The sequence below is a fragment of the Mirounga angustirostris genome, unplaced genomic scaffold, assembly GCF_029215605.1.
Source record: "Mirounga angustirostris isolate CCGP_5_RB_7025 unplaced genomic scaffold, mMirAng1.0.hap1 SCAF_9, whole genome shotgun sequence".
NCBI lineage: Eukaryota > Metazoa > Chordata > Mammalia > Carnivora > Phocidae > Mirounga > Mirounga angustirostris.
Genome location: NW_026991717.1, coordinates 132414671 through 132558849, shown reverse-complemented (window position 1 = coordinate 132558849; position 144179 = coordinate 132414671). Strand labels below are relative to the sequence as shown.

Below are 144179 nucleotides of genomic sequence, written 5' to 3'. Positions count from 1 at the left end.
GTTCACCCATCCCGAGCTCTGAACTCATTCCAAGTCTGCACCCCTGCGGTCATGGCTACTAGCACTCAGCAAAGGGGGAGGAGAGAGACAGACAGACTGACATGCAGAGAGACAGAGAAAATGGATCTGGCTTCTCATCCCTCCACAAAAGGTAGAACATTTTCCCAGAGACCTTCAGCAAATCACTTCTTGTGTCTCATTGGCAGAATCAGGTCATGTCCATTCCAGACCCAGTAAGCAGCAGAGTAAATGGGATTATTCCCAAATGCCTCGGGATCACCCTGTGAGCCGAAGTTAATTTTTCAAACTGAAGTTCTACCAGGCTCCGTGGGAGGGGTGAGATGGACAGTGGGGATGCCACCACTATGTCTGCTTACTAGGATATGGGTCAGCTCCACAAGCCTATGAGTTAGCATTACTAGGACATGGGTAAGCACTACTAGAATATGGGTACTATACATTCTGCCACCACTGTCTCAACGTAACCACCCCAAGCTTGGGCTCAATCACAAGGCACCTACCTCAAAAGGCAATGGGAACTGGAGAATGGGGTCCAGTAATCCTCCTTTCACTTGGGAATGAGGTACAGCCTCTCTAGTGTGAAATTCTTCAATCCTCAGTTGTGACGTGTGACCCTCAGCAGGGCTCTGCCCATGGCCAGCAGGAGCTGCTTTCTGAAGTCTGGGCAGATTGTGGACAGAGGAGCTCCCACAATGGCAGAGCAGAGGCCATTTCCTCACTCAAGTGCCCTTTATCTTGAACCTTTTTATCTGAAGTACCTGCGTGGAAGGAGTATAATAGTATGCAAATAAAGAAACAGCCATTAGCCACAGACTGTTCATACAAGAACCTGGGTGACGAAAAGAGCAATGGCAGTCGCTGTCCAATTTCCAATGTTTCGCTGGCCTTTATCAGTTGAGCCTCAGAACAACACTGGGAAGCAGGTAGAGAAAACTGTACTATCCCCATTTAATAAGGGGTGAGGCTTAGGTGCTTAAGTAATTTGCTTAAGCACTGGTGGACTTCAGATCTAACAAAGGACTTGAATACAAAATACAAAAGAACTCTTAAAGCTCAACAGTAAGAAAAGCAACAACCAACTTTTAAAAATGACAAAGAACTTGAGTGGACACTTCACCAAAGAGGCCGTAAGAATAGCAAATACGTGCATCAAAAGATGGTTCAACATCATTAGCCATGAGGAAAATGCAAATCAAAACCACAAATACCAATGCACACCCACTAGGACAGCTACAGTGAAAGAGACAGACAATACCAAGTGCTCCCAAGGATGCAGAGCAACTGCGACATTTCTGGTGGGGATGCAAAAATAGTATAGCTGCTCTGGAAAATGGTTTAGCAGTTGCTTATAAAGCTAGATATATACATTCCATAGGACCCAGCTATCTCACTCCGGGATATTTACATTAGAGAAGTGAAAATTAGGCTCACAGGAAAACCTGTACACAAATGCTAATAGCTGTTTCATTTGTGAAAGCCCCAACCCAGAAACACCCAGATGGCCCTCACGGGGTGAAGAATCAAGGCTATGGAATACTACTCAGCCATAAAAAAAAAAAAAAAAGAAGGAGCTGTTGACGATGATGACTTGGATGAATCTCGAAAACAGCATGCTGAATGAGGGAAGCCAGTCTCAAAGAGTTACCGACTGTACGATTTCATGTACCTGATGTTATCAAATAGGCAAAACTGTAATGCGTGGCCATCAGGTCAGTGCCTGCCAGGGCCTCTGGGTGGAGGAGAGGGATGGCCATAAAAAGGGGTCTCCTGGGGCCCTGTTCTGTCCCCCAATTATGATAACAATCCTTGAAATGTATACGTGTGTTAACATTTAGAGCACTGTACACTGGAAGGAAAAAGAGCCAAATGTTACTGTCTGATCATTTTTTAAATAAAACTTTTTAAAGAATCCATGGCTTGTAGACCAGTTCAACTCCTTGTCCATTGCTGGCTCTACCACAATACACAGCCTGAACCAGCTCGGGGCTCTGCTCGGGGCGCAGCCCCCATGCCTGCATTCAAAGCCTTGTCTTGTGCAGAAAATTCTAATGAACTTCGCTCTCCTGTTTTCCCAGCTCATGGAAGCAGGACGTTAGAAGGAGAAGGAATGGAGCTGTTGGAAGCGAACACACTGGCAACAACAGCAAGCTACAGCTGCTTGTAAAAAAGGAAGCCGAAAACCACGGAATGCAAACCTACACATTCAAAACATGGTCACATCCGGGGCCATGTTGTTCAAGGGCTACCAGCCCCACCCCCCACACACACACCCACATGTCAGTCCTGGTTCCCGATGAGGAACCTGAATCCCCAGAGAAGGGGGGATTCTAGGCTCTTGGTGCTCCCTGTGCAGCAGCAGAAAGGGGTCAGTAGGGTTGGCCCATCGTGTGTACTCTACTCGTGAGAAACCTAAAGGTTGAACACGCAATGGTCCGCCCTTTAGCTCGGACAGGAATTTGGACATGGGGATTTGGACAGCCAGTACACCTGTCCATGACCAGCATCTGCTCCCAGCATGGGCTTGTTGCTGTCTCTCACTCCCATCACCACTGATCATCCCAGCTAGCATTTACTGAGCGCCTACTGTATTCCAGACACGTTCTTAAGAGCTTCAAATGGACTATTCCATGTAATCCTCACAACAGCCCTATAAGGAGGAACCGTAATAAGCCCAACTTTACAGATATGGAAACTGAAGTCAGAGAGGGCAAGTGACTTGCTTGAAGTCATACATCCGGCAGGTGGCGGAGCCTAGCTCCACAGCCTCCCCTCACAACCACTGTGCCCTGGGCCTTGAAGAGTGAGCCATGACATGGAAGAGAACACAAAGGAAATTGACTTTAGAGCTGAAATTGAAGAGAGGAGAAAGTAAGGTCGACTAAGAAATTTATTCTTCCTTAGGACCCTGCTGGGCAAGACCCCGAGCTCAGAGAATCAGCTGCCATCAATCTATCCTGCTTCGTGTGGGGGGCAGTCCCCAAAGGAAGACGATACAGCAGAGGCATCTACCCAGTGGGGACTAAATACACCCAGTGATTCGTGTTGAGACTGGGAGATCTCAGGGGCACCATGCCAGCTTGAACCATCTGTTCCAACAATCCGTTATGGCCCTCTGAGGTCTGACTTGTCCCAAATAGTCCCCGGGTTTCCTGGGTTACCTACTCCCCACCTCCACCCCATGCTGACCTGAATCCAGGCAACTGCTGATGCAAAGGTTCTCATTATTATTAGACTCATGGATAGTTAGAATGACTTTTGTTGTTTTGATTTTTTTTTAAGCAGGAAATCAAATCTCAGCCAGTTGTAGGGATTCAGCTTGTTAAATGAATTGAACGGAGGCAAAGGAGAATAAAAAACATTCCCAAACAAATAGAAGGAATGGGCCAAGTCAAGAGATGGCTTCCTTCCACATCTCTGCAAAATGTTAGAAGTGGGCTTCTCCTGGCTTGAGATTGAGGGCCTGGGGAGTCGCCATCACCCGTGCTCCCCCACTCCCTCCTCCCTCCTCACTTCAGGCTGGGCTGAGGAGTCTGGATTTTATTTGCCACCAAAGACGCCTGAGGAATCTGGGGGTCAGACACAATCAGATGAGCCAGTGAGTGGTGGGCTAGCCAGAGTCTATAACCCTCTTTCCTTCCTGGAATTTCAAGTTAAGGCCTCTGGAGAGGCCCTGAGACAGCAGAAGAGGGAGGCCAAGGTGTGGACAGTAAGGCCCAGAGGAGGCTCAGGGAAGTTCCCCAAGCCAACATTCTCAAGGAAAATGCTTCTGAGCTTGTTGTCTTTCCCTTTGGGAAAGGCTCTCTTTCTCCTGGGAGTTTGAATCTTCAGTGCACATTATCCCACAACACCTCCCTAACGAGATGTTCTGTGGGTTCCTGAGGTGTTCAGATTAGCCCTGGTCCCTGTTCAGTTCATGGCCCACCTAGAACTCAACAAAGCAGAGGCCAGTACCTCCTCTCCCTTCTTCCTTAGAGATGAAACATGGAGTTTATTGGGTGTGTAAATGTACTCAGCTTCAAAGGCACCAACTTGCCTGGGAAATGCACTTTTTTTTTGTCTCTTCTTCTTATCAGCATTCCGGAAAATGACCTCTAGGTACAAATCTGTTCATAACTACTTATGTAGAATTTTCCCCACCCTGGCTCAGCCCTCTTTGTTTCAGTCCAGACCTAACAGGTGGAAGGAGTTGACCACCTGTGTATATAAAGGAAGGACAGAGCACTAATTTTTACTGAACCCCGTGTGCCTGGAACCATGCCAGACCATGTATTCTAAGAATAGATACAACGTGATGAATATAGTCTATGTGCCAAGCCCTTTGCTTATGGTGAGAGTTCCAGTTTGATTCTAAGCAGATTCAGATGTGCCTGGACATGTCAGGAATATCAGTGGGGAAGACCCCATCAGAAGTCTCTTTGCACTGAAGACTAACAGATCTCCTGGGAGGGAATTTACTCCAACAAAGGGAAAGTAGCTGGCATGAGTGTGGCACCGTCCATTAGGATTAGTTTTCACTGAATATAGTAAGAAAAAAACAACCCTTAAAATGACTATAGCTTAAACAAGATTCAAGTTTATTTTTCTTTCATACAAAAGGATCCAGAACCAATGGCCCAATACTGGCATGGAGATTCTGTGGTCATTAGGGACACAGACTTCAATCTTTCTTCTCCACCATTCAGGGAAATAGCTTCCATCCTCAAGCTGTCCTCCTGGTCCAAGATGGCTGTCACAGCTCCAGCCATCACAATTCAGGCTGGTTGGCTGAAAGAAAGAAGGAAGGGGGTAACAAGGGACATGTTTCCAGCTGTGTCAGTTCTCTAGGCAGCCTTCCCTATCCGCAGCATTTCTGCTTACAACCTGTTGGCCAGAACTCGGTCAGATGGATATATGGAGTTCCAAGGGAGGCCAAGATACCTTACCTTTTAATCCAGGTGGCAAGGGGCCCAGCTGGAAATCACTGTTTACTTCCTAAGGAAAAAGGAGAAGATGGGTTTCTGGATAGGCAATGAGGAACCTCAGCTGGGAAGCCTGACTTCAGCTCTGCCTCCAGCCCTGCCCTGTGGCTGCATGATCCGGTCTCAGGAAAATAGGAGGCTGCAAGGAAACTCTGAGAGATAGGGACTTAGGGAATGCTAAGTCGGGATCCCTCCACTGGAAAGTAACATTTGAGAGGGAAGAAGAGCTTTCCCTATGGTTTCTCCAAACCATAGCTCAGCTTTGAAAGGGCTCAGTGAGGGACAGAGGGGCAGGGCAGCCCCAGTGCATAGGGGTAGCTGACTTCTTGGTAGGCGCATGTGCAGGGCATCCTCCAAATGTCTTCACAAACACGTGAAGCAGGGGATGGTGGGCGTTCCCCTGTCACCAAGAATCCGTGAAACTTAGCTTACCAGTGTTGAAGGGACCCTAGTCATACTCAAGACTAGCAAGACCATGAGAATTCCATTATTCATACATTAATCCTCACAACCAACTTGGAGCTATGTGGGATTATCCCCATTCTGACAGTTGAGGAAAGGGAGGCACGGCCCAGTGGCCAAGTAAAGTAATGGGCCCAATGTCACACAGCTGGTAAATGGCAGAACCATGATGAAAACCAGGTGTGTTCATCTCAACAGTCCTGTTCCTTTTCCATTCCACACTCTGTCATGACTTCTCCTTGCTGAGAAGTGTCTGGGGCTGGAAGAGGGAGAATGAAATGGAAGAACAAATGAAAACTGGAAGACACATGTGACTTGTTTCCACCCAGTATCCTCTCTTTTGGGCAAGGATGCAGCTCCCATCCATATAACTGATGGGGTGTCCACCATGGACACCAATGGGCAGTTAAGGCAAACTTAAAATCAGGCTTTCTCCTGGGAATTTGAATCTTCAGTGGACATTATTCCACAACACCTCCCCACAGAGACTTTCTATGGGTTCCTGAGGTGTTCAGATTAGCCCTGATCCCTGTTCAGTTCCTGGCCCACCTAGAACCCAACAAAGCAGAGGCCAGTCCCTCTTCTCCCTTCTTCCTTAGAAACAAAACATGGAGTTTATTGGGTGTATAAATGTACTCAGCTTTAAAGGCACTAACTCACCTGGGAGATGCACTTTGTGTCCCTTCTTCCTCCTTTTATCTACCTGGAATGCTGGCGTGATGGCTGGAGCTACAGTGATCACATTGTCTCCATAAAGTGAAGTTGAGGATGGAAACCACCCCTAAGGATAGTGGAGAGAAAGGCAGAAGGAGCCTGTATTTCTGAGGAGTTTGTGAAACTACCATACCACTGCTGTATTACCGACCCTCAGACTTTAGGTCTGAAAAAAACCTGTCCTTCATCTATATATAGGTCAGTACTATTTCAAATCCTAGTCATTAGCAGCCAGAAGGAATCCTAAGGAATTCACCCATGTTCTTGTTTAAATTAGAGACAGAAACTTTGCTTCCAATTAAAGATGAGACAGACCCCTTGGGATTAAAGAAAGCATAACGAGGAGCCCAAGGAACAAAAGTCAACCCTCAAAAACTACTAAAGTAGCTCTCAGACTTGGTCCCCGTCCTGCTGAATCCCACCACTGGCAGGTGGGAGACTAAGCAGGTGAAGGAGAAACCCCAGATCTTGTAGATGCAGAGACGAGAATATATGTGACAATCCAAGATGGAATCTTTAGAACTCTGATCACTGAGACTTGTTCTAGAAGACCATACTTATGCACCAGTCTTTAAGGCAGCAGGCCAGATTCAAGCACTTGCCCTCTTGCTGATTCTACAATTTTTATTCCCTTAACCTCTCTGAGCCTCAGCGTCCTCATCTTTACGATGCACAGGAAGTGAAATCCATCCTCAGAGGATAGTTGAGGTTTTCAAATTTATGGATATAGAAATGCTTTGTAAACCATAATGCTCTTTACACATCATTGCTATTAGTTTTTATTGAGTTTCAGCTATATTAAGCTAAAGATAGCCCAGGAACTCAGACAATATTCACATCGGTTGTGTTGTAAAAGAAGTGCCTAAGTTCCAAACGACCCACTTGCTTTTGAAACCCTACTGACCCTTAAATTGGAGAAGGCCTCTGATGTTACATGTTGCTCTCCAGGGGCTGCAGGTGCTAATGTACATTTAACCATTTAAACAACTCTTAAGGGAGTGATGTTCATACACAGCTGGTCCTCTTTGGAGGTGGCCAAGATGCAAAGGTTTTATAAATTAATGGTTAGATTAAATTAGGACCAACACCAAAATATTTTACTGTTTTCATTGTTCTGTGCATTCCTCCCAGCATGCATATGGCCAAGACCCATGTACAATTAGTTTTTTATAAGTTGATACAGAAAGTTTGGCTCCAGACTTTTTTACTTTTTTTAAAGATTTTATTGTTTACTTGAGAGAGAGCATGCGCACAGAGGGAGAGGGAGAGGCAGACCTCTGCTGAGCAGGGAGCCTGATGCAGGGCTCAAACCCAGGACTCTGGGATCATGACCTGAGCTGAAAGCAGATGCTTAACCAACTGAGTCACCCAAGCGCCCCAGCTTTTCTACTTTTAAAGAGAGTTATTTGCATCTGCAAATCTACAATTTCCAAGGTGCTTTTGGACCCAGCGGGTCATCCAGACTCACAGTGATCTGTTGTATTACTTTTCCCATATTACAGACGAGCAGATTACTTCAAAAACATGAGCTGAACATGAAATGATTTGCCCAGCATCACCTAGTTATTATGCACTAGAAGTGGAACTGAGCCACCTCCGCTTCTCTTTATAACCCCATGAAAATGTGCACGGTTGGGGGTGTGATGTTGACACCTTCTACTGTTTGGGCTATAGCTAAAATTTTAAAGGCAAAAGATTAAGGTGATCATGGAGACAGCAACTGTCACACTTCAGTTTGCCAAAAGATCACCTGAAGAAATTGTAGGTGTAAGTCTGGGCAGGGTCAAGGAATACGCATGTTAAATTGTTCTAGAATTCTTGCTACTCAAAGTGTGGTCCTGAGCCGGGCAACATCAAAATCACCGGGGAGCTTGTTAGAAATGCAAATTCTTAAGAACCATCCCAGGTCTCCTGTATAAAAATCTGCATTTGAACAAGCTCCCCAAGTGATTAAAGTTTAAGAAGCCCTGCTCTGGGTGTTTCAGATACAGACCTTCTAGATCTTACTTTCCTGAACAGCATCCTGGGGAGGGGGTGCTTTAATGATTTGGATAATTTACTCAAGTCCATGAAAACAGTAAGTCAAGGAACTAAAATAGCTGACCAACTGAAAACTTTTTCATTGATGCGAGAGCATCAGGCAGACTCTCGGATGCAGACTGGAAACTCTTCTTTTTTTTTTTTTAAAGATTTTATTTATTTATTTGAGAGAGAGAATGAGATAGAGCATGAGAGGGAGGAGGGTCAGAGGGAGAAGCAGACCCCCCACCGAGCAGGGAGCCTGATGCGGGACTCGATCCCGGGACTCCAGGATCATGACCTGAGCCGAAGGCAGTCGCTTAACCGACTGAGCCACCCAGGCGCCCCTCTACTTTTTTTTATAACTGATTTATTTGTCAGACACAGAGAGAACACAAGCAGGGGGAGCTGCAGGCAGAGGGCGAAGCAGGCTCCCCGCTGAGCAGGGAGCCCGATGCAGGACTTGATCCCAGGACCCTGGGATCATGACCTGAGCGAATGGCAGACACTTAATAGACTGAGCCACCCAGGTGTCCCCTGGGAACTCTTTCTTAAGGACAAACACATGCGAAGGTACTTGCAAACATTCTCTTTCATCTGCTCAGCAACACTGCACAATGAGATGCATTATCCCTGTTTTGTAGATGGGAAAGTTGGATTCCAGAGAAGGGGAGTGACTTACCCAACATCACACTGTAAGGGGCAGAATCAGACTCAAACCCAACACTGACTGACCCTCTGTGGTAGGGCCCTTCTGCTACCCCCGTTTCCATTACTCGGCAACAGTGGGTTCAAGGTCTGGTCCCCAGACCTGCAGCATCAGCAGCACCTGGAAACGTATTCGAAATGCAAGTTCTGGGGCCCCACCCCAGATCTAGTGAATCAGAAAGTCTGGGAATGGATCCCAGCTAGCAGTGGCTTTAAGCTTTCCAGGTGATTCTAATACATGCACAAGCTTGCGAGCCTCTGTGCTGCAGATCCAAGCCTGATGAGATGCAGGGGAGGAGGGGGTGGTGTCCACCAGGTGTGACTAGAAGCCCATGGCACTCAAAAATATTCCAGCCTTCCATGCTAGCTGAAATTCCAGCACAGGTGTCCCTCCCTGAACGTGATGCTGTGGGACCTTGACACTCAAAAGGCGGAAACTAGGAACAGCCCCCGTATCACCTGGGAGCTTATTAGAAATGCAGAATTCAAAGCCACACATCAGAATCTACTACAGACCTATTACATCAGCACCCACATATTGAAAATATTCAGATGTATGTTAGAGCCTGAGAAATACTGTAGTTGAGTGAGCACTAGGTTGAGAATCTTCATTCCTGAGTATAAATTCCAACTTCACTACTTTCTTAGACTTCTCAGGCCACTCAGTTCCTAACTCAACAGGGAAAACCTTCAGAACCTCGAGGATATGTGCCAGAGTTCCCTCTGGGAAGCTGATACAGGTGAGTCTCAGCCAGCCTCTAATTCTTGTTGAGACCCTGCCCTTCACGCTGAGAGATGTCCTGGGACTGTGACACCACTCTGAGAGTTTTCCGTGAGTAGACAAAACCAAGAAAGAGCAAGGAAAGATTACATCGCCTGAAACAGAGAGGCTGCATGGGTGGGGCAAGGTGAGGACAGGAGGGATGGGCTAGAGTCTGAGAAAACAGCAAAGGGCGAGGGGCAGAAAGGAGGAAGTCAGTGGCTTAGAAGATTACGTCTGCACACACCAGGCTAGTGCATCACGCTGGGCAACTTCTACGATGCTGAGCCCATTCCTACTACTTGGTTAGGGTTCTGCCTCAGTCTCCCACTTGGCCTTCCAGGTGCCTGCACAAGCCCCATCCATAAGCCTGATGACCAGTCTGCTCCCTACCCCACCCATGACTATCCATCATCCACAGCTGCTCTTGGCTTTCCTCCTCTTCCCATTGTTCACTAGGTCCCGTTTGCGTTACAGCCAAGACCATCTGAAGTATAACTAGATCTTACAGAAATAAGAAGCCTGGAGAGGGATCTGGCAGACAGGGAGGGAAAAGCTGACATAGATTTCAGAAATAGCTGAGAAAAACCTCCCAAGAGATCACGGAGAATGGAATGAGAGAAGCTCAATACTGGGGGTAAAACCATGTGTACTTTGGGGGAAATCTAATATGCATATGTCCAGGACTTTTAAATCACCAGAATACTTTTTGGTGACAGCCATTTGATATCCAGGAAGCCTTTGGTTATATTTTAGTAGGCTTCATTAAACCCTTTATTTTCAACATCAGGAAATTGTGTTCTGCCAAGAAGAGATTACTCAGACATCAGGTTAAAGCCTCTAAGATTCCAGAAATAGTCTAACGTGGCCCAACCCATTGTGGGACCCACTGGTACCGAGCCTGGTACTTCTCTCTGGGTTTTTCTCGATCTGTTTCCTTTCTGAATCCGGGTGTGTTAGTCAGCTCAGGCTGCCATCATACCAGGATACCACAGACTGGGTGGCTTGAACAGCAGATATCCATTTTCTCACAGTTCTGGAGACTGAAAGTACAAGGTCAAGGTGCTGGCGGGTTGGTTTCTGGTGAGGTCTTGCTTCCTGTCCCCCGCTCTCTTGCTGTGTCGCTATGGGGTCTTTCCTCTGTGTGTGCACTGAGAGAAAAAGAGAGAACTCTGGTGTTTCTTCCTCTTTTTTTTTTTTTTAAAGATTTTATTTATTCATTTGAGACACAGAGATACAGAGAGAGAGAGAGAAAGCATGAGCAGGGAGAGAGGCAGAGGCAGAGGGAGAAGCAGGCTCTTCGCTGAGCCAGGAGCCCAATGTGGGGCTCGATCCCAGGACCCTAGGATCATGACCTGAGCCGAAGGCAGATGCTTAACCATCTGAGCCACCCAGGCACCCCTGGTATTTCTTCCTCTTATAAGGACACCAGTCCTACTGAATTAGGGCTCACCCATGTCACCTTCTTTTACCTTAATTACCTCTATAAAGGCCCTATCTCCAAATACAGTCACATTGGAAATTAGGGCTTCATCATACGGATCTGGGGAAGGGAGACACAGTTCAGTCCATGACACTAGGGTTGAGAAGCCAGGCTCCAATCAGTCCACAAGATGCAGCAAGTGGAGCACAGCTAGTTTTGGTGGGTTGTTCCCTAAAGCCTACAACCCCAAAGAGTAGAGATGAGTGTCTTCACCTCTGGACCTCGGTTTCCTCCTTTGTAAGAAATGAAGTGAGATAAAGCCTTGTTGTAGTACTAGGGCCCCTAGATACTGATTCTGGCTCTGCCACCATCCAGCTGAGTGTCTTTGGATAAGCACAGCTTTCCTATGACCCATTTTTTCCATATAAGAAGAGGTGTCATCACGCCCATTAGGATGGCTACTATCAAAAGAACAGTGGGGCGCCTGGGTGGCTCAGTCAGTTGAGTGTCCAACTCTTGATTTCAGCTCAGGTCATGATCTCAGGGTCCTGGGATGGCGCCCCGTGTCAGGCTCCATGCTCAGCGTGGCGTCTGCTTGAGATTCTCTCTCCCTCTCCCTCTACCCTTCCCCACTCGTGCTATCTCTCTCTTAAATAAATAAATCTTAAAAAAAAAAAAAAAAAAAAAACAGAAAACAACAAGTGTTGGCAAGGATGTGGAGAAGTTGGAGCCCTTGTGCACTGTTGGTAGAAATGTAAAATGGCACAGTCAGTGTGGAAAACAGTCTGCCAATTCTTCAAAAAAGTTAAATACAGAATTACCATGTGATCCAGCAATCCCACCTCTGGAAATCTACCCGAAAAAAGTGAAAGCTGGAACTCAGATATTTGTACAGGAACGTGCATAGCAGCATTTGCAAAAAAGTGGAAACAACCCAAATGTTCACTGATGGATGAAGGCATAAACAAAACATGGTATATACAGACAATGGAATATTATGCAGCCTTAAAACGGAAGGAAATCTTGTTATACGCTACAGCATGGATGAACCTTGAGGATGTTACGCTAAGTGAAATAAGCCAGTCACAAAAGAACAAATACTGTGTGATTCCACTTCTATGTGGTTGCTAGGGTAGTCAAAATCATAGAGACAGAAAGAATAGTGGTTGCCAGGGGCCGGGAGGAAGGTGGAATGGGGACTTGGTGTTTAATGGGGACAGAGTTCCGGTTTGGGAAAGATGAGAAAGTTCTGGAGATGGAAAATAAAGAGGAATCATGGGTCTGAGTCTAGGGGGGTCATGTAGCCCTGAAATTCTATGCCTCTTAATGCTAACAAAGCATAAGAGGAGATTCCTCTTCTCCTTCCCCAAATGGCAAAATCAAATCCTCAGCCTCTTTGCAGCCTGTGCTTCCCAGACCTGTATGGGGAAGAAACACCTGATGAGAATCTGTGGGTTTAGCCAGTCTGTAGTCTTCTTGGGGGGGGGGGGCAGGGGGGTAGTGGAAGCCCCTGAAGAAATTTGCACTTTCGGGCAGCTTGTCGCAAGTATTTTGTGATCCTTGGAGGGATAAAATTCTTTAAAAGTTCTTAAAAATCAGGGTTCTTGTCCTTTTGGGCAAGTCCTGCTTATTTCTGAGCTGGGCAAGGCTGCTGGTGCGTAGTAGACTCAGGAAAACCCAACTTGGAGACCATCTGTTCAGTATTTGAAGCAAAATCATGGGAAGTACTCAGGCTGAAAATTGGTTTGGGGTTTTGGCAGTTTTTCCAGAAACAAAATCCTTCAACCACCATGCAGATGAGTGTAGTAGGTTCATACACACCACCCTGTGAAAACACACCAAATATCATCTTTTGCTTTCCTGATCTTTGGGCATTCTAATTTCAGATGTCTGCCCTTCCAATGTGAACAGTGGCTGTCAGTTTAAATACCAGACTCTTGACTCAGGGTATCCTTAAAGGACCAGAGGGGTTGGCAGCAATCCAAAGGAATGATTTCATACCTGGGTGCCCACCTCTGCTGCTGATAATTCCATGGAAATCCCTGCCAGAATACATCTGAAGCGGGTTGGGTGTGATTTTCTGCAGGTTCAAGCCCATGCCCCGCACCACCCCCTCCCCATCTCCTTCAAATCCCAGGGCTGAGGCTGCACTGATCTCCAAAAGCCTACATGCCACCCAAGGGTGAGGATACCTGTCTTGTTCACCAGAGTATCCCCAGCTTGGGAGCAAACCAGAAGCTCAGTAAATATCTACTGAGTTTAATTGAATGTCCTCTTAGGTGGTATAGAGAATGGAGCATACAGATCAAAATGTTAATTCCAAATAAGCCAATTGAAACACAAATCTTCCCAGCTAAGTACACAAAGAAGAAACACTCCGAACTGGTTTCTTGCGCTAATTAATATCCAAATTTTAAACCCTAAAATCACTGTATTATTTTTGACCTAGAATTATTAATCCTGAAAGACAAAGACAATTATAATGAGTGGTTCGTGATTCACTTTCTTCATTTGCGTTTACCTCCTTTCTAACAAATGACAAATTCAGAGCAGGGGATCTCTATGCAGCCCAAACAGACCTGCCAAGCCCAGGTGAGACAGCAAGGCCAGGCTGTGGGTTCACCCACCAGCCCACCTTATCCCTAAATATTGAAAGCCCCAGGTCCCCCTCTAGGTATGTTTCTGAACGAGCTCCTTTGTTCATCAACTTGGGTAAAATCCTTGCATTTTGCGTTACACCTGGCACTTTCCAAAGCATTTTGATATGTATCCATATCACTTTATTCTCACAACCACCTAATGAAATCAAAAGGATCTCCATTTTGCAGAGAAGATGGAGACATGGAGAAATCATGTGATCTTCTCTCTTGGATTAAGAGCATGGTTTGCATCCTAATTACTTCCCTGCTTCTCTGACTGCATCATTTCCGATTTTAATGCACATTTATAGGCTTAAAATTTAGTAGTGCCCTGCCAGTTTTTAAAAATAATTTATTCACCATGCCTTGGGCACACAATAGCCAATGCAAGCACCCAGGATGCCTGTTAGCTGCAATCACTTCTCTTGTGGAGCAAGAGACTTTTTCTGAGTTAGCAAGCTTCTTAGACTCCATGCCGTCCACCTCTTTGGTTGCTAAGCACAGAATTCATTTCAGGAATTGGGAGACTTAAGGTCTGAATTCACAGAAAGGGCAACTCAGGACCCACCAAAGAGCTGGACCTCAGGACTTACAGGGAGTGATGCATGGTCCTGGGTCCAAAGTGGCCCAGGGCCTGCAGCAGCCGAAGTCTGTAGAACTTCGCCCTGGTCTAGGACTTTCCTGTTAATGAGACTCAGCTCTCAGGGAGACAGTTCAGGGTGTTTCTTTCTGTCTTGCCTTTGCCTGCCGGATGCTTTAGTGCTGCTCAGAAGGTGTGGAGCTAATGAAGTCAGCACATTAAGTGAAATTCCAGTAGAGTCAAAATGTGCCCTTGAAAATTCTTCAAAATGTGCCCTTGAAAATTCTTGAAGTCTCCTGGAGAGTTCAGTTGATGTGTGATGCATACAGCCCCATTTAGTTACATGCAGAATGTATGGGGAACAATCCTTGCTGAAGTTTTTTTCTCTGGCACTGTCCTTTAAACCTTCCCGGTAGGGGGTATCCTTCTCCTGTCCCCGGATGGACACTTGGGCAGTCCCTGGATTTTTAATTCAGATAAAATTCACATAACATAAAATTACTCAATAACCATTTAATTTTTTTTTAAGATTTTATTTATTTGTGAGAGAGAGAATGAGAGACAGAGAACATGAGAGGGAGGAGGGTCAGAGGGAGAAGCAGACTCCCTGCTGAGCAGGGACCCTGATGTGGGACTCCATCCCAGGACTCCAGGATCATGACCTGAGCCGAAGGCAGTCACTTAACCAACTGAGCCACCCAGGCGCCCTACTCAATAACCATTTAAAGTGAACAATTCAGTGGCGTTTCATACATTCACTCTCTTGTGCAACCACCCCTTCCATCTAGTTCCAAGACATTTTCAGCACCCCAAAAGGAAACTCCATACCCATCAGCAGTCATTCCCCATTCCCCCCGGCCCCCTGCACCCCAGCCCCTGGCAACACTAGTCCACTTTCTATCCCTATGGATTTACCTCTTCTGGGTATTCCATTTAAATGGAATCCTACAAAATGTGACCTTTGTGTCTGGCTTCTTTCACTTAGGATATTCTCGAGGCTCCTTCTTTTCCTCAGCCCCCTGATTTTTGCCGATTCTTTGGTTTCAAAAAGTCCTCCAGCAAATTTCTTTGCGAACATGGTCTCAGTTCAGAAATTCAACTCTCAGGGCCAATCAACAGTTACGTCTTTTTAAGGTAAGACTTCTGTGTCACCTCCTGCCTCCAGTCCCACCACCTCCCTTGGGGAAGGCAGGCTGTGGTCCTTCTTCTCTCCCTCCCTCCTTCTCCCCAGTTTGCTAACTCCAGCTCCTGGTTTCTGGCCTCCAATGGGTTGGAGAACATGGAAGAAAGCCCAGAAAGGGGGCAGGGGAGCAGAAGATTTACTACTTGATTGGCACAGGAGGAAAACAGCCACAAGAGCTCTGAGTCTGATTCTACTGCACACCTTTCTTGAACGGGCCTTTCTCTGGGCCCTTCAGAGGCTCCTGCCCGGCCTCTGCAATTGCAAATACCTTGGTGTGGGCAATATATTCTGTGCTTTTCCTGTGTTCCATGCACTCCACACAGTCACCATGGTGCCCCATGGCCTTTCTAATAGTCCTCTGAGCAGCACTAAAAACTCTCAGACTGGTCTCTCTCCCATGAATTTGGGGGCTACCAAAAATAATTGAAATTACATAGAAATATTGAGCTATTGATCTACAAATGGGTTTTACTACGTTCGTGGACCTATAAAACTATAGAACTGTAAACTAGTCCTATTCAAAATTATACTTAAAAAGAAAATTCTCGGGGTACCTGTGTGGCTCAGTCGGTTGAGCATCCAACTCTTGGTTTCGGCTCAGGTGGAGATCTTAGGGTCATGAGATCGAGCCCCTCGTCAGGCTGTGTGCTGGGCACGGAGCCTGCTTGAGATTCTCTCTCCTGCTCTCTCTCTCTGTCCCTCCCCACCCCCACTCACACTCTCTCTCTAAAAAAAAAATAATAATTAAAAAAACAAAAAAAAACCTCAAAATAAAAATGACATATATCTGTATCTACATATGTCTGAGCGAAATTTTAAAAGCATTTATACTAATTTTGTGAACATTTAAAAAACATTAGAAGAATAATTACTGTGGGTACACAGTCAAGTACTTGAATCCATTTTGTAGCTAACTCTAATAGCGTATCACATTCTTCTGAAGAAGATGCTTTGTTTTATTTTTTCCAGTTTGGGCTCATTATTTTTAGATTTTCATAACAGCCTGAAATTGTCTTCAAAGTTGCATTTACTTGTTAATAAATTTGAAACTGTTGATACCTTCAAAAGACCCCTGTGTAGACCATGATATTTTTAACTGAGAAAATATTCTTTGCAGGTGCTGAGATGCCTGGTGAGCTCAAAGGAAACTCTGTTAAATGAAGGATAGCCTCATTTCTTTTTTTTTTTTTTTTAAGATTTTATGTATTTATTTGAGAGAGAGAAAGCAGGGGTGGGGGGTGGAGAGAGACGGTAGAGGGAGAGAGAAACCAAGCAGACTCCACACTGAGCACGGAGCCTGACATGGGCTCAATCTCAGGACCCTGAGATTATGACCTGCGCTAAAATCAAGAGTCAGATGCTCAACCTGCTGAGCCACCCAGGTGCCCCGAGGATAGCCTCATTTCTAACGTATTTCATATCATAATGTGTAGTATTTCAGCCCAAATATTTTCACAGGCACAGTCTCTTTGCCTCCTTCCAGATTACTTTTCTTTGGTGAGTACTGATACAAGATAAAAAAGCATCAGAGAAGAGATCTCTATTTACAACTCTTTCGAATATTTTGCCGAACTTAGATCATCGGCCTTTCCGGTTCCATTCTGGTATAGAATATAAATGTATACAATTAAAAAGAGAAGCTGCATCCAAAGCATCTGGCTGGAGCTGAACATCCCCCCAGCACAGGTGTAGGTTATGCTATGGGCATTCTCATCCTTGACTTTGCCCAGTTCCTCCCTCCCTTTTTTAGAGGGAAGTTTCTATGCCTTCCCGTTTGCAAGCTTTGCTTTCAATCATTGCAATTTGTGAAAATGTCTTAAAAGCTGAAGTTCATTTTAGTGTCCCATTCATTGAGTATTTTGATTAATATTTCCAACTGATTTTTGGCAAAAATATAGAGGAAAAAGGGAAAACAAAATGAAACAAAACGTGGTACCATTGGAAGACTCCAGCTGATGTACAAAATAGTCCTGCAAAAGCTCAAGCTTTTTCATGTCTGATGAATGACACAGCAAAGAAAGCATGGGTTACTATGCCAAAGTATTTTTTAAATACATCAGCTTTATCACGGTTACTCTGAGTTTGCAGGCAAATATTTGTAATTTTTAACCACCGCAGCTCCTCACAGCTGGTCGGAATGAATTAAAAAGTACATGTGCATCACAACCAACTCCAAGGTCACTGCTATTTGAAAGTTTAATAAAAACATCATTTTGATCATAAAGCTGTGTTTCACCAAAACGTATTATATTTCTGAGACCACAAAGACAATTTTAATCTTCAGTGCCAGATATTTTAATTAAATTTACAGTAGTGTTTACACTAATTTTGGATGTTTTACCTTTGGCAGGATGCTATGAATTGGTTGAAAAAAATCAAATCTCCGTCAGAGCCACTTAAAACTTCAGATGACACTGATACCAAATTGGCATCATTTAACTGTTTGCAAAGTCATGCTTCTGCCAACAGAGGCCACACATTAACAGTTACCGCTTCTTACTTAGAATCAAAAATGAACAAAATTAATTTTGTATTGTGGTAAAATACACATAACATAAAAATGACAATTTTGCCCCTTTGCAAGGGTCTAGCTCAGTGGCATTAAGAAAATTCTCATTGTTGTGCAACTCTCCAGAACTTTTTCATCATCTCACACTAATTCTCATCTCTCTCTCCCTCCGGCTTCTGGTAACCACCACTCCACTTTCTTTCTCTATGAACATAACTATTCCAGACACTGCATGTAAATACAATCATGCAATATTGTCCGTGTCTGGCTAATTTCACTCAGCACGATGCCCACAAGATTCATCCACATGTAGCATTGTATTACGGGTATTACGAATAACACTGCCATGAACATGGACGTCCAAATATCTGTTCAAGTCCCTGATGTCAGTTCTTTGGGGTTGATCCCCAGAAGTGGAATTGCTGGATCCTATGGCAATTCTATGTTTGACTTTTTTGAGGAATTGCCGTACCATTTTCCAAAGGGGCTGTATGATTTTATATGCCCATCAACGATGCACAAGGGCTCCAATTTCTCTACAACCTTGCCAACACTTGTTATTTTCTGGGCATTTTGTTGTTGTTGTTGTTGTTTACAACGTAAGGCTTGAACTCACGACCCTGAGATTAAGGCCTGAGCTGAAACCAAGAGTCAGACACTTAACCGACTGAGCCACCCAGGCGCCCCTATTTTCTGGTTTTTGATAATAGCCATCCTAATGGGTATGAAGCAGTATCTCACTGTGGTTTTGATTTGCATTTCTCTAATGATCAGTGACATTAAGCATCTTTTACATGTACCTTTTGGCCATGTGTATATCTTTTTTGCCCCCAAAATGAGCAAGATTAATTTTGAAAGACAATCATTTGATATGAACGGACAGTCGTGGTTCAGAGTGGTGTGTGAATGTAATTTTTTGTAGCTGCGTATGGTAAGTCATCCTCCTTGGGCATCATCTCCTAAAAAGAATCACTACCTTTTGCAGTGGACATTGATGCTTCTTCCGCAGATTTGTGCCTTCTGATTTTCACGTTTGACTGTTCCTCAAAAACTGGAATAGTCTAGCCCAAGGAGGATGACTTGTTGTTTCCCACCCCCATAGTGTCTGGGAAACAACATTTTGTGCTAGGTGTATGTTCATCATCAACTTTCTTGAGAAACAGGAATGTGGTGCTTCCATTTTCATTAAAGATGCATGCAAATTTTTGAGCTCATGATGGCTAGACCGGGGCATATTGAAAAAACATAAAAACATTACCAAACAATACAGTGAATAAACAGAGTTACACCATAGAAGGGACAACCACTGGAGCAAAAGACTCTGACTTCTCTCTATAGGCTCCAGGGTAAGGCTGCTCAGCTTTACTTCCCATACATATTTTCCGACACCTAATCTCCACCGACCGTACCTGATCCGCGATCTCCCGTATGTCCCGCTGACACCATCAACTGGCAGCCTGATGGCTGTGAGCCTTTGGCAGGATGCACAGGCTCTTGCTACAGACCATCGGCACAACTGGCTGGCAGATCAACAACTGGCTGGCAGATTCCACCAGACAAGCCTGGCAGCAGCTCGCTTTCCCTAGTCACTCATGGGGGAGCTCACTTTATTTCTTCGCCCGAGCACTGCACCCTGTCCTTGAAAGAAAGGTGTTGGTTAAGTGGTGCACCAGGAAAAGAGAGACGCCGCTAGGGAACCTCTGGGTCAAACCACATACGTCGCCCGCTACCTGATGAGACCGAGGTGGAAGCTAGAAGTGCCACGCGGAAATCTACCAAACCCATGCAGTTCCATGAATGGAACTATTAATATGATATACTTTGTTTAAAAATGCTCCACCAAGGCAGCTCTCTTGTCTTAAAGATTTCCCAGGCAGGAATAAAATGCCAGTCCACCGTGCTCCCCAACCCCTTGACAACAACAAAAAGTGACAGAGAATTCATTATTTTGAGATACAGTGCGCCTCCCTGTTGGGAGACAGGAAGCCAGTCAAGGTTCTACTAAGAGGGCAAGCCGTGGAGTTAGACTCCCTGGGTGCACAGCCCCGCCCTCCTCCTTAGCAGCTGTGTGACCCTGGATAAGTCACTTAACTGCTCTCGTTCCTCACCTGTGAAATGATGCTAGGAGTACTTGCCTTATAGTATATAGGATTGGCAAAAGTGTGTCCCAAACGTCACCAGAAATCCTGAATTTTTAACTACTTAATCTGGCAACTCCATTGGGGTTATGGTTAGCAAAGTGCCTGGCACATGGTGGGTCATATAGAGTTAACTTTGTTGCTGGTGCTGCTGGGGCTTTGGCTCTGAGGAACAGAAACCTTACTGCATAGGGAAAGGGGACTGTGGTGTGTGGGACAGAGCTGTTCCCTCTAGTTCACAGGTGGCTTGTGACTCCTAGCCCCTGAGTCTCTCAGAGGCCACATGGACCCTCACCATCAGCTTCTCTCAGACCATCTTTCTGTTGGCTTGGCTTCATGCTGCTGACGGACCCGACACAGCCTCCAGCCTCCTAGTAGATCCAATTCTGTCTTCATTCAGGTGGTTCCAGGAGCAGACCCTGACAAAAGGATTCTGGGAAAGTAGTTTATTTGGGAGGCATCTCACAAACATGGGGCAGCTGGGGGTGGTGGGGAGGAACTGAGACAGAGAAGAAAGAAGTCAAGAAAGAAAGAAGTCACTATCGAGCAAGTTACCAGCCCAGGCAACTGAACCTCAATCTTTCCGGGAAAACCTGGAAAACAGAGTTATCCTAACTGAGGGGTGGGAAGGCTGAGCGTTTATCCACCGGGTCTGTTCATCATGTCGAGGGCTGCTTCTGGGGGCATTTACTCTCTGGCATTTCTGGCTTGCCTTGTGCATGGGCCAAGCATGCTCCGCCTGACAGACTAAAGTTCTCAGGTGCAGAGCACAGGTGAGCCTAAGAGACCACCTCGGGCGTGTAGAGATGAAGGTGGAGGGGACATGCAAGGGCACCAACAGCATCTCCTGCAAGCACCCACCCCAGTGGAGGAATCTAGATCTCTTAGTTCAGATTCTCAAGGGAGAGCACCTGATTGGTCACTGGTTGGTGTGGGTCAGGTGGTGACGGGCATCTGGGCATCCAGCGCCAGATGTTCAGAGCCTGGGAAAGCATCATGACCCGTTCCTTCAGCAGAGGCATGGGCTGGATAGTCATCACAGAAATTGGCCAAAGGGGGGAAAGCGCTCCATACACAACCATCTCATCCTGATAAGCATGTTTGTGCTTACAGATGAAGGGAGAACCTGTCTTGTGAACCTGCCCCCTCTGGGTCAGGAGCCTCCCAGGCCAGGCCTAATCAATCTATGAGGCTCCTTCCCCATGTCAGGGCTGCACTCACCAGCTTCATGTCTTCTCCTTTCTAGGCTGAATCCACATCCTCAGTTTCTTCAGCTCTTCTTGGTAGCGTGCTTGTATTTTCATCTGGTCAGAAGAACCACCAGTCCACGCAAGCAGATGTGAGTGAGGAATGCAGAGGCAGGAAGTTCGACTCCCTCGTGTTCTGACTTGAGCCGTGAGGACGCAGGATGGCTGGCAAGGCCAGCTGGAAGGCAACCGAGGGGCAGAAGACCTGCCTTGGTCTGAACTGTCTGGTTCCAAACGTCTCAGAAGCCAGATGGTGCCACGCTCCGCTGTCTCCAGGAAGAGCTGCTGGGCAGAGAGGTGAGGGACCTGCTCTCGGCCACCCATGCCAAGCCAGCTGTCCAGGAAACTGAAGTAAACCATCCTCCTGGCGGCTGGGGGGCGTGCTACTGCCAACGGGAACCCAGGAGGACAAAGGAACTGGCTTTGCAAAGGGAACATCTTCCTGAGATGGGCCCCTAACTAGGCCATGTCTCTCAACAGGGACCTCTTCATCAGAGGGAGAAAGTTATCATCACGGGCACGAACTGGTATCGGACAAATAACAAAATGGAAAAAAACAAATGGCAACCAGACCAAAAGGAACACAAACACCCACCTTGGCTAATAACTTTCTCTGTCTTGAGTTCTCTTCTCTGGGCTCAGTAGGTCCAGTTCACCCTGGAGCTTCTTAGGATTGAGTCCAGCCAATGACTCAATGCGGCTCAGAGGCTTTCTTCACTCCTTAGTGGCTTCTGTCACCGTCAGAGCTGGCTCTACCTTTGGTTAAGGTCACCAGCTCTGTTCGTTTCCTGGGACGGCTGTAACAACTGACCAAAAACCGAGTGGCCTGACGCGACAGGAATTTAGTCCCTCACATTCTGGAGGCCAGAAGTCTGAAATCAAGATGTCAGCAGGGTCGCGCTCCCTCCAACAGCCCTAAAGAAGCCCGGTCCCCCGCTCTTCCAGCTTCAGCTGGCTGTCGATGTTCCCTGCCTCGTTGGCACACGGTTGCGTCCCTCCAATCTCTGCCTCTGTTCTCACGCGGTCTTCTCTTCTGTGTGTCTCTGTCTCCTCTCCTGTCTCATGAGGACACTTGCCATCAGATTTAGAGGTCACCCTGTTAGTCCAGGGTGATGGCACCTCGGGGCCCTTAACTACATCTACAAAGACCTTCTTCCCAAGTGAGGTCGCATGCACAGGCTCCTCCTGGGACTTATAGAGAGACAGCATCGTTTTGGAGGCAACCATTCCACCCACGACACCAACTAATTTGAAAGTCCCGGAAATTTTGTTTGCAAAGTACTTTTTTTGTTTTGTTTTTATGGTGGGGAGAGGGCAGAGGGAGAGAGAAAATCTTAAGCAGGCTCCATGCGCAGCACAGAGCCCGACACGGGGCTCGATCTCCCAACACTGAGATCATGACCTGAGCCGAAATCAAGAGCTGGACGCTTCACGGACTGCGCTGCCCAGGTGCCCCGGCGAGGTGCTTACTGAGTGCTCAGTCTGTGGGCTCATGGGGCTGGGCCTGCTCGGCAACAGCCCCCCTCCTGAGGCCTGCTGGCGGTTCAGGGGAGTACTCCACCTTCAAGTCGGCCAGCGCCCGGCCAGACAGCAATAGGCAGTGGCCGTGCCCAGCGAGCCGGGGAGGGCCAGGCTCCCCAGGGAAAGAAGCCCCGTCAGGAAGCCAGCGCAGTGCGGACCCTAAACGCCTATTCGGGAACCTGAACTGGAAGGGCGAGGGCATGCGTTTGCTGGGGCTGCTCTAACAGCCGTACATGGATGACTTGAAACAACTTGAACCGTCTTCTCTCACGGTTCTGGGGAGCTAGAATCGGGAATCAGGGGGTCTGGAGGCCATGTTGTCTCTGAGGCTCTGGATAGAATCCTTCCCGCTCCCTCCCAGCTTCTGGCAGTGGCCGTGGCCTTGTGGCATTCCGTGGCTCACAGCTGTGTCCTTCCAGTCTCTGCCTCTGTCGTCACGTGGCCCTCTCCCCGTGTGCCTGTCTTCACAGCTCCTCTTTACGTCTTCAAGGACACCAGTCATCCTGGATGAAGGGCCCACCCTGCCCCTCTCATCACCTTACATCTGCAGTGACCCTATTTCCAAATAAGGTCATGTGATGAGGTACTAGAGGTTAGGACTGGGACGTATATCTGGAGGGGGACACAGACCAGCCCACTAGACAGAAGTCAAGGCACGCTGGCACCTGGGGCTTGACGGCGTCCGGGAAGCATGGCTCAGGACCACAGGCGTGCTGTCTGGGGCAGTCCTACGCAGCCCAGGCCGTCCCTGCCAGACTCGGGGTGGAATCTTTGAGGGAACCACTGACCTGGAACCTTCTCTTAGGGCAAGGAGGCTGAAGGCAGCACCAGCAGATCCTGGCTGCCCCGGTCTGAAGGTGCTGGATGCTCTGTACCCTCCCCGGCGGCCTGGCCTGTTTCCCTCAGAATATACAGACCATCGTTACCGAGTTCCAGAATCTTCCTCTCCACTCACTCTTGGGGCTCCAGCTCTCCCCTCAGCTCGCAGTCTCTACCGTGGACGTGGAGCTTCGCACCTGCTGTTTCTTTACAACACCCGCCCGCTGGTTCCTCATGGAAGTCGGAGCACGTCACTCCTCTGCCCGTGGCCACAGTGGCCCCTGCCTCGTCCCTCGTGCCCCTCAGGTCTTCGCTCAGCAGGGACGTGCGAAGGGAACCGGGTCCTGGCCCTTCCTGCTACAACTTCTGCACCTCCCACAGCGTCCGACCGCTTTGATTGTTCGTGGGTGTCTCCCCGGGGCCCAGGACCGCTCCTGGCCAGTCCAAGGCAGGGTGCTTTCGCTCCTCAGATGCTTACCACGGGCGTGCGGTGTGGCGGACTCTGTCCAGGCATCAAGCACAGTCGTCATCCCTCGTTGCTGGCCTGGCTTGTCTCTCCTTACCTGCCTCGGGCTCACTGCTGCCCACACCCTCGGGCCTGCATTCACCCTGCGTTGCCGTCCCAGGGCGCCCGGCTTCCAGAAGCCCCCAGCAGGAGCTCTGCCTGCCATCCGCTGCTTCCCGGGGCTGGACTGACAGAGAGGACGAGCGAACCCCTTCTGTGCGGCACGATCACAGGCGAGCCTCTCCTGACTGCTTCCCACTGCTGTTTGAGGCTGAGCTGTTGGAAGCCAGACTTTCTGGGTTGGCTCATTTTTAAACAATGATACGGTTTACACATTCAGCACTTCTGCACAGAGCCCTTGGCAACCACTCAGGCTGGCTTCCTTCCAGCTCTCTGATAAAGCGGCTTCTGAGTCAACCTCTTTCAGTTTAGTACGAGCTTAGCAGAATCTCACCTTCAGAACTCACTTCATCAGAATGTGACAAGACCGTGTCTGCGGAGGTGGGAGGGAGTTTCTCGGCATTATCTCTCGGGCATAATGTTTATGGAGTTGACCGGAGAGTCTCTTGCAGCTTTTTCTCAGGGTTCTGAAAATGTAGCTCAACATAAGCAAAAAAAAAAAAAAAAAAAAAATCCATGCGTGCAAAATCACCTCGTTTTAGCAGGCACATCACTTCTGCTGATGGAGATGGGGGCCTGTATTTGCTGAAGCCCTGAAGGCAGCAAATTCTCCCAGAGGGGATTGAGATGCCGGGTTCAGGGACTTATCTGAAGCGAGTTGGAAATTCGGTGGGTCAGTACAGAATATTACCTCCGCACTCTTCCATGGTTCCAAGAAACAGAGGGAAGAAGGCTCGCAGAGAGCATGAGGTACCGTGGTGCTGGTGATGTACCCCACAGGACCTCAGCACAAAACAGAACGGGGGGGAATTCTGGCATGCAGCCCCCAATGTTGGATGCAATGCAACCCTTTTGATCCTTTAGACAGAGATCTCCCCCAATGCCTCCCCAACTCCAAAGACCACAACAGTTTTGCAGAAGAACCTTAAGAGATTGAGGTTTGCCTAGTGGGGGTGTCATTTCCTTAGGAAAGTTGTAGACTCCAGGTTTGACATCATTGGTACCTGAGATTTTCTCAGCCAATCAGAACAGTCTCGCGTGAGGTTCATGCCACACATTGTACCATCACCCTGCGTGAGCCCCCTCTCCAGCAGCTCAGGGCGCCCAAGAGGTGGCTCCTGCACACTCATGAGTGGTCCCTTAGGGACCTGCTGCCTGTGAAGCCATACTTGCTCGCACACTCAGGGAGGGTGCAGATGGGTACGCCAGGGGTGACGCCCCGCGATGTTCCCTGACACCAGTCAGAGGAAGCGCAGGGTGCTGTCCCCCTGGGGCATCTTCACTGAGCAAAGCTCCTCTGGGACCTACCGGCGGGGGGCTGGGTGCTGCCCCTCACCTGGCCTCACATTGGGCATCGAAGTAACACGGCCCGTTCCCTTCTGCTCTGCCTGTTCCTCCAACAGTTCTCAGCCAGGCAGGGCCAGGCCAAGGGGCGGCTCAGAGAGGCTCCATCCCCGTGTCCTTATCCCCTCGGGGGCCCGTGCACAACTCCTGCAGCCCACAAGCTTCGGATTCCTCAGTCTCGGTTCTGCCCATTGGTTCCTCACACTTGCTGAGGTAGCTAAATCACAGCCACGGGCACACAGATTTTCAGCTTCTGTTTGTCTCTTGGTATCTTAAGCCAATGTTTTGACACCGGATTAGAAGTGCCTGCAAGGTGTGGGGAGCAGGGAGGCAAGTGAGGTGGCTGAGAGCTCTCAGGCTGTTTGTAGCCTTGGCCTGTGCCCTGTCCATCTACCCTGCACCCCACTGTGTCCTACTCTTGATCCCCCTGGCTAAGACCCTTTGGTTTGGGCCCTGGTTTCCTATCCTCTTTGCCTCTTGTACTTGGCACTGTCTTTTCTGGCCTTGACCTTGGCTTCCCCTTGACAATTTTCTGACTTACACCCAAGACACCCTGGATATGCTGTCTCTAGCAGATGCTCCTCCCAGCTCAACATGGTCCTGACAGCCTCTTATTCCAGAAATGTCCCTCACCCCCACCCTGCACCTGCTGTGGATGAGGCTCAGGCTGGGCACCACAAGTAAAAACAGAAAATGTTCTTAAACTTAACAACTTGGGCTCTAGCAGAAGGGGGGAAACTGAAGCAGGTGTTCTATAAAGTTTAGCTATACCTCCCGAGGTTAAAGAGTAGGGGGGGAGCGGGGAATGGGTAGATGCATGGTGTATCTGGATGTAGCTTTAGTGTGATCTAAAATGCAAACATCTCAAGAGAGATGTTCACGGCCCAGTTCAATTGGATGAATGGACTAGGAGGGGGTGGGGACTGATTCTAGACCTGCCTGTGGTGGTTAAGCCAGGGGAAGGACTCAGTAGTGGGTGCCAAAGAAAGGCCCTTTGATACTCAGTAAAGACCATGGTACTAAAGGGAACAGTGACTGACAACCGATAGTCCAGGTAAAGAGAGGGCATAGGGATCATTGTGATGTTAATTCAGAAGCCAGGAGCAGGAGGGCAGGTGGTATACTGGGCAAGTTACAAGGAACACAAGTCTAGCAATCATACCTAAGGACTGAGATTGACTTTTTAAATGGGGAGTTTCACAGAGTTAGGCACGGAATACTTCAAGTTGTCCTGCTCAATGGTCGGCAAACTTCAGTGTCTTTGGAACAGGGCATACCTCGGGTGGCCATTGGCCGCCATTCCCCATTAATGTTGGCCCTGATTTCCAGGATCTCACGTCCCTACCTCCTCTGCAGTTAGGAAAATCATATGAGGGGCGCCTGGGTGGCTCAGTTGGTTAAGCGACTGCCTTCGGCTCAGGTCATGATCCTGGAGTCCCGGGATCGAGTCCCGCATCGGGCTCCCTGCTCGGCAGGGAGTCTGCTTCTCCCTCTGGCCCTCCCCCCTCTCATGTGCTCTCTCTCTCATTCTCTCTCTCAAATAAATAAATAAAATCTTTAAAAAAAGAAAGAAAGAAAGAAAATCATATGAGTTGCTCTGGCCAGTAAAACCCAAAGGCCATGTGTCCTTCCGGAAGGAAGCTTTAAGAACCAGTGAGCTGCTCGCTTTCTTCACCACTACAATGGACTTGCAAGCATATGCCCAGATGTGCCTCCGCCAGCCCGAGTCCGTGGGCGGACACGTGAGCAGAACCCTCTGCGGACACATCCTTGGACATGTTGCGTGGACAAGGAATAAACTCTAATTGTGTTAAACCACAAAGTTTGGGGGTTGTCACTGCAACATAACCTAACCTGGCCTAGCCATTGGGCCCTCACTCTGTGCACGAGTCTCTGTGATGATCATCAAAGAGTTTCCCTTCATCAGGAACTCTCAAGAGTTTCTGAGTCTTTGTCAGCATTATGGGGTCAAGAGAAAACCACCAAAAGTCAACACCCCCATGCCTGAGCATTCTCATTTTGTTGAGAAATCATACAATCCTCACCAGCCTCATCAAGAGGGCATTCAGCGGTGGCCACCTAGTGACTCATGGCCCTCGAAACAGAAACCAGCCTGGTGCAGGCAGAAGCAGGGATGCTGGGGAGCCTTGGCTATGTGGCGGCCCCATAGGGATAGTCACAACCCAATTTGCAATCCCTTAAAGGGGAAAATGACACTGGGCTTGATTCCAACTGGTGTTACTCTCCCAGGAGAGAGCTCATCCCAAATGGATCTGTCAGGCTAGGAGGGAGCCCTGAGGTTTATAGGGGTGAAGCAGCAGAACTGAGAGGCCACCTCACCGTGTCCCTGTTTCCACATCTGCAAAATGGCACAATTCTGATCCACCAAATGCCCCTCTGGACTGGACACTGCACCAGACGCTGGGGATACAGAAATGAACATGTCACGGTGTCTGTCCTCAAGGATCGCACAGTCCAGCACGGTGCCTTTCAAAGTGCTGGGCTGCAGGAAGGCAAGGGGCTTGCGCCCGAATGTAAATCAATTCTCATCACTAGGGACACTGTCTAGATCAACTGACTTTTTAAATTTTTTTTAAAGATTTTATTTATTTATTTATTTATTTGAGAGAGAGTGAGCACAAGTGGAGAGAGGGGCAGAGAGGGAGAAGCAGGCTTCCTGCTGAGCAGGGAGCTCAACAATGCAGGGCTTGATCCCAGGACCCCAAGATCATGACCTGAGCTGAAGGCAGACACTTAACCAACTGAGTCACCCAGATGCCCCTCAGCTGACTTTTTATAGCCAGACTTTCTCATTGAAGAAAGCAGGGAGCTGGTTTTCAAATTCTCTATTGTGAATGGCAACAGTTTGCGCCATTTATCTATTGCCCAATATTGAGTCATTGATTTCCCAAATATTGTCGAATAGTATTGCCCAGTAGTTTTTGAGACTTACTCTAAAGGGGTTAGAAGAAGTGAAACGTTCCACCCGAGGGCTTTCTCTGAGGCCCCCCGCCTCGAGGGGAGAGCAGATGTACTGAGAGCTGATGCCCTTGGGAGTGCCCTCGGTCCATGAAAAGAATGTGGAGGATAAAGAGCCCAGCTTTTTGCTGCTTGGGTGGGACAATCCTGAATGCTTGTTCTCTGCTCTGTCTCAGAGGGCCCCAACAAGACTACACCCCGGTCACCCACACTGGTGACCTGCTTGCTAGGAAACCCTCTCTGAATTCCTTCCCCTCTTGTCTTCACCTGCCTGTGCTTCCTGAGATCACCTCCCAATTAAACTACGGGCACTCACATTCTTGTCTCAGGACCTGCTGCTGGGGGAGCCCTTCCTAAGACATAGCTAATTAATGATCTCAGTAATCAAACAGTGGAACTTGGGCTTGATAAGCACTTTGGAGGTGATAAGAAAATGCTTTCTTAGAGCTGTTGCTATATCCAGGAATCTTTCCATGCTTCCTGTTACCACCTCATTGGTCAGATTTGCCCACACCGAGTGTAAGGCTCATAATTGATTAACTTTAAGGAAGCAATGGAGTAGGATGGAAAAAAAAACACAGGCTCTGGACTCCAAAACAGAACTCTTGATTTTTGCCCCAACCTCCTTCTCTTGCATGAGACAGCCCCATCTGTCCAGTTGCCCAAGCCCTGACCCTGACGCTAAGAGTCAGCCCTGACTCCTCCCTGCACAAACAATCCATTGGTAAGGCCTATTGCTTATGCCGGGAACCTGCTCAGAATCCATTCAGCCCTCTTCAGGCCACCCCTTAATTCCAAGCCACCATCACCACTCTCTAGGGCCACACCAATGGCCTCCCAACTGATCCTTCTCCCTCCATCTTACTCCTTACAATCCAATTTCCATAAAACATCCAGAGAGACCTAAGAAAACCATAAAGGGATTATGCCATCCCTTGTTTAAAGCCTTTCCGTGACACCTCATCTCAACTGGAAAGATACCCGGACTCACTACCAGGGCCTACAAGGCCCTACAGGAGGTGATTCCTGCCTGTCTCCAACCTCAGCTTCCTCACTGAGCTCCAGTCAGTGGCCTCCATTCAGTTCCTCCCACGTCCCCAGCTCTTTGCTGCCCCAGGGACTTTGCACTTCCTGCTCTATATGCCTGGAAGGCCCTTCCCTGGTCTTCACACAGCAATGCCAGCTCTTTGCATCTGTCAAGGCTTAGTTCAAGTGTGACTCCTCTACCAGGCCTTCACCCATCACCCTAACTAAAATGTTCCCTCCCCCTGCGACGTGCACCAGAAACCCCAATTACTTGCCACCATATCACCCTATTACCTTTCTAGCAATTATTACTAATCTAAAATACCTTGCTTACCTGTTTACATTTTCCTGCCACCCTCCTCTACTGGAATGGAACCCCCAGGAAAGCCCCAATTTACGTTTTCTTTGCACCACATCCCCAGCCCTTAGGAGAGTGCCTAACATCTAGTTAGTGCTCAATACATTTAAAAAAAATTTTTTTTAAGATCTTATTTATTTATTTAGAGGGGGGGAGGGGAAGAGGGAGAGGGAGAGAGAGAATCTTCAAGCAGACTCCATGCTGAGTGCGGAGCCTGATGCAGGCCTCGATCTCACAACCCTGAGATCATGACCTGAGTCGAAATCAAGAGTCAGATGCTTAATTGACTGAGCCACCCAGGCACCCCTCAATACGTTTCTTTAAATCACAATAGCTTAGAGTCCTGCCTCTGGCATTTAAAATGTGACCTTGTGCACATAAGCCTCAGTTTCCTCAAATGTAAAATGGGGATGATATAGTAATTACCTTACAAAGCTTCTAACATGATCTTACACACTGGAGAATCTGGCAAATGCTGCTTTATTTCCATGTCCATCAGAATACTTTCAGCTGGTCAAAACCAAACACCTCACTACGAGAGGATTCAACAATAAGGGGCCTCATTATCTCCCATACTTAGAACACCTGTGTTGGGGATGTCCTCAGCAGTGCCATCAGGGTCCCAGACTCCTCTTCGTCTTTCTGTGCAGCCTTCCGCAGCATCATATCTTGGTCCGAGGCTTGTCCCTGTGGCCACCAAATGGCCGCCAAAGTTCCCACATCACACGTGACAACACATGACAACATCGGGCTGGAGAAGATGAGCATTTCCACCCATGCATCTCCTTCTACTGGGGAGGAAAAGGTTTCCTGGAAGACACCAGCAAACTCCTCTTCTCATTAGTCCCATTGACCAGGACTGGAGCGAAGGAGAATGGGAAGTCTCCCGTCTGGCCATACTGGCCTCTTTGGGGGCGATGGGATGGAGAATGGTTGCGGGGGGTGTGCATCCAGGACGTTCCCTGTGTCTTCCTTCTCTTTCCTCTCTGCTCCCCTTGCCTTGCCTTCTCCTGATGTGCCCTCTCAGGCTGGGTTGGTTTTTTTTGTTTTGTTTTCTTTTTTTATTTATTTGCGAGAGAGAGAATGAGAGACAGAGAGCATGAGAGGGAGGAGGGTCAGAGGGAGAAGCAGACTCCCCGCTGAGCAGGGAGCCTGATGTGGGACTCGATCCCGGGACTCCAGAATCATGACCCGAGCCAAAGGCAGTCGCTTAACCAACTGAGCCACCCAGGCGCCCTGGGTTGGTTTTGAATTAGGGAGTCCACACATTTCGCTCAGCTGCATTATTCCCTGCTCGAAAAGAAGGGCCTGCAGCTGTTATCTGATGGGAGCATGGGTGTTTTGAGGCTGAGACTGAGGATGTACAGAGGGTCAGTAAGAAGTAGATAGAAAGAGATCCAGATATCCCCGCAGGGGGAAGAGGACCGTGCGGAGCAGCCTGGAGGAGATAACAAAGCCTGAGTCCAGAGGCAGGTGAGAGCCTGGGCGGCCTTGAGCAAACCTTTTCTGGGAACAAAGGAAGTGGGCAGAGGGAAAGAGAGGGCTTTTGTTGCCAAACCTCAAGTGGACCTCTACTTTTCTTCCTCAAGCCACCCTGATTTTCCTCTCCCCTGTCCTGTTCTTTCTGGACACCGATGCTTCTCAAAGCTCCCGGCTCCTAGTGCTCCAGCCTTGGGGGAATGCAGGGAGGGGGTGCCCGTCCTGTTCCTCCTCCTCTTCTCTGGGGCCTGTCTGCTCCTAAGCTGGAAAATGACATTCCCGACAGCAGACACACATGGTGCTGCAGGATTCAGACAGGACGTCAGTGTGGGCAGGGCTGAGAGGAGCCGCTGAGCCGCGGGGAAGCCCAGAGCTCTCTACCCACGTGATGGGAGAATGTGTGAGTACAGCAGGCGGTCGTGGGTCCACAGTTCTAACCCGTTCCAGCCTGAGTGGTTCTGGATTCTGGGAGCAGCGTTTAGTTACCACCTCCAGACCTGCCCTGTAATAATTAAGACATTGGCCTTGGCTAGTAAGGATTAGAAACCCAACTTGCATATTTACCAGCTAAAGTGGACATTCATCATTCCTTTTGGCCTCTAGAATCCAAACCCCTTTATTTTATGGTGACTCCTTCACCTGGAAATGTGGATCCTCTCTCCTACTATAGAAGTGGAAAATACCAGAAGCTCCCAGTCCCCATCCCCCTTGCTGCCAATGGCCTAGGCCCCACACAGTCCATCACTGAGTCCCCAGATTAAGTCCCTCTCTGCTTGAAAACCTGGTGCTTTCTATTTTCCTGACTGGGCACTCATTGTCGCTGGCTAAGCCCAGTGTCCAGGAGGACTCTGAGAATTTTTCATGGCTGCAGAGTTCTCTGGCCCTCCCAATGACATTTTTTTTCTAGATTTACTGAGATATTTCTTTTTCAGCTTTATTGAGAATTGAGATGTAATTGACATATAACATGTAAGTTTAAGGTGTACAATGTGATGACTTGATACGCTTATGTATTGTGAAATGTTTATCCCAATGAGATTAGTTAACGCCTCCCGCACGTGACATAATTATTCGGTTGCTGCTGTTGGTATGGTGAGCACACGAAAGCTATATAGTGTCTTAGCAACGTTCACGGATGCAGTACAATACTGTTAACAGCAGTCTGTATGCTGTACATTAGATCCCTGGAAGTTACTCATCTTAGAACTGAAAGTTTGTACCCTTTGACCAACCTCTCCCCATTTCCCCCACCCCTAGTTAACCACCATTCTCTGTTTCTGTGAGTTTGATGTTTTTAGATCCCACCTGTAGGGGAGGTTATACAATATTTGTCTTTCTCTTTATGACTTATTTCACTTAGCATGATGCGTTGGAGGTCTAACCACAGTGTCACAAATGACAGGATTTCCTTTTTATGTCTGTGTAATATACCGTGTGTGTGTGTGTGTGTGTGTGAGAGAGAGAGAGAGAGAGAGAGAGAGAGATCCCATTTCTTTATCCATTCTTCTGTTAATGGACACTTACATTGTTTCTGTGTCTTGGCTACTGCGAATAATGCTGCCATGAACATGGGGGTGCAGATATCTCTTTGAGATAATTTCATCTTCTTGAGATGTATACCTAGAAGTGGAATTGGTGCATCATATGGTGGTTGCATTTTTAATTTTTTAACAACCTCCATACTTTTTGTTGTGGCTGCACCCATTTACATTCCCACCAACAGGGCACCAGGCTTTCCTTTCCTCCACATCCCCCAAACCCACACTTTCATTTCTTGTCATTGGCGTACTAGCCATCCTGATAGGTGTGAACTGACAGCACACTGTGGTTTTGATTTGCATTTCCCTGATGATGAGGGATGTGGAGCACATATTCACGTACCTCTTGGCCATTTGTATTGGGGTATATTTTTTTTTCTAAATTTGTTTTTAGATTTTATTTATTTATTTGACAGAGAGAGATCACAAGTAGGCAGACAGGCAGGCAGAGGGAGAGGGAGACGCAGACTCCTTGCTGAGCAGGGAGCCCGATGCGGGACTCCATCCCAGGTCCCGAGGATCATGACCTGAGCTGAAGGCAGATGCTTAACTGACTGAGCCACCCAGGTGCCCCGTATTGGGGTGTATTTTATACACAGTGATGTTCAACCTTTTTAAGTGTAAAGCTCTATAAATTTTGGCAAAATTATACACTGGCATAACCATGCCCACAATCAAGATATGGAACATCTCCTTCATACCAAATGTTCCCATGTGCCCCTTGTGGTCAACCCCCTCCTCCTGCTTCCACACCCTGGCAATGATATCCTTCTTGGTAGTTTGGCCTTTTCTAGAATGCCATATAAATGGAATCATGCCATATGCTGCCTTTTGAGTCTGGTTTCTGTTACTTAGCACAATGCTTTTGAGAGTCCTTCACGTTGCTGCATTACAAATAGTTTGCTCCTTTTACCGCTGAGTCAGATCCTATTTATTTAATGTGTCAGAATTTAATGCACCAGTTGATAGACATTTGGGTTGTTTTCTGTTTGGGGTGATTATGAATAAAAGCTGCTATAAACGTTCACATGGGGGTCATTTATTTTGGGTAACTACCAAGGAGTCGAATTACTGAGGCCTATGGTGAACCTATGCATAACTTTATCAGAGACCGTCAAGCTGTTCTCCAAAGCGGCTGCACCACTTGGCATTTCCAACAACGTGTGAGAGTTCCAGTTGCTCCACATTTTCATCAGCATTCGATATTGTCAGGTCTTTAAAATATGAGCCCTTCACTAGCATTTGATATTGTCAGGTTTTTAAAATATGAGCCCTTTTAATATGAGTGTAGGAGCATCTCATGGTTTTAATTCCCATGTGTTTAATTAGAAATACTGTTGAGCATCTTTTTATGTGATTATTTACCATTTATATATCTTGTTTGGTGAAGTATCTATTCAAATCTTTTGCAGATTTTTTTTATTGGGTTATTATTGAGTTTTGAGAACTCTCTATATGTTCTGGTTACCGGTCCTTTATCAGTTTTGTGTTTTGCAGACATTTTCTCCCAGTCTGTTGCCTGTCTTTTTATTGTCATAAGTGTCTTTCAAAGAGCAGGAGTTTTTAATTTTGATGAAATTCATTTTATAGTTTTTTTCTTTTATGATTCAGGCTTTTTATGGCTGAACCCAAAGTATCAGATTTTCTCCTGTTTTCTTCTAGAAGTCTTATAATTATATCATTGACATTTAGGTTTATAACCCATTTCAAATTAACTTTTGTATATGGTCTGATTGAGGGGTTTGGGATGTGGGGTTTTTCTGTTTGTTTGTTTGTTTGGTCTGGTTTGGTTCTTTGTTTTTGCATGTAGATATCCAATAGCACCATTTGTTGAAAAGACTATCCTTTCTCCATTGAATTGCTTGACATCGATGTAAAAAAGTCAATTTCTGTATGGGTCTAGATCTGGGTTCTGTTTTCTGTTCTGTTGCTCTATGTGCCTGTCCTTTCACCAATACCACACTGTATTAATTGCTACAGCTACAAAGTAAATCTTGAAATCTGATAGCATGAGTCCTACAATATTGTTTTCTTTATCAAAATTGTTTTGGCTAACTGAGGTCCTTTGCTTTTCTACATAAATATTAAAATCAGCTTTTTAGTGTCTCCAAAGCAGGCTGCTGGGATTTTGATTAGGATTACATTGAATCTGGAGATCAGTTTAGGGAGAATTGGCATCTTGACAACATTGCATCTTTTGATCCATGAACACAGTATGTCATTTATTTAAACCTTCTTTGATTTTTCTCATCAATGTTTTATAGTTTTTAGCTCACATATCTTACACATTATTTATCTGAAAGTATTTCATGTTTTTGGTGCTACGGTAAATGGTACCTTTTTAAAAATGTTCCATTTCCATTTGTGTATTGCCGGCATATAAAGATACAACCAAATATATGAATTAATTTTTAGTACATTGACCTTGTACCCTCCATTCTTGCTAAAGTCACTTGCTAGATAATAGCATCTTTGTGAATTCTTTGGAGTTTTCTATGTAGATAACACTATTGTCTACAGTTTTATTTCTTCCTTATCATTATGCCTTTTGTTGCTTTCTCTGGCCTTATTGCACTGACTAGGATATTGAGAAGGAGTGATGAAAGCAGACATCCTTGCCTTTCCCCCAGTCTTTGGGGGAAAGTGTGGGGCATCTTGCCGTTAAATATGATGGTAGCTATAGGGTTTTGTGGCTGTTTTTTATTGTAGTGAGGAAGTTCCCATTTATCCCTAGTTCACTGAGTGTCTTTTTATCATGAATAGATGCTCAACGACCTTTTAATACATTTCTTTTCTGCTTAAATCAGCTAGAGTTGGTTTCTGTTGCAAATAGGTGCCCTGGCTGACATACTACCTTGCAACATTGGACAAGTCCCTTAACCTCACCTGAGCCAGGATCTAACGAGAAGCCTGGTGATGAAAATTTAAGCCCTTTTCCTTGCCCCCACCTTAAGAGAATAACCACAGTAACCTTCAAGGCTATCCACTGTGTTGTAGACGAACCTTGAGTTTTTTTCTCCCTCCCTATCCTTGGTAACCTTGTTTATTATATGTAATTATATAAATAATATATATTCAGTGTAAAGAACTTGAACAATTCATTAAAATGTAAAGAAGAGAGTGAAGGTCCACCTGGACATCACTGACCTGAGATCATGGCCATTAACAATTTGATAATTACCTTTCAATCCCTTCTTTATGCAAGCTCCCACATACATCCATGATTTCCCACAAGTGAGCATACAGAACATACATGCGGTTTTATCATGGGCATGGCACCACCTCCCCTCTCCTCTCACATCACAACACCCCCCCGACCGCCACATCTCTGATGGGCCATGGGGTTGACTGGGCTCAGCCCGGCGGTTCTCACATGGGGTCTCTCGTGTATTTACAACCAGATGTTGGCTGGAGCTGTGGTCAACAGAATGCCCATGTGGGCTGGAAGTCCTACTTGGTTCCCTATCATGGCCGGCAGTTGATGAGCTATCAGCTAGGAGCTCAGCAGGGGTTGTTGGTTGGAACACCTTGGGCTGCTCAAAGCAAGAAACCCCAGTTCTGAGAAGGAGCAGTCTAAGAGTTCCAAAACACCCAGGTGGGACCTCTCATGCCTGAGCCTCAGAAATCCCAGAAGCCACTCTGCCATGTTCTGTTGGTCAAGCAAGTCCGTAAGGCAAGGTTGGATTTAGAGTTTGGGGAATTAGACTCACCTTTCCGTGGGAGAATTAGCAAAGAATTCATGGCCATCTTTAACTTACCACATTTATTAAAAAATAATATATGTTGAGAACTTACTATGTACCAGGCACTGTTATAAATGCTGGGGATATGGAGATGACAAGACAAAGTTCCTGTGCTTATGGAAATTTATAGCGTGGGGACACAGACAATAAACAAGGGAGCAAATAAAGCTCAACAAAAATATTTTAATTCATTAAATCAATAAATTCAGTGCTGTCTCTCTGAAGTCCTGGGAGTTTCACATGCACTTTACTTGTGGCCCTGTTCTCTTTGTGCCTTCTAAGTCAGTGTTGCTCTTCCAGTCTGTGTCTGTGGGGGATAGATCACCCTCATCTCTGCCATCTCTAAGGGCCGCATGGGGAGCACCATTTAGCTGGGACCATACAGCCCAGTGCTGAAGAACAGGAGGGCTTCGAAGCCACAACAGGAGTTCAAATCCCCATTCTGCCCACCTGCTCACTGTGTGACCTTGGCAGGTAACTTAATTTCTCTGCTCCTCAGTTTTCCCATCTATAAACTGAGGAACTGGGGCCAATAACGGAACCCACTTCCTAGGGTTGCAGTGAGAACTAACATTTGTGAGCCGCTGACAATGGTGCCTGGCACACAGTAGGTGCTTTGTCCGTGTTTGTTGAATGAATGGGCAGCTCCTCGAGCCTCTGACAAACTGAGTCAGCTCTTCTGCTGCAGGGGGTCCAGCCACCACGTGGAGACCTGGAGCAGCCACCCACCTGCCCACAGGCTAGCCTCCACCCGTGTGTGCCGGAGCCAAGGTGAAGTGGGCTCCACAGTGCCCCTTCCCCAAGTCAGCCTTTATGTTGATGAGCAGCCTGTTCCACCTGTCGTTTCAGGAACACTAAGCAGACCTTCCCCTCCGGGGCTGCAACAACGCCGACTCACTCATGAGGCGGACAGGCTCCAGGAGCACAAGACCAGACCTTGTCAATGATTAATGGCTCACAGCAGAGCCATTATCTTCCCACGGAGCTTCACGGTGCAGCGTCCGAACCCCAACCCCAGGGATGTGCTGCCTGCGGGGCAGGGGTACTGACACCCACTCTTCCAGGTGCTTTGTGCCGCTGACAGACTGCAGGCTCAGAGGCTGGCTACTCTGTTGTTAAGCCAAGTGGCTTACCTCATGTGCCGTCCAGCCCCCGGGAAGTAGGCTAAGCCCAGCCTGGGAAGATTATTTGCAGGGAATTAGAGCAGGAGGGAGCAGGCTTAGGGCAGCCTTCCAACCGGTGGTGGCTCATCTGTAACTGCCATCTGCAAAGGATGGGGGCCACCTTTAGCTGAGGATAAGCACTGACTGGGGGAAGAAACCGCCTGGGGAGGCACCCACACAGCCCTGGGCAGAGGCACCCCTGCTCCCCTCCTCCCCTTCCCCCAGGACTGCTAACGAGCAATACCAATTCTGCAGATGACTGGCAAGTTCTGGCTGGGAATGAGGAGACCCGAGTGCTCCCTACCCTGTCACTCCCTGTGGGGCCTGGGCGAGCCACCTTCCCTTTCTGGGCCTTCTTTTCCTCACCTGTGAGAAGAGAGTGCGGGGCCAACGGACCCGTCAGACCCATCAACCTCTCCTTCTTGCGATGCCACCATTCAAAGTGGGGGACGTGCAGGAGAGAAGACCCATTTGGGATTCCTACTGGGTTTGAAGGCAACAACATGGAAAGAGATAGAATTGTCACCTGGGGGGTGAGGATTAGAGTTCAATGAGGAAGGAAGGAAACAGTCGATGTGGATGACACACAGGACTGTCCCAGGGCAACATATTCCTCCCAGAGACCTGGAACCAACATAACCAAACTGACTTCTAAGGGTAAATTATATAGTCCCCATAAAATGGGTAAAATCCGAATTACTCAGATGCTTTAAATAACATGAATAGTTAGTGTGTATTGAACACTTATTCACCAGACATTGTTCTTGGTGTATAACCTCACTTAATCCTCACAAAAATATAAAGTGGATAATATTAGAAGCCCCGATTTACAGATGGAGAAACTGAGGGGCAGCAATGTCCAAGGCTAACCTTATAGTCTGGCTTCAGAGCCCATGGGCTAACATTCCCCAGTTCAGCCTCAGAGTAGCCAGGATGGCTCTTAGGCCAGAGTGAGCCTTGGCCACAGCCTCACTGAGGTGGGGACTGTTTACCTGGAGCCCACCTCGATCACCCCTTCGGGGGTAAGAGTCCTCCTTACCAAGTAGGACAGGAAGTCTGAGCTTCGGACTCCCTAGCTTGTCCAGTTGGAAACCCTTGGGTTCCCCAATATCCTGGGCCAGCTCTGCTAGACCCACACCTTGGCTGCTTGCTGCCCGGAGCCTGGAACCCAGGCCACCATGCTCCCCCACCCCCCTACACCAGCAAAGTCAGGCTGTGGGGGCTCCCCAACCCCTCGCTCCCTGTGTCACATGCAGGCCTAGTCTGACTCCAGGTTCCTTACCCCACCCTCAAGATCCAGTAACTCAGGGGCCAGTACCAGACTTGCCACAGGATGATGGCATGAGCAGAGAGACCCCACATCCTGCGCAATGTCAGTGCCTAGAGGTTTGGGGAAGAGATCGTGGTGGGCTCGGGTCCTCAGGCTGGTTCCACTACTTAAAACTGACTTCAGTAGGTCATGGTCTTTACCTGATCACCAGGACCTAGAGGGTTTAAAAAACAGATGAATTGATTGAAGGACAAGTGATTCCAGGGGCCTGTTCTGAGGACAAGCCCCGTGCTGCTTCTAGGGCCCCGCATCCCCCAAGGTGTATAAGGGGAGGATGCAGAGAGGACCAGCCTTGCAGACAGAGCTGCCTGGAGATCAGCAGCTGGTTATGGTGCCGCAGACGTTCTCGTGCAGGGGACCCTCTCATTGCAGTGAACTCGGATGGCAGACAGGAGGGCTGGTCGCTGTGCAGTGGGCATGGGGAAGAAGCAATGCTGGAAGGGCAAGGATGGAAGGCAGGAAGAGCCCCAGTGAGGGACGAGAAGGAGGGTGGAGGCCCCTCAAATCTTAACCCTCCTACTTATCAGCTGAGTGGTCCCTGCCCCGAAGAAGCCACATCTGAGGAGGATCCGCAATGAGATGCTGAAAAGCAATGCCCTTGGAGAATCGTGAGGTACTCTACGAATGTTTCCTGGTATTACAAGTACAAACACCCCCGGGCGGCTGTGTGGGGCCCATCTCAGCGCACGATCACGTGCAAAAGAAACCCCAAAACCATCTTTAATCTCTTGGGGCGGCTGGCTGGCTCAGGAGACTGTGTGACTCTCCATCTCAGGGTCGTGAGTTCGCACCCCACATTGGGCATAGAGATTACTTAAATAAAAATGATTTTTAAAAAATTTAAATCTTAATCTCTTGAAAAATTCCAAAAAGGGATTCCATGTCTCTCTTGCTTGTCCTGTATGATACAAGTTGTATCTATCCCTCTTTTCCTTTCTCTTTCCATGAATTTCCAAAACTTTTGAAGAAAGAACGGAAAAGAAAAGCTACTCAGCCCGATGGCCTTTCTCCTGTCTCAATCCCTCTCATTTCATGATCTGCCCTTTTTCTCTTGCATACAGATCTCTGCCCTTGCAAATAACTCAATCTACATTTTTCTTTACCCTTTAATTCTGCAGTTCTATCCCCCATCGTAATTGGCACACAACTGCCAGACCCAGAAACTGCCCCCATAGCAAAGCATCATTTCTCATGGGGGAGTGGGGCGCATGTGAAAACTTTTTGTTTCTGGCACATAAATAATCACTGGTGCTCTCTTGACCTGTCATACAGCAAACGTCAGATTCGTGATTGTCAAGTAAATATCATGGAAGGTCTAAGTTCTGGTGACTTAGGTGTTATTATATACATACAAATATATGACAGGATTCCCCCCCAAACTTTCCCGCACAAAAGAAGGAGTCGCCTTGTGTCCAGGTCCGTACAAAATGTAGTGTGTTATAGGAAAATCTATTCCTGCTCTTCTTGTTCTGAATGCTAAAATACTGTTTTGAGAAGATACATCAGCCCGAAAAAATAATCAGTTGATGCTAATTTGGGAGGCTTATAAAGATCACCTGACAGAAACCAAAAGAAGAGCCAAAGACATTTAACACAGATTTAACAGATGTAGTTGTTAAAGGGGAAGGGTCTGAGATGTTGTTTTAAAAAAAGAGAAAACTTTTTAAGGACCACTAAGAAGCAATGCATCTCGTTTAGCAAGGCTGGGTACCTGCCGGGTCCCCGCCAAGCTCTGGTAATCTGGAGGCTTCTCTCCACCCATCCTGGGCTTTCAGACCCAATTCAACATCATGCTGGGGAATGAGCTCAACCAGAGAGCCTCCTCTGAGGTCCTGCAGCCCCTCCACTCACTCTCTGTGGGGGGCAAAACAGTGCCCCCCCCCCACAAGATGTCCATGTCCTAATCCCCGGAGCCTGTGAATATGGTACCTTCCATGGCAAATGGGATGTCACAGGTGAGATTAAGGACCCTGAGAAGCGGAGATTATCCTGGATTATCCAGGTGGGCCCAGGGCATCCCAAGGGTCCTCATAAGAGAGAGGCAGGAGGTCAGGGAATATGACAGCAGAGGCCGAGACTGCAGTGACACAGGATCGCCCTGGACCACGGGCCCGGGAATGCAGCAGCCTCTAGAAGCCGAAAAAGGGAAGGAAATGGACTTTCCCCTCTAGCCTCCAGAAGGAAAGCAGCCCTGCTGACACTTTGATTTTAGGCTGGTGAGAGCCTGTGGAACCTCTGACCTCCAGAACTCTAACAAGTTGGTGTTATTTTAAGCCAAAAAAGGGCACCGCAGCTAGTCCTTATGGTGTGGAGGTCATGAATATGTATCCACAAGAGGAACTGTTCCCCAAGTCTCCAACGACAGTGCCAGGCACAGTTTTAAAAGCACCTGCATCTCTAGCAGGACGCTCAGAGGACTCAGAGGAGAGAGAACAGAGATGCGGATGTCAAGGGACCCCCAGCAGAGCTCGAATACCGTGCTCCGTGAAACCTGAGAGTCAAGGAAAAGCAAATTTCTAAATTAGCATAACCTTTTACGTAATATGTGACTTTAGATATGTGAGGGCACGTTTATAAATAAATCTTTTTTTAATTTATTTATTTTATTTTATTTTGTTAATCACCATATGGTACACCATTAGTTTTTTTTTATTATGTTATGTTGATCACCATACATTACATCATTAGTTTTTGATGTAGTGTTCCAGGAATCATTGTTTGCGTATAACACCCAGTGCTCCATGCAGTACGTGCCCTCTTTAATACCCATCACCAGGCTAACCCATTCCCCCAACCCCCTCCCCTCTAGAACCCTCAGTTTGTTTCTCGGAGTCCATAGTCTCTCATGGTTCGTCTCCCCCTCTGATTTCCCCCCTTCATTTTTCCCTTCCTTCTCCTAATGTCCTTCGTACTATTCCTTATGTTCCATAAATAAGTGAAACCATATGATAATTGACTTTCTCTGCTTGACTTATTTCGCTTAGCATAATCTCTTCCAGTTCCATCCATATTGATGTAAAAGTTGGGTATTCGTCCTTTCTGATGGCTGAGTAATATTCCATTGTAATGTGGACCACATCTTCTTTATCCATTCATCTGTTGAAGGGAATCTTGGCTTTTTCCACAGTTTGGCTATTGCGGACATTGCTGCTATGAACATTGGGGTGCATGTGGCCCTTCTTTTCACTACATCTGTGTCTTTGGGGTAAATACCCAGTAGTGCAATTGCTGGGTCATAGGGTAGCTCTATTTTTAAATTTTTGAGGCACCCCCACATTGGGGTGCCTGGTTGGCTCAGTCGGTTGAGCGACTGACTATTGCTTTTGGCTCCGGTTATGATCTCAGGGTTGTGAAAGTGGGCTCCATGCTCAGCGGGGAGTCTGCTTGAGATTCTCTCTCTCCCTCCGCCCCTCCCCCTTCATGCACATGCTCTCTTTCTCAAATCCTTTTTAAAAGAATATTATAAACCCTTAACTATTTCTCTACAAATTTGTATATTCAAGTTGGCTAAAAACATTGGCTTTTGGCTGGTTAGTTGGTTAGTTTGGGGGACACTTTAACTCTTTTCACTGGCAAAAGGGGAAATTGCTTTATTTTTCGAGTTGTGTATACGAACTGGGCACATACAGGCATAGCAGGAACAGAAGTACAAGACTAGAGTTTATGGTTTAGTCTGAAGGGAACTAAAACTTGCACTTGCCTGCAGTTTCAAGAGGATGAATCCACCAGAACATGGCAAACTTCTAGTGTGGGAGGCCTTCCCCTTACGGAGGCCAGGCTCTCCACATATTTGTTCTCTGGGCTGTGACTTGAAGGGCAGTAGTTGGAACATTCAAGACAGACAAGGAGCAGGTGAGCCCCTTAACACTGTCATGGGAAGCATGAGGTCGCGAATTCCTTCTCAAGATCTTTAGAAGACTGTGTTGGAGCGGTGGGAGGGGAGAGTTCAGCTAGCATTGTCCTTTCCCTTCAGAGATTTACTCTAGAGAGAAATGTCCTAGCTTGACATAAAAGCCCAGGTTTTCCCCAGTGTCCTTCAGAGATGGAGAGAGAAGAGCAGAGTGGGGGGAGCAGGGAGGAGGCCCAACTCACCTCCCCATGTCCTGCTTGTCCCCTGCCTTCATGTTTGTAATCCATGATGGTCTCTCTCCTGGCATTCAGTGTCTAAAGAATTTTCCAGATCAAGCATCAGCAAATTCTAATCCAAACTAAACCCTACCACCATCCAATAATTCATTTTCCCTATAACTGTCAGAAACCTTTATTTTTTTTTAAAGATTTTATTTATTTATTTGACACAGGGAGAGAGAGAGCACAAGATTGGGGTCAGCAGAGGGAGAGGAAGAAGCAGGCTCCCCGACGAGTAGGGATCCCGATGTGGAGCTCGGTCCCAGGACCCTGAGATCATGACCTGAGCTGAAGACAGACGCTTAACTGACTGAGCCACCCAGGTGCCCCAGGCAGAAACCTTTAGAAACCCAAATTCAACGTGTGTCCCCACAGGGTCTATTTCGTGCTTCTCTTATAAGAAAAGAAAAAAAAATTTTGAAGGAATTTGGTGCTGTATTTTGGGGGAAAATAAAAAAAGGAAAATCTCTGACTTGGCACCATTTCTGCTCTAATTAGAATTCCCCAAAGAATCATGATTTGCAAACACAGTTTAGTTGGTACAGGCGCATGGTGTTTTGGTTTTCAAAGGGCTTACCTGTCTGTCTGTCCTGTTTGATCCCCCCCAATAACACTGCCAGGTAAGCAGGGAATGTACTGTCTGTGGTTTGCAGATCAGAGGAGCTGAGGTTAAGAGGGAAATGAAAGCCAACACGCATTTTGTGTGGCTCTCACAATCGTTTGGTCCCATGGGGCAGGCACACTTTAGTATGAACTCTTGTATTCCTAATTTTAGAAAAAAAAAAAACAGCTCAAACTAACTTAAATAAACCGAAAAAGGGAATTCTTTGGTTCGTATAAGAAGTTCAAGGGGTCGGATCAGAGGGCCTCGAACAATATCATCCGTGTGCATGCTTTACCCCCTCCCCTCCCTGCCTCCATCTCTACCCCCGCAACCCCCGTTATGCCTCCATCCTTAGCTTTTTTCTGTGTTGGCGTCCTTCTCAGACAGGCTGTCCCCCCAAGAAGTGGCAAAGAGGCAAAGATGATCAGCACCCACAGGATTAGATCCTACCAGTTTAGCAGCTTAGTAGAAAGCAAGGTCCTTTCCCACCAGCGTTTCAACAGAAGTCTGGAGCTGGGCCTCTCTAGCCTGGCCTGAGTCTCAGTCCCAACCCCGCACCAATCACTGTGACTGGGGGCATTGGTCATTCCTCTCCCAGGCAAATGACACGAGAGCTGAGAAAGGATGGGTCTCCAAAGGCAACCCAGGCGTTGTTACTAGCAGAAGGGGGACTCGCTGGGTAGGCAAAAACTGGGCAAGCCTATCATATTCACCATGCTCATGATTCCGGTGAGACACTGGAAGCGGAGAGGCCTGGTCCTGGGTCCCAGAGCCAGACCTGCCTCCAGATCCCGTGGCCCGTTTACATGGGTGGTGCGTCCACTGGCATGCCTCCAAGCGGCAGAGCTGACCCCAGCCCCCTGCTGCTCAGCTCTAAGCCCCTGCGCCCCATCAGAAATGTCAGCTTCTCCTTATCCCACAGAGCTTCACACTGTTAGCTCACCACCAACCACCCACCCCCCCAGCCCCATAAAGCAGCACCTTTCATTTAGGAAGAACATAGTCCTGGGGACACAGTAAGTCCATGGTTGGCCTCCTTCTGTCCTTCCTTTCGATTTTCTGGGAGGCAAAGGAAAGCCGTCTAGGCCCCAGCCTCCATTTCTCCTTCTGAGGTTGGCCCTGCCCTACCCTGGCTACCCTGCCAGGAGCAGGTGCTCCGTGGTGCTCACGTCTGCCATCCCTCTGTCTGCCTCCCTGCTCTTGGGCATCTGTCCGTTCTGATCTATTTAAGAGACTGCTGTGTCTATGTTCTTAAACATATATGATGTCCTTCAAGGAATAATGCCAGGGACTGAGTCTTATTTCTCCTCTCCCCCCGAGTGACCAGTTCCACAATTGGCATATGGTCAGCCTGCAATAAAAAAGTGATTTGCAGGGTGCCTGGGGGGGGCTCAGTCTGTTAAGTGTCTGACTCTTGATCTCAGCTCAGGTCTTGATCTCAGGGTTATGAGTTCAGGCCCCGGGTGGAGCCCACTTAAAAAAATAATAATTTGCTACTGATTTGCACTAGACCCATTTTTGGGGTGACTTGAGGTTTAGCATTCAGTAGACTAAGAGAAGACACGGTGTGTGGTAGAGGCATTACTCATTCCCATTTCTAAATTTTCTGATCACAGATTGTTCCAGAAGCCACAGATTGTTCAAGAGTAGATAGGAGCAATTCCATAAGCATTATATAGGGTATGAATTGGTCCTAGGGTTATTTTTCTAATCAAAGCATCTTTCACTTGCTTTGCAGTGTATTTTTTAGAAAGTAATTTCTCCCAATGGTGTCCTTTCTTACTTCCTCACAATTAAAAAAAAAAAACTCTTTTACATTTCTCTTTTCATTCTTTGGAGACTAATTTTTTCTATAGATAGATATAGATGAATTAATATATTTCATTTCCCTCAAATTTTAATGTGTCTTCTTTAGATTCTATCCCCTACTTCAGGCTGAGAATAGGGAGTTAGATTACCCAGAGCATTAAAGATTTATCACCTCCATCACTCTTTATAGGACTTCTCTTATTTCTAAGGAATAACTCATTTGCTTAGGTTATTTTGCAGAAGAAAGGGGAATTACAGTTTTCTGAAGCCCTGCAAGAATTTTCAAAAATCTATAGGATGGTGAGTTTTTAATAACTTCAACTAATTACCTTTTTTAAGATTAGATGTTAGGTTGAAGCCTTTAGGTTTACCACCATTGAAAATGACTAATAAAACCAACTTATTATGGACAAAATGTAGTTTTGATATGAAGATACCTCCAGGGGACCGCCATTTGTACAAGAAAGATTTTTCCCCAGTTCAGGCTTGAAGAGATCTATAGTAAATCCATCCAACAAAGGAATGTTGGTTGCAAGTGCTACAATTATGTGAGCAGTTTTCCTCTTTGCTGAGAGCAGTGAGCTGAATTAATGTAATATTTGTTTTCTACCCACTAGGTTATAATGGTAATGAGGAAGGGGAGGGCCATGCGGAGGATGAGAGCTATTGGGACCCAGAAAGGCATTCATTTGCCAGGTCTTGCTTTATATTACCTATTCCCCACAGTGTTTTGGATCTAAACAATAGAATGCCCTACCCTAAGCACCGCAATATATTTGACATGGATGATAGACTCATAATGTAAAAGAGGGTCTTATCACCCCACCCCAGGACCATTTTACAGATAAATGAGGATCGGGGAGGACTAGAGATTTGGCCAAGGTCCCATAGAAAGTGACAGTTTCAAACCTTCCAAATCTCTGATGTTCTTTCTACACCGAGACTCTCCTCTGTTCTCAATCATCAGACTTGTCATCCATTCTGGGCAGCCAAAATGGGGATGAGACCCAAACACGAGTGCTGAACCAAGTGTACATGTTCTTAAACATCTCACTTGAAACCATATTTAACATCAGAACTGGTCCAGACTTTACGATTTTTAAAGGGCAGAGGATCATATATTGGAAATGAGATGAACAGTGATTGTACTACTCCATGAAGACTTCAGAGTTAGGGGTCCTCTTGTGGCCAGGGTAGGCAAGGGGAGAGCAATGAAGGCCAAGGGCAGTGATGCTGGGTGGGGTGGGGGGAATGCTTCCCTGCCTCCCTCCTCTGTCTCCCTCCCTACCTCCTCCTCTCCTGCTCTCTAGAGCTCTGTTGCACCCTGCACCACCACGGGTTGCTGAGAAAGAGGAGCTGAGAATTTTCACGTGATATATCCGTTAACGTCTCCTTTCAGACTAATTACTCATCGAGGCAAAATAAAAGCACTAGTAAAATTCATAAACTAAACACTGAGGGAAAAGTTCATCTTTAAGGTAGACCTGGGTTAGAAGCTTCCCTCCGTCATTTGTCTAGGTAGTTTCACTAAAATGGCATCATACCTTCTATATTGCTCCGAAATGGATTGTCATTTTAATATAACACAAGCATCTTTCCAGGTCAGTATGTAGTGTCAACCTATCGATCAAAATTATTTTTTTAAGGTTTTATTTATTTATTTTAGAGAGAAAGAGCATGGTGGGGTGGAGAGAAGCAGAGGGAGAGGGAGAGAGAATCTGAAGCAGACTTCGTAGTGAGTGCGGAGCTGGATATGGGAGGGGGGTGGGGGGGCACTTCATCTCACAATTGTGAGATCATGACCTGAGCTGAAGCCAAGAATCACAACTGAGCCCCTCAATCAAAATTGTTTTTTAAAACGGTGTTAGCGGGTGCCTGGGTGGCTCAGATGGTTAAGCGTCTGCCTTCGGCTCAGGTCATGATCCCAGGGTCCTGGGATCGAGTCCCGCATCGGGCTTCCCGCTCCTTGGGAGCCTGCTTCTCCCTCTGTTTCTCTCTGTCTCTCATGAATAAATAAATAAAATCTTTTAAATAAATAAATAAATAAAAATAAAACGGTGTTAGCTCTTCCACAGCATGGCTACACTGTAATTAGCTATTCCCTATCCATGAATGTTCAGTGTCAATCAGGTTAGCTCAGGGTCATGAGATGGAGCCCTCGTCCGTCTCCGTGCTCAGCATGGAGTCTGCTTGAGATCCTCTCTCCCTCTCCCTCTGCCCCTTCCACTCATGTGCTTTCTCTCTTTCAATTTCTCTCTCTCTCAAACAAACAAATCTTTAAGGGTGCCTGGGTAGCTCAGTCAGTTAAGTGTCAGTCTCTTGATTGGGCTCAGGTCATGGTCTCGGGTGAGATTGAGCCCTGTGTTAGGCTCTGCGTTCAGTAGGGAATCTACTTGAGATTCTCTCTCTCCCTCTGCCCCCTCCCCCGTGTGCATGCTCTCTCTCTCTCAATCTCTAATATAAATCTTTAAAAAATAAAAATAAAGTGCCTAGCCCAGTGCCTGTGGTATAGTGAATCCATGTGTCCGGATCCCTATCTGCCTTACCTCTTGGTGCCTTCATGGTCAGAAAGAGAGTTAGAATGGAAGTTACAGTTAGCAACTCCAAAGACCTGCTAATCATCTTGTCCATCTCTGTTTGCTGAGGTCATGGGTTTTCCTTGGTTTCTGAATTTGCGTTTGACCATAGTCTTTTTCCTACTTTATCTCAAAGGTGGAGATTTCAAAATGTGAAATCTGCCTGGAAAGGCTCTACCAGTAGCAGAAAAATGCTCCCAAAGTGGAACGGGGAAGCAGCATGATGCTGTGAAAGCATTTACAACAGGGAAAACACCACAGGATCCCCAATTACACACTAAGGTGACCACTGCTTCTATTTTGAAATGGTAGTGAGGAAAGCAAGTTGAAACCCTGGGAATATCCAGATCCTGGAGTTTCAACAACGGACAGCGAGGCATGGAGGGTCCCTTCTCTGAAAGATAGGAATTAGACTTGGTTTATGAACATCTTGACATTCACGAATGTTCTCTATTCAATCCATGCAGCTGACCCCTTCCTCTTTCCGGAACACCTATTTGTGGCCGCACTGGGGTAGGTCTACAATGGTAGTCACTCTTTAATCTGTCCTCGTCAAAGAGTGTGGACTTTGGAAGAATTCTCAGATCTGGCTGCATATCCTGGCTACAGCTCTTAATTTCTAGCAGTTGACACCTGGAGAATGACGTGGTCGATCTGGCAGAGACTGCGCTGTGAGGATTCAGTACAAGTAATGCAAAGTGAGGAAGTGTGGGATACGTAGTAAGCATTCACTAGAAGTCCTCTTCTATCTGGGTTAGCAACTAAACAGAAACAGATCCTTTCCCTCCCTGGTGCCTTAAATAGTGCATAGCATACTCTCTTACTGCAATTTATTTGTTGCCCTCGGTCAACTGCTGTAGGATTGCCAGTAGAAGTTAATCCTTTCTGAGTACTCGAGAGCTAAATATGCTAATATTGGCCTCCGTTTTTTAGGAAACTGAAGTCATGGAATGAACTCACCTTGGGATGGCTGCTGGAGGCTGACGTCTGTGGGTGAGTTTTGTACAGTTGCCACAACAGCTGTTTTTTCCCCACTGCGAAACCCGTTTTGATGATTACTGGTGGTAACGTAATGAGAATGATGGTTCTAACAGATCTTTTTTTAAAATGTGTTCTGGCTCCCTTGGGTTGGTCAGGGTCAAATGTGATCTCACAAAATTTGAGAGAGAGAAAACGTAAAAATAGAACAGGGGCGCCTGGGTGGTTCAGTCGGTTAAGCATCTGACTTTGGCTCAGGTCGTGATCTCAGGGTCCTGGGTTTGAGCCCCGAGTCAGGCTCCCTGCTCAGCGGGGAGTCTGCTTGTCCCTCTCCCTCTGCCCCCCACCCCCGCTTGTGCTCACGCCTGCACGCTGTCTCTCAAATAAATAAAATCTTAAAAAAAAAGAAAAAAAAAAAGAACTAGAGACCATTATACTAAATTTTACACCTGAAACCAGTATTACCTTCCATGTTAAGGGGGGGGGGGGGAGGCAGCAAGAAAAAATAAACATAATTCACATAGGAGATGATTCTCACATAAGATGCTGGAATGGAAGCAAATTCTTGGACCCATTATGTTTGCGGGTTGGTGATAGGCACTGATGCTCTTATTTAGGGGTCGAATGTTGAAAACTTTTTTTTTTTTAAGATTTTATTTATTTATTTGAGAGAGAGAATGAGATAGAGAGAGCATGAGAGGGTCAGAGGGAGAAGCAAACTCCCCACTGAGCAGGGAGCCCAATGCGGACTCGATCCTGGGACTCCAGGATCATGACCTGAGCCAAAGGCAGTCGCTTAACCAACTGAGCCACCCAGGCGCCCCAAATGTTGAAGACTTAACTCCTCTTTTTCAAAGAGGCTTTATGGCACATTGAGTACCTAAAGCCAGGGGTTGCCATTGGGAAGCTGAAGATCTGCAACTTACCTGATGGTCAGCTTCTTGGATCCTCAGCTCGTTTCTTTGTAAGGTACCCTTTTCCTAAAAGTAAGCCCTATTGCATATTCCAGCCTATATCCTTAGTGCCCATTTGCTATGGTTATGAGGCTATTCAACAAACTGGTTACTCTACTAGGGACCTAACTCAGATATTACTGTCCTTAAAATGTGGTATTTTGTAATAGTGGCTCTTTGCCATTATATGCGGGTATTAATATCACCATGATGCATGACTTTATGAATAAACCTGTCTGCATTTCAGATTATAGAGAAAAATTGGAAACCATCCAACAATTGGGAAAAGCTAAACAAACAATGATACAGCCATATGATGGAGTATTTATAGCCATTAAAAGATATTTATAAACATGGGGAAATTTTCTCTAAAGGCACAAGGAAAACTTACATATCAATTACATAAACATTTCATTTAAAAAAAGATGGAAGGAGGCCAAAATGATAAAAGTACTGTATTTAGTAAAAGATTTTTTTCCTGTTTCTCTGTCTTTTCTATACCCTCTAAATCTTCTATAATATGCATTTATTACTTATTACAGAGAAAAGTTAAAAGGGAAGGAATGTCTACTGAATGAAGGGCTCTAAACAGGGTCTTACCAGTAGAATGAAGCAGAATCACCATCTTTATTTTGAACAGTCTATTAGCAATTAGTCCACTAGTCTATCAGTATTATGGCCCTAACTCATTACCCTTTTTGGCATCCATCTTTCTACTCAGTTTATAGTACAAAAAAAAAAATGCTTTTTTTAAACCTAGAATTCTAGTTTTTTTTTCTCTCTCCATTATATATTTATTTATGCCACTGGTTTAGAAAGACAGGTGAAATTCCACTCTCTCAGATTTTGCCTGTAGTCCAAATTGTCAGGATCCCTGTAGGTACCAATTTTCTGTCTTCTCATACAAGAGCTAGTTCTTCCAGTGGCAGGTCATTTGCAAATTTTCTGAACCTGCTACTCTGAACCTGCTCCTCAACCAGAAAATTTATAAAACTGTCCAGTTAGGATGAAGACAGTCTAATTCAGGCTAGCACATATTCATCGATGAGCCTTTGCAAATAGCTTTGGAAGAGTTAGAAACCCACTTGCCCAGGGGCACCTTGTGGCTCAGTTGGTTGCACATCTGCTTTCAGCTCAGGTCATGATCCCAGGGTCCTGGGATCAAACCCCGCATCGGGCTCCCTGCTCCGCGGGAAGCCTGCTTTCCCTCTTCCACTCCCTCCTGCTTGTGTTCCCTCTCTCAGTCAAATAAATAAATAAAATCTAAAAAAAAATAAATTAAAAAAAAAAAGAAACCAACTTGACTAAATCCTAACCCAACCCCCATATCTCTCTCTTGTAAGTGTTAGAGTTATGGAATTAATATATAAGCGTTCCTGGATAATAAATATGTTCCAAGATTTTCATGCTCATTTTTCACCAAGGGATGCCTGTTTTCTGTAATTCTATGGGAAATAGCATAAAATCAGCAACAAAGACAAGAAAAGATTCAGTATCTCTAGATTAATGCATTATCACTTTGACCAAACCAGAAAGTTTGCTGCGTTTAAATTATCTTAGTAAATGTCCAAAGATAAAAATGTCTTAGATCAGGGCGCCTGGGTGGCTTAGTCAGTTAAGTGTCTGTCTTTGGCTCAGGTCAAGATTCCAGAATCCTGGGATGGAGCCTCGTGTCCAGCTCCCTGCTCAGCAGGGAGTCTGCTTCTCCCTCTGCCCCTCTCCCCCAACCCCCTCTCATGCATGCATGCTCTCTAAGAAATATCTTTAAAGGATTCTTGTCTAGAAGCTAAAGGGTAAATGTTAGAGGACCTTTTTGTAGATCAAGTGACATGGTAAAAGAACCCGATCCACTATGGATCAGGTGTGTGACTTTGAATAAGCCATTTAGGAACTCCCTCCCCCAGAGCCAGCTTCTGATTTGTAAAAACAGGTGAAACGAGCATTTAGGGTTAGAATGGAGTAAATAAGGCAATATATGTGAAAGAAGCACCAAATAATTGTTAGCATACACTGAGGTGCTTACTACGTGCCAGACACTCCAAGTGTTTGCATGGTTCATAGCATTTGATCCTCATGCCACCCTTAGAAAGAGTACCATTCCCATTCCCATACAGGCTCAGAGACATCGCAGGTTTGGCTCTAGACAACCACAATAAAGTGAATATTGCAATAAAGCAAGTCAAATGAATGTTTTGGTTTCCCAGTGCCTATAAAAGCTATGTTTATACCATACTGGAGTCTATGAAGTATGCAATAGCATTATGGCTAAAAAACAATGTACATACCTTAATTTTAAAAATACTTTATTGCTAAAAAAATGCTAACCATCACCCAAACTTTCAACAAGTTGTAACCTTTTTGCTGGTGGAGGGTCTTGCCTCAGTGTTGGTGGCCGCTGACTGACCAGGGTGGGGGTTGCTCAAGGTGGCTGTAGCCATTTCTTAAAAAAAAGATGACGATGAAGTTTGACACATTGACTCTTCCTTCACTTGAGCACTTAAGAACCCACTGTAGGGGTATTAACCGGCCTAATTTTTACAACACTGTTGTGTCTCAGGGCATAGCGAAGTCCAAAGACAAGGAGAGAGGTGGGGGAATGGCCTGCCGATGGAGCAGGGAAAACACACATACGCTATATGAAGTTCGCCATCCTATATGGTGCCCTAAAAGAATTACAACGGTAATATCAAAGATCACTGATGGCAGATCACCATCACAAATTTAATAATAGAAAAGTCTGAAATACTGGGAGAATACCTAAAATGTGACACAGACAGGAAGTGAGAAAATGCTGTTGGAAAACCAGCTCCAAGGCTTGCTCGACACAGGGTTGCCACAAACCTGCACTGTGTAAAATAAACACAGTAACTGCAAAGTGCAACAAAGCGAAGCACAAGAAAAGGAGGCGTGCCTGTGTATTTTAAGTGTTCAGATATACGTTTACCGGCCCAATCCCCACAGAAAGTGCTGCCCTAGGCGGCTGAAGCCCTTGACTTCAGAGCCTGTGCTCCTAACTACAGCATCTTCGTAGAGTGGGGATTGTGTTCTGCCTTCCAGTACCCATCCTTCCACCTTGTGGGAACAGCCCTAGATTTTCATGGTGAAGAGTCCCTATCAGTGTCTAACCTCAGTGAGCCTGACAACCAGTGTGCCCATCTCTAGCCATAGAGCCTGCTTGTGACAAATGCCAGGACGATGATGGATTTCCCTCATGACTTTGTATGGTGAGTGGCTGAGTCATTCCCTTAGTGGTGACTTCAAAGACTGTTGGGTCAGGTGCCTGGATCCCCAGAGCTACTTGGGGTTTTTGTCCCAATAAACTCTGGGTTTTTTTTTCCTAAGTTAGCCAAGAGAGTTTCTTTTGCTCAGAACTAAAGAACTTTGTTAATATATCAAAACCAGTACAAACTGTTTAACGCCTGTTATATGTGAGAGCTGGAGGACTGTGGACAGACCAGAAGCTTCAGTTTCCTTATCTGTAAAATGGGGTAGTAACAGGGCCCATTCCACTCACAATCATTATGATTCAATGAGACAATGCATGTAAAGTACTTGGCACTGTATTTGGGACAGAGAAAATACTCAGTGTCAGCTACTCTTGCTAGGCGCTCAGTTATTTTTTTGTTAAAAAAAACAAACAAACACTTGAGCAATTATTCCCATCAGGTGAACCAAATCTCTCTCAAATGGAAATAATTATGGCCATAGACTCCATTTCCCCACAGGTAGGAATAAGTTCTAATAACTATTATGCAGGCTCCCACGTTTGTTACATAACTGGACTCCATCCGGAGCTTACTGAGGAATCATTTGTCCAGTGGCACAATAGGATTCCTCCTATAACTGAAGATTGAAGAACTGACGGTTTCATAGAAGAACCCCCCAGCACTCAGTATAGTGAACTTGGTCCCGACGCTCCCAAAGTGTAAGAGTTAAGGGGGTGGATGATCTAAATGATGAACTCACAAAGGTTTTTTTTTTTTTTGCAAGGACGGTTATAAAATCGTATTAACACAGAACTGAAGATCTTTAGTCACTAACGTCCTTTCGCTTATAGGGCGTTCTGGATTTCGACCGCTCCTGGGCGGTGTCCTCCCGCCGTGCCCATTACCCCCCTCGAGGCTACGGTGCCACCCACTTCCCTTTCATGTTCTCCTCCACTCACCTCCCCCACCCACCCACCCACACACACAGCAATCATGACTTTGTCTGGCTTACCTAGAGTAGACAGTAAGAAAGGAAACTATTATAACAAAATACCCAAGACAATTTCCTGGACCGAACAGGCCCATTCCAGGCCCATTCGACGTAGAAACTTCAGCATCGGCGCTTGCTTGGCAGGTGCTGCCATGGTTGGGAATGGGAGAACATTCGAGTCGCGGCAGCTGAGTGTAGGGGGCTGGGAGGAAAGCGGTCAGCCCCGTGGTCACCTTGGTTAATCACAGGGGGAGTGAATAAGTGAATTATTGAGGATTACGGGATCCTCATTTTTTACTATAGGGTAGAGGAGATAGGAATATGGAGAGGGGGAAAACTAGAATAAACCTTGTGGAAGAGTGGAATTGGAGATGTGGGTGCACTTGTAGTTTTTAATATAGAGAGATGGATGGATGAGGAGCACACACAGATGTATATATTCCCTACTCTCTGCTCGGAAGACCTGGTAGCAACGCCAGCACAATGGCACGAGCACCCAGATCTTCTTTCTAAATACCATTACCCACGGGGCACCTGGGTGACTCCGTTGCTTAAACGACCGACTCTTGATTTCGGCTCAGGTCATGATCTCAGGGTTGTGAGATCGAGCCCCTGCGTTGGGCTGCTTAAGATTCTCTCTCTCTCTGCCCCTCCCCCACCGCCTCCCTCCGCACCCCCACCTCTCTCTCTGACTCTTAAAAAAAAAAAAGTAAATACCATTCTCCACTAAACCAAAACAGGACTCTTTGGAGAAACATCTGATCCCAGGACGGGGTAGGAATAACACAAGATGGAACCTGAAACACCTTGTGGTGCCTAGAAGTAAGAAAGTGCTCAAAGAACCATGGGGAAAGCAATTATGGAGCCATTATGGAAAACAACTGGAAGTTCCTCAAAGAATTAAGAATAGAATTACTATAGGACCCAGCAACCCCACTGGATACATAACCCAAAGAACTGAAAGCAGCATCTCCGAGAGACAGTTGCACATCCACGTTCATCACAGTGTGAGTCATAATAAAGTGGTAGAAGTAACCCAAATGTCCACTGACAGATAAATGGATAAGGAAAATGTGGTATATCCACACAATGAAAAATGCAGCCTTAAAAAAGGAAGGAAAAAATTTAAATAAATGAAAAGGAAGGAAATCCTGTCACATGCTACAATATGGATGAGCCCTGAGGACATTATGCTAAGTGAAATTAGCTAGTCACAAAAAAGACAGATACCCTATGATTCCACTCACAATCTAAAGCAGTCAAAAATCACAGAAACAAAGTAGAAAGGTGGTAGTAAAAAACAAGTACTGATGGAAGTACTGTAGTTATGGCTAAAAAACAAAAAAAAAGTAGTAAAAAACAAAGTACCAAGGGCTGGGAGCGGGGAGCTGGGCCTGGGGGTTAGTGCTTAGTGGGTATGGAGATTCAGTGTTACAAGATGAAAAAGTTCTAGCGCTCTGTTGCACAATAACACGAATACACTTAACACTTCTGAACTGTACACTTAAAAATGGTTAAGATGATTTAATGTTATGTTTTTTCACACAATTAAAAGAAAAAAAGAAACCTGAGACCATGTTAAAGAGCACAGAAGCCAGCTTGAGCGTGCTCCCACTAGCCAGACCTAGGGCAACTGGAGACTCACAATCCATCATGATAGTTTGTAGATTATAAAACAGAATCCATGTTCCATACTGCTATAAATAAACAAATAAATGGGGGAGAAGAGAAAGTATGACACTAGAATGCCAATTACATGTGGACGTAAGAGTATAATTAGAAAGCCAGCATTTGGCAATGACTGATTCAGATAAGAATCATCAATGGATGCTAAAATCAGAGGATAAAAATTTATACAAAAACAGATACTGATATAGTCCCATAGTAGCTCCCCGTAAGACACTTATTCCTCATTAATTATTAAGTACAAGATACTAACTTCACAGTGGAAAAACCTTGCAGACATAACCAATTATTAACAATTAACATCACTGGTAATGGCAAAAACAGACACCGAGCGCCTCCTGATAGAACACAGAGAACACAGCATCACTTCTCTCGTATTCCTGCCAAAAATTCATAACCGGATTCTAACTGTGAGGCATCAGACAAACCCAATGTAAGGGCCATTCTACAAAGTAACTGGCCAGCACTCTTCAAAAATATCAAGGTCTTTAAAAAATTTTTTGTTAAAAAAGGAAAAACCGAAGAAGTGCTCCAGGTTGAGGAAAATAGGAGGGAAAAACCTAACTGAACACATGCAGCACCGTGAACAAGACCCTGGAGCAAAAAGGCAAGGATTATCGTAAGGACGTTTTTATTTTTTTATTTTTTTTTTTAAAGATTTCATTTATTTATTTATTTGAGAGAGAGAGAATGAGAGACAGAGAGCACGAGAGGGAGGAGGGTCAGAGGGAGAAGCAGACTCCCCGCCGAGCAGGGAGCCCGATGCGGGACTCGATCCCAGGACTCCAGGATCATGACCTGAGCCGAAGGCAGTCGCTTAACCAACTGAGCCACCCAGGCGCCCAGGACGTTTTTAGAATAACTGGTAGCATTTGAATGGGGTCTGTGGATTAAATGGTAGAATTTTATCAATACTGGTTTCCTGATTTTGATGGAAGTACTGTAGTTATGGCTAAAGGGACATCATAACTGCAACTTGGTATCAATTCAAAAATTAATACGTATACAGAGAGAGAATAAGGTAAATAGGGCAAAATGTTAACAGGCAAGGAATATATAAGATTTTTTAAATTATTCTTGTAAATTTTCCATCAGTTTAAAATTATTTCAAAATAAGTTAAGAATTAGGGCGCCTGGGTGGCTCAGTTGGTTAAGCGACTGCCTTCGGCTCAGGTCACGATCCTGGAGTCCCGGGATCGAGTCCCGCATCGGGCTCCCTGCTCGGCAGGGAGTCTGCTTCGCCCTCTGACCCTCCTCCCTCTCATGCTCTCTCTCATTCTCTCTGTCTCAAATAAATAAATAAAATCTTTAAAATAAAATAAAATAAAATCCTACTTAACAGTTAAAAATGTGCAATATTCTGAATCTTCATTAAACATGCTTCTTTCTTCCTGCAATGGTTTATCTCCTTGAAAAAAAATAATCACACATATGATATGGAAAAACCTTGAGAATTTGAGTCCTGTACATTTAAGTAATTTTTTCTCATAACTGATAAAGGATTTACACGATCTCATTAGAGATTTATGTCCCTTGATATTTAAATATGAAATTTAACCTGAACCATGACTTACGTTGGAAATTAGAATATCTTTACGATTTCTGGTATATTCTGCTTTAAATTATAGTTTGGGGTTAAATAACTGTTTAATATAAAAAATCTCCAATGATAGCAAATGTCTGTCTATAGAAGAGGTTTTTTTTAATCTCCCCCCCCCCCCCCGCCCTTCATTTAGAGTCAAGGGATAATGTCATGTTGGGTCAAGACTGCAAGTTGTTTCTAAAATAATTTACGTTCCTCATAAGCTTGGTAAATGAATCTAAAGAGAAATGAGAGCTCCCAGAATATTAAAAACAAGGACAACAGCAGCATCCTTGGAATAAAAACAGCTTCCCACAGAGATTGGGTTAGGACTTCACTAGTTGTGAATGTTCAATTTAGCAGTGCCTTAAGAACAAAAATTTCAGAGGAAAAGAAGGAAATATAATAAGCTGGATACTGAACATTACAATCAACAAAACCTCAGAAAATGATGTGGTAAGCCTGTATGAATCCTTCATACATTCTCCACTTGAGATTATCATTCGATATCAAAAATTTGAGCAGGATCCATGGACTCCATTAACAACCTCACAAAAAGGGCACATATACTTCAACTACAGTGAAGAGAAATTTAAAACTCTCCACACTTTTTTGCTCTTTGCAATCGTATTTTGACTTCAAGAACTAAAATGAAATAGGCCTGGGCACCCCCCTCCCCCCAAAAAAGACAGCTGTGTGTGCACACGGTGGGGAGGAAAGGGGAAGAGAGAGAGGACAGAACAAAGATACTCTCACTTCCTGCAAAGTCCTGGGTTTATTTATTTTGGCCATTTTTGGCATTTTCTCAGAGATGCATCTGAGGTGGTTAAAAGTAAGAGACAAGCAAAAGGAGAAGAAAAACACCCCTCCCTGATCCCTGCTCAGGTAGGCAGATCCGAATGTTCCTTCTCTAGTTCCCACTACATCTTCACTTATATGTTCATTCTACAGTTACCGAATGGATGAATAAAAGAGGGGAAGGCGGTGGCAAGGAACAGCCAGCCCCAAAACAATCAGCGTCTCAAGCACGGATTACGCACCACTAGTATGCTTACCCAAGGTGAACATAAACTAAGGAACTAAAGCACAGCAGCACAGAAGACAAAAAGTAGTTGAAATTTACAGCCTTACATCTCATAATGTTAGGGTAGAGACTGTGGAGTTGATCTAGTTCAACTCACTTATTTTAGTGTTCAGTGGGTTCTATAAGGATTCTAGATCCATTCATTTAGTACCGAATGAAGGGGCTCTATAAGACTGGGTCCCACTCCCACTCTGACCAGCTACGAGGCTCTCAAGCAAATTCCTTCCCTTCCTGAGGCCCACTCATCCAACAGTAAAATAAGTGAATTGAATAAGATGAATTCCAGTCTTCCTCGGCCATAACGTTGTAAGATCTTACGCTGTAGGATTTAAATTTCAACTACTTTTTTTTTCCCCTATAGGTTTTCTGCAGACATTGATAAGCTGATTCTAAAATTCACACTGACATCCAAAGAGAACCAGAAAAAACAAAACAATCTTGAAAAAGAACAAAGTTGGAGGGCTCACACTTGCCAATCTCAAACTTAATAGTAGTCCAGACAATGTGGTATTGGCATAAGGATATATTATATAAATCAATGAGATAGAACTGAGAGTCCAAGAACAAACTCATACATTTATGAGCAACTTTCAGCAAAGGTGAAATTTGATGAGGAAATGGTCTTTTCAACAAACCATGCTGGGACAACTGGATAGCCACATGCAGAAGAATGAAATTGAACCTCTGCCTCATACCTTATACAAAAATTAACTCAAAAGGACTCAAAGACCTCAAGAGTTTAAACTATAAAACTCATAGGAAAAAGGTATATATCTTTGTGACCTTGGATGAAGCAATGGTTTCTAAGATATGACACCAATAGCACATGGAACCAAAAGAAAAAAACCTAAATCCTAATTCATCAAAATTAAAACCTTTCGTGCTTCAAAGGACACAGTGAAAAACAAACAGAATGGGAGAAAATGTTTGCAGATCACATATCTGATAAGGATTTAAGTATCCCAAGTGTATTTAAAAACTACTATAACTCAACAACAAAAAAGATAACTAAAAAATGGGCAGGAGAATCTGAACAGACCTTTCTCTAAAGACATACAAATGGCCAATAAGTACAGAAAAGATGCTCAACATCATTAGTCATGAAGGAAATGCAAATCAAAACCACAATGAGATACCTCTTCACACACACTAGGATGATTAGAATAAAAAAACAGGGTAACAAGTGTTGCCAAGGATGTGGAGAAACTGGAATCCTTGAATCCTGCTGGTGGGAATGTAAAAAATAGTACAGGCATTTTTGGGGGAAATAGTTTAGAAATAAAGTTTGGAAACCTGACAGTTTCTCAAAGGAGTTATTGTATTATCCAGCAATTCTTTTAGGTATATGCCCCCCAAAACTAAAAACATACATCCACACGAAAAACTTATATAGGAATGCTCAGGGCAGCATTATTTATAATAGCCAAAAAGCAGAAACCACCCAAATGTCCATCAACTGAAGAATGGATAAACAAAATGTGGTGTATCCACACAATGGACTATTATTCAACCACATAAAGAATGCTGATACATGCTACAGTATCAATCTCAAAAATATTATACTAAGCGAAAGAAGTCAGACACAAAAGGCCACATATTGTATGATTCCATTTTTATGAAATATTCAGAATAGGCAAATCCATAGAGACAGAAAATAAACTGATGGTTGCCTAGGGCTGGGGTGAAGGGAAAATGGGAAGTGACTGCTAATGGATGTAGAGTTTCTTTTGGGGGGATGAAAATGTGCTGGAATGAGAGTGGTAATGGTTGCACAACTCTAAATATACTAAAAGCCGATGAATTATATACTTTGAAAGAGTGAACTTTATGGTATGTGAATTTCAATTTTTTTAGAAAAAGGCCCTCCTTAGAAAACTGATTTCCTCACTTCTATTTCAGACCACCTACTGGTTCATGAAAATAGAAAACTTTGCAATGATACTTGACATTTATAATCCATTGTAACAAATACTACAATAAAATTTCTCTTTAACCAAATTATTCTACATATCAGCTGATGGTCCACTTGTATTTAGTTTGCCTCGAAACAAAATCTGAAAATTCCTCTGAGTTCATGATGTATTTATAGTCCTTTTTTAAATTTGTATTTTTCTTAAGTAACTAACGCTAAACAAATGTCTTCATTTTAGAAATGACGCCATCTTCAAGAAGTACTTTAAAATTTAATTCCTTTTTCATAAGACAATCAAAAGGCTAAGCGAGAAATAATTTTTCAGTATCAGTATTGCAATGTAATATGTATAACCAGATGCTTTAAGCCATGTAACAAATGCTGACTTTCTTTCTCCTGGAATATAAATAGGATGATTCCAGGCTTACTCTCTTCAGTAACAAGAATTTAAGTGAAATTTCTTCAAAGCTCTACAAAAAAAAAAAAAATACTCTTTATTGTCACCTTCTGTAATGTTGTTTTGCATTCTGGTTTTTGGTATCAGAAGACTGTAACTTTGTGTTAGCACTATAATCCACAACAAATTCTCTGTAAGCTCTGAAAGAGAATATTAATTCTAGTCTGATATCACTGGGTAGTACCATACTGTACATAGATCCATATAAGTTAAACAGGAATGATCCTTCTAAAAATGCTAAGTATGAGGAAGAGGGCTTAATTACTTAAGAAGTAAAGATCAAGGACTGCCATGATCAAGCTACACACTGAAAAAGCATCAACAGATTACAAGAGGACAACATGATTTTCATTTTTAAGTTCAATGAAAATTGCATATGTTCAGTTTTTACTCTTAAACACAAGTGGCTTATAGAATACCAGGGCTGCCAGCCCCAACAAAGACAGGAACACAGAAAGGATGACCTTATCCAACTTCAGTATCATTTTTGTACTTAGGTATATAAAATCCATCCACTGCTTCAGCAACCTTAGGAGGGAGCAAGCCTAAGTGTTGAAAACATTTACACCTTTTGATTAAATTATACTATTATCTTATAAAAATATGAGGTTCAACATTTGTTTCCTTAAAAACAGAGCACTAAACAGTTTCCAATGAAGTAACCTAGCTGATAGCTAAAATGTATACAGAATCCTTAAGACTGTAACATGGCAAGGAGTTCTTTTGCATTATGTGTATTCAAATGATGGTGTTGTAATTCAAACTGAACATCTTGATAAAACAAGAAATGGGAGAAATAAAAATTGATTTCTGAACCAAGTGTGCACCACCTTCCTGGACTGACTAACTGGGAAATACAGGTAAGGAGATATGCCCCATGTGAAGACAACTGCCTATCAGAATTCAAAAGAAGAGTTAGAGCACAAACTCTTTGTTTTCTTTTTGTTGTTTTTCAAACACATAGGCCTCAAAAAACTGTTCCACCAGTTATTTTTTATATAGCATATCTTTTCTAAATAATTCTCACTTTTCATTCCAGAAAATGTTAAGAAACCGTTTGCAAGAACTCACAACATGCAAACATGTTTCTCTAAGGCCATGAGCTGGTTTGCTAAGTTGCATTGTTTTATTCAAGTAAAACGTCCTTCTAGAATAAGGGGTCTATAGAGGAAACCAATCACCTTCAATACTCGGGCCTGCGCACTTGTTAGGATCTCTATCACTCTGAAAGCCAAAAGGTAGAACGCTCATTTGAACATTAGCAAAATGGACTCTATTTACATTTTTTTAAAAATCTAATGCATGTTAAATTTTTCTGGCAATTCTTTTTGTATGTTACAAAACAAAAAAGCAAAAGCTTAGAATAAGAACGCTTTTTTCTTAGAAAAGTCAAACAGATACTTCTTGACATCATATCCTTTACACAATGGCATACTGTTCATATAAAAGGTCTCTTATCCTATAAAAATCTTGACAAAGGCAGCCTTCTAATCCAATGCGTCCAGTTTCCGTCTAGAAAGTAAAAGTAAAAAATAAATCTTTAGTACATTTCCTGTTCATTAATATGCAGACATAATAAACAAGATATATTAACTAGGTTATTTGGTGATTGGTCTGGAAATGGGTTGCTCTGCACAGAATATGGATATAACATTCAAATCATGAATTTTACATAGACACGTAAATATCAGGATTCAAATAATAAAATTTTACAATAAAATCATACATCATTTCTTTGAGAGTCACTTTTATAAGCCTTTAAGTTCATCATTACGAATATAAATTATGGTCTTCAGTTTGTGAAATTACCAATCAAGAATTACAGAATTCAAAATGGCATTGCATCAGAAGGAAGTATTTGTTCAATTCATCCCTTATTAAAAACATACTTACTCTACGGACTGCTACTTGGTTGTTGCAAACAAGTACACCTCCTACAAATTCAGCTTGAATCCCCTCCCGTAAGAGAACTTGTTTGAAGTCTGACAGTCTTGGTTCATTCATAAAAACTGACTGATGTCCAGGAACCTTAGAAAAGGTTAAAGGGGAAAGAATAACTTCAGATAAAACACCAGACACACAGTTGTACTGAATAAAGTCAAGTAACACATGATCTCTAAGATACTTTCTATCTTAGAGATAGACCTGAAGACCTCTGACAGATCGTATCAAGGCTGTAAATCACATTCCAAGTTGTTATTCTGAATTTTACCTCCTTATTTAACATCACAAAGCCCTTCACATTTTCTGAATGTTTCCCAATTTTATTAGTCATGCCTCACAGTAACAGAGAGACATTTGGTGATGTTATGCTTTTCACTCACCCACTTGCCTGAGGGGGTCAAGGAGAGTGCCAGTAGGCAGAACTGAAACAAAAAATTCATTTTCTAGTCCTTCACTTAGTTCTGAGGGGAGTTCGCCCCTGATCCCACTTTCACCTTCCCTTCTCCCTGAGAGTAAATGCAATGGACACCAAGGGTTTTAGAATCAGAAAAACAAGCGGTTCAACCTATTGCTGCTACTTGGAAATTGCCTTGAAGAGCACTAGCTTTAGCACAGAGGGAAAAAAAAGATTCTTATTCCTCCCCCAATCTCAAGAGTATTACTAGAAGGGAATCCAGTGACAGAAGCTGTCTCTCTACTCCTGTTGCACAGAAAGGCTAGAGTCCCCGACATGCACGCAGGACTCTTATCATACAGTTTTAACACTGTCGTTGTAATTACCTGAAATCTTTGCTAACTAGAGTATCTCCTGAGAACATGAAAATACTATATTAAAATTATATCTATGCTTAATAAAATATTTCTAACTGTATCAAAACCAAAAGTGATTTCAGCTGAATTGACAACATACAAAAATGGAGTACAAGAGTTTCAGTCTTAGAAAACTATAAATCTCCTGAATGGAAGCAGGTATAGGATATAATCCTCACAATCAAAATTTAAATACTGAAACAATAAATTACAAAACAATAATGTATCTTATAATATTTGGTAAACGTTTCCTTTAAATTATCATTCCCTTGCCGTCAGGATATATACACATGCTGGTATGTGCACACACACAACCGTATCTTAAGTAATCTTTTTCTAGAACTCCAAAATCAGCCTACACAGGACACATATTTTAAAGAGTTAAAAACATAAAAGAAAAATCCGGAGGCATGTGCTTTTTTACCTCGTGGGGGGGTAAGGGCTCCAAGGTCGGAATGATCTCGCTTTCTTCACCTGTCTCTTTCTCATCATCCCCAAACAGACTCTTCATGGCCTTCTGTTGTGCTATAACACTAGAATCCGAAGGAGCGTCCACTTGCATTTCTGAGTCTTCTCCATCATCCTTCAGTTCTCCTTCTTCTAAAATAACTCCTGTGTCCACTTTGGAAACTCTCATGTCCAAGACACCATCTATCCAAGCTAATTCGGCATCTTTTGCCTTACAAAACTGAAGGGAGCTGACAAGTGAATCTTTCAATCTCACCTAGAGAGGAAGAGAGACAAAACCCAGAGTATAAATTAACAACAAAATATAACCAGTTATTATTATTTCCTAACGCTGGTAATGTGTATTAAGATTCGAAAATCTTTCACTCATCTGATCTTCACCATGACTGGTAATGACCTAGTGACCTGTGAGATTAGGACCGCTGTCTACTCTCCAAAAGGTTCTTAACCCTTGGCTGCACACTGGGATCACATGGCAATTTCTTAAAATACATGTTAATGCCAGGGTCCCACCTTCAGTGACTCTAACACAACTGGTGAGACTAAATCCAGAGCACTGAGTCCCCCCATCACCCCCGAAGTTCCCCAGATGGTTCTCATGTGCAGCCAAGGTTGAGAACCACTGATAAGCCTCATCCTCTAGTCGTTGCTGCTCTTCAGGAGTACCGAATTACTTACTGTTTCCTTCACTACCATGAATTTCACACATCCATATTCTTGGAATGCTGCTTCCTCTTTTCTGCCCAGAATAACTTTGCTGCCTGGTGAATTCCAACCCATTTTTTCCAAACAAATCTAGACATCGCTCCTTCTTTAACTGACACCATCTTCCCCCTTCCAGATAAAATCTATTCTCTCCTCTGTGCTATTTCTATTTTTTATACCTGCTTCCATTTTTTTCAATTAGGAATAGACCCTTGACCTCAGTGCATTTTTATAAAACTTCTGAATTCTCGACTAGTCCCCATTCCTCTCACCTTTACACACTTGCAAATGTTGTTCCGTCTGCCCTGGAATACCTTTCCCCCAAACACACACACTCTATACCACCCTGATGATCCATCTAAACATGTTAGGATTCAGATTAGTTATCACTTCCTCTGGGAAATCTTTTCTAAACCTCCACATCTGGGTTGGGGTCTCACAACATCCTGTACTTTCTCTATCAGAGGTAATAACAATGTGAGAAATGCTCTTTCCTTGTTATAAGCCCCACAGACCATAAGATCTACTAAGACAAGGGGACCATGTCTGTCTCATTCACCACTGTCTTGCTAATCTACTGTCCTCATCTGCAACAAAAAGTATTTATTTCTGTACGGCCCAAATGCCAGCACACTCACCTGGTAGATGTGAGTTTCACTAGTGGCATCAACCGTTTCGTGTAGCTTTGGCATGTACACCTTAATATCTTTCCCGCCAAACGCACGGCAGCACTCTGCAAGATCCTGACTGGCCTCTGGTGGTCCATGGACAATGATCAGCTGTCGTGGTTTCATCTGATTAATGATCTTTTTAATGGAATCTCCATCAGAGCGTCCTTCGTAGTCTATGTAAGTAACCCTGGCTCTGTAATTAGGATTATTCAAGCTTACTTTTCGGATAAGTTAACTCCAAAACTATGTTATTGATGGCTTTTATCATCAGGAAAGAAATGTATACAATATATAAAATGAGGATTCGAGGAATACACATGTTATATTGTTAATATGTATTTGAACAGGAAGGATTATGGATTATTCAATAGGTATTATTAGAAAAAAATAACTCACATACTATATAAAGAAAAATAAAACTGGATCCTGATCTAATGCCACACACAACAGCAGGTTGAGTTGAAGCCATAAAAGAGAAATGTGAAGATTTTTCACATTTATGTACGAATTATGTTTGTGACCATGGACAAGGAGGGACTTCCTTATATATAATCCCAACAACCATAATGGAAAATGGAAAATATTATTTCATTACAAAAAAACTAAAGATTTTTTTTAAACAAAGTAGACCATGGACAATTCTTATAAACAAGTAACAGAATGGGAGAGGATATTTGCATTGTCTGAAACCAACCAGGGCTAATATCCAAAATATACAATGAACCCCTGCAAATCAGTAACAAAAAGGCAGCAACCGCTAGAGAAAAATGTACGAAGGCCACACACATGGACTTCACAGAAAACAAAAAAGGTAACATGCATTTGAAGAAGATAAATTAATAACCACAGTAAGACAAATTTAAACAGTAGTGATACGTTACCCTATACCTACTAGGCTGGAAGACGTTAAGAGTTAGATAATGCCAAATGTTGGTAGGGAAACAGGGATGATAGGGAAACAGGATGATTCTGCTAGCAAAAATATAAATCGATATACAGCCATTCTAGAGAGAATTTTGTGATACTGTTAATATGCATTATTTAGATATCAGCTGTACCCCAAAATATATACTAAACGATAGCACTAGACAAATAAATCACTTTGCTCTCTAATGACTTAAAAAAAATTCCAGAATGATGATTTACTGGCGTTATTAACTGTACCAAAAGAAAAAAGGTTTATTTACTACTTCAGGTTATAGTAACATTTTTAAGACATTAGGGCCCTGGAGATGTTTAAGTCGAGGAGTATGTTTATAAAACACTTAGAAAAATTAAACTTGTGAACTGCACAAGTTCACGTGCTACTGGACTTACTGAAAAGGCCAGAATGTTTCTTCGTATAAATGTGCAATTTAATGTTTAAACCCCACCTCACCACCAACTCAATCACACTGGCATTTAAATACCATTAATGAAAACAAAATGCCACCACACTTCACAGGTCTTTGCATTGACAAAGAAATTAAATTTTAAAAGTACAAACTTACTAGAGGATATTCAGAAATTTCACTTTTGAAACAATGTAAATTATGTAATTCAAGTTCTTAAAATTTTATCTTATAATCTAGTTTCAAAAATGCAACAAAAAGCACTTACTTTATTTCAATAGACTCTGTCGTAGAAATACACTTGGTAGGAACATCAGATAAATCCTGATCCATGGGTTCATCTCCATTTGTCAAGCCAGATTCTAATTTGCTTTTCTCTTCTTCAGTTGCCTGAAGTTCTGGCACTAAGAAATCCTCCGGTCTAAATGATAAGTCTCTAATTAGAAGCAGTAACGAGCAAGCTAATATTATGTAATATATGTAACTAGTAGATGGCACAAGTTTTAGACTCCTCACATATCTCAGATTTGAATACACAATTGATGCAAAGCTAATGCAACTTTATAATATCAATTACCAAATGACTGCATATATTCTGCTCTTCCTGACCACTGAGGAATGCTCTTTAAAACACGCCATGTGGGCTCGTAAAGAGGCCTACACCATTAGAAGATCTTCATGGCTATCATAAATACTGTTACAACCTGGCCTTGCATTTGTTTCAATCATTCTTTCTCTCAGTTTCTGTGGTTTCTCTTGCCAACTCCCAATTCTTATAAATCTGACCTCTTTTGATTTCCTTAAGAGCCCCAGTTATTCCAAAGAAATAGAAAGCAAGCATATGACTCTCCATTGGCACATCACCAAGACTAAGATACAAAATCATGAGCTCCCTCAAAAGCCTTCGCTTTTATTTCAACAAATTATGAATGCATCTATCTCCCCATTTTTACTTCCAGTATCAGAGAGAGTTGTATGTTAAAATTAAAAAACAACGGGGCGCCTGGGTGGCTCAGTCAAGCATCTGCCTTCGGCTCAGGTCATGATCCCGGGGTCCTGGGATCGAGCCCCGCATCGGGCTCCCTGCTCAGCAGGAAGCCTGCTTCTCCCTCTCCCACTCCCCCTGCTTGTGTTCCCTCTCTCGCTGTATCTCTCACTGTCAAATAAATAAAATCTTTAAAAAAAAAAAAAAAAAAAAAAGTCCAATATAGGGGCGCCTGGGTGGCTCAGTTGTTAAGCATCTGCCTTTGGCTCAGGTCATGAAACCAGGGTCCTGAGATCGAGCCCCGCATCAAGCTCCCTGCTCCACGGGAACCCTGCTTCTTCCTCTCCCGCTCCCCCTGCTTATATTGCCTCTCTCGCTGTGTCCCTGTCAAATAAATAAATAAAATCCTTTAAGAAATAAATTAAATTAAAAAAACAGGGGCGCCTGGGTGGCTCAGTTGGTTGAACAACTGACTACTGGTTTTGGCTCAGGTCATGATCTCAGGGTAGTGAGATCAAGCCCAGCGTTGGGCCCCCATGCTCAGCGCCAAGTCTGCTTGAGATCCTCTTTCTCCCTCTGCCCCTCCCCACTCCCCACACTCTAAAATAAATAAATAAATCTTTAAAAAAAAGAAAATTAAAAAACAAACTTAAAAATGTTCTCTCTCACCTCCTGTATTTGTCTATGCCCCACCCCAAATGCACTCACACTCCTCTCTGGGAATGCAGGCCTCTGTTAGCCAACACCTAGATTGCTATGGTAGCTTCTCAGACCCTGGAACCCAACTTCTCCATCTGTAATCCACATAATTGCAATAGCAGTAGCAACCACTTAAAGGGCATTTACTAGGAGCTGTGAGCCACAAGTCAGATTCTATGCTAAGGGCCTTAAAAACACAACCTCATTTAATTCTTATCCCCACTTTTCAGATAAGGAAACTGAAGCAAAAGAACACTTGTCCATATGCTCAACAGATTGGACACTAACTAAGGGGAATGGTAAATAAACTCACCAATGCTATTTAGATTGTTATTTTCCCTCTCTACTATTTTAGACAGTGCAATTTTCCTAATTAAATCCACGAATGACCTAAAACCCACTATATGCTCAAGAGGGCATTACAGAGGAACAAAGAAAGTGCAAGCGAGGGACCCAGACTGTGTTGGGGTGGAAAGGAAGAAACAGGAAAGGCTCCCAGCAGTTTGTAAGGGCCAATCCAGCAGGCTGGAGACCTGGGAGGGGAAGACGGAACAAAGCCGAGGGATGAACATGTGCAAGGGTGTGACGTGGAAAAGCCGAGCAAGACACTGAGAAGGCTGGTACCGCTAGAGCAGAGCACGCACACCGGCCTGACAGAAATGTACAGAGACCTAACAGCAAAGTAGGAAGAAACCAGGTTGTGAGAGACACCATGCACTGTGCTAAGGCGCCTGACAGTCACCTGGAAAGCAACGGGGACCCTGAAGAATCTTCACACAGGGTAGCAGGGTTTCCAAACTTAGATTAGAACGTGTGATTTCAGTTGTTTTTCCAATAGTGGTGGAAAGCTGTTGATTTTCCATGGTTCCACCCATGCTATCTCATATTCCTCTTGTAACTTAAACATCTGTGTAACACTGCTTGAGATGTAACCCATTTCCTAAACTTCACACATCACCATCCATCAAAAATTCTCCATATCCTCTGTCTTTCTCCAGTGCATGTCCCTTACCCTCTTTCTCTATTTTAGATTTATTTATTTGAGAGAGTGCGAGCAAGCAGGGGGGGAAGAGGGAGGGAGAAAGACTCTAGCAGACTCCCTGCTAACAGGGAGCCCCGTGCAGGGCTCAATCCCAGGACCCTGAGATCATGACCCGAGCCAAAATCAAGAGTCAGAGGCTAGACCAACTGAGCCACCCAGGTGCCCCCTTACCTCTCTTTAAGTGGGGGGAAAAAAGTCTTGCTCACCTTTTTAGACTTTTCACATACCTAGGTAATAAAACTGCTACTTTGCCTTTAATATTAATTCTTTTTTTTTTTTTAAAGATTTTTATTTATTTATTTGACAGAGAGACACAGCGAGAGAGGGAACACAAGCGGGGGAGGGTTGGGGGGGGGGGGAAGAAGCAGGCTTCCCGCAGAGCAGGGAGCCGGATGCAGGACTCAATCCCAGGACCCTGGGATCATGACCTGAGCCGAAGGCAGACCCCTAACGACTGAGCCACCCAGGTGCCCCTTTAATATTAATTCTTTAGATGTTCAATCTTTCTATTTTATACTGTACTTTTAAACTATACAAGTCCTCTGTATCTTTCAAAGTGGGGTCCTCAGAAACTATCAAAGTACACGGTATTATCAGAAATGAATGCCAAATTTATTGAGTTCTAATGATACACTGAGTTATATACAAAATACACAGTCTAATCTGGAAGAAAAGAAAAGCTTGTTTTGTTCACATACTTGATAATTTCTCCATATTCATCCCATTTAATTCTTTCTTCTGGGGCAGGAAACATAGGGTAAGACTTTTTAGCCTGTTTGAAGAAGCTTCCTTTACGACTACCTTCACCTTTCATCATCAGGTCATGCTTAGTCTTATGAGCTGACGGCTGGTCAATGTCTTCCTCAACATCACTCTCATCACTGGAATCTATGTCTGCCCTAAAAGGATTGTGGAACAGATAAAGGTCATAAAGTCCCCACAAGATTTTGAATTAATATTTACAAAATTATTTTTGAATTAATTCAAGGGTAATAATTTTATTGGACTGATAAGTTTGTAAAATAGCATTAACTGCCAGTTAATAAATACACATTAATACTAGCACTGAAAGTGCCAACCATACTCAAAAAAATGTTTTAAATAACACAACACACTAAGGTACATCATAATCAATGGAGGAAAACACATACATACATACACACACACACACACACACTACAAAGGAACAAAGAAAACAATGACAGCAATAAATAAGTAAAAAAAAAAAAAAAGAAAGAAAACAATGACAGCATTGTCTGAGACTGCCTGCCAGAAACAAAGCAGTGAAGTCTGTAAACTGCTAACCATATTCCCAGGAAAAATATCATTCAAATATAAATATAAGAAGAACTTTGCCAGACTAAAAAACAAACAAAAGAAAAAACACCAAAAATCTGATGGAGGTATTGCCTGCTGATATGCAGCCCATGAAACAAAAATCAAAGGAATTTCTTCAGAGAGAAGGGAGGATGATACCATGTGGCAATATGTCCACACAAGGGAGGAATAAGAACAGGAAATTAGAAATGTGTACAATATAAGTCATTTTTAAAAATCTCTTTAAAAAATAAAATTGAGGGGCGCCTGGGTGGCTCAGTTGTTAAGCATCTGCCTTCGGCTCAGGTCATGATCCCAGGGTCCTGGGATCAAGCCCCACATCGGGCTCCCTGCTCCGCGGGAGGCCTGCTTCTCCCTCTCCCACTCCCCCTGCTTGTGTTCCCTCTCTCGCTGTGTCTGTCAAATAAATAAATAAAATCTTTAAAAAATAAATAAATAAAAAATAAAACTGATTTTTTAAAAACAAAAAAAATTAGCACTGAAAGAACTTGGCATTCTAGCACCATTTAAAAATGTTCACAAAAATAATGAAGTCAACAGAAAATTTAAATATTTTTTTTTTAATTTAAATTCAAGTTAGTTAACATATAGTGTATTATTAGGTTCAGGGTATAGTTTAGTGATTCATCAGTCATATATAACACCCAGTGCTCATTCCATCACCTGCCCTCCTTAATGCCCATCACCCAGTTATATACCATCTCAGCAACCACCTCCCCTTCAGCAACCTTCAGTTTGTTCCCTATAGTCAAGAGTCTCTTATGGTTTGTCTCTCTCTCTGTCCTTATTTTATTTTTCCTTCCCTTCCCCTATGTTCATCTGTTTTGTTTCTCAAAGAAAATTTAAATATTTTCAAATAAACTTTTGTATCTTAGGAGTAAGTTCTTAAATTATATGTAATTTACATATAAGCTTCTGTCTGAAAATAACTCACTCTTTTGACTGCTCAAGTTTTTTTGCCGCTTCTTTCTTTAGTTTCTCTTTTTCCAAGTATTCTTCTAGTTCTTTCCCTTCAAGCTTCACACGTTTCCTCAACTAGAGAAAAACAGCAGACAGAAGGAAGCATCAGTATCAGGGGTTAGGCGGTAGGGTGTGAGATGTAGCACATCTGTGCATTTATCATCTTAAATTTGAAATTATTCAAGTTCCCATTACATGCAATTACAGATCCTATTTAGATCAGCACCAAAATTGAGCTGCCACATTTCTAGGCTGGGTTTAATTTAAACTGGTTAAAAATCACCAATCAGGAAAAGAAAATACAGGTAAGTATTTTTATAATTTGGAGTAGGTGAGGCCTACACAGGACATAAAACCCAAAAACCACAAAGGAAAAGATGAATAAATACGGCAACATGAAAAAAAATACATTTCTTTGACATTTAAAAATCTCATAAAATTACAGGGAACGGAGAAAATTATTTACAGCACTACATGACTATCAGCAGCTCTTTTTTCCTAAGAGCTCTTCCAAATCAGTTAAGAAAAAGATGATCAACACATCAAAAAAGGACAAATCCATATATAAGCAAGTTACAAAATAAGACAAATAAGTAACTAATAGCTATGAAAAGAGGTCCCATTTCGCTGGTTTTTGAAAAATGCAAAATTTTTGAAATGTAATACCATATAAGATTTTATTTATTATTATTTACTTATTTGGGGGGGTGGCTATGAGAAAGGGAGAAGCAGACTCCCCACTGAGCAGGGAACTCAACGTGGGGCTCAATCCCAGAACCCTGGGATCATGACCTGAGCTGAAAGCAGATGTGTAACCAACTGAGCCACCCAGGTGCCCCTGTAATACCATTTTAAAATCTATTAGATTGGCAATGCTAATTACTATATATCTATGGGAAAATTAGCGTAACTATGGTAGAAGGCAATTTGCCATAAAAATGTGCCCGTCATTTGACATAGCATTTCTACTTCTAGGAATTTATGCTACGGAAACAATCACAAGTGTTAGGAAAAAAGTACAATTGCAGCAATGTGTGTAACAGTAAAAAACCAGACTCAACTTTAAAATCCATCAACATGGGATGATTAAATCAGTAGATCTCTCCAACTTTTTGATCTCAGGATTGTCTTAGACTCTTAAAAATTACTGAGAACCCCAAATAGTTTTTGGTTTTTTTGTAGATTACATTTATTAATGTCTGCCATATCAGAAATCAAGAATGAGGAAGTTTTAAAATATTCATCTGTAAACTAAAAAATAAAATCATTGCATATTAACATTATATTTTTATAAAAGGTAATTAAATTTTCTAAAGCAAAAACAAAGAATAGTGGAAAGCACGGCATTATTTTACATTTTTGCAAGTCTCTTTAATGTCTAGCTCAATAGAAGACAGCTGGATCCTCACATCTGCTGAATTCAATCTCCTGCAATATGTTGTTTTGGTTAAAGCATATGAAGAAAATGCAGCCTCACACAGATGTATAATTGGAAAAGGGAAAAATATTTAAGTAGCATTTCCATGAATATTCCTTGGTATTACATTAAAACTCAAAAACTGGTGGTTTCTTTCATGGGCGCCTGGGTAGCTCAGTTGGTTAAGCGACTGCCTTCGGCTCAGGTCATGATCCCGGAGTCCCTGGATCGAGTCCCGCATCGGGCTCCCTGCTTGGTGGGGAGTCTGCTTCTCCCTCTGACCCTCCCCCCTCTCATGTGCTCTCTCTCATTCTCTCTCTCACAAATAAATAAATAAAATCTTTTTAAAAAATAAATAAAAAATTTAAAAAAAAAAACGTGGTTTCTTAAAAGATTCGTTGTAATGTGGAATCTGAAACCAACAACTTTTTATACTGTTATGTTAAAATATATTGATTTATCTTGCACTTTGAATGGCTCTTTTGAGCACTATCTTGTACCTACAGGCATCGGTTATTTGCAAAGTACTGGTTCACCAAGTTACACAGATCTTACAAATGTTGACAGTATTTTAAAAATCACATTTGCAAATATCACCACCAATCTCATCAGCAAAGCCTTCTAAGTTTAAGTTGTCTATTTCATGGTGATGGGCATCGCTTCCCAAAATTCTAATTTTCACCTCAAAGTTTGAATTTTATCAGATTTAGGCAACAGATGCGATCAACTGTTTTCCTTAGAGTGACAAGCTCAACTTACTCATCTTTGAGAGAATATCTGCCGAATACCCAAGTCTGAGCAACCATGTCATTATTTCAAGTAAAAATGGTGTTCCGAGGAAAAAGTGGCCAGTTAACTCAATGATACAAGTGGCTTTCTTCGAGACAAACATTGTGTATTAGTATGCAACCCAAGTGCTGTACGCCTACTTCCCATCTTGCCATCCAGATTATTTTTAAAAACCTTTTATGAAAGGATTTAATAAATAACTTTTACTGCTTCGTCAAGAACATCCTTAAGAGAAACGGGCCCTTTTCTGGAACTTCGAGTATGGGCTCATGTACAGTGCAGCGGCTGCTGCTGGCTGGGGCCACGCTGGATTGAGGCTAAGGGACCAGCACCTCTCGCACTGCTTTGACTCTGCAACGTTAAATCCAGGCACAAGCGAAAAGGCAAGTAATATCTTAACATTACTATCAGAAGTAGTTTTGACCTTGGGCACTCCCTGAAAGGGTCTCAGGGACCCCTGAGGCAACCACTGGATTCAATAATCACAGTACACATATACACGTGCGTTATTATAAGGTTACTAAAATGAATTCATTTATTTGAAAACACTTGAACATTTATAATATAGCCATCTGTGCATGAGAAGTCAGGATAGCGGCTTCCCTCGGAGGGGAAGGATCCAGAAGGGGATGTATGAGGTACTGCCAATACGTCTTGGTCTGGGTACAGGCTAGACAGATGTGTTCGGTTTGTAAACGTGCATCACACCGTGCACTTGCACATGCACACTTCCAGCACATGTTACATGGCAATGGACGCTGAAAAAAATCTGTGGAAAGTGCTGCTATTGTCTGAGATAAGGAAGACTCAGAGAAGAGTAAGTCTGGGACTAGGGGGAGGAGAAAGAGTACAATGTTTTGCATATGACCAAGTAGAGGGAAAAACTGATAGGCCATGGAGAGAAGGCATAATGACAGAAGAAACACCCCTACAAGGGGAGAAGGGAAAGAATCCTAAGTGTTAGTACTACTTATTAAAAAGTCAAAAACCTAATGTTTCAAGTTACAGCTCCAAATGTCCTTTTCTATTTTTTTTCAAACTGAAACCGCTTTTAATATTTTTTTATTAATTCCTCAAACGGCCTATGCCTATCAACCTTAATTGAATTTCTAGTAATTATTATTTTCAAATTCAGTATTTCATATCTGATGAAACTATTCCAAGTATTTCAAAGAGCTCTTTTAATTTTTTGCTTAAAGATTTATTTCAGAGAGAGAGAGTGTGTGTGTGCATGTGGCGGGGGCGGGGGAAGCCAGAGGGAGAGGGAGAATCTCAAGCAGACTCCCTGCTGAGCACAGGAACCTAACTCCGGACTCCATCTCACAACCTCACAACCCTGAGGTTATGACCTGAGTCAAAATCAAAAGCTGGCCGCTTAACTAACTGAGCCACCCAGGTACCCCTGAGCTCTTTTAATTTTTAAAGAAAACTCCTTGTTTCTAAGCTATTAAATAACCCAAAGGACAGTTTTTACTTTGGTATGTTTGCTCTGAATCCTTCCTCAACAATTCTGTATGTATAGTGAATGTATATGAGATTTTAGTTACTACGTTTGTGCTTTTCTTAAGTAGAGTTAAAGACTAAGGTACACTTATCACTCAGCTTCTAACAAACAACATTCCTTAACATGGCTACCAGGAAGGAAAAATAAAAAAGTCATCCACAACTGTGCCCAACTTTGGCAATTGCCCATTCAGTATCAATTGCTACAGACTTTACAGTTAATGATACTAGCTTTGGAAAACTGATAGATGAGATGGGTTGGTTATTAAGCAAAATGATCTTTTGGCATACTGGTCACTTGGCTACTTGTTTTGCTCCCGTTAACAAGAGATAGAGCAGCAAATGCGGATACAGAAACAAGTTTGGCTATTTAGTGTGGAGAAGATAAGGGGATTCTTGTCTGACTGCTTCTACTTCTTAGCTAAGTTTGAAACAAGTTCATGTGCTATGGGTGAGGGCTGAAATGAGTTGTAGGATATTTGAAGAGAAGGAAGGTATGAAGCTACCTAACTGGAGAGTAGGAAAAAGAGTATCTTAGAGAATGTTGGGCTGGTGCTGGGTGCCCGTCTGAGATTTGAGGTCATGAATGTGAAAGGCAACCTGTCCACACGTGTTTAACACCAGTAACATAAGGTTGCTTGGGTATAGGAACAGTTAAGCAAATGGTTCAAAGTTTTGCCAGGTGAGTATAATGCACAGGAGAGTAACAGAGTTAAAGGTATTTGTAAAATAATGATGGACCACTGACTAGAAGCTGGAGCAATGATGGATAGTACACAAATTAAAAGTCCCAATGGAACCAAAGAATTGCTGGCATGAGAGTATTAGAGCAAGTCAGCTGTAAGATCAGAGTGGGATAATTGAGATGGAGATCTTCAGGGGTAACCCGTAACAAGGTGAAGGGTATGACCATAAGAGTAGACAGTATGATTGTGGAAAGGGATGGCTAAGGTGGAATGGAGGAAAAGATCATTAAGAAACAAGGTGTCAAGGAACTAAGAGGGCCAAGGCCTTGGACAGATCACACATATGGACACTAGCGTCATCAAGAATGCAGTCCTGAGTGAGTGGACAGGAAGACTGTGGACCAGGGTTAAAGTCACCAATGAAAGACAGAGAATGACCAAGGGATCAGTAAATGTCAGAAGGGGTCACTGTATTGTCAAGTCTGATGGCATGACATAGAGAGGGAAGAGAAATGGCTTGAAACCTGCAGGACAAAAAAAGGACATCTACCCCACCCAAAGTATATGAAGCATGAAAGAGAAAAAAAGAGTGTCTACTTGAGAGGCCTACAGGAAAGACTATTGTTACAAAACAGATTTCAATTAGGGAAAGGATATGAAAAGAACTTTTCAAAGAGCACTTGAGAATACAGGGTGAGTGACACCTTCTGGGCATGGTTCCAGAGGATAACATGGAAGGGTTAAAGAATGGGCATTTCCAATAAGGAGCTCTGAAGTTTGTGCTATTAAAGGCTCTCTATTGTTACTCTGGTAAAAATCTGGAGACAATTTCATTTTTGGTCCCTGATTTCTATAAACATCATGCATGTGTCCCCCAGTTTTGTTGTTGTTTTTTTTTTTTTTTTTTAAAGATTTTATTTATTTATTTATTTGACAGAGACAGCGGGAGAGGGAACACAAGCAGGGGGAGTGGGAGAGGGAGAAGCAGGTTTCCCGCAGAGCAGGGAGCCTGCTGCGGGGCTCAATTCCAGGACCCTAGGATCATGACCTGAGCTGAAGGCAGATACTTAACGACTGAGCCACCCAGGCGCCCCTCCCCCAAACAGTTTTAAGATAAAGTTCACATATAAGCACTTACCTCTATTTCTGTAATTTTTTCAGAAGGATTATCAATTAGGAAACGTGCTAAAGTCCCAGGAGTAGTTCTGTAAGTTAGAATGATTGAGTTTTTAGGGTCCTGACACCACTGAATGAAGAGATCCCTTGAAAATCCACATTCCAGGTCAGGCTGGCTGGCGAGTACCACTTTGGGGCTAGGTACCCGAGCCAAGTCGGAAAGACCGTGACATAAAGAGAGATGGCGAAACTGAAATGGATTATTTCTTTTGTCTTCAAAACATCTCATCAATTTGTCACTCATCCATTCTACCTAATATAGGGGGAAAGGAGACCATAATTAGAAAATACTAGATTATAACTGCAATGTCTTCCACAAAGTCTAGAAGTTCCTGGTCTGTCTTCTTTTAAGTCTTTACCACCAATGGTTCTTTAAACATGTACCATTCTGATGAGCAGCTTACTCTCTGTTCTGTTCCCCATTATATCCTCCCACCCCCATAGTTCATCCCTAAAAATCCAATTTTGCATATATTTCAGTTACAAGTCACCTTAAATCTTACTGAGAAAGCAGAGTATAAGTTTTAAATAAATATCTTACCCAAGATTGCTATTTCAAGGGAAAGAGCTTATTCAGAAAGAAGAGAAAAATGGATTCTAACATGTATATCCTATGAGGTAGGTTCTACTTTTGTCCCCATTTTACAGATTGTGATACCAAGTGTTAGGGAAGCAACTTGCCCAATCTGTAAGATGGGGACAAAAACAGAACCTACTTCATAGGATCTAGAAGGACTAAACGAAATATTCCATGTTAACACACAGAACAAGTGGCTCATTACCATTATCATCATCACCATCAACTTCTTCAACAGAAGAATAAAATCCAAAGGGCAACTAAAACACTGTTTTCCGGAAGTCCAATTTCTGTAGCAAACTTCTGTATTACAAATGACATCATGAAAACAAACCTGGGACTTGGAAAACTCCACCACATTATAGCTGACATTATTCAGGAGTGCCAGTGAGTAGACACCCAATCCTGCATCTTTAGTTCTCCAGATTTGATCAAGGAGTTGAGCAAGTTCCAAAACTCTGCCTGCAGTGTCCACTGCTATTAATACATTTCCATCACCTCGAAGTGTTTCCAGGACATTTGCTAGAAAACAAGAATGTAAAATCCATAGAGAACATAACAATACCTTGCTGCAAAATTAAAGATGACTTAATCTCCAGTATAAAGTCTGAAATTTATAAATAAGCAATTATTAGGCCAGGTACACAATTTTAAAAATTCCACTCAGGTTATTACAACTACTTTTTATTCTGTGAATGTATCTTCATAGGAATGAAAGACAATGCCATTAATTCTCAATTTTTTTTCACTGAAAAAGTGTAAATCAGTGGTCCCCAGCCCTCTTCACCCACAGTCCACATAAAAAATGACATTCATACAGTACACTGGGGCCAATTATTTACAACTTTGTTACAAATGATTCCCAAATTTATACACACAAGTACACACATTCATACTTTATTTTGTATGTACACATTTTGTGTGTATGTATGCCTACACAATAAAATATAGATCAAATTCCCTCTTCCAACAAAAGTATCTTTAGGAGTAGATTTCCTCGCTCTACATTAAAGTTGGCTTGGAAACACTTGGTAAAACCAAACTCTAGCAAAAACAAACAAAAAAACACAAGAACTAAACACCTTCTTAAAGTGAATACAACACAATACACAAACTCTGCCTTTTTTTTTTTTTTTTTAAAGATTTTATTTATTTGTCAGAGAGAGCGAGAGCGCGCGCCCAAGCAGGGGGAGTGGCAGGCAGAGGGAGAAGCAGGCTCCCTGCTGAGCAAGGAACCCAATGCAGGACTCGATCCCAGAACGCTGGGATCATGACCTGAGCCGAAGGCAGATGCTCAATCGACTGAGACACCCAGGCATCCCACAAGCTCTGCTTTTTAAGTAGGTATATGAAAGCAGTGGTTTCAAACATATTTAAAAGTAGAATCTAATTTTCCCATTGAAATCCCATGTAGCTTATAAAAAAAGAAGGTAAAGCAGCTGGAGCCAAAGGAGAAGCAACCAGGGATGGCCCAGAGGCTCCTCTTTAGAACTGAGACTACTAGATTAGAGTGTAAGACTCCCAACACCAAAAATCAGTGGACTATTTGCATCCTCATGTATCTCCTTTGCTCGTTTTTTTTCTTTTTTTTTCTTTGCTCATTTTTCTTTTAGAGTATGTGTTTTTCTAATAGATTTTTTTTTTAAGATTTTATTTATTTAAGAGAGCGAGAGAAAGAGAGAGAATGAGCTCACAAGCAAGGGGAGCAGCAGGGGGAGAGGAAGTAACAGACTCCCTGCTAAGCAGGGAGCCTGATGCGGAACTCAATCCCAGGACCCCAGGATCATGACCTATGCCAAAGGCAGACCCTTAACTAACTGAGCCACCCAGGCGCCCTTTTTTAATAGATTTCTATGAGCTCTTTATATATTCTGGCATTCCCTAGACCTATATCAGTGAATGCCACATAGAGCTAGCTATGTGCTGAATGACAGGGAGAAGTCAATCTCTACACCTATCCCATAAAAGCTGAATTCAGATGAACTAAAGCATCTTTTTGTACAAAATAATGATATGGTCACATAATATTTTTTCAAAAATATTAGAGTTAGAGGCACCTGGGTGGCTCAGTCAATTAAGCATCCAACTCTTGATTTTGGCTCAAGTCATGATCTCAGGGTCGGGAGATTGAGCCCCACATGGGCTCCACACTGGGGGTGAGGCTGCTTAAGATTCTCTCTCTCTCCCTCTGCCCCTCCCCCACATCTCCCTCTCTTAAAAAAAAAAAAAATTAGAGTTAACCAATCTCTCATGACAAGAAAAGTGTTAAACAAAATAGAAGAAACAGTAATTAATACTACCATGCACCTCCACAGAGGACATTACTATGTAATACGTACTCAGAAGCTGCTCGTCTCTCTGTTTTCTCCGAGGTTGCACATACGTAGCATTAAAGGAATCTGTGATAAGCAGGGAGGGTCTGCTTAGCATTTCCAGGGAACATCCATTTAAATGGCTATAACAAAGTTGAAGAAGAGGAGTATTACATCACTTCAAATAAACAGCTGCTTATCTCACCTAAAAAATAAGCAACTTTCTTTTATAAGATTTTTCCTTCCCTAACTATAAAAGGACAGGTGCTCATTAATAAGAAATCTAGTACATTAAAAAAAAAAATAGGAAAATTAAGATTTTCCAGAGTTCCATCACTCAGAGAAATCGATATAATATTTTGGTATACATCTTTCTAAGCACATAAATACACTTTTCTTTTTTTTTTTTTTTTTAAGATTTTATTTATTTATTAACAGAGAGAGAGACAGCGAGAGAGGGAACACAAGCAGAGGGGGTGGGAGAGGGAGAAACAGGCTTCCCGCAGAGCAGGGAGCCCGATGCTGGGCTTGATCCCAGAATCTTGGGATCGTGACCTGAGCCAAAGGTAGATGCTTAACCAACTGAGCCACCCAGGCGCCCCCAAATACACCTTTTTTTTTTTTTTTTAATTTTTATTTAATTTTTATTTTTTTTAAAGATTTTTATTTATTTATTTGAGACAGAGAGAATGAGAGAGAGAGAGCACATGAGAGGGGGGAGGGTCAGAGACAGAAGCAGGCTCCCTGCCGAGAAGGGAGCCCGATGCGGGACTGGATCCAGGGACTCCAGGATCATGACCTGAGCTGAAGGCAGTCGCTTAACCAACTGAGCCACTCAGGCGCCCCCAAATACACTTTTCTAAGCATATATATGTGAATATATTTTACAAAACCGGTATCTCATGTATATGCCTCTATACTCAGTTCTATACCCTGGTTTTCTCCCATGACACTAAAACTGGTTTCTAAATCTATTTTTTAACAATTGTAAAAACCTCTTACTGTGTATTTTATCTGATCACTTCCCTTTGTTTAGGTTACTTTTCTCATCATTATAAATAATCTCAAAGAACATTTTTGCAAAAAACTTTGATTGCATTTCTGATTGTTTCTTTAGGCCACATTCCTAGAAATTATTTACTACAATACACAGTGTTGCTAAATGGCTTTCCAGAAAAATTTAACCTTTTTCAGAAAGCTCTACCTTTTCCAGAAAGAATGAGCAACTCACTATTTCCTAGAAGAATACTACCATTTAAACATCATTTTAAGGATATTTAATTTTAAAAAGAACTACCATTTAAAAGTTTTTTACTTTATAACTTTTGTCCATGTTGTAACTGGCATCTTTTTGATTGGTTAATACCTGGTCTTATACACGTAAGCCTTTAGCCAACAAGCTGCAAATATTTTCCCTATTTTATTGGTCTTTAGTTTACTGTTTCAGATGTTCTGAATCTGTATGTAATCAAATCTATCAAGAGTTTTCCTTTGTAACTTGATCCGCTGCCTTTACACTCACAAACTCTTATCAGAGATTAGACTCACCCATACGGTTTCATTTTCTATTTAATTCTAATCCATCTGAAATTTGTTATGTGGTAAAAAACAAACAAGAAAAACCACAAACTGACTTTTTCCCAAAATGTTTGAATACCATTTACTCGAATATCCATACTTTCCTCATTAATCTGTGATTAAAAGAGCCTAAAACTTATTAGTCTTATATACTTCTAAATAGAAGATACAAAAGATCTTGAGGCTACTGTAATCTCATACAAAATAACTATGAACTTAATGTACAGAAATTACAAAAGAAGCCTCTATGAAACTAAACGCCAAAACAATTTTATAGTAATGCTGTGAGTAGAAAATAAAGTATTTAAAATTACAACTACTGTGTCCCTTTTAAAAGGAGTTTGACTTTAAATATAGTTATATCATAATTACTAACTTTACAAAAAAAAAAAAACCCACAAAGGTCCTTCAAATAACAGGTCAAATAGCATATAAAATATAATTTTACGTACAAAAATTAATCTCCTTTGCAACATCTCCAGAGAGTTATCTGTTTTAGACTGGATACTTACATGTCAGTTTGTAAAATACATTATCTCTTATATCAAAGTTTCCCCTCACAATGCAAAAAATTCACTATTTGAGGCCTTTAAGTAGTTCTAGATTTCTAGTTAAAAAAAAACAACAACAACTTTTTAGTTTAATTTTCCCTCCAAAGAATGAAACAATACCAACTGCATTTCCATTAGCTTTTGTCTGGATATACCTACATCTCCCTCTTGTGGTTAAAGTCAACTGCATACACAATTTCTTCTTCTCCATCTTTGACTATTTTCCATATTGTTCCACCTATCATATGACCAGCTGGCAGAGGTGTGATAGACAAGCCATGTCCTTTACCTATGTTAATAAGAGAGAGACAATACTCAGATTTCTTTTACAAGCCTAAAGAAAGCTTATTTATTTGTAAACTATTTTTAATAGCTAATATATGCAGTGATACAAAATCCCAAAGTAAAAAGGCAAACACTGAAAATGCAAGTCTCACTCTTCTGCCCCCCCAGCCACTCCATTCCCTCACTGTAGACAAACTCTCTTGTCGTTTTGTTATGAATTCTTGCAGACGTATCTGTGTTCATAAACTGAAATATTATAGAGATTGGATTTAAATGCCAGTACCCTATTAAATTACTTAATATGAATGAATAAATTTGAATATTTATTCGGTACACACACAATCAAATGTTTCCATTTTTGCTAACCTGAAATTGACAGAGTAACAATACAAATCTCATGGTAAAAAATTTATCCTATAGAAAAATTAAGTACAAGCCCAACTGTTGTGACATTGTTATTTCTTGGTCAACTCGTCAGAGTCCACCATGGCACCATTTTCTCAATTTTAACGCAAGGCTTCATATTTAATCTCCCTCCACAGATGAGAAATCTATACTTAACAGAGGGCTTCCTGACCTAATTAAGTAATAAACTTCTTAATACCCAATTCTAGAATTCAGTTATCTTCTACTATGCTGCCAAGGCACTGCATTTCCTTCAAGACTTCAATCACTACATTTAGTCATCTGAGCCCCTCAACCGTGAACTCTTAGGAGGAGGATCTGGCACGTTACCTTTGTGCATCATACACAGTAAACACTAAATAAGTCATTCCCAAGTTAAATGTGAAAAGGCTTGAGCTATTAACATTGTGTTAGTATTTAATCTGGAATGTTTTAAAATCCAAATGACTTGGGAGAAGTTCAGCGTTCCATATGAGAACATGCTAATCTTTTCTTTTTCAGACCACAGGGCCTATGATTTTTACTACAAATTCCCCTTGTACTTTTCAAAATCAGTTAAACCCCTTAGTCCAATTACTTACTATTGGAATCATTTTTTACCTTTCAAATTCACAATCTGAGAGAATTTTAACTGCTGTATTTTATCAAAGGCTGCATCCACATCATCTAACGTGAAGAGTGTAAAGTCTTCTGTATTGTGTCGAGACTAAAAGCAGCACATAAATCAGAGGTTAAACATGATCACTACAGGAGTGTAAAAAGCAGTTTTTAATTGCTTGAGTTACCTGGTAAAGATCATACATGAACATCTGTCCCATTTTATAAACAGGAATGGTTGCGTAGATAGCACAGTTCAGACCCAGCTTCCCGACGGCATACGGGAGAGCACCAAGATGAAGAGGGTCGGGGTGGGACAACAGTACTGCATCAATTTGGTGAACATGCCTAGGAGAACATGATCAAAATGGCTTCTCAATTTCTCCAATCTTGTTTTTAAGAGTAAAGACTAGGCTGGGGTAAAAGAGCAGAAGAGCTGAAATTATGATACCTAGCAATACCAGTTATTACTACCCCGTCCTGCATAGATATCAAAAGTATGGTATGTGTTGCACAAAACAGAGGATCTCTATGCACATAAAAAAAGAAAAAAGAGCATCAGTAGATACCACACATAAGCTGATTGTGAATGGCTGTTTCATATACTATTAAAGTTCAAGAACTCAACTTGAAATTTCAGAAATTGTTAGGGAGAGGATATTTAAATGGCCATATATTTATTATGGATTTTTGCCTCTGCTTTTTAGCATGGTGACTGATAGCATATTCACTACAGTGAAACTTCAATTAATAAAGCATATGGTCTCACTGACAGAAGAAATTAGAAAAAAAATGTTTTGCTAAAAGTTCTCAGTTTTTAAATATTTAAGTTCTCTTTCCTTCCATAATTAGTACAATACTACAAGTATTAAGTGAATTTTTCTTTGATAGATTAGTATCCTTTTGTATCTCATGGTCATTATTCTGGGCACCAAAGCTCAATATGAAGGATCAAAAGACATAAAAAGTAAGCTAATGTGATCTGATGGCAGACTTTTCACATGGAAGGTTTTTCCTCTCTTCAAATTCTTACACAATTATTCTTCTCTAAAATTATGGTGCAAAAAATCTCTACTGGGATCCATTAGCCAAGTAACACTTAACATTTTACTGAATTTCAATCAACAGTTTATAATGCAATCAAAACTTTACAAATGGAAACAGTCACTATTTGGCTCTTTGGAGTAAGTAAAACTAAGCCTTTTACTATAAATCAAAATAGAGGAAAGCAAGCAAATACCGTATATCATCAAGATGGTATTACAGTGTAGAAAAGAGAAGTTCATTTAATAAAAGTCTAGAAATATGAAAAGTAACTTACTTCCTCAGGGAATCTATAATATCCATAGAAAAGTGCTCATCCCAGCCACAGTCCAACAGAAATCTAAACTCATCAACTTGCAGAAGATAGCAAAGAGCAGACTCTTCTTGAACCCCAGAGAGGGTAGTTAATTTGATAATAGATGTCATTTTTGGTCCAAAAACAATCCAAAAAGTCTTCTCAAAAGAAATAAAAACATAATTAAAAATACATCATAGTCTAACAAACAACGTACAAATTAACATTGCATCAGGTTTCCAAGTGGGCAGAAATTCCATAAACATATCTCAGAGAGAGCAAGAGAGAGAGCATGAGCAGGGGGAGGGGCAGAGGGAGAAGCAGACTCCATGCTGAGCAAGGAGCCCGATGCAGGGCTCCATCCCAGGGCCCCGGGATCATGACCTGAATTAAAAGGCAGACACTCAACTGACTGAGCCACCCAGGCGCCAGGCGCCCCAGAAAGCAAACACTTTAAAGACCTATTTCCATCATTGCTAAATTTCAAAGTACAAACATGATCTTATGTACTCTTGTTTATAATGAGTCCTTCAGTGGCTCCCAGTGTGGCTTAATGAAAAGCAGTAGACATGGGGCGCCTGGGTGGCTCAGTCTGCCGTCTGCCTTCGGCTCAGGATCCAGCCCTGCATCTGGCATCAGGCTCCCTGCTCTGCGGGAAGCCTGCTTCTCCCTCTCCCATTCCCCCTGCTTGTGTCCCCCTCTCGCTGTGTCTCTGTCAAATAAATAAATAAAATCTTTAAAAAAAAAAAAAAAGAAAAGAAAAGCAGTAGACTTTAGAATCAGTTTCAGATCTGAAACTACTACTAGGTGGTTCTAAGCAATTAATTAACCTTTCCTCACTTATGTATTCCAGCCTATAAACATGAGTATTAATAACACACATAAAACGGAGCGCCTTGGCATAGTTGGTTAAGCGTCCGACTCTTGGTTTCGACTCAAGTAGGGATCTCAGGGTCATGAGATAAGAGTTCCGCATCTGGCTCCGTGCTCAGTGCAAAGTCTACTTAAAACTTTCCCTCTGCTCCTCTCCACTCCACCCTCACCATCCCCCAGTGCACACTCACTCTCCCTCTCTAAAATAAATCAATCTCATGGGGCACCTGGGTGGCTTAGTCAGTTAAGCGTCTGCCTTCGGCTCAGGTCATGATTCCAGGGTCCTGGATCTAGCCCTATGTGGGGCTCCCTGCTCATTGGAGAGCCTGCTTCTCCCTCTCCTCCCTGCTCGTGCTTTCTCTATTTCTGTTGCTCTCTCTCTCTCTCTCTCAAATAAATAAAATCTTTAAAAATAAATAAATAAATCTTTAATATAATACACATAAAAAGGATGCTGGAAGATTTCAAATAATGTGTAAATTACCTAGAATAGAGACTACCAAGTTCCTCAATATATAAATAGATAATTAATGAACTCATTCTTCAAGGTGAATCTGTGCTTCCTTTATTTTTCTCTGTGATGGCAATGATTTCATTGCATTACAATGATTAGCTTTCATGTCTCTCTCTCCTATTAGACCAGGGGTCCTTAAATAAATAGACCCCCTTGAGAATCTGATAAAAAGCTGTGGACTGTTCCTTCTCCCCTCAGTCGTCAAAAAACAAACACATAGAAATCCACATACTTTTCAGGCGTTGGATGTTAAAAATGCTTGCGCTGGAAAGTAAGCAACTAAAAAAACAGAGGTAAAATCTCATGTTTGCAATTCCTAAAAGAGAACCTGACACACGGTAGGTGCTCAACATATATTTGATGGAATTTATGTTGGGATGCCTACTGTGTATATTTCAAGGAGATATAACATGAGCACATCTATTAGGATTTAAGACCTAGAATTGCATGCTATTAAACAGATGTTACAAAAACATTCATTAGCGAAGTACAGCTCCACAGCAATATTTCAGATCTTAGCTCCTTGAAGTAAATTAGCCTTCCCTGGCCAACTATGCAAGTAGGAGAGGTCACGCATACCTGATGGTCTCTTACCGGCTACCCAAGGTCCTATCAACAAAGTCAGGTAAGCTGTCACCTTTCATGACAATGTGTCAGGAAACCAATCCCACCACATTTCCCATCCTTTTTCTCCCCAGTCACAGGCAAAGACCCAAGACTCCTGGGTTGTTCATTATCACTGATGTGCACATCTGCCAGTCGGATCCACTCCTCTACTTTCTATCCCTCCCAAGTCCTTCCAGTATGTCCTCTGGAATGACGCTGCTTACCCTCACCCGAAACTGCACCTCTTCCCTGAAGGTTCTCTTTCTTCGCCTGATAACCTTCACAGGAACTGTTTCTCCTGCAGCCTTTTCAAGGGTTTCTTCCTTGTACCCCCTGTGCCTCCGAAGCAGGAAGTCTGTGCTCCTTGCTCCTCACTGCAGCTTCCAAACCAGATCTTCTCCTTCCTCCTCCAAATACTCCAGGCCCTCCCAGATAGTTCACTAGGAACCTTCCCTCTTCCCTCTTCACTGCTGGCATAGGTTAATCGGACCTCGTTCCCTGAGGACTTTAATACCTGATTTCGGTCTTCCTCAGTAACTCCGCTACAGACTCTAGTCCCCTTTCTCACTTCCAATAACCTCATCTCACTTCAGCCTCCCACCACCACGGTTATGCCCTGAACCTCATCACCCCTGAGCTGCACCATTTCCAAATGTTCACCTTCTGGCGTCTCATGCTCTCACTCCCGCCTTGCTTACTCAGTAATCCCACCTCGAACATCCTTCGGCCTCACCGAATCTCTAACCCCCCAACTGCTCTTTCACCCCCTCCTGTCTCCATTCATGTCCTTCCTGTTGATCCACAATCCACCATGAGTATCTTGCAAACACGATCAAGTATCTGGCCGCTCTAGTCCTTCCTTGTACCAGCCTGGCAAAACCCCAACCCTGACTGACTCCAGTCCTTCACTTTGCCTATTCCAGAAACTGAATGTTGCCAGAGAAAAAACAAACAAACAATCCCACCACTGTGCTACTTACTCTTTAAAGTCAAAAATCTCAAATGGAAAAAATATATATACATATGTCAAACAGGCACTAAGCACTACCTATCAATCTGAGTTTTTGTAGTAGGTTGACTATCTCTGATATGATTTCACATCACCTTTTCTCTGCTCAAGCATCATGCACCATTCCCTCCACCCTACTCTCAGCTGATCATCTCACCTCATTTTTCAGTTAGAAAACAAAGTCATTAGACAGTAACCCATTCTCCAATACCAATTCTATTAATGTATCTGCATGAACACCATTGTGTCTCTGATTACAAGGAATCAATGGCACTGCTCTCATCCAAGGCCAATCCCCATGAGTACTCTGGATCCTATTCTCATTTTTTTACCTTCTAGAGGACTGAACCTCTTCAGTCATTCCCTCTTTTCCCTGCAATATCCATGTATCATTGATGTACCATTCCTATTAGCATACGCAGATCCTCTAGAATTCCCCTATTTAAAAGAACCCTCTCTTAATCCTACAATCCCCTGCAAGTACTTCATCACTTCTATGCTCCCCTTTCACAGCAAGTTCTCAGAATATTTGTCCACAAATGTGTCTCCACTTTCTCACCTCCCATTCAGACTCCCAAAGCTAGCATCTTCCTCCACCAGCCCACCAGAAGTGCGTTCACCAGGGCGCCTGGGTGGCTCAGTCATTAAGTGTCTGCCTTCAGCTCAGGTCATGGTCCCAGGGTCCTGGGAATCAAGCCCCACATTGGGCTCCCTGCTCAGCAGGAAGCCTGCTTCTCCCTCTCCCACTCCCCCTGCTTGTGCTCCCTCTCTTGCTGTGTCTCTGTCAAATAAATACATAAAATCTTTAAAAAAAAAGTGCTTTCATCAAGGTCACTGACCAACCTCTATGCAATTTAAGCCAATGGGCATTTATTTCTCTGGCCTCAACTGGCAGAAATCATAGCAACATTCAGTAAAAGTAAGTGTTCGGCCTCCTTGAAATGCTCTCCTCCCTCTGCTTCTGTGTCAACCCTCTCCTGGTTTTCCTTGTATCTAACTCGTCACTCCCCCATCTCCCTTGCTAGTTACTTTCTTTCTTTAACCTCTAAATGTGGCAGTGCTCTTCAGTAGGACTTATTTCTTTCTTTCCAGGTAATCTCACCAGTTCCGCAGCCATAAGTATCATCTGATCTCTGATGGCATCATCCTTGAGTCCTTCCTTTCCTTTGTATCCCACATCCAATCTATCGGTAAGTGCTGCATTTTTACCTCCATCCTATTTCTCAAATTTCCTTCCATCTCCATTGTCACTAAGATCTCTAGCTAGTTTGTATATTTTCCCTGCCTCAAATTTATTCTGAGATGGTTTTCTAACAACTCTAAAGTCCTTCCCTACCTGTTACATCCTGCAACATTACTCCATTTCCCTCAAAATACTGCTCTCTATACCTGCTACTTATTTACTTGCTTTGCCCACCCCCATCTCTCCTCCTCACGCCAGCACTAGATCATGGACTCCATGCAAAAATAGACCTTATCTATTTTGGTCACAGTTATCCTCCAATGCCTCCATAGTGCCTAACACGTAGTAGAGGGTCAATAAAAGCTTCTTAAATGAATGAAGTATGGCTCGTGTCAAATGAGCTTAGTGCCCTTACCGCACCATTAACAGTTACCTATTTATATGCACTTCCCTTTGCTTGTGAGAGCTCTCTTGAGTGTAAGACCAGGCTTGATCCATTTTTGTATCCTTACTATATTAGCACGTTTTAAACACATAGCAGTTGTTCAGTAAAGAACTGATGAAACAAGTTAAAATTAAAAATATATTGGCTTAGTATGTTCCTATTTGTGAGGTATGAGAAATACAAAGATATTAATTCTCCAATTTGATGAAAATCATTTATAAATACAATTTTGGAAAGGATCTACTAAAAATTCTCCCTGCCGAAAAGTTTCCTGTACGATAATTATATTAATGGCCTAAGAGAAACTCTTTTTAACTCAAATCCACCTTCACTTCCCCTTTCTTTAGATTATGAAGTGAAAATACGAAAGATCTTGCAGACAGAAGTAAATGAGTTCATGTTAAACCTTTTTGCACACAGACTCAGATTTCAATAGGTGAAGATATTTTTAATACAATTGCTCATAACATAATAAAGCTGTATCTTTATTAGACACATTCATTACTTACTGATATCTCAGTTGTACATAGGATGAAACACCATGAATTCAAGGGAAGAGTTCTTTATAAATCTAAAAAATAAAGAAATGAGAGTCTGATGAATGTGGTACAACAGAGTCACTTCTAATTACGGTGTTTAACTTCTATGTCGTGCCCTAAGATGAACATCACAAGCAGCGGCAAGTAGTATAATAAATGGTCCTTTTTTAAAAAAGAAACTTGTCATAATTTTAGGAAGCTAAAGCTTACATAAAACAGAGATAATAAAAGGATAATAAAAGACAAAAATAATGTACCAAATTGGTTATAATCATGAGCTAAAATATGCAGTTTAGGAAATAAGATTTTAAAAACTGACATTAGCGTATGTTATTGAGAAGCATAAAAGAGGTGGGATCTTAAATTACTTGTTAAGGATTAGTAGGACCTGAGTAGAAAGAGACAAAAAGAAAAGGTATTCAAAACAGGGGAATAACATGATCAAAGGCACATAAAAACTGACAGAGTTTTAGTGGAAAAACCAGCCGAGCACACCTTCATATAAGCAAAAAAATGAAAAAAAAGTACTGAACAGAAAAGGGCCAGATAATGGAAGGTCTTGGACTCTGGACCTCGTTCTTCAGGCAACAAACATTTTAAGATCCATTTTTAAGTAAGATGACATAATACAGGAAATTCCGTATTTTAGGAAAATGAGCTGGTGGGTCTGATTGATTAGATAAGATACAGAAAGCAAGGAGATAAAAAGGAAGAGTATTTAGCAGACCACTTCCTCCTTCCAACTTTGCTGGTTCTATTTTGAGATTAAATTCCTCTAGCCTCAGATGTACTTTATAATCGTATGACATGAATTCATTAGTCCTTATCTAAGTAACCAAGGCTTGAAACTCTACATTTGATTCCTTCCTTTACTTCTTCTTGAATAGTCTGTTACCAACTCCTGCTTATTTTTCCCTCAAAATGCCTCACCTGTGTATCATCCCCTTTCCCCTCCTACCACCAGTACCTTAAAGCAAGGCCTCATTACCTTATATTTGGGTTTCTGTTTCTCTCCCTCCAGCCTTTCCTCCTTCATCTCAACCTAAACATGACTGTCAGATTAATCTTCAGAAACACCCCTCCACATATTAACCCTTGCTCAGAAATCTCTGAAGGCTTCTCACTGCTTGAAAAAACAAAAACCTGAATGCCTTAACTGGCAATGGAGGGCACCAGCAAGCTGCTGACATCACTGCTCACCACGGTCTCAAGGCCTAGCTCAAATGGCACCTCCATACGAATTCCTTTATCATTAGTCTAGACTACATCGAATCTGCCCAACCAAAACATAATGCAAGCCACAAATGTAATTAAATTTATTTTTCATAGCCACACTGAAAAGTTTTACAGGTGAAATTAATTTTAATATACTTTATTGAGCCCAACACATTCAAAATATTATCATTTCAGTACGTAGCCATTATTATTGAGATATTTTACATTGTTTTTCATACCAAGTCTTTGTCCAGTGTGTATTTTATATTTACAGCACATCTCAATTCAATCTAACCACAATTTCAAGGGTTCAACAGCTACATGCAGCTTGTGGCTACTGTAATAGCACAAATCTAGACTCTAAAATCAATGCTTCGTATGGTACAGCATTGTGCTCTCCCACTCCTTAAGGTGCAGGTTGGCACCATTCTATTTTTATGTACATATCTTAGGCTTGATTTTAATGGTATCATCATCCATATAGTTTCCTGGACCAAAAACTCTGGAGTCACCCTCCCTCCACCAAACTGCAGCCACCCATTGAATCCTATTTGACATTTCAGAAAGGTCTTTCTTACACCCTTCACTATCCTACTTCAATTGAGGCAATCATTACCTTACCTCAATGACTACAATTTCCTCTTATCTAGTTTTCCTGTTCCAAGTTGATCCTCCATACAGCTGTCAGAGACCACCCTAAAAAAAACAAATATACTCATGCCCTTTCCTTGTGCATAGTATGCACCTTCTAACAAATAAAATCTAAACTCCTTAGCTGGAAATCAAAGTCCTTCACAAGCTGCTCTCAATCTTCCTCTTCGTTCACCAACCACCCTTGCACTGCATGCGCAAGCACATTTATCTTCCCACTCTCCCTCAGTATGCCAAAACTGCTCAAGTTTCTGCATCCAGGAATGACCTTCTCCTGAGCCTTGTAAATTCCTTTTGACCCTTCAAAACCCAGCTGAAATATTTATTCCTTTATGAAGCTTTTTTGGTGGCCTCAGGAGGTTGTTGTTTTTTTTTACCTAACACAAACTGCGCACCAAGAATATTTATTGAATGGATGCTGAATGTACAGGCTAAGAGCAAAAGCGATCATCTTTGTATCGACAAATTCAAGCACAGCACTCAAAGCAACACACACGTGTGCTTAAAGAATGAACCCGAACCAGACCATCAATTCCTTCCTGACGGATACTACTTCATCTCAATTATCTCTCACAGTTACTCGCTCTCTCAATAATGACCTTGCATGTTGCTGACAGCGAAAGGGAACTAGGCAAAATCCAAGGGAAAACGAAGGAATCTGGGTTGGCCCTCGAGCTCACGAAGACCAAAAAGTCTTTTCCTGGTCAGTTCGGGAAGAGAACTGGTTTCCTAAAAAAAAAATCACAGGGGACAGAAGATAAAAACTTAGGGGATGCGCAATGGGTAACTCATGTTCGGCTGGTGACAGGAGGCCAGACTTGCCGGGGTTAAGGCTCGTCTGACCTCGTTTACTTAAGAGCATGTAATAATACAGTGATGGAAGCGCTTGAGGGCAAAGGGAGCCTGGAGGGCTGGGGCGCTGGGGCGCTGGGGCGGGGGGGGGAGCGGGAGGCCGGTTAACAACTTAAAAGGTCCCTGGGAATCGACTAACTAAAAAAGAACGCCTACTTTGTGCCCAGGGCTTGGCAGCCTCGTGGTCTCTGAACCCGAGACCACGGAAGACCCCCAGCGAGGCGGCCAAAAACACAGCAACCACGAGGGCCAAAGGCGCCAAAGCCGGCGTCGGATTAACTCCTCCAGCGCCGAAACTGAAAGGTCACCGGGAAACGGCAAAAAGAGGGAAGGAGAACACAGGAGTGAATCGTACGGACTGCTACAAACACCGGGAGCTTTAGACCCACGGAGAAATCACGTCTCTTTCCCTCGATGAGCACTTCCGCCAGGCCCGGCCAGGACAGTCGCCACCGAAACCCCAGGAGCACGTCCCCAGCGCCCACCCGGACAAGTGGCGCCAGGGTCTCCCTGAGGGCCGAGGACGCCCCCTCCCCCATCCGAAGTCTCGCTCCTTTCCTCCGCCCTCACTTGCCTCGCCAGTCCTCCCCCAACGCCGTCCACTGCCCTTCCCAACCCCCAGTCGAATCCAGGTTCAAGAGCGAGAAAAGCTGATGCTCGCTCAGAGGCACCCGGGACGACCAGCCAGCAGAAGCCCCCCGATGGCGGCCGCCATTTTGAAAGTGGAGGCGAGCCTCCGAGGCGGGGAAGGCCCAGGGCGATACCATCTTCGGGGGGGGGGACGCAGCTGTGGGAAGGAGATGGCGCTTACGACTAAAGTCTCGTCACCCTGCGCCGAAGTCTTATTTTTAAAATATTTATAATGCGTGAGAGCTACAATAAGTACAAGAAGAGTCCAACGGCAAAAGGAAGAAGAGGTCTGGTTTCCCAGCGCCACCCCTCTCTTCGAGCGAGCGTAGCGAGTGGCAGGTCCCGAGGCCGCAGCTTCCGCCGGCGCCGGTGGTTGGGTCGTCGCTGCCCTTGGTCGTGGGGTCGTTTTTGGCACCAAGGCCGCAGGTGGGTCCGGGGTCCAAGATGAGCCGAGGCGCCGCGGGTCCCCGTTGTGCAGGCGGGGAGGGTCCACCTCTAGGGAAGCCCGCGGCGGCGGCGGCGGTGTCTCTAGGCGCGGGGTGGCGCGGACCTACCCCGGGTTTGCGAGCGGTGGAGACGGGAAAGTGAAATGGGGGTTTCTTCCCGTGGACACGTGGGCTCACGTTTCGCACCTGACGGCTTTTGGAAAGGGTAGTGGGAGGCTGTCATTACTGGAAAACGTCTTTGGGGATCACCCGGTGACTGCCCCTGGCCGGACCGGAGAGAAGACAGGCCGGGATCACGCTCCTAGGCTGGAGGGAAGGCGCGAGCATCCCAGATTCGTCCAAGTTCCAGCGTTCTGTCTCGGTGCTCCCAGGATTGGAAACTAACCTTCTCTTCCAAATCGCAAACCCTTTTGAGCCGACCATTCCACACACAAAAAATCACTTTTTAAAAACGTAATACTTAATTTGTACTCGGTTATTAAGACACGGTTGGTTCCAGACCTCAAGGAGTTCAGTTTCTCCGTGCATCCAGCCCTGCTTTTCATAGATTATGTATTGTTCAAAAAAAAAAGTCGATCTAAAATGCTGTGGAGACCAATCAGAGATTAGGATTTAATTTTTGAAATATTTATTCATCTACGTTTAACAACATGAATTGACATAAAAATACACACCAGATCCAGTTTTCTTTTTAGAAGTTAGGCGGGAAAAATTGGTTGAAGAAAAAGTAATGTTGGGAAAAATAAGATAACGCTGAGTGAGGTCAGTCTAAATGTTTATCTCTATAGTTACCCTAACAGACAATAAAACACAAATAGCTTGGACCAAGAAGTCAGACTGCCTGACTCTGCCACTTACTGCATCTGTGACCTTAGGCAAGTCGATTGCCCCTGGATTTCCTCATCTGAAAAAAAAAATATGCCTACTACATTGGGGACATTAGTGAATACACACATAGTATTGTGAAGATTACATGAGTTAGTGATTATGAAAAGCAATAAGAACCGTACCTGACAGTGCTATAACAGTTCTTTCTAGAGCTAGGCAAAAAATTTGAACCGTGTTGGTAATAAAGGATAGGTGATCAGTTACATGATTCCTTGAGTCCCTAAGATAAAAACTAGTTTTTCTTAGGAATACCATAGCAAGTCCCAGTTCTGAAGTAAAAGAAGGATTTTTCATGAGTCTTAATAAAGGAGACACTAATGGGGTGCCTGGGTGGCCCAGTAGGTTAAGCATCCAACTCTTGATTGCGGCTCAGGTGATGATCTCAGGGTCGTGAGGTGGTGTTCCACGTCTGTGCTGAGCATGGAGCCTGCTTAAGATTCTCCCTCTCCCTTTGCTCTCTGCCCCCTCAAAAAAAAAAAAAAATGTGCAGTACCCTCATGGGCACCCATGTGGATGTCACTCTATCCAAACCTCAGCTTGTTTCATTGGAGCCTGTCCAGGACCTCACTGCCCTTTACCCATCAGATAAAGCCCCCTGTGGTCTTGGGCTCATGACCAGAGCCTGTCTATATCCCTCCTCCTATCCATTCTACAAGAAATCGTTGTAGCTCACTTCTTAGGTCCATAAATCTTTGTTCTCCCCAGTCATTCACTCACAGTGAAATACAGAGGACAAATTACGTTCAATGCCACTGCTTCCGAAGTCCATTAAATAGATTATACACATGTAATATGAAATGTCTCATGGACTAACATTTGTCATTTACCTGTTAGCGATGGAATCATGGTGGCTGAGCCCAACTCTGGATTTTGAATACACAGAATCCTTTTATCTATCAGTCTTCACTTACAGAGTGTATGTAAGAGCCTATGTGCAGCCAGAGTCTCAGGGGTTTGTCTCACCTCTTCTCAGATTCTCAGACTAGAGCCAGACAATAGCTACTTGCCCTGTTGGAAGAATGCCAACAACAATATGGCTTATAGCCCACAGGTGTCCATGGGCTTATTTAGAACAGTCTTGGGCTAAGTCAATAAGCACTTTGTTGTTGGTTAAAATACAGATAGTATCTGACTCACCTGTGCTGAGGGTTAGGCTTGACCCCCTGTTAAGAAATTTGAGGAACCTGTGAGGACAGGTGACTGAATATATGGCCACTTGACTTTTACAGAGACCTACATTGTCTAGTATTTTGCAGTTTTGTGCTTTCAAAGTTACATTAGTTGATTAAGGCATGTATTGTTATTCCTATACTTGACTGGTTCAAGTTTATTAAACAAGTAAGTGGCTAACTTGGTGGGCACTTGGTCAGATTCACAGAGTGCTTCAGTATCTAAATGCAAATAACGTTACTTAAGGAAGGCATAGTGCTAAGAAAGCCGCCATCCTCTAGGAAATAAGGTTGCCCAAGAACTATTTTCATCAAATCATCTAAAAAGTTCTTTCAACTATAGGTTTTTCCAGTCCCACAAGGAAGGAGGACCGAAAGTACCTATTTTGTTTGTTTTAAAGATTTATTTATTTGAGCGCACGATCTCATGAACGGGGAGAGGGGCAGAGGGAGAGAATCTTGAAACAGACTCCCTGCCAAGTAGGGAGCCTGACCTGGGGCCCGATCCCACAACCCATGAGATCACAACCTGGGCCAAAACCAAGAGCCTGATGCTCAACTGACAGCCACCAGCCTACACCCCCCGCCCAAAAGTCCCTATTTTGATAAAGGCTCCACAGATGTTTTTGATACGCAGTCAGGTTTGAGAATTCCAGCTGTAGACGGTAGACTAAACCTTTAATTAATGACTAAACTGTAAGTTACATATTTTAAATAACTTGTTAATGTTACATAGTTTTCCAGATTGGAACCTGCTGTATGTAATGTTACACTTTATCATATAGAGTATAGAGTAATTGTGCAACTGTTAACTTCATGTCCATTTTCTTGCCCGGTACCTTTAGACAGTGATGAAGTTTGAGAAATAAAGAATTGAAATGTGTTAAGTGTGAGAATCAGTGTCTTAGGAGAGGCAGGAATCCAGTCTACCTAACCCTAGCACAGTTTAGTGCTGAGCACTTTTGTCGGCAGTATTCTCTTACCAGGGTGTTGTCACATGCCTTCTCAGCCATTGTATATGATTTATTCATCTTAGATTCATGCGTAGGCAGGTACATTTTGATTTCATCTTTAGGTACAAGTTTTTGCAGAAACTGACAATTCAACTCTTTTTTAATTAAGGCAAATTTATTTTCCATATGGTGACTTCTAGTTCTAGTCCTCCTCCTCTACCTTTTAGAAAACCTTAGAACTTAAAAGCCCTTAAGTACCATAAATATCAATTCGAGAAGAGGTCTTTGAGAGAGATACTGAGATCTAATAGAAAAAGATTTTTGGAGGAAACCTGAGCTTGGATTCCAGCTCTGTACTTAATACCTGTTTAGGTTAAGCTGTTTTTTAGTCTATAAAATGAGGATAATAATAGTTATTTCATGTTATGTATAAGATTATATGATGGCCCTGGTACCTAGTAGTTATTCTATAAAAGTAAATTCCTTTCTGTCCCTATCTTTTGTAAAATCTTTGAGTTGATATTGAGATCTACCATGACATTGTTGAATGCAGTGGTTTTTTAAAATTTCTCTCATTTTATTTCCTTTCAAAAATTAGTTTTCAGCTTTGTGCATTAGCAGTATTGTAGCTAATGGGGTTTATCTGAGTCACAACTACTGCTAATTGAAAAATTAGTTTTCAATAATGTTATCTTAACTAAAGAATTCTGCTTTGGGCATAATAGTATAATTACATTTGTTTTAGCATTGTCAGAGGTTCTAAAAATATTTTACACATGTAAAAGTTTTAAATTAATAGTTGGAGGGTGCAAATATTCAGCCTTTGCAGGTAAAATTTTCCGGGGTCCAAGATGAGCCGAGACGCCGCGGGTCCCCGTTGTGCAGGCGGGGAGGGTCCACCTCTAGGGAAGCCCTGGGCGGCGGCGGTGTCTCTAGGCGAGGGTTGGTCCGGACCTACCCCGGGTTTGCGAGCGGTGGAGACGGGAAAGTGAAATGGGGGTTTCTTCCCGTGGACAGCTGGGCTCACGTTTCACGTTTTAGTCTAGTATTTTTTATACTCTCCATTTCTCTGTGCTATACCATATCAGACCACTAGTGGAGCTAAAAAGGAAGTTAATAAATTGATTTTAGTGCGGTGCAATTTTTATACTAATCATTGTCACCTGTATAATTGTCATCAAGTAGATTTTAAGTTGTATACTACATTCTGATGCCAAAGCAAATTTGAAGAGGCTTATTATGCTTGTAACATCTATCTCCTATATTCAGGGCTATCCTCCTGCTTCAGATGCAATTTTTCAAGATATTTCAAAAGCAGTTATATTTCTGATAATCTTTTTTTTTTTCCTAGCACTCAGGATGAATGTAATTCAGATTGTTCGTGACCACTGGGTACATATACTTGTGCCCATGGGGTTTGTCCTTGGATGTTATCTAGACAGAAAGAATGATGAAAAGCTGTCTGCCTTCCGGAACAAGAGTTTGTTGTTTAAAAGGTTAGTTTGTACACTTTTTTTAAATGAACAATTAACCAGTTCTTGGAAATAAGCCTTTTTAATATCATATGTGCCAAAAATAAACAGAAGGGGTAAATTTTCCCCCGAGGACTTATATTTAAGTTATGTTATTTTGCAGCATTAGTTGTTGTTTAACCCTTCTACAAAACTGTATGATTATTTTGGAATGCCAGCAAGTCTTCAGTTTATGAACAGGCTATTTCAAATGTTTGAATTTTTTTTGGCATTCAGGATGCACTGTAATATAGAAACAAAGTTTTAAACTAGCTCATCAAAGCCTTTAATATAGCTTTCACATATTATCATATATTATCTTACTTAAGCCAGAACATAGCTGAAATCTGTGGCACTAATAGTGGCTTGGTGCTGTATTCACAGCAACACTGCTTGAGAGCTTTAGACGTGGTGGGTGAGTGATCAGAAGGCAGCTGGCCGCTGCCTGGTCCCAGTGTGTCTCTGGAGATGGCTCTTTTGGCAGCAGAGAGTTAGTTAGCAAGACGGGGTGTCTGCCACTGGGTATGCAGCGAGGTGGGAAGAAGCTCAAGGGACCAGAGGCTTGAGCAGCACTCACAGTCAGTATGGAGAGGAGGTTTACAGTTAAGGATTTTAAGAAAGATAAAATGAATTAGAAGGGGTTTAGAAAACCTCAGATGAACTCATTGAGAGGATAATCGCTTTCGTACAGACTAAGAAATTGCAGTTCCTTAATCAGGAAAAATGAAATCAAAGGGATGCATGAGAGACTTGAATGAGTATGTTGAGTCTATATAAAAATTTTAATGGGTCAACTTAATAGAATATAAAATATAGAATTTAATAGAATATAAATAGAATATAAAATATAAAATATTGAATACTCTTCTGACTCTCTACCCCCCATAAAAATTAAATTTGTACTTTTTCCTTTCTTTCCTTTTTAATTTCTACAGGGAATTGAGACCCAATGAAGAAGTCACCTGGAAGTAAAGGCCCCCGTGACTGAATTACAGAATGTTCACATTTTAAAAATTAGAAGAGAAATAAAAACACATTCATTATTTAATTTGAAGTGTGATTCTTTTTATGCCGAAGCAGTCTTCCACATTTCAAGTAATAGGCACACTTAGCTTAAAAATAAATTATTGAGTACTTGATTGTGTATTGATGTTAAATTTACAATTAGTGTTTCATTTTCTTTTCCTCATTTTAGACCATAGTACTATTAAATTGTATAGCCAATTTTTTCCTCAGATATTTTTCAGAATTTTTTTTTTTCAAACTGTGTGCTTTAGAAGGATGGTACTAACAGAAAATTTTAGTGACCTTGAGTTTGGCAAAGATCTCTTAAATGCAACACATAAAGTATGAACTAGTTTTAAAATTTTTCTGCTTTTCATAATACACTTATGAAAATGAAAATGCAGCCATAAACTGGGAGGAAATACTTGCAAAATGTAATATACAACAAAGAACTTCTATCTAGAATATGTAAAGAACCCTTATAACTTAGTAATACAACCCAATTTTAAAAATTATTCATTTATTTAAGTAATCTCTACACCCAATGTGGGGCTCAAACTCACAACCTTGAGCACAAGTCGAGTGTTCTTCCAACCGAGCCAGTCAGATGCCCGAACCCAATTTTTTTTTAAAGATTTTATTTATTTATTTGACAGAGAGAGAGAGAGGGAACTCAAGCAGGGGGAATGGGAGAGGGAGAAGCAGGCTTCCTGCTGAGCAGGGAGCCCGATGCGGGACTTGATCCCAGGACCCGGGGATCATGACCCAAGCCGAAGGCAGACACAACGACTGAGCCACCCAGGTGCCCCCCGAACCCAATTTTTTAAATGAGCAAAAGAATTTTTTTTTTTAAGATTTTATTTATTCATTTGACAGAGAACACAAGCAGGGGCAGTGGGAGACAGAGAAGCAGGCTCCCTGTTGATCAGGGAGCCCAGTGGGAGACCTGATCCCAGGACCTGGGGATCATGACCTGAGCTGAAGGTTAACTGACTGAGCCACCCAGACACCCCTGAGCAAAAGATTTTAATTGACGCTTCACAAAAAAAGATAGGAGGATGGTAAATAAAGCACATGAAAAGACTCCCAACATCAGTAGTCATTAGGGAAATGCAAATTTAAGCCACAAAGAGATACCACTACACGCCTATTAGAATGTTTAAAATCAAAAGATTGATCCTGTTCCTGGTGTTGGCAAGGGTACAGAGCAACTGGACCTCACACACTGCTGGCAGGAATGTAAAATGTAGCTGCCAGGAGTTGTACCACTTTGGAAATCAGTTCAGTGGTTTCAGATGAAAATAACACCTCCCATATGACCCAGCCATTCCACCCTGAGGTATTCGTCCAAGATAAAGGAAAGCATATGTTCACACAAAGACTTACATGAATGTTCATAGCAGCTTTATTTATAATAGCCAAAAATTAGAGCTAACCCAAATGTATATCAACAAATAGATAAATTGTGTTAAATCCATACAATGGAATACTACATTAAAAAAAGGAATGATCTATTGCTCTGACATTGATGAATTTCAAATTAATTATCCTGGATGAAAGAGGCCAGACAGCACACACTTTATGGTTCCACTTATATAAAATGTTAGACACTGTAAACTATAGTAACAAAGCCGACTAGTGGTTGCCTGGAGGAGCAAGGTGCAGAAAGGGGTTAGAGGTAAGAATTACAAGGGGGCACAAGGAAACTTTGGGGTATAAGTTGTTCATTTTCTTGCTTGTTGGTTCCACAAGCATGGTTCCACGTATGTTTACATGTCATCTGTTGTATTCAACTACCTCTTCTCAGAAAACATTTTGTTTTAGGTCATACTGAATTTAGGAGAAGTAACATTGCAATAAAATGATACTACTCCCTAATTATCACTGATAGGGTCTTCGCCAATGTAATTAATTAAAGATCTCAGTATGAAATCACCCTGGATTAGGGTAGTATCTAAATCCAGCCATTGGTACTTAGAAGGCGCAGAAGGAGAAAGGCCACATGAAAACCAAAGCCAAGGTTGGAGTTCTGCAACCACAAGCCAACTAATGCCAGGAGCCTCTAGAAGCTGGAAGAAGTGAGGAAAGGATTCTCCCTGTGACCATCGAGCATGGCCCTGCTGACACCTTGGTTTCAGACTTCTGGTCTCAAGAACAGTGAGAGAATAAATTTCTGTTTTTAGCCACCAAGTTTGTGATGATTTGCTGCAGCAGCCATAGGAAATGAATACAAGCACTTTTTTTTCTGAATAACTAATACATTAGTTTAAAAGTCAAGAATAAAACTGTATACTGTGAGAAGTCTCCTTCCCATCCCTGTCTCCTATATGCCTAGTTCCCTTCCCATCTCAAACACATACATAACCTCTGGGTTTCCTGTATATTCCTCCGGAGATTTGTAATGTATACGAACAACAACAACAAAAAATAGATACGTGTTTCTGTACACACACACTTTCTTTAAAAATAAATTGGGAAAAAATGGTTTGCATATTTTTTCACTTCATGAGACCATGATTTGTTTCCCCAATTAGGCCACAGTTCCTTAAGAACATGCATGGACTGTTTCCCCAATGCAGGAGTGTAGACTGTGCACACAGGGGCATTCAGAAAAGGGTAACTAAATCCTACCCTTGAACACCTGGTCCTCACTGGTACTCTCCGTTTCCTTACCTCCTGCTGCCCCTTCTGTTAGTCTGAGCCTGCACTCACCAATGTCCCCAATGGTCTCCATAGCAACACAATTTAGTGGACTCTTGTAAGTCCTTATGTTGCTGGACCTCTTGGCAGCAACTGACACTGATTTTTGAAACATTCCCTTCTCAGGGCTTTGATAATTTCACTCTCCTGCTTTTCCTCTCTTCTCCTTGGCTATTCCTTCTCTACCCTCGGGGTTCTACTCTAGATCCTCTTTTCAATCTCTTCCTTTTCCCCTAGATGATTTTATTCACTCCTGTGAATAACTCCCCATTCTACAGAAAAACCAAGCCCCTGAACTCCAGACCATTTAGATAGATAGATAGATAGATAGATAGATAGATAGATAGATAGATAGATAGATAGAGATACATAGATAGATGATAGATAGATAGATAGATAGATAGATAGATAGATAGATAACCTCCACTCATTACTTGTCTTACGTATCATAGGTATTCCCCAAACTTTGCCCCTTCCTCCAGTATTCCCTATCTTAGTGAACTATTCCTGCCACAGTGGCTGCCTAGGGCAGAAACCCAGGCATCATCCCTAACATTTCTGTGTCCCTCACTCTCCACTCTCACCAAGTTCTGTTGAGTCTCCCCACTTACTAATCATCTCTCAAAATGGTCTCCTCTCCACTGCAGGTCATTATTCTTGCCCAAACACCATCATCTCTCCCAAGATTCTTTCCACAGCATCAGCTTTTTTTTGCAACTAGAGTGATCTTTATAAAATGCAAATCTGAGCGTCTCTTCTTTAAAAACTTTATATAACTCCCCAGCCGTTTTTAAAAAGCATACCTTCCTTAACCTAATTTCAAGGTGCAAAATCTGCTTCTTTCCTACTCCTCCAGCTTCATCAAACCCCTTCCCCCACTTTACTGGACTTTTCAGTTCGCCCAACTCATGTTTCCTCTTCAGGGTCAGAATGCAGACTCTTAGTAACAATGTGTCTGGATTTAGACCCCAGCAAGGGCAACTCACTAGTTGACCTTGGAGACGGTTCTTTTCTTAACCTCCCTGTGCATCAGTGTCCTCATGTGTAAAATAGGGATCATAACAACACCTACATCAAAGGTTGTTGTATTAAATTCGTTAATATATGCAAAGTAGTTAAAAAAGAATGCCTACCCTACAGTAAGCTCTTTGTAAATATTAATTACATTTTTACACAAGCGCTAGGTGTTGGGGGTTGCAATGATGTCTTTTTCTTAATCAGGCTTTCAGTGGGGAAAGAGGAGAAAGATAGTAAATAATTATATGTACATATGATAAGCAGAAAGTACACAGTGGAAAACATAAAAAAACATAGAACCCAGGCGTTCCTTATCCAGACCCCTTAAAAGCCTAAAAATCCATAGCAATGGGTGGGAAGCAGAGAAGTTCCTCCAGACCGTAGGTGGCGCTGCAACACCCCCAGCCGGCCAGATAAAGGGATATGGGAGGACCCGCTACTGAGGTCACGTGTGCCCGCATTTACCGCCCTGGCGTTCACTCGCTCTTCGTTCCACGTGATTCATATCCTCGGGGATGATTGGTCTGTACGAGGCACGTGGGCAGGGGCGACTCGAGGCGGGGCGGGGCAGGGTGGGAGGAGGGGTGGGGCCGAGGGGCGGGGCTGGAGGGGGGTGGTTCGGCGCGGGGGCCGTTGGCTCCAGACAAATAAACATGGAGTCCATCTTCCACGAGAAAGTGAGTGTCCGCGTTCGGTGGGGAGCTGTCTGCGGTGCAGTGACTGCGGTGGGGCGCGGTATCTCCTCTTCCGGGAGCGCTGGCGGGGGCCCGAGTCGTCCCCATCCCAGTCTCGCCGGGCGGAGGAGCTTCATAGGGAGGGGAGCTTCACCAACGCCCCCACAGCACCCTGTGCCCCGGAGGCGGGTGCCCGAGGAGTCCCGGGCCGGGGGCGCCGGGGAGCTGGGAGGGAGTGAAGCAGGGCCGGGGGCGCCATGGGGCACGGGAGAGGAGTGGCACCGACTGAGCTAGCTCCTGCGCTTGCCCTCCACTTTCCGTGGGATTCGTTCTCCAGTCCCTTCTCCACTCTCCCTAGGTGTCTAGCTAGTCATCTCTTGGACAAGTCCCTCGACCCTTCCCAACTCCACCCCACTCCCCCAGTCCTACTCCTGGCAGAATTAACTTTTCCTTCTCTGGGCTCCTCAATTCTCTATTGGAACCTCCCATACACTTAGATCTCTGGGGTTGTGTTCTTGTCTTCCTGCACTAGGTCCAGGAGCCTCCCGAGGGCGGGGTCCTTGGCTCGTCCCATGTAGGGCCTGACACTTAGGGAAGTGAGGTTGGAAATCCTCCGCGTCCCTAAATAGGGAAGTCGTCGCAAGAGTTTTTGTTACGGGATGTTTAGGTTTCATTTCTTTTGGTAGTTGCGTCTTTCCGAACAAGGAGGCCAGCTCGTTTATTAGGTATTAGGGGTGGACTGGAATAATTGTGTTGTTGTCCGCCTAGTGTTTGTCTTTTATCCTTGGATGACCACGCACTTGAAGATGCTGTGGCATGTGGAGGAATTCTCTCGTCTTTTCTCACATACATAAGCTATTTGGGTGTGAGTGATACCTTCCTCAGGACAACTTTGGCACATGATACGTTGTTTCATAATAGTTTAATGTTTGGAAAGGGTTGCTGGTGAGGCTATTATTTAGTAGGAGCAAAGGGATTTTGTTTTGTTAAATACTTGTAAACGATCACTTATCCATTTAAAAATTAACACAAGTCAAAGCCATCAAAGACAAAAGAGGCACAGTATAAACCTGAGCAAATTGTTAAAGGGAATGCTTTTCTTTATAGAAAACATTTTAACACGTTGTGGCCCTGGAGTAGACCAGTTTTTATGTGTGGGGAAGGACTCAGTGGTATAGTTATCACTAATCTTTTGATTTGATTGACATGATTTATGAATCTTGGACAAGAGAAATTTAGTTGCTTGGCTAAGGAGACTGGATGCAGAGACCCTACATGTATGTATTTTTATTACTATTTTTCAAAAGCTTTAGTGTAGGGCCAGGTGTTTCAAATGGAAGACTTTAAACATTTCCACACCACCTCTTGAGAGTCATATAATATGTTTTTATAAATACTGATTGGCAGATATGGGGCTCTATTTGGATAGATTTCAGGGAAGGTAACGACTGAACCACCGGATCAGAAGAAGCTGGGTGTTAGCCTCATAAAGGTGTACTTTCTGAAAAAAGTCACTATCAGGGATGCCTGGGTGGCTTGGTCGGTTGAGCGTCTGCCTTCAGCTTGGGTCATGATCCCGGAGTCCTCGGAGCGAGTCCTGCATGGGGCTCCTGCTCTCCCTTTCACAAATAAATTCTTTAAAAAAAAAAAAAGTCACCTTCAGCATCAGTCACTAGGCTTAAAGATACTTAAGTACAATTTACCGGGGCGCCTGGGTGGCTCATTTGTTAAGCGTCTGCCTTTGGCTCAGGTCATGATCCCAGGGTCCTGGGATCGAGCCCCACATCGGGCTCCCTGCTCAGCAAGAAGCCTGCTTCTCCCTCTCCCACTCCCCCTGCTTGTGTTCCCTCTCTTGCTGTGTGTCTCTCTCTCAAATAAATAAGTACAATTTACCTTTATCATCAACTTAAATGTACTTTATAGATGAGGCTGGTAAGGTTTTGGGGGCATATTTCAAGAATGGAAAGCACCTGTAACCATAGGGCCCATTGTTGATCTCATATACAGTCCATTCTGGGAATGTTTTAGCGTAATAAGCCATTTTCTAGCACACTCCCTTCCCCTCTGCCACACACATTTAACCTTTGCTAGAGCCGGAGAACTAGCTTTGGTTCTAAGGAAGCTGTGTACGTAGAGATACCTGCCTACAACAGGCCTTGCAGCTACTTCCTCTTGGGATGTTGGTTTCCCCGTTTTCAGAGTTATCACTTTGAGTGTCCTTTTTTAAGTTAGAATATAAACTTAACAGTTGTTTGGTGATCTGTCCCCAGTGCCTAAGATAGCGCCTGGCACATAGTAATTGCTCAATAAATATTTTATTGACTCAAGAGTTTCTTGAGCTTCTAAGATGTGTATGGTGCTATTTATTAAAGTAAATAATTTTTCTGTAAATATTTTAGGCTTTGCAGGTTATATATGGTCTCTCATGTATTCTTGTTTGTATGTGTGTATGGGTGTGTTACCCAACCATCTAAAATCATAAAAACCAGGGCGCCTGGGTAGCTCAGTCCATTGAGCATCTGGCTCTTGGTTTCAGCTCAGGTCATGATCTCAGGGGTTGTGGGGTCCAGCCTTGCATGGGGCTTCATACTGAGCATGGAGTCTGCTTCAGGTCCTTTCTCCCTCTCCCTCCAACCCTGCTCCCCTTTCACATGCGTGCTTGCTATCTCTAAAATAAATAAAAACATCTTTAAAAAATAAATAAATAAAATCATAAAAACCATTCTTAGCTACTGGAGCAGGTTGTATTTGGCTTATAGGCTAGAGTTTGCCAACCCCTAACTTAAATCCTAATGCTAAATGGCCACTAACTGCTGGGTGTTTTGGTGTTTGTTTTGGTTCTGGTATCTGCTTTCTGTCATTTTTGTTACCATTTCTCTTGCTGCCTGCTCTTGGTACTGTCACTGTGCCATCTCAATTGGTATTTTTAATGTAATGTGAACTGAGGATGATAATCAGACTTGTTGGGATTGTGTTTAAAATTAATGAAAATACTTAAAAGATGCTGAGCTTTGACTATGATACTCACTTTGCCCTTTGGTGATTGTTGGTTTCTAATTGTCTTAGGGTATTTGAGGTTTAGGAATGACCAAATTCCAAATGAGTGCCCTGAGGAAGTAGTAATGTCACAGACATGAAACTTCTGCCTGGCCTTGAATCCCAGCTCTGCCATTTACTACCCATACGATCTTGGGCAAGTTACTTATTCTGTCTCTCTGCTCCAGTTTCCTCCTCTGTGGTGTGAGGATAATAAAGTATCTACCTCAGTTATAAGCACTTGGAATGCTTCCTGGCCAGCAATATAGACATGCTGGTTATTGTTATTCAGTTGTGTTTGCTGAACCTCATAATAGGGGGTGAGACCTTACCATCACTGAGAGGAGATGAAGATCTGCTAGGTTGATTGTGTGGTCCTTTAGGTTAGACCATTTCTGAGCACACACCCTTAGGTTTATGCCTGGCTTCTGTTGTAACTTGTTGTAATCAGTAGTATCTCGGGGAATTTGAACTAGTTGCAGGTTGGTCCTAAAGACTTTGGGCACAGTGAGGGAAGGATGTGGTTACAGTTACCATTTGTGGTATCTTGGTAGGGGCACCTGGGTGGCTCAGTTGGTTAAGCGTCTGCCTTCGGCTCAGGTCATCATCTCAGGGTCCTGGGATCGAGCCCTGCGTGGGGCTCCCTGCTCGGCGGGGAGTCTGCTTTTCCCTCTTCCTCTGCCCTGTGCTTTCTCTCTCTCAAATAAATAAATGAAATCTTAAAAAAAGTAAAATAAAATATCTTGGTAAAGCTGAACCTACAGTTTGTTCATCCTCTGATCCCAACACAATAAGTCTGGGCCTGAAATCATGGAATTTCAATACTGCTGAAATTTGACTATGGCACAGATAAACTTCTATCCAACTTTGGTTAAAGCTCCGTGAGAAAGAGGAGGGTGGGGATAAGTTGGGCGCAGGGAATGCATAATCTTAGGTGGGGCCCTTGTACAATTTTTTTTGGTTCATATAGAATTTGATTCATCTTGTCACTTTAAAAAATGATTTTAAATTTGGACTGAACAATTTGTTCTTTTCTTCCATTAAATTGTATTAGAAGTACAGAACTTGATATTTCCTATAGCAGTACAGTTTTACTTAGACAAAGTTTGATTTTAAGTGCTTATCTTTTTGTATTTCAAAGCTTTTTTATAGAGAGATTTTTAAACAAATAGTTGGATTCACAATTTCAATCTATGTATTAAATGTGAGTAGTTTGAGAGTACCAAGTTGAGGCATGTATCCTGACAGCCGGACAGAAAATGTGCCTTAAAATTGTTACCAGAAAATCCAGTGTCTGGTCACCATAGTAGGTAGCTCTTGATATGTGAAATAGCTGTATCTTAGAAGAGGTCTTTTTGTAGTTATTTGAATTTTTTTACGTGTAACAGTCACATGTTAGGGGCACACAGATCATCAGAGTACAGCTCAGTGAGGTCTCACAAAGTGAAAATACATGTAAATAGTTCTTAGATCAGGTAACAAAACATTTACCTGCATTCTATAAGCTCCCTTTAGGCCCTCTTCCAGATACTTTCCCTCTGCCGTACCTTCACCCCTGCAAGGGTAATCACTATCCTGAATTCTAACATCAGAGTTTAGTTTTGCCTGTTTTTGAGCTTTTGTAAATAGAATCATATAATGTGTACTCTCTTGAGTCTGCTTTTTTTTTTTTTTTTTAAGATTTATTTAGAGAGAGCGAGCAAGGGGAGGGGCAGAGGGAGAGGGAGAGAGAATCTCAAGCAGACTCTGCTGAGCGTGGAGCCGAATGTAGGGCTTGATCCCATGACCCTGAGATCATGACCTGAGCTGAAATGAAGAGTCGGACAAACTTAACCAACTGAGCCACCCAGGTGCCCCTTGAGTCTGTCTTCTGTAACATTGATTCATCCATATTGTTGCAGGTAGTTGTAGTTAATTCATTCTCATTGTCATATAGTATTCCCTTGTGAATATAACACAATTTACCCAGTCTACTGTGATGGGCATCTGGGTGGTTTAGGTTGGGAACATTATGAACAGTGCTTCTATGAACATTTTTATAGATGTTTTTTGATGAATGTATATTTACATTTCAGTTGTTGGCATTATGGCCTAGTAGTGGAATTGCTAGATCATACGGTTGGTATATGTTAAGCTTCAGTAGATACCCCAAATAGTTTTCCAGAGTGGTTGTACTAATTTACATGTCTATCAGTAGTATACAATAGTTTTAATGTCTCTAATCTCCAACATTTCAGCCATTTTGGAGAGTGTGTAGGAATAACATATTGTGGTTTTAATATATCATTCCCTGATGGTTAATGAAGTGGAGCATCTTTTTGTGTTTTTTAGCCATTTGGCTATTTTCTTGTGAATACTTATTTGTCTTGCCCATTTTTCAGTAGAATATTAGTAGGATGTCTGTGTGTCCCTTCAATTCACATTGTATTATTCAGAGGGAGTTGCTTTCTGGCAGCAGGAATACAGTAGAAGGAAAAAAGATAGAGACAAGTTCTCTCTCACTATGTGGCTGTGACTTGAGAGAGATTGTGTCTTCAGCTTCAGGCTACTTATTCTGTACCAAAATATGAAGATAAGCTTATCTCGGTCCCCTGTCTCACACTCAGACTGTCTCAGTGCTCCCTTCCTATTTGTTGTATACATATACCCTGTATCATCTTCAGAAGCTGAATTTTGTTCCTAGAAAATTAACTCATCAGGAAAAATATGTGTCTTGCCAGGTGTTGCTCTTTGGGGTCATCGTCTGTTGAGTAACATAGCTCAGAACAAATTGCACAAGGTAAGACAGGCTGGATTAAGGCATAGATACTGGGGAAAAGGAGAACTTAGAGGGCCAGGGTTAGCAGAAGAAAAGTGTTCTCATCTTCTGCCATCATCCTGCAGAGGGGTCTGTGTTCACAGGAAGGGATCTCATCTGCCAGTGAATCTCCCTTTTTATAAGGCAAGTGTGGGAAGGTGGCATTGTTGTGGGGAGCAGGGTGATAGGCAGACTGCTCAGTGCCAGGCAACTTGGATTTAGATTTGGGGTGCCAGTTGTGTGAGAGCCAGCTGCCGAGCACTTGAAAACCTTGGGGCCCATGGGAAATTGTACTCCCTCCACCCCCCACATAGGAAGCCGGTGATCCCAATGATCCCATGGTTGCTTGGATACAGCTCTCCTTGCTGGCTTGTCTGGAAATGAGCTCCAGGGGTGGTTTTTGGAAGTTTTGCTTATTGTACCGTACTACATATACATTTTGCGCTGAGTTTCCGGAAGAGAACCTTGGCTTTGTTAGCTACAAGTCTTCATTAACGTCAAATGGGATCTTTCTTACCCGTATCAGTTCTTGAGATTCTTTTGTTCATTGATTTCAAATTCCTTGAGTAAGCATTTAGATTGAGTAGATTGTCTTGTTAAAAGAATACAAATGCTCTAGGGATTAAAATTCCATTTCAGCATGTTTCATTTGCCATGGAACCTCCAAAGATGTATGTATCTTAGGTACTGAAAATGAGAAGTGCTAATATTTTTTATAGAGTAATTTCTAGTAAAGTGTGAAATTTGGCATATCTGATAGAAAAATATTTGTTTAATATAAATCATTCTTAAGTTTTTGATCATATAGCTAAATAATTGTAGTTTCATTAATGGTAAAATTATAAAATAAGTGTTAACAAATAAAAACTCATGCACTTATGTTAATCATGCTTATCTAAAGCCAAAAAGGTTCAGTTTGGCTGCATTAAGTTAATGATTAAATTCCTCTTTAGAGGAAACTACTGTACAAATCTGTTTAACGAGTCACATTTGAATTTTTTCTTTTGGAAATATTAGCAAGAAGGCTCACTTTGTGCTCAACATTGCTTGAATAATCTGTTGCAAGGAGAATATTTTAGCCCTGTGGAATTATCTTCAATTGCACATCAGCTAGATGAAGAGGAAAGGATGAGAATGGCAGAAGGAGGAGTTACTAGTGAAGACTATCGCACATTTTTACAGGTACTGATTTTAAACTCACTAAATCATGTTTTTTTTTTTTTAAATGTGGGTACTGTTTAGAAAAGGATGCACTATTCTTCCTTATGGGGCTCTGACTTGTTAATTATAACTGTGCTCTTGACTGTATAAATGGGAACGCACAAGATGTTATTTTAAATATGCACACTAATGACAGTTTTTATCCTTCTCTCCCCACCCTCAACTCCCACCTCAACTACCTATCTAAATTAAACAGCAGCCTTCTGGAAATATGGATGACAGTGGTTTTTTCTCTATTCAGGTAAGTAGTCACAAGCGTGTACTAAGGGTTGTTTATGTCCCAGGCCCTGTTCAAGCTGAGGATATGATTGATGTGAATATCTTTTCACAGCCTTTCATGGTCACTGTAATGATACGACCTTCAGAAAGTCCTCCAATAGATAGTGTCAAGGAGTATAAGATTATTAAAAAAAATTAAAATGAGCCTTAGAGGGGCGCCTGGGTGGCTGAGTCGTTAAGTGACTGCCTTCAGCTCAGGTCCTGATCCCAGGGTTCTGGGATCGAGCCCCGCATCGGGCTCCCTGCTCCGCGGGAAGCCTGCTTCTCCCTCTCCAACTCCCCCCGCTTGTGTTCCCTCTCTCACGGTGTCTCTATCAAATAAATCTTAAAAAAAGAAAAAAATGAGCTATAGAGCACAAGGAAAAAAACTGAAAAAAAGTGTAAGATTATACTCTAGAGTACTAGATTTTTATAGAGATAAACATGAAAATTAGGATTGTAGAACCTTTATTTTATTTTATTTTATTTTATTTTATTTTATTTTATTAAGTAGGCTCTGCGCCCAGCCTGGATCCCAATGCGAGGCTTGAACTCACGACCCTGAGATCAAGACCTGAGTTGAGATCAAGAGTCAGACGCTTAACCGACTGAGCTACCCAAGCGCCCCAGAACCTTCATTTTTAGAGTAGGGCTTTTTGAAAGGAGACTATTTAATTTACATTTGGATGCTGATAACCATAATTCCAATAAGTCACAGTATTTCAAACTTACTACTTGTATAAATTTGAGAAAATGCAACACCTCCCTACCTACCATTTAAATCCACCTACCAGGATTGGATTCCTTTATTATGGTCTAAGGCCTTTGCTTGTTTTCTTTGTTTGAAACTTACATCTCCCCCTGAATTCTGAGGGTAATTGTACATGTACTTGTGAGATCCTTTTATCTGTGGGTCTTTCATTCTGTTTCTGACCCCTGGGAGGTGTGTCCAGAGTTGTTTCAGAACCTCTCATGAGGAGCCTGTTCCTACAAATACCTCTGTTGCACTCCCCTGTGCTGTCCTGCTGGACTCCTCATGCAGCGGCATTTCCGCCCAGCGCTCCGTGGGGGACTCAGCCCGCCGCGGCTGCCGCAGAGCTGGAAGAGGCCGGGGCAGGCCCAGCACCCGCCAGTGTCTGTGCTGGTACCTGGTTCACTTCCTGCTTTGTTGGCCACCTTGCAGGGCAGAGAGTGAGTTCTCAGAAATCCTCTTGTTTCCTCAGTTTGGAGTAATCAGATTTGTTTTCTGTGGGGTTTTTTTTTCCCCTACAGATTATAAACTCAGGGTAATAGAAGCTTAAATTCTGAAAGCTTCCGTTTAAATTCCCAGGAAGAACTCCTTTTAATAGACAAAATTTTTGTCACTACTGACATCCCAGGTAGTGAGTTGAATATAACTTTTCTAAAGCAGGACCTGTAGCAGCCAAATTATCATGCATATATATTGGACTAGTTTTTTGTTGTTGTTTTTTAAAGATTACTTATTTATTTATTTGACAGAGAGAGAGGCAGCGAGAGAGGGAACACAAGCAGGGGGAGTGGGAGAGGGAGAAGCAGGGTTCCCGCCGAGCAGGGAACCCGATGTGGGGCTCGATGTGGGGCTCGATCCCAGGACCCTGTGGTCATGACCTGAGCTGAAAGCAGACACTTAACGACTGAGCCACCCAGGCGCCCCTATATTGGACTAGTTTTAAGAATAGTACCCACTGAATAGAATGTACATCTGGATTTTTGAGGCAGTTTTATCTTGAATTGTGTGCTTCTCGGGAACGTTCCAGAAACCTAGTGTAAATAGCGCTCTTTTCATGCTATTTTTTTTTTTATGGATTTAGTAGTGTATCTATATACACAGACTTTTTTTTTTTTTTTAAAGATTTTATTTATTTATTTTGACAGAGAGAGACACAGCGAGAGAGGGAACACAAGCAGGGGTAGTAGGAGAGGGAGAAGCAGGCTTCCCACTGAGCAGGGAGCCCGATGCGGGGCTCGATCCCAGGACCCTGGGATCATGAGCTGAGCCGAAGGCAGACGCTTAACGACTGAGCCACCCAGGTGCCCCTACACAGACTTTTTTAAAAACCATAACCTTCTGGGGAAAATTATATATAAAGTACAATTGCTTATACACCTGACATGACTATACTACTTAAATTTGGAATTGATGGTTTAGCTCATGGAAAGTTGCTATTTTTTTAACAGGTTATAAGCAATGCCTTGAAAGTTTGGGGTTTAGAACTAATTCTCTTCAACAGTCCGGAGTATCAGAGGCTCGGGATCGATCCCATGTAAGACTTTTTTTTTTTTTGCTTTTCCTAAATTTGATTTTTAAAATTATAATTTCTTAAAGGATAAAAGTATATTTTGAATGTTTCTGTTGTGATGCTTCCTGTTTCATTCCCTCAGGGTTTCCTATTAAATCTTTTGGGGATGTCCGTGCACATCTGCCCACTGAGCCTCCCCCACACCTCAGTGTCCAACAGCACAGCACAGAGCTGATCCTTAAATGCTGTGTGACGCCAGCACTTTTGCCTGGCACCACTAATCTGCAGAGAGATTTATACTGTTCTGTAATTTCTTAAAAACCAGTGATCCTTAACTATAAGCATAATCCTAATGTTTTTTATAATACTTGCCAGTAGATAAAGTAAATGAATATGAACTCTACTATTTCAACTTGTGTATGTATTTTTTTTCTTTTTCTAGAAATGAAAGATCATTTATATGCAATTACAAAGAACACTGGTTTACAGTTAGAAAATTAGGGAAACAGGTAATATTTCTCACCTTCCCTTTTTTCTCATTTTGCACTCCATTTGCCACTTAAATGTAAAGGATTGGTACCTTAAAGATGAAGAAACTTACCAGTAATGTGTGTGTGTGGTACGGTTTTAATCTTGATAGAGATTTGCAGTTTTAAAAGACAGTATCAGTTTCCCGTATAGATTTATTTATAACAGCCATACAGAGTTGACTCTTGAACAACATGGGTTTGAACTACATGGGTCCACTTATATGTGGATTTTTTCTTACAGTACTGTAAATGTATTTTCTGTATGGTTTTCTTAGTAGCATTTTCTTTTCTCTAGCTTTATTGTAAAAATAAATATATAAGGGGCACCTGGCTGGTCATAGAGCATGCAACTCTTAGTGTCAGAGTTGCGAGTTCAAGCCCCATGTTGGGTGTGGAGCCTGCTTAAAAAAAAACAGTATATGATACATTATACAAAATATGTGTTAATTGTTCATGTTAGCAGTAAGGCATCTGGTCACCAGTAGGCTATTAGTAGTTGAGTTTTTTGAGGAGTCAAAAGTTACATGTGGATTTTCAACTGTGGAACGGGTCAGCACCCCGATCCCCACATTGTTCAAGGGTCAACTGCACAATTTAACTATATCATAAGAAAAACTTTCTATTTAATACAATACACATGTGGTTACTTTTAGTGGGTTTTTATGTGATAAAGATGTTTTTCCAGTTAACTGTGACTTTATAGATTTGTGTTTAACGTATAGTAGTGTCATGAAGCCTGAAACAACGTCCAGCATGAGTAAAAGTTTTCAATCATGTTAGCTTTAGCATATCAAAGATTATTCACATGCCAAAATGCCATGTAATACATACATCTACGTGAAGTCATTTCTGGTTTTGGGTTTTTTCCTTTGTTTTGTTTTGTTTTGTTTTGCTTTCAAAAAAGAACATGGAATGTGTCTTGAACAAGCCTTTCTTAAGATCAAGAAATGTACCTAAGATGTCATTTTTGTAAGCAATTACCAAAGATCTTTGTATACATGGTACCACTTTTGAAACAATTATTTAAAGTCCCTTTTATTAGAATTTTTAATTTTTGAAAAAGGGTTATTATAAATGATCTAATAAAAAGAAATGAACTCTTGATATGTTCAATAACACGGATGGATCTAAAAATAATTAAGCTGAGTGAAAGAAGCCAGACACAAAATACTACATACTAGATAGTTCATTTACATAAAGGTCTAGAAAATGCAAATTATTGGGACAGAAAGCAGATCGACCAGTGGTTTCCTGGGGATGAGGAAGGCAAGAAGCAGTGAGAGAGGAGGATCATAAGGGGCGCCAGAAACTCTCTTGGTTGTGGTGATGGTTTCATGGGTGTATGGATATGTTAAACTTCAAATTGGACATTTTAGATGTGTGCAATTTCTCGCATGTCAGTTACATCCCCGTAAAACTGTTTTTAAAAATAATACAGAGCAAAAAAGAAAATGAAATCAAGAATGAGTGCATTGGATTAAATCAATAAGCGATCACTTGAAAGCAGAAACCCTACTATTATCTTATAAGTCAACCACCTAGAAGCAGCTTCATGTGACATGGTTATTTCTAAAGGTCCCTCCTGAGTTACAAAGAGCAAGGAAGGCAGCGTGGCATAGTAGAGGCTGACCTGAGTGGGGATCACCTCTAAGGAAAGACCAGCAGGACGCTGCCAAGACTATTTAACCTTTGGCTTTTATTTATATATTTTTTTAAAAATATATGATCAAGTATTCCTTACTTCTTCTGTATAAGGTAATCACTGGATGTTTTTAAGATCTGAAGACTTTAGTCCCAAAAGTCCCTTTATATTGATTTGCATGTAAACTTAACATCATTATTTTGAGAGGTTTTAAAAATTTCAGTTCTTTACTTTTTTTAAGATTTTATTTACATATTTGTCAGAGAGAGAAAGAGAGTGAGAGAGCACACAAGCAGGGGGAGCGGCAAGCAGAGGGAGAAGCAGGCTCCCCGCTGAGCAAGGAACTCAATGCGGAACTCGGTCCCAAGACCCTGGGATCATGACCTGAACCAAAGGCAGACGCTTAACTGACTGAGCCGCCCAGACATCCCAAAAATTTTAGTTCTTTAAAATTGAATTTTCAGGGCACCTGGGTGGCTTAGTTGATTAAATGTCCAAGTCTTGCTTTTGGCTCAAGTCTGATCTCATGGTTTGTGAAATCCAGCCCACTGAGCAAGGAGTGCACTTGAGCATTCTCCCTCCCTCTGCCCCTCCCCCCACTCACACTCTTTCTCTCTCTCTCAAATAAACAAATAGACCTTTTTAAAAATATATATAAATAGGGTGCCTGGGTGGCTCAGTCGTTAAGTGTCTGCCTTCGGCTCAGGTCATGATCCCAGGGTCCTGGGATCGAGTCCCACATCGGGCTCCCTGCTCGGCAGGAAGCCTGCTTCTCACTCTCCCACTCCCCCTGCTTGTGTTCCTGCTCTCACTATCTCTCTCTCTGTCAAATAAATAAATAAAATCTTAAAAAAAATATATATATATATATATATATAAATAAAACTGAATTTTCACATTTTAAATTACTTTGACAAATACAAGAAATGTTATATTTTGACTTACCTTTGGCTCTAATTTATCTTTTTGTTTATAGTTATATTTTTCACTACACACTCTTTTGTATGAGTTAAAAAGATGACCGGAAAAGTTTCTCTTTTTTTCTGTGTATTGTTTTTAATTCCAGTATAGTTAGCATACAGTGTTATATTAGTTTCAGGTATACAATGTAGTGATTCAACAAGTCTGAAGGTTACTTAGTGCTCATCACGATAAGTGTATTCTTCATCTCCTTCACCTATTTCACCCATCCCCCACCGACCTCCCCTGTGGTAACCATCAATTTGTTCTCTGTAGTTAAGAGTCTGTTTTTTTGGGTTGTCTCTTTTTTCTCTGTTCCTTTGTTCTGTTTCTTAAATTCCACATATGAATGAAATCATACATTATTTGTCTTTCTCTGACTTATTTCACTTAGCATTATACTCTCTAGATCCATCCATGTTGTGGCAAATGGCAAGATTTCATTTTTTTTTTTAAGATTCATTTATTTAGAGAGAGAGCATGAGTTGGGGGGGAGGATGAGAGGGGGAGGGAGAGAGAATCTTAAGCAGACTCTGAGCTAAGCTCAGAGCCCAACTCAGGGCTTGATCTCTTGACCCTCAGATCATGACCTGAGCCAAAATCAAGAATCGGAGGCTTAAACCACTGAGCTCCCCCAGGTGCCCCAAGATTTCATTCTTTTTTATGGCTGAGTAATATTCCTCTGTGTGTATGTGTGTGGGTGTGTGTGTGTATCTTCTATCTTTAGCTATTCATCTGTCGGTGGACACTTGGGCTGCTTCCATAATTTGGCTATTGTAAATAATGGTGCAGTAAACATAGAAGTGCATATATCTTTTCAAAGTAGTGTTTTGGCATTCTTTGGGTAAATACCCAGTAGTGGAATTACTGGATTGTAGGGTAGTTGTATTTTTAATTTTCTGAGGAACCTCCATACTGTTCTCTGCAGTGGCTGCACCAGTTTGCATTCCCACCAGCAGAGCATGAGGGTTCCTCTTTCGCCACATCCTTGCCAACACTTGCTGTTTCTTGTGTTTTTGATTTTAGCCATTCTGACAGCTGCTATCTCATGGTAGTTTTGATATGCATTTCTGTGATGAGTGATGTTGAGCATCTTTTCATGTGTCTGTTGGCCATCTGCATGTTGTCTTTGGAGAAATGAATGACTGGAAAAGCATTATCTCTGTCAAAATCAAGGAAAAGCAATTGGTCATGATGCTGACTGTAATTTTTGAAACTTCTGTATCTTGTGGGTTAAATTAGGAGTCCTATGAAGTAGTGACTAAATTATTTTAATTACATGTGATAGTGGCTTAGTGATGTTTGTAAAATCAGTTGGAAATTATAAATTCTCTTCCTGGAATGTCTAGTTTTCTCACAATTGAAATATTTTTATATTTTATTTATTTAAGAGAGCGAGAGGGAGGGAGAGCGCACACAGGAGCAGGGGGAGGGGCAGAGGGAGAGAGAATCCTTGAGCAGACTCTGCACTGAGCCTGGAGCCCAGCATGGGCCTCAGTCTCATGACCCTGAGATCATAACCTGAGCTGAAACCAAGAGTTGGACGCTTAACCGACTGAGCCACCCAGGCACCCCTGAAATCTTTTGACCAAAATTAATCAGCAGTGGGAAAATTTTGTGTAGTTTCATTTTTCTTCAGTATAATGTGATTAGGATTTTTTGGGGCTGATACCTTGAAAAAAGATTTAATTACACCTATCAATAAAGATACGTTAAAGTACTATCAATTTCTGTACTCTTTTTGGGAGTGGGAGATTTAAAATTTATGACTTAGGGGTGCCTAGGTGGCTCAGTCGTTAAGCATCTGCCTTCAGCTCAGGTCATGATCCCAGAGTCCTGGGATTGAGCCCCTCATCGGGCTCCCTGCTCCGTGGGAAGCCTGCTTCTCCCTCTCCACTCCCCCTGCTTGTGTTCCCTCTCTCACTGTGTCTCTCTCTGTTGAATAAGTAAAAATCTTTAAAAAAAAAAAAAAAATGACTTAAAGCAAAATTTTATTTTTAAAACATTTTTATTTTAAAACATTTATCAGCATTTAATACTGATAAATCTGCAACACCTATTTCAGTTCTTAAAAATCACAATACTTAATTACTTTAAAAAAAATCTTGGTTTTACAGTGTTTTCGGTATTTAGATATTTAGATAGTCTTAGTAAGTTTAGATGGGTTATGTTTATTCTTAACATATGGAACTTCCTTATTACTTATAATGTGCATTAACTTAAATATTTACAATTTTTTTCCAGTGGTTCAACTTGAATTCTCTCTTGACGGGTCCAGAATTAATATCAGACACATACCTTGCACTTTTCTTGGCTCAATTACAACAGGAAGGTAAATAAAGACTGACATTTTTATAATGTTATCTTTCAAAGTAGCTAAATAAAACTAGCTCTATTAGGTCTAAGTATAAAAATAACTGTTTTTATGGCAGTGAAATCATCTTGGTGAACTTTAATCTATGATTTGGATGACACCATCCGGGCAGAATTTTCACTGACACTTCGCCCTCACCTGAGGATGCTGCTTCCTTAGCAGCCCCACTAAATGATGGCTCTTTTTCCTTCCAGACCCCACAGACCCCAAGGGCTAAGAGTGGGGGGTGGGTATTCTTCTTGCTTCTCCTTGCCCCTCCTAGGCCACTATCTTTCACTTAAAACTCCAGCTCTTTTAAAATACCTCTCTCTCACACACACACACACACACACACAAAATTAAAAAACTAAAATAAAACACCTGACACTAAACTCTCCCTCCTGCTCTTTTGCATTCATCTGTGATCCTCCTTTTCCACAGAAGATTTTTAGTCTGACTCGCTGTTCTCTCAACTTGAACTCCTTTTATCATTCTTAAGTGATTTCTACATCAAAAATTCACCCAATTCAGTACCTTACTTTTTATTTTCAAAGATCATTTTCGTCCCTTTTGCCTTGCCATTACCAATAACTGTACCACCATCAAATCCCAATCACAGGCATTTTACTCTTTGACAGTCGCCTTCTATTTTTATACCATATTTTCTCTGTTGTCTGTATCCAACAATTCTTTAAACCCTACCCAGGGACGCCTGGGTGGCTCAGTTGGTTGGGCGACTGCCTTCGGCTCAGGTCATGATCCTGGAGTCCTGGGATCGAGTCCCACGTCGGGCTCCCTGCTCAGCAGGGAGTCTGCTTCTCCCTTTGACCCCCCCCCCTCTCATGCTCTCTCTCATTCTCTCTCTCAAATAAATAAATAAATACAATCTTTTAAAAAAATAAAAATAAACCCTACCCAAACGTTCCCTTTCCATCCTTACTTCCTGTCTGCCCCTGCTTATCTCTGTAACCCATCATTATAATCAATCTGATGCATGCCTCAACTCCTCTTTCCTTCCTTCTGTCATACTTTCATGACAAAATGCAAGCCCTGGTTAAAATCAGATCTTGGGCTTGTCCATTCCGGCATCAGAGCAGCTGAACATGGCTACAGATAACATAAAAAAAACAGATGACTGGTTTTGCTTTAAATTTATGATCACAAATTTCAAAGGATCCGTTAGGGCTACTTGACATTCCTACTGTGTTTTTGTAGTAAGTTCACTTGTCACTCTCTAAGATGCTTATTTCCCAGTTCCTCTCTTCAAACCTCTGACCACTCCCCTCTCTCTCACTCCTAGCTTATGGCCTTCCTTTGTATTCCATTGACAAAACAGAAGCAATTAAAAGAGAACTTCCTGGGACACCTGGGTGGCTCAGTCGGTTGAGCGCCTGCTTTCTGCTCAGGTCATGATCCGGGGTCCTGGGATCAAGTCCCGCATCGGGCTCCCTGCTCAGCGGGGAGCCTGCTCCCTCAGCCTGCTGCTCCCCCTGCTTGTGCGTGCTCTCTCTCCCTCTCTGACAAATAAAATCTTGAAAAAGAAAAGAAAAGAGAACTTCCCTTTCTACCAGCAAATGTGTCAGCTGTCTGTATGTCAGCCTGTGTGTTGAGCCGAGTAAAGTAGGTGAATTGTCCCCTGCTCCTGACCAAAACCAACCTGTTCACTCTGGGACGGGATCCCAGCTCCTCTACCTACTCGAGATCTTTGCTCTTGCTTTTGCCTTTCTGCTTTCCTGCATGATCACTTCACCCCCTTTCTGTATTAGTCCTATCAGCAGAGAAATAAACCTTTTATTTCTATTGGCCAAAAAAGAAAAAGCCTCTCTTTGATTCCAGGAAAGTCCAGCTGCCTGCCATTTTTATTTTCCCCTTAGACTCACCTCTGGCGTGTTGTCTCCTGTTCTTGAACTCATTCCAGTCACACTGTCATAACCAGCATTTCACCAAAAAAGCCTTCTTCCCAAGGTTACCAGTGACCTTCACATTTGTATTCAATTCTCAGCCTGCCTTTTATTTGACCTCACTACTTGAGGGTATAGTTGATTATACCCTCATGTAGAACAGAACAAAACTTTTTCATTGAAAATTTCAAACAAATAGAGAAAATAATGTGATAGATTCTCATGTACCCTTTACCCAGCTTCAACAGTTATCTCATGGCTGATCTTGTTACACCCTTTTCTTTCCCCTGCTTATTTTGAGCATCTTATTTTCTCTGTAAAATGTTTAATAACATAAGATAACGCAGTAAGTGTTCACATCTCCAATCTTTGGTGTGTCTTAGGATTTTCACAGGTTAGCCAGTTTGAAGTAAGGTTCATTAATTGCATTGATTGATATGTCTTCGAAGTCTAACTATAGGTTTCCTCTTCTCTTTTTTTTTCCCTTGTTTTTTGTTTTTGTTTTTGTTTTTTTAAGAAAATGGGTCATTTGTTCTTTCCCATGCTCTGAATTTTGCCAATTACATCTTTATTTTCCTCTGAGCCCTGGATACCCAACAGACTGGCCTTTAGAGTTTGAGGCTTGATCAGATTCAGGTTAATTTGGGGGCAGGGTGGGGAGACAGTGGAACACTTCACAGATGGTGTGGCACTTGATGTCTGGTTGTCTCTCTTTGTGATATGAGCAACTATTGATGATCAGTTCTTAGATCAATTATTTCATTAAGGGTTGCAAAAGGGTGGTGTTAGATTCCCATTGTGCTATATTAGCTGGATACTTGTACACAGGTAAGCTTTGATCAGTGATTTGGTTACCCTGAAGTAGAGTTCATATGGGAAAAGCAGGATACATGTTCTTCCCTTTTATCACTTTTTAGGATGAGTTGGGTTTTATAGTGTCCTTCCTCCAAAGGTAACCAGTTAGTTGGGGTTTTCTTGTATGTCATGGTAAACTAATCCATCAAAACATAGTACATGTGTTTCAGTCCATTGTAATTATTATTCATATTGATACTCAAATTGTCCCACGTGGACCAAGGGGAGCCTTTTGAAGTTGAGTCCTAGGTTTCTGAAATGACCACTGTAGCTTTTTGAAGGCTTTCTTTCTCATTAGACAAGATGTTTCAGGCTTACCTTGTATGTTTCTTGCCCTTTATGTTGCTGTGAAAGATCAGTCTGGGTACTAGCATGCTTATTGCTACTGGTTTTGTTGTCATGTTGTTCTTTCCCATTTATATTTAGGATTACAGTATCTTTATTTCTTTGATTTCATATACTAGTAGGTTTTTTCTTTTATGCCTAAACCTTGGTACCTAAGTATGTCCTTCCTTCTTGAAATACTGTCCACACTTGGCTTCCAGGTCACTGTGCTCTGGTTTTCCTCAAATCTTGTTGGCCTCTTTCAGATTCCTTCTGTGGGTCTTACCCTTACTAATCTCTTGTGGTTGAAATGACCCAGAATGTCCCAAGAAATTGGACAATTTCTTGATTATGTGCTGTCCTATTATTGTTGTTGTTGTTGCTGTCCCATTATTTTAGATATCATCTCTAAAAAAATCTATATGCCCATAATTCCTAAACTTTTATCTTCTGCCTACACATCTATCCTGAACACCAAACTCCTCACATTGACGTCTCCACTTGGGAAGTCCAGGAAGCATTTCAAACTGAACGTGTCTGCAAAAGACTGATTTTTCTTCTCCCAGTATATGCTGTCCCTCAGGTTTTCTGTTTTAGTCAGGCTCTCTCTTCTTGTACTCTAGTTCCTGTTCGTTATATTGATAAAGTAGCCCAGAGTGCCTTTTAAACAATGTAATGCATGTTACGGCACTTGCTCTCTTCATCCTTCAGTGTCTTCCCAGCATACTTAGTATGAAAGCTAACATCTTGAATAAAACCTGAGGTATTTACTGTGCCACCTGAACAAGACAGTTTCTGTTCTTCATGATGCTCTTCATGGAATGCCATGGTGCTGACACATTTACTTTAACATCTGGGAACAATTTTACTGTCATAAGACATGCTAGACCATCTGAACTCTGAGCACATTTTGTCCTTATTTTTAAAAAGTATATTAATCATTATGTTCTTGTTCAAAAAATACATATTAATGTACTGTTTTGAATTTTTCCATTAACAGTTCTTTTGATCTTTGTTCATTTGTTTCATTATCTTTTAATGCTCACAAAGGATATCCAGTAATAAGTACCAAAGTTTAAGAAAAATTTATGGTAGAAAAGCTGATATTGTTTAGAATGACTTAGGTATAGTCCACCCATGTTCAGTTTTTGTGTGGAGTATTTAGCTGGGAAAACTTTGGCTTTAAATCATATTTATAAAAAATTACACTGAATCAGTGTAATTCTTTCAAAATATGAACCATATCAGCAACACCTTGACTAGATTTTGAGCGTTGGTTTCCCAACTCCTGTTTTCAGTGAGGACGAGGTTGTGTGTGTGTGCGTGTGTGTCAGGGTGGGGAGGGCAGCTGTTTCTACAGATGATTCGTTTTACCTGTATTTCACATTATTACACACATTATCTGATTGTATTCTCACAACAGCCCTCTGAGGAAGGTACCAGTACCATCAGTTTAACAATTGCATAAACCAAGACATAGCTGGGTAAAGTGATTTACCAAAGACCATGCTCAGTCTTGGAATTGGAAGAGCTAGGACCAAAATCCTGGCCATCTGATTCCACATTCCTTGCTCTTCCCCACTCCTTTACCTGCCTCTCTGTTACCATTTAGTGAGTAGTCTCCTTGCTTCACACACTCTTTTGGTAGGGCTCTTTGTAGACATTATTTCATTTATTCCTCACAGTCACTCTATGAGATGGCTATTCCTGTCTTACAGATGAAGAAAGTGGGGCTTAGAGACTTTCAGTAGTTTGTCCTAGATCACCCTGCCAGTAAGTGTAAGAGACATTGTTTGTACCCAGGTCTTTCTCACTCTTCGGCTTGTATTCTTTCCACTCTACTGTGCTACCTTTCCATCTACTATCATTTTAACCTATTTTTAATCTCTTACTAGCTGTTTTAGTTTATTTTTACCTTTTTTTTAGGTTATTCTATATTTGTTGTTAAGGGTGATCTGCCAGATTGTGAAGCTGACCAACTTTTACAGATGATCAGGGTCCAACAGATGCATAGACCAAAACTCATTGGAGAAGAATTAGCACAACTAAAAGAACAGAGGTAAAATTAAGCCTGCAGTATGGAGTATATGTTAGTATTTCATTACAAGAATTGCACTTTCTTTTTCTTTTTAAAGATTTTGTTTTTTTAAGTAATCTCTGCATCCAGTGTGAGGCTTGAACTCATAACCCTGAGGTCAAGAGTTGCATGCTCTACTAAGTCAGCCAGGTGCCCCAAGAGTTACATTTTCATGCTTACATTGGATGTGTGGTCCTTTTATTGTTGGTGATTTTTTTTTTAGCTCTCTTTTATTTTTAGTGAAGTTTTTTTGTTCAAACTTGAATCAACTCTTTGAATTACTTAATTAGCTTAGATGCACATCACAACACAATCTTCATATTATTAAATTATCTGCCAGAAAATGTGTAATTTTTGACTTACATAAACTCTTTGGGGGCAACTGGCTGGCTCAGTCAGTAGAGCATGGGACTCTTGATTGCAGGGTTGTGAGTTCAAACCCCACATTGGATGTAGAGATTACTTAAAAAAACAAAACCTAAGTTCGAGCCCCATGTTGGGTGTAGAGATTACTTAAAAATAAAATCTTAAAAAAATTACTAAAAAAAATCTTTCGTTTATAAGTGTCTCTATGTTTTATTTAAAATAGAAGACTGATCTGCAGTTACTATCTGTTTTTGTTCTTTAGAGTCCAGAAAACAGATCTGGAACGAGTCTTAGAAGCAAATGATGGGTCAACCATGTTAGACGAAGATGAGGAAGATTTGCAGAGGGCTCTGGCACTAAGTCGCCAAGAAATTGACATGGAAGATGAAGAAGCAGATCTCCGCAGGGCTATTCAGCTCAGTATGCAAGGTATCGACATTTGGATGTGTACTTCATTTGTTGTTGAAGACTGATGCAGATTATTCTTACTTCCCCTGGAAGTTAATGTACTGTTGGTAGAAGTTCTTTGACAATTTCTGTAGAAGCAGTAATTATGTACATACAATTAGCTATTCTTTTAGCTTTCTTATAATACAAATAACTTTTTACAACCTAAGTTATATTAGGACTAATTATATTTTTATTCTGGTTTTTCCATTTGGTTATAATACTGTACTAACATAACAATAAATGGAGCTTAATCTTTGTGGGCAAAAAGTGGGGAGGCCCTTACCCAGATCAGCTATTTTACAAATGTATGCTGTTATATACAAAAGAAGGCCTGGGCAGAAAATATTTAAAAAGTCTAACACTTCGTGGCTGTGCAACTTAACAACTTAAGCCTACTTCAATGGGCCCACATGATAGTGACATAAGCCAAGTAGCAGAGGAGAATGAAGATGTATCCCCTTGGCAATCCAGGCAGAGGGAATTGTCAGGGATATAGCTCAAAGAGGCTTACTGAAAGGTATGCATGGTTTTCTTTGGCAGTTTTGTTTTCATCTAATTAATGTGAATTTGCCTTTTACTTAATGAGATTACTCAATGGAATTTCTTAAATATCTAAATAAAATTGAGGTTACGTTAATATGAAGATTATCCTTTTTATCCTGAATTCTCATGCCTCCTGGCACACCTTGGAGTGCTTCATATGTGCAATCCCATTTTTGATTAGTAGAGCCCTGCTGGATTAGCCCAATAATTAACAGACAACAGCTTTTATAATTTTAGATATTTTTATGTCCTTCACTTTTCTTCCCGCTTTATTTCACCATCTGGGCAGGATCTCTGGTTGGTGCAGTTATTAAGTGAGAACAGGGACACACACTTAAGTTGGTATAGCATGCAACTATTTTAGGATAGGGGAATATAGAGAATGGGTTTACGGTCACCCACTTTAAGTTGTTTCTAGTTGAAAGTGCCCATTCATTTCTAGTAAGTTAAAGAGGGCACACAGGTGTGGTATTAATGGCTCTTCCTTCCAGGTGGGTTGTTGGACTTACATCCTCACATCCACTATATCACAGATGAGTGTGGACACAGGTTATATTTGAACTGCCTTAGTCAGATTTGTCCTTGAGCGTTTCAGAGCCTTTCTTATATTTACAGAATAGTAGCGCAATATTTTTAAGAAGAAAACTTTCAAAAATTTGCTCAAATAAGTATAAACATAGCATTGCTTAAATTGGTAAATAAAATGATTGGTTTTTTGTTCTGTTTTCTTTTGTTTTCAGGTAGTTCCAGAAGTATATCTCAAGATACTCCACAGACATCAGGTACACATCTTACTTCAGAAGAGCTCCGGAAGAGAAGAGAAGCCTACTTTGAAAAGTAAGGTAGTTGGTACAATATTAAAATTGCATATTTAATGTGTACTTTGTCTGTTTTGTCTACAGTTTATACACATAGAGCTTTGGCTTAAACTATTTCATTTAGGATTCTCTCCTTTTAAAAGATTGGTTACCGCCTGAACCCCGTGAACATCTGAGTGTATTTTTTTAAAAATTTATGGCGAATGAACTGAAATGATATGGAGTTTTAGGGAATACCTTTGCCTCGATACCAGTTAAGTTTATATGAAATAAGGTGAAGGAAACCCAGTAAAATTTCAGTCATCAAAAGAAAATGGAGTTGGACCAAAGCAAGAACAATGCCTAATGATCCTCTGGATGTGCTTCTTGGTTACCTGACCAACCCAGCAAAGTTCTTCTGTCAGTTAAAAGGAAAAACAGCATTGTGGTCAGGGAACACTCTCCCATCCCAGATAGAGGTGGTGGTTAATTGTTCTTAGTGCCTCTTATTGCCACTTCAGGGGTTACTGCAGGCCTGTTGGCATAGGGACGTGGGGACAAACCATAAATCTGAATCAGCAGCTCCCAAAACCCAACTACACTATGTAAGTGCTCTCAAATTAGAAAATAAAAATGTCATCCTTTTCAGTAACTACCATTCACAAGTTGTCTTTCCTTTTTCTTTTTTTAAGGATAAAACTTTATTTTAAAGGTTACACAGTAGTCTTTAGATAGATATTCAGATCCTCTGATCCCAGATCAGAAACCAGAAGGCCCGAGGCTGAATCTGACCTCTTCCCTGTGTTTCTTCAATTCTGAGATGTACATATTTTCACATTTCAACATCTCTGCAATTGAGAAGCATCTTAAAATCATAGCTGGCAGTATTAGTGGGATCTACAATATTGGAGAATTTTACATTTGATGGTGTAATGAAGATAATATTTACCTTGTTTTCTGTTTTGTTTTTTTTAAGTCACAACTCAGAAGTATATGGAGGAAAGTTCTGATCAGCTGACATCCTCTTAATGTGAGATATTTCTAGTCTTTATTCAGTGATAGATTAATGGATTTAATTATATAAAATTTCAAAATAGTGCTTACTTATTAGTGCTTCACTTCCTTTCAGATTTTTAATTTTTTTAGTTCTTTAATTATGGTAAACTTCAAATACCTATAAAAATAGAGAAACCAGCATAATGAACCCCTGTTTACCTAACATTACCCAGCTTTAACAAATATCAGCACATGGCCAGTCATGGTTTTCTGTGCCCCGCATCTCTTCTGCTTTCCCCTCTCCCATTCCCAGGCTGGGATTATTTTGTGACAAATCTAAATTATTGTATCCTTTCATTCACTTTTTTGGAATATAGAGAAGTGTTATTGCCACACTGTAATGTTAATAATTATCACACGATAATTACTGGTAATTCTACAATATCATCAAACATCTAGTTAGTGTTAAAAAATAACTTAAGGGATGGGACGCCTGGGTGGCTCAGTCGTTAAGCGTCTGCCTTTGGCTCAGGTCATGATCCCAGAGTCCTGGGATCGAGTCTCACATCGGGCTCCTTGCTCAGTGAGAAGCCTGCTTCTCCCTCTCCCTCTGCTGCTCCCCCTGCTTATGCTCTCTCTCTCTCTGACAAATAAATAAATAAAAATCTTTAATTAATAAATAAATAAATAAATAAATAACTTAAGGGGTGCCTGGCTGACTTAGTGGAGCATGCAACTCTTGATCTTGGAGTTTAAGTTCGAGCCCCACATTGGGTGTACATATTATTTAAAAATAAAATCTTTTTATTTGTTTTTATTTATTTATTTATTTTATTTTTTTAAAGATTTTATTTATTTATTTGACAGAGACAGGGACAGCGAGAGCAGGAACACAAGCAGGGGGAGTGGGAGAGGGAGAAGCAGGCCCCCCGCCAAGCAGGGAGCCCGATGCGGGACTCGATCCCAGGACCCTGGGATCATGACCCGAGCCGAAGGCAGTCGCTTAACCAACTGAGCCACCCAGGCGCCCAAAAATAAAATCTTTTTAAAAAAATTAAAACTGTTTAGTTAGATAAAAACCGATATTCTAGAAAATTTAAGACATATCAAAATTAAAAGAAAACAATCCTATCCTTTAATAATGAACATTAGTATTTTGACACATTCTCTTCTAGTCATACAGACACACATATGTTGTGTATTAGTTACATCCATTTTCCCATCATAGTAAATAGTCTTTGTAATAGGCTGTGTGATATTTCATAAAATGAATGTATGTATCATAATTTATATGTGAACCTTTGATTTTTACTATTAGAATTAATAGTGCAATGAACAATCTTTGTACTAACCCTGTGCCTCAAACCTCTTATCATTTCTTCCAATTATTCTGAAATTTTTGGGTTAAAGGACAGAAACATTTTTTAAGGTCTTGGTACAGATTTCTAAACTGCTTTCCAGAATGTTCCCAAATGATACTTCTATCATGCTTATTTCACATTCCATTTTTTGCCAGATCAAATTGGTCCAAACAGACATACTTTATAGCGAAACTACAAAATTCACAAGTAGATCTAAGAAAAAGAAAATTTTTTATACTTTAAAAAACAAATCCCTTTTTTATTTAAAAAATTTTTTTAGTTTTTTTTTGGGGGGGAAGGCAGATTGAAAATATAGAACTTTTTAATAAATTTAATCTTTATAGTAGAAAGGATTTAAAATGTTTGAGCATCAGTGCAGCTCTTTCCCGGTTGGAGGATAGTTGACTGGGGAGGAAGGTGTGCGGTGATGGTTTCTAGCTTCAGCTTCATCCTCTGCCTCCTGGTCTGACCTTGAAAATACTGCTGGGAACTTAAGGAGAACTAGAGAATATTTTACAGAGTCACATGTTGCTGAGAAGCGTTAAGAGCTAACTTCTTGGTGTTTCTTTTCAGCATTGTCTAGCATTCAGAATCTTGTAGGACTCATTAGTAAAGGAGCTGAGAAACAGTATTAGTTTCCAATGAGGCCTTTCACTAGAATTCCTGATTACTAAAACTACAAGGTCCTTGTCTCTCTAGCTTCAGTCTTTGGGAACGTGGCCCTAAGGTTACTGAGCTATAACTCTTTGTTTCTGACCTTCTCCAAACTGACCCTGGTGCTAACTTGTTACTCAAACAAATTTTGAATTCAAAATAAGGGTTTTTTTCCATTCAGATGGTTTATTTGTTACTCATTCACATAGTTTTTTTTCCTATACAGTATTTAAAGCTTCATGCCTAATGTAGTAACCACAGTATTCATGCATCAAGCATAAAAATACTGTTTAAACACCTACCTGTTACAAAGTCACAGTTAATGGGGGCGCCTGGGTGGCTCAGTTGGTTAAGTGTCCAACTCTTGACTTCAGCTCAGGTCATGATCTCAGGGTTGTGAGATCCAGCCCTGCGTTGGGCTCCCCGCTCAGCAGGGAGTCCGCTTCTCCCTTTCTCTCTCTCCCCTCTTTCTCCCTTTGCCCCTGCCCCCACTCGCGCATGCATGCACTCTCCCTCTCTCTAAAATAAATCCTAAAAAAAACCAACAACAAAGTCATAGTTAATGAATGAGTGTTAAGTAATATGTTCACAGCCGAGATATATTTTTCCAGTAGTAATATCTAAATCCATTTTAAAACCTATTTAAAAAGCCTATTAAAACCTATTATAAAACCCCAAGTAAAACTCTTACTATATCAGCAATGTCACTATAAAACCTACCTTAAAAACTCACAAACTGAGCATCAAATTAGGCATTGTGTGTAAAACTATTGTTAAACCATAAAGTATTCCACAGATATCTTAGTTGTTTTTTTTTTTTTAAGATTTTATTTATTTATTTGACAGAGAGAGACAGCGAGAGCAGGAACACAAGCAGGGGGAGCGGGAGCGGGAGACGGAGAAGCGGGCTTCCCGCCAAGCAGGGAGCCCGATGTGGGACTCGATCCCAGGACCCTGGGATCATGACGTCAGCTGAAGGCAGACGCTTAACGACTGAGCCACCCAGGCGCCCCGATATCTTAATATTTTAATGTCTTCTCCAGGTGTAGCTCTGAAACGATGCAGATTCTTTTCTTCTGTTACTAAAAACGTGTTTCCCAACAAAGAGGGAATTACTGGGCATTGTCTTTATGGTCCTGGATTGCTGTGATTTTTTGATTGTCTAACACTTGAGCCACCACCTTAGTGGCATGGCATAACAGGATTCAGTTTAAGAAACAAGCTAGTAGGGACACCTAGGTGGCTCAGTCAGTTAAGCATCTGCCTTCGGCTCAGGTCATGATCCCAGGGTCCTCGGATCGAGCCCCACATCGGGCTCCTTGCTCAGCGGGGAGCCGGCTTCTCCCTCTGCCTGCCGCTCCCCGTGCTGTGCTCTCTCTCTTTCTCTCTCTCTCTCTCTCCCTCGCGTGCGCACACACGTACATTCTCTAGCAAATAAATAAATAAAATCTTTTTTTTTAAAAAAGAAAGAAAGAAACAAGCTAGTAGAGGTATTTTAAACAGGAAAGTAGTACAGAAACTCGGGGCTTACACAGTCTCAGGAAGAGCTGGAGGTGCAGTCTGTAGGCCAGGCTTCCGGAATTCCACAGACCTACTTGTTTGAAGAGCTGCGTCCACTGCCCCAGTTGGCATGATGGGGAGTTGGGATATGGAGTTGAAGAACACACTGCTCTAGCTGTGGTCCTAGGATCAGGAAGCTGCCACCACAGTTGCCTAGACATGGGAACACAAAGTCTAGCCCCGACTGCAGCTGCCAGGAAGCAGCATCCTGGGACAGGCAGCTCCTTGACTTTACTTGCCAGCAGAGAACAGCCAAAGCAGCAGGGGGATGGCTGTGTCTCATTTCTGCGAGGGCTTAATTGATAACCAGAATCCTAGCTGTTGAGAGACCTAAGATGTTGTTTTTAGCTTTCTGGCCTCTATGATTCCGAGGGCACATTCAAAGCCACAGCGGGAATGGTGCTGACTTGCTGTTGGAACATGTTGCATTTTACTCTGTCATCAAATATGAAAGGTGTCAAAATTGTTTCAAGTTTGGCAATTCATTTACTTCTCACTTTTCATAAATTTAAAGTAGAATAAAGATTATCCCTCTAAGGTCACTGCCTCACCTACCATGCTCTTGTGTTCTGACATGTTGTCTTGATTGGAGGGGGAAAGGGCATGGAGAGAGATCGGATGGGCCAAGATTCCTCCTGCCTCACAGCCTATCTGTCTCATGCACATCTCAGATTCAGGGTATGCTGATGGGAGCATCCTGCCCTCTTGTGCATCATTAGCCACGCATGCCTGAGAATAAACCGAGAGAGATGTCAGTATACTTGGGTTTTCTTTGGTACTCATATTTAAAACAGAAGATTGAGATTCCAGGGGGAAAAAAGCGTGCTATTCTATTAATAGTGTTACTGGTAAATTTAAAATACTGGTTCCTTTAAAAATCCTTCCAAGCATTTTTTTTAAAAGCTATGGCTTCTCAGAGTATCAACTGTTTGTAAGTTTTGTTTAATTTTCAACATATATGTGTGTATGATGTGAAATAATTTGAAATTTACGTACAAGCAGAAATAGTTCACAGAACTCCTTTATACCCTTTGCCCAGATTCCCCAATTGTTGACATTTCTGAGGGATTTGAGAATAACGTGCAGACATGATCTCCCATTACATCTCAGTACTTCAGTGTGTATATTTTTACATACAAGGACACTGTCCTACATATTTACATCATAATCATCGTGTTTAAAAGTTTTAAAATGTGGATTTTTCTGAGATTGTTTTTCCATCTGAAAAAAATACAGGGAAAATTTATTTTAATGCAATAAATGGTACTGAAGCTTGATCATGCATCTTAAAAAGTTAATTCTTTCATTCATCAAGTATTTGGTGAATGTCTACCATGTGACAGGCACTGTTTTAGGCACTTGGGAAACAAGATAAGGTTTGTGCTCTTGTTGGCTGATGCTCAAAAGAGGGAGACACAGAATATCAGATGGTGATAAGCTGATGCCGGAAATTGAAAGGGAACAGCGATGAGATAGTGAGGGTGCCTGGAGGCTGCTGCAGGTGTCTGGTCAGAAAAGGTCTCTCCAAGGACATGCTGAAGCTCAGAGCTGAATGACAAGGAGGAGCCGGCCATGGAAAGAGCATGTTAACTTGCATGGTAATGGGGATGGCTTTATATTCTCAAAGGTGCTTATTTTTAGTGACTTCCAACGATATTAAGGATCTGTAAAGCAACACATTTGCATAAGAATAGCTACCAGCAAATGCTTGTGTTTATGTGTTCTGTTGTGGTGAAAATCTTTACCTATTAATTTGTCTGATAATTCAGATTTTATACCTAGGTTTCCTAGGATCGACACTGTGATACCTTTAACATAAATCAGGCTGATGGCTCTGGCATTCTTTTGTAGAGCTCGTGGCAATGACTCTTGTTTTGTGGAACCTTGTATTTTCCATGTGAATACTTTCTCTCATGGCATATTTATTCTTAGGGTTTGTTTTTTTAATGCATATTCACTTGTGACTGTTTCAGGCAGCAGCAGCAACAGGATCCACCGGGGCAGCTTTCACAGCCAAGTGAGAGGCCGACCACAAGTTCAGGAGCACCAGGCAGTGATCCAGGTATGCGTCTCCGACCATGCTCGGACATAGGCTCCCTGTGATTTTGGCTTTACAGGCTTTTTTCTCCCCTCTTTAATTATACTGAAACTCTTGTATGAATTCGTAATCTGCTAAATATCCTTAGATTAAGAAGCAGCAGACTAGAGCACTCAGTGAATGTGTTGCTTTAAAATTACAAACAACACTTGCAACTTTACAGTAATTAATACATTCTCCAAAAATTCCTCAGAGATAATGGATATTAGTAGGTGGAAGATGAATACATTTTACCACCTGGAAAACTAAAACACCCACGTGTAGTCTAAATAACAGGCAATCTAGAATTATTTATGAGGCCTTGGTTTAATAGGTCTTAAACTTTGGCCAATTATTGGTAGTACAAATTGAGTAAGAAAACAACTGTATGTGACAAAGGCCAAAGGCCTTATAAGCAGACCATGTAAAGCACTCTCAGACGGAAAGGGGAAAATTCAGGTGGGTGAAGGGCTAGAATAGATACTTCACCAAACATATGGTTGACAAATAAGCACATGAAAATATGGTCAGTAATTGATAATCATTAGGGAAATGCAAATTAAAAATACAAAGAGATACCATTACACACCCAATTATAAGAATGGCTTAATAAAAAAATAAAATTGACAGCACCAAATGCTGTCTAGGATCAGAGCAACTAGACACCCATACATATAAAATGGAACAGCAACTTTGGAAAACGGTTTAGTATTTTCTTATAAACTTAAATGTACACTTAACCATGTGATTCAGTAGCCCCACTCCTAGGTATGTAACCAAGAAAAAAAGAAAACGTAAGTTCACAGAAAAACTTGTAGGTGAATGCTTACAGCAGCTTCATTTGTAATTATCAAAAACTAGAAGTTACCTAACTGTTGTCCTTCGGGGTGAATGGATGCACAAACTGTGGTACTTGCAAATAATGGACTACTTACTGTTTAACAACAAAAAGAATGAACTGGTGCTTTTTCCTATTCCTCCTACAGTTTACGGCTAACAACCGTGGACATTTATAGCAAACAAATGTAAGAAAAATCTGAAAGGTAGAAAGAAGACAGGTTGTGTAGGAGGCTCAAGGACCAGAGGAATGACATAGTGGTGTGTAGCCTGGATTTTTTTTTTTTTTTTTTTTTTTGTCTCACATATTCTTTTTTTTTTTTTTTAAAGATTTTATTTATTTATTTGAGAGAGAGAATGAGATAGAGAGAGCATGAGAGGGGGGAGGGTCAGAGGGAGAAGCAGGCTCCCCGCTGAGCAGGGAGCCCGATGCAGAACTCGATCCAGGGACTCCGGGATCATGACCTGAGCCGAAGGCAGTGGCTTAACCAACTGAGCCACCCAGGCGCCCCTGTCTCACATATTCTGAACTTGGTGCTGAAGAAGCCACAGCAGAGACAAAGTAAAGCCTGTTCTATGCAGTCAAAAGGTACTACCTAGCAAGTAAAATTAGATAATCAATACTCTATTCTAGCCAAACAGAATTAGGTAAATACACTGGCCTTAACTGTCACCCCACCCCGTCGGCACAGGCCAAGTAGGAGCGTAGACTGGTACCCCACCTGGCAGGAACGAGGTGTATCTCCTGCTTCCCCTGGCCAGGGTGATGTCAGAGAAAGCCAAGTGGGGAGCTGGGACTTCGCTTCCCTCCAGGAGACAAGGAAGGGCCCTTTCCCATGGTGTCCGTGGTCATAGGGAGCCTAGACTTCCACGCAGCGATACAATATGGAGGCGTCCCTCTGGCTTCCCGCCTGGGTGATTTCAAAAGAGGCCCAGTGGAGAATCAGGAGTTACTGATCCGAGGCAGTAACAAGACCACACCCAGAAGGTCAGTGAGAAGCAGTAAGGAGGCATTCCTACCCCTTCCGGTCAGGGAGATAGCAGTGGAGGACAGTGGGGAGCCAGAACTCCCACGAGTGCACGGCAGTAATGATCACACACACGCTCCCCCTCTCTGGCCGCAGCAGGGCAGCATCCATCTCCCCCATGGTGCTGTGTCAGAAGAAGCCTGCTAAAAGAGAAGATTTAAGTAAGACTCATAGTCTTGTAACATGCAACACTGCAGATGTTCAGGATTTGGTCAGAAGTGTTACCATACCAAGAGCCAGGGAGAATTGAGAAGACAGTTCATAGACACCATCACCGAAATGACACTGATATCAGAATTAATCTCACAAGGATTTTTAAAGCAGCCATCATAAAAATGCTAAACTGAGCAATTACGAACTGCTTAAAACAAATGAAGAAATAGCTTCGAGAAAGAAACAGGAGGTATAAAGGTGAACTAAATGGAAATTTTAGAACTGAAAAATAACAGTACCTGAAATTTGGAAATGCAGTGGATGGATCCAATAGGTGAATGGAAGGACAGAGGAGAGACTCTGTGAACTTGAAGACAATAGAAATTACCCATTCTGAGCACCAGAGAGAATTAGACTGGAAAAAATTAACAAAGCCTTGATACCTGTGGGACTATAGTAGGAGATCTAATGTGCCATGGGAATCCCAGGAGATGAGAAGGAGGGTGCAGCTGAGAAAATATTTGAAGACATAATGGCTGAAAATCCCCAGCTTTGGCAAAAGATCTAAAACTACAGAATTGTGGCACCTGGGTGGCTCAGTAGTTTAAGCGTCCGACTCTTGATTTTGGCTCAGGTCATGATCTCAGGGTTGTAAGATCAAGCCCCATGTCGAGTTCCACACTGCGCATGAAGCCTACTTTAAGATTCTCTCTCTCTCCCTCTCTGTCTGCCCCTCCCTGCCTAAAAAATTAAATAAACTACAGAATTAAGAAGGTGAGTAAGCCTCTTAACAGTTAAGCCCAAAGAAATTTATGCCAAGACATCATAGTCTAGCTTCTGAAAACTGAACAAAAGAGGAAAATCTTAAAACCAGCTAAAAACATCTTGCCTATGGCAATTTGTATGACAGCACATTTCTCATCTGAAATTACGGAGATCAGTAGGAAGTGGCACATTTTTTTTGAAGATTTATTTATTTTAGAGCACGCGCATGCATGCACGAGCAGGCGGAGGGGCAGAGGGGGAGAGAGAGAGAGAATCTTCAAGCAGATTCCCCACTGAGCACAGAGCCCAACGCAGGGCTCAGTCTTGTGACCCTGAGATCATGACCTGAGCCAAAATCAAGAGTCGGATGCTTAACCAACTGAGCCACCCAGATGCCCTTCATTTTTCAAGTGCTGGAAAGAAAAAACAACCCAGGGGCACCTGGGTGGCTCAGTTGGTTAAGCATCTGCCTTCAGCGCAGGTCATGATCCCAGAGTCGTGGGATTGAGTCCTGAGTCGGGATCCCTACTTAGTGGGGAGTCTGCTTCTCTCTCTTCCTCTGCCCCTCCCCCTTGATGGTGCTCTCTCTCTCTCCCTCTCAAATAAATAAAATCTTAAAAAAAGGGGGGGGGAGAAAAAAACAACCCAGAATTCCCAGTGAAAATTTCAGGAATGAAGAGAAAAATTAGAATTTCTCACCGGTGGACCCATCCTAAAATAATGGCTAAAGGAATTAATCTGGGAACATCAGAAAGAAAAAAAAGAAGGGGTGACTGGGTGGCTCAGTTGGTTAAGCAACTGCCTTCAGCTCAGTTCATGATCCTGGAGTCCCGGGATCGAGTCCCACATCGAGCTCCCTGCTCAGTGGGGAGTCTGCTTCTCCCTCTGACCCTCCCCCTCTCATGCTCTCTGTCTCCCATTCTCTCTCTCTCAGATAAATAAATAAAATCTTTAAAAAATAAAAAAATAAAAAAGAATAGTAGAAAGAGTAAAAATATGGGTAAACAATAGATATTCCTCTCCTTTTGAGTTTTCTAAATTATATTTGATGATTGAGGGAAGAATTAGAATATTGATTTTGTTCTTAGTGTATATGTAGAAAATATTTAAGGCAATTACATTATAAATGGGAGAGTAAAAGGAGGTGAGGTTTCTACGTTTCATTTCAACTGTTACAGCCATTCTGGCAAATAGTTTGTCAATTTCTTTAAAAACTGAACTTGTACTAACCATATAATCCAGCAGTTAGACTCCTGGACATTTATCCCAGAGAAATGAAAACTTACCTGTCCATGCAAAAACTTGTACACAAATGTTCATAGCAACTTTATTTCTCAGTCTGGAAACAACCAAAATGTCCTATAGGAAGGCGAACAGTTAAACAAATGGTAGTACATCTGTGGAATACTACTCAGGACTAAAAAGAAACGAGCTCTTGATACATGCAACAATTTGGATGAGTCTCAAGGGCATTATGCTGAGTGCAGGAAAGATCTCTTAGAGTGTGATTATATTTGTGTAACATTCTAAAAATGACAAATTTGGGGGCACCTGGGTGGCTCAGCTGGTTAAGCATCTGCCTTCGGTTCAGGTCATGATCCCTGGGTCCTGGGATCAAGTCCTGCATCGGGCTCTTTGCTCAGCAGGGAGCCTGCTTCTCCCTCTGCCTCTCCCCCTGCTTGTGCTCTCTCTCTCTCTCTCAAATAAATAAAATCTTTTTTAAAAATTAAAATAAAAAATAAAAATGACAGATTTGTAGAGATGGAGAACAAATTAGTGGCTGCCTGCACAGTTAGGAAAAGTGGGGGCAGAGAAGTGGGTGTGAGTCAAAAGGGACAGCAGGAAAGAGATCTTTGTGATACTTGAACAGTTCTCCGTCCTGATTGTGGTGCTGTTGGTTACAGGGATCTAAATGTGTGATGAAATAGCATAGAACTACACACAACTTTGTACCAATGTCAATATCCAAGTTTTGGGTTAAGCTATAGTTACCTAGGATTTAACTCTTCTGTGAAATTGAGCTGAAATGTACACAGGGTCCCTCTGAACTATATTTGCAACTTCCTGTAAATAAATTATTTCAAAACAAAATTTGACAATTTATATATATATATATGTATATATATATATATATATATACACACATACACATATATGTATGCACAACTAAGTAAAATCTTTTACTTGGCATAATGCACTTGTTTTGAAATACAGAATAAATATATTATGGGGATTGACCACAAAGGGGCGGTGGAGCATTTCCGTATCTGGGTGGTGATGGTAGTTATACAGCTCTGTGTATTTGTCAAAACTTACAAAACTGTAAAAGAGTGCATGTTGCTTTACGTAAGTTTTAAAAATCAAAAAAGGAAGCTATAGTAGTTAAACATACATTTTCTAAGAGCTTACCTTTTGATGACTTTGAGAATTTTCCAGAAATGTCTGAGATGCTTGTTTTCTTTCCCAACAGGAGATGCTATGAGTGAAGAAGACATGCTTCAGGCAGCTGTGACCATGTCTTTAGAAACTGTTAGAAATAATTTCAAAACAGATGGGAAAAAATAATACCTTTTACAAATCATTTAGATATTCATACTTTCCAACATTATTATTCTGTGTGGTTACAGCATAGAGGGTCCATTTTAGTAACGTGTCAAACGATGTTCAACAGAGGAGATAAGACTTTTAGGTGGTTTGCAACAAAAAGATGAGAAAGTGGAAAAATGAGTCAATTGTAGGACTACATAGTGATCCTCCAAACACTAGCCAAAGAGGCATTTAGCAATTAAAGAAATTTAAAATAGTTTTCTAAATGTTCCTTTTTCTTTTTGAGTGTGCAATATCTAACATGTCTAAAATTAGGGCATTTTTCTTGGATCTTTTTGCAAACCAACTAATTAGCTCTTGCCACAGAACTTTTTCCATACGTGTTCTTCTCATCCTTTCGGTTCGGGTTGCTTGACTCACTTTCCATCATCTCATAGTTGCTTTTCTTTCTCATTAAGCAAGTTAACCATTTAGGACAGTGTCTCTTTTCTGTGTTGATAGTAGTACAGTTCCAGATGGATTCGCTGCTTTCCCTCCAATTATGTAACTTGCCCTTGGATGTTTTCTCATGTTATTTCTCTGATCACAATTTCTTTGATACTTGGTTTTCCTTACTTTTCTACAGCTCTTTTGAAAGATGGTAATCTTTCTTGAGGTTTTGCTTTTTAAGCCCTCTAAGATGGGATCATTAGTTCATGATACTGGTGCATTCCGAAACTCTGAAATCAACTCTGCACAAGTATTTGAGAATAAATGAGAATTTTTTTAAATGTGTGAGCACATCCTTTTCCAGATGTTTTATGAATGTCTTCTCAATTATGTTAGACTGTCACAGCTCTACTGAGACCTTTTCTCCTGCACCTTGATATTTCCTTTTCTCCAGTTGAGAAAAATAGGGGAAGCACAGTATGCAAGCAAGTTTCCTTCTGTGTCAGACTTAACAAATAATACCACCATGAATGTATGAGAGACAAAATTTGGCTTTCGATTTAGCGGCAGCTTCATTTTATTCTCTCTTGTGACCAGAGCTCTCTGGTTACGGTGGAGTCACGGAACGTAGATGTCTGCTTCTTCTGCATATCTTGTAGTAGGTATCGCTTGCCAGAGATGATGCTCTGGAACATGAAAATAATCTACTAACAAAAGTACATTTACATTTATACTGTGTTTTGACACTCACATCATGTTTAAGTAGCTTAAGAATTACAGAAGTCACACAGTACTTAATGGGTCTGTAAATAAGAAAGCCTTTAGTTTTGATAAACATTCTTTAATTGGGATGCACAGAGAGTTTCTTGCTGGGTCGATACAGTGGTATGATTTTGGTGAAAATTAACTATGTCTCTCTGAAATGGACATTTCGGATTCTGTCACTGATTCCCCATCCCTCATTCTCCACGCCCTTTGAAGCCGTTTGGAATGTTGAATTGTTCATAAGCTAAAAGTTAGGAAATTTCAGCCAACAACATAGAACATTAAAGTATGATGTGTTGCCATGACCAGTGTATGGCTGGACACATTTTATCAGGGAAATTTTTTTGACCTAGGATTTATTGCCAAGGTGAAAAGAGATGAAAAAATGCCTTTTATGATTATGAAATAGCTTTTTTTTTTTTTTTGGATAGAGACAGATTTTTTTTTAGTCATTATTTTGTGCCAAATAACGTTTTCTGAAGTTTCCCTTGCAAAAGTAGACCACTTTAAAATCTAAAGTTTTCTTTTGAGAATTGAAAATGTTTCAGAAGAGTTCTAAAACTTTAGAACTGCAAGGGATGTTGGAGTTTAGTACTGCTCCCTCAAGATTTATAAACCAAAATATTTTAAGATTGAACATTTCTGTAGTTATCCTCAATATGCTTGTCCTGTTTTCCATGGATATTAGTTTTTACCTTGTCCCATTGAAAAATTACATTAAACTTTTCATACACTTGAATGGATGAGTTACCTAATATAAAAATGAGAAAAGAAATATGCATTTGAAAGTTTTAACCTTAGAGTTTATAAAGTTCTTATATTACACGCCTTTATTAAAGCACTTAAGGAAATACGTCATGTTGACCTTCACTTAGGGATTTTTGTTGTTTTTTTTTTTTACAGCAGAGCTGAGCACACACTGGATACATTTGAATGTGTTTATTTAATTTCTTACGAATGTTGCATTTGGCAGGCAGATCCAGAATGACTAGAGAACTGCCAACTTGTTTGGATTGGCTTAAACTTAATTTAGATTCCATTCCTTAATTGAATGGCCAGTATGAAGAGATGCCAATGCTCATAACTACAGTATCAAAAAACTTAGTTATACAAAGGTATAGTTCACACATCAGGAACTGTTATTCACTGTAAACAACCTGCAAGAAAGTTAGAAACAATGAAATTCACAATAACTGTCCGGCTAAGAACTCTATATAAAGATTTCCATTCTGTTTTACCAATTGGGAACACCTTAATGTTTAATATTTAAACTGTTGGTGTCATTTTTCTAATGTATAAATTGTGTTACCAGGATAAAATACGTACAGTGGTGATGCTAGTGTTTAAACAAGTTTTGGAAACACCACTTTCATATTTTGAGATGTCATGGATATAAGAAGTAGTTATTTATGTTTTAAAAATTCACAGTAGTTAAAAGAAATTAACAGTAGTTAACCTCTGCTCTAAAACCATCAAACATTTTTTAGAGTAATTCACATACAAATATTTCAGTAATGTAAATTGTTTGAAAAGATTGCTGCAGGTAAACTATTAACTTTTAAGATCTTGGTCAAATAATTTACAGTTCAGAATATTTAAGCTTTTTTGCTTCTTTAAAACTTTATTTTCCTTAATTAAGACTTTATTCATGCCAAAGTTAATAAGGAAAAAAGTTCAACACTTGTTGAAGGTCATTATAGGCAAAACTACCAATAGTCTGTGTTTTTTTCCTTTAATATTGAGTTGAATAAAGTAAATTTTATTCCTGTCAGAGCCTAAATCACATTTTGAATGTCTGCATGTTTGATACTCTTTTTAAGTAGTTTCATGCTAGTGCCAAGATTTATTAAATGTCTTAACATTGGCCTCTTGGTCCCATGCAAATTTAAAGAAGATTGAGTCAGTGCATAAGCAAAATACAGTGATAGAAATGAAAATATCTCCAGTTGAAATAAATCTCGATGTTTTTAAATTCTCAGGAGAACTCAATAATATTGATGACTTCCTATTTAAAACTTTATGTGCAACTGGAGAGCCCAACGACTACTACTCTAAAAGTAAATCGTTTGTTGTATCTGGGCCCTAACAAGTATGGAGATATTATATATGTGATCTTAATTAAGAAAAACAGATTGGATCAACTAATCATTTTAGCAGTGTCAATAATTTTTCATATTTTCAAAAGAAAAATTTTCCTTTATTCCTGGTCCCTTCATGAATCAGCTGCTTTTGCTAAAAAGATGAACTGGCTTGTATTTTTTTAAAGTCTTATATTAGGGAAAATATTTTGTTCCATTTTACTTTTATGAATGAAAAGACTGACATGGTTAATTCTTGAATTTTGATTTTTTTTTAATTTGAAGAAAATCTTTGCTATTTTTTTCCCCAAAATGTTCTGACATTTTAAGAATTAATGCTAGTAACATAATTTCTAAATTTACAGTAATTGGCATGTTGAATTCACAATAGTGTATCAGTAAATATTTTAATTAAAACTATGGATTCACAGACAAGGAATGGGAAGCAATAGTGAAATATATGTGAAAATTCCTGATTCATTTAGGAAGCACTTCACCTGTTTCTTGCATAGGGCAAAGGCGAATGTCTCCAGGAACTTTTTAAATTTTTTTTTTAAATAGAAAAATGTACATTTGAATGTGAAAAATTAATTTCTACAACACTGGACTACTAGAAATAACTTTGTAAAAATTACTGTTCTGTATAAACTATTTGAAATTCAAGTACAAAAAACACCTGAAAGAGCATTGTCTTTTGGCCATGACACCAGTGCCCTGTGGCAGTGCCATTTGCTCAGGACCCAACTCTGCAGCCCTCTCTGTGTGTGCCCCCCTCCAAGCTCTGTTGCGGTTACTACACACACAGGCCTTCCTGTCTGGTCCGTAGAAAAGCCAGGCTTCCAAAGCACTGTTGAACACTGAGGATTCTATTGTTAATGTGGATGTTCCATGAGTTGTATTTTAAATATCAAAGATTATTAAATAAAGATAATGTTTGCTTTTTTATTTCTGTTTTTATTTGTATTGACGGTTAATTGCTCGCCTTGCTACGCGAAGGGTGGTGGGAAGACCAGCAGCCTCTGCACCACCTGAGAGCTTTTCAGAAATGCAGAGCTTCAGGCCACACCTACTGGCTCAGGACCTGCATTTTTAACAAGACCCCCAGGGAATTCACATGCAGATTCAAGTTTGAGAGGCGTTGCTTTATGGGCTGGAGTGATGAATAAAAGGGCGGGGGCATTGATAACTCCATTCCAGCTCACGGCTGCCCAAGGACCCATTATTACTGGAACCTCTCCTCTTTTTTCTAAGAGACACGAAGTCCAAATTTTTACTTGAAATTTGATTTTTAAATAGTTGCTCCATTTTTTTTTTTAAGCCTGAGGGCTTAAAAAAAAGCACATTGGTAACATTTTTTTTTTTTTTTTTTTAAGATTTATTTGACAGAGACACAGGGAGAGAGGGAACACAAGCAGGGGGAGTGGGAGAGGGAGAAGCAGGCTTCCCGCAGAGCAGGGAGCCCGATGCGGGGCTTGATCCCAGGACCCCGGGATCACGACCTGAGCCGAAGGCAGACGTGTAACCACTGAGCCACCCAGGCGCCCCACGTTGGTAACAATTTTGATGAGTGCTGTTTTTTCCTCACCCAACTCTGGACACCAGAATCCAACTGTAGTAATTGGAATCCACCCACTTGGACTGATCGAGGATTCTAGAGTCCTCAAATCATAATGAAGGTTGTATATCCATTTTATCCTTAATTACGGTTGGGCACAAATACTGAAATACAAAATTTTCAAATTGATTACATGAATCTTTTTAGCAAAACCTCATAGCTTAATGCTTAAAAGGACCATTTCATTGAATTTGGATGCCACCAAATGGCTCTGATCTCAACACCTACTTGTGGGCCCCGTGAAATATAAGTTGATTCGAAGGCCCGTTTTATGTTAGCTAAAAACTTTATCTTTTATAAAAGGGAATTTGAGGGTTCTCTTTATCCTGAAGATTTGCATGTTTGAGGACCCTTTAACCATTTGTATCTGTGTCACCAAATGCTCAGAAATTCATTTTTTAAGTAATTTGGGTCAGGCTGACCTGTTCTCTTAACATTTCCCCTTTACACACTGTAGTCCTAGCAGGCCTCCTTGCGGGTATTTCCCACCCCCAGGTACTCCCTCACATTCTCCTCAACTCCTTCCCTTCTCTCTTTTGGTATCCCAGCCCCAGAAGTTTGTTGGCCATCCCCTGCTGGGAGGACTCTTTCAACTGGACTACCACCCTTCACTGTGCCCTGTTCTCCCCCACCATTGTTCCCG

The 144179-nt window shown here is 42.1% G+C and overlaps 3 protein-coding genes across 10 annotated transcripts; 2 read left to right on the top strand and 1 right to left on the bottom strand.

Annotated features, from left to right (window-relative positions):
- Positions 1-60478: 60478 nt before the first annotated feature.
- On the bottom strand, positions 60479-94034 carry CPSF2 (cleavage and polyadenylation specific factor 2). 6 transcript variants are annotated; one of them, XM_064571497.1, is made up of 18 exons: positions 93882-94034; positions 93055-93184; positions 92426-92500; positions 90560-90621; positions 85403-85578; positions 84270-84429; positions 84085-84190; positions 82954-83083; positions 80693-80808; positions 78688-78875; positions 77739-78029; positions 72180-72280; positions 70606-70806; positions 67450-67602; positions 65818-66043; positions 64431-64730; positions 63146-63280; positions 60479-62764 (listed from the first exon to the last, which is right to left on the bottom strand). In XM_064571497.1, exons 5-18 carry the CDS (start codon positions 85549-85551, stop codon positions 62672-62674), a joined length of 2349 nt encoding a protein of 782 aa, XP_064427567.1. In that variant the 5' UTR covers positions 85552-85578; positions 90560-90621; positions 92426-92500; positions 93055-93184; positions 93882-94034; the 3' UTR covers positions 60479-62671. The 6 variants fall into 6 exon arrangements, with proteins under 6 accessions (XP_064427567.1, XP_045757381.1, XP_045757378.1 ...); XM_045901425.3 differs by lacking the exon at positions 92426-92500 and having other exon boundaries at positions 85403-85581; XM_045901422.3 differs by lacking the exon at positions 92426-92500.
- Positions 94035-94187: 153 nt separating this feature from the next.
- Positions 94188-99952, top strand: NDUFB1 (NADH:ubiquinone oxidoreductase subunit B1). The gene is made up of 3 exons (XM_045901420.2): positions 94188-94363; positions 98745-98889; positions 99840-99952. Exons 2-3 carry the CDS (start codon positions 98753-98755, stop codon positions 99874-99876), a joined length of 174 nt encoding a protein of 57 aa, XP_045757376.1. The 5' UTR covers positions 94188-94363; positions 98745-98752; the 3' UTR covers positions 99877-99952.
- A 4268-nt stretch (positions 99953-104220) lies between these two features.
- ATXN3 (ataxin 3) lies at positions 104221-142866 on the top strand. Of its 3 annotated transcripts, XM_064571496.1 has the most exons (12): positions 104249-104303; positions 110057-110115; positions 111151-111315; positions 111551-111595; positions 113812-113897; positions 114316-114382; positions 119250-119337; positions 124365-124497; positions 125144-125310; positions 126615-126711; positions 133216-133304; positions 138573-142866. In XM_064571496.1, the coding sequence occupies exons 3-12, from the start codon at positions 111262-111264 to the stop codon at positions 138665-138667; spliced, it is 921 nt and encodes a 306-aa protein (XP_064427566.1). In that variant the 5' UTR covers positions 104249-104303; positions 110057-110115; positions 111151-111261; the 3' UTR covers positions 138668-142866. The 3 variants fall into 3 exon arrangements, with proteins under 3 accessions (XP_045757373.1, XP_045757375.1, XP_064427566.1); XM_045901417.2 differs by lacking the exon at positions 110057-110115 and having other exon boundaries at positions 104221-104303; XM_045901419.2 differs by lacking the exons at positions 110057-110115; positions 113812-113897; positions 114316-114382 and having other exon boundaries at positions 104221-104303.
- Positions 142867-144179: the final 1313 nt, after the last annotated feature.

What these genes read in the sequence shown, in the direction of transcription:
- ATXN3 (XM_045901417.2), top strand. Translation starts at nt 104,280, where the DNA reads ATGGAGTCCATCTTCCACGAGAAA. An exon ending in GTGGTTTTTTCTCTATTCAG is followed by an intron (nt 111,596 to 113,811) that starts GTAAGTAGTCAC and finishes TTTTTTTAACAG; the next exon opens with GTTATAAGCAATGCCTTGAA. An exon ending in GCACAACTAAAAGAACAGAG is followed by an intron (nt 124,498 to 125,143) that starts GTAAAATTAAGC and finishes TTTGTTCTTTAG; the next exon opens with AGTCCAGAAAACAGATCTGG.
- NDUFB1 (XM_045901420.2), top strand. Translation starts at nt 98,753, where the DNA reads ATGAATGTAATTCAGATTGTTCGTGACCACTGGGTACATATACTTGTG. An exon ending in AAGAGTTTGTTGTTTAAAAG is followed by an intron (nt 98,890 to 99,839) that starts GTTAGTTTGTAC and finishes TAATTTCTACAG; the next exon opens with GGAATTGAGACCCAATGAAG.
- CPSF2 (XM_064571497.1), bottom strand. Translation starts at nt 85,551, where the DNA reads ATGACATCTATTATCAAATTAACTACCCTCTCTGGGGTTCAAGAAGAG. An exon ending in GTGAAACTCACATCTACCAG is followed by an intron (nt 64,731 to 65,817) that starts GTGAGTGTGCTG and finishes CTTCCTCTCTAG; the next exon opens with GTGAGATTGAAAGATTCACT. An exon ending in AGCCCTTACCCCCCCACGAG is followed by an intron (nt 63,281 to 64,430) that starts GTAAAAAAGCAC and finishes ACCTTTTCTAAG; the next exon opens with GTTCCTGGACATCAGTCAGT.